The sequence below is a fragment of the Loxodonta africana genome, chromosome 1, assembly GCF_030014295.1.
Source record: "Loxodonta africana isolate mLoxAfr1 chromosome 1, mLoxAfr1.hap2, whole genome shotgun sequence".
Lineage (NCBI taxonomy): Eukaryota > Metazoa > Chordata > Mammalia > Proboscidea > Elephantidae > Loxodonta > Loxodonta africana.
In genome coordinates, this window is record NC_087342.1 from 229,807,326 (window position 1) to 229,951,504 (window position 144,179).

Below are 144,179 nucleotides of genomic sequence, written 5' to 3' on the forward strand. Positions count from 1 at the left end.
TTTCATTCTCGTTGCTTTCTATGAATTTCCTTATTCCCTCCTTGATGTCTTCTATAACCCAGTCTTTTTTCAGGAGGGTATTGTTCATTTTCCAAGTATTTGATTTCTTTTCCCTAGTTTTTCTGTTATTGATCTCTAGTTTTATTGCCTTGTGGTCTGAGAAGATGCTTTGTAATATTTCGATGTTTTGGATTCTGCAAAGGTTTGTTTTATGACCTAATATGTGGTCTATTCTAGAGAATGTTCCATGTGCACTAGAAAAAAAAGTATATTTTGCAGCAGTTGAGTGAAGAGTTCTGTATAAGTCAATGAGGTCAAGTTGGTTGATTGTTGTAATTAGATCTTCCGTGTCTCTATTGAGCTTCTTACTGGATGTCCTGTCCTTCTCCGAAAGTGGTGTGTTGAAGTCTCCTACTATAATTGTGGAGGTATCTATCTCACTTTTCAATTCTGTTAAAATTTGATTTATGTATCTTGCAGCCCTGTCATTGGGTGCATAAATATTTAATATGGTTATGTCTTCCTGATCAATTGTCCCTTTTATCATTATATAGTGTCCTTCTTTATCTTTTGTGGTGGATTTAAGTCTAAAGTCTATTTTGTCAGAAATTAATATTGCTACTCCTCTTCTTTTTTGCTTATTGTTTGCTTGATATATTTTTTTCCATCCTTTGAGTTTTAGTTTGTTTGTGTCTCTAAGTCTAAGGTGTGTCTCTTGTAGGCAGCATATAGATGGATCGTGTTTCTTTATCCAGTCGGTGACTCTCTGTCTCTTTATTGGTGCATTTAGTCCATTTACATTCAGCGTAATTATAGATAAATAAGTTTTTAGTGCTGTCATTTTGATGCCTTTTTATGTGTGTTGTTGACAATTTCATTTTTCCACATACTTTTTTGTGCTGAGGCGTTTTTCTTAGTAAATTGTGAGATCCTCATTTTCATAGTGTTTGACGTTATGTTAGTTGAGTCGTTACGTTTTTCTTGGCTTTTATCTTGAGTTATAGAGTTGTTATACCTTTTTGTGGTTACCTTATTATTTACCCCTATTTTTCTAAGTAAAAACCTAACTTGTATTGTTCTATATCGCCTTGTATCACTCTCCATATGGCAGTTCAATGCCTCCTGTATTTAGTCCCTCTTTTTGATTATTGTGATCTTTTACCTATTGACTTCCATGATTCCCTGTTATGTGTATTTTTTTTTAATTAATCTTAATTTGTTTGTTTTTGTGATTTCCCTATTTGAGTTGATATCAGGACGTTCTGTTTTGTGACCTTGTGTTGTGCTGATATCTGATATTATTGGTTCTCTGACCAAACAATATCCTTTAGTATTTCTTGCAGCTTTGGTTTGGTTTTTGCAAATTCTCTAAACTTGTGTTTATCTGTAAATATCTTAATTTCGCCTTCATATTTCAGAGAGAGTTTTGCTGGATATATGATCCTTGGCTGGCAGTTTTTCTCCTTCAGTGTTCTGTATATGTCGTCCCATTCCCTTCTTGCCTGCATGGTTTCTGCTGAGTAGTCTGAACTTATTCTTATTGATTCTCCCTTGAAGGAAACCTTTCTTTCTCCCTGGCTGCTTTTAAAATTTTCTGTTTATCTTTGGTTTTGGTGAGTTTGATGATAATATGTCTTGGTGTTTTTCTTTTTGGATCAATCTTAAATGGGGTTTGATGAGCATCTTGGATAGATATCCTTTTGTCTTTCATGATGTCAGGGAAGTTTTCTGTCAGGAGTTCTTCAACTATTTTCTCTGTGTTTTCTGTCCCCTCTCCCTGTTCTGGGACTCCAATCACCCGCAGGTTATCCTTCTTAATAGAGTCCCACGTGATTCTTAGGGTTTCTTCATTTTTTTAAATTCTTTTATCTGGTTTTTTTTCAGCTATGTTGGTGTTGATTCCCTGGTCCTTCAGATGTCCCAGTCTGCATTCTAATTGCTCGAGTCTGCTCCTCTGACTTCCTATTGCGTTGTCTAATTCTGTAATTTTATTGTTAATCTTTTGGATTTCTGAATGCTGTCTCTCTATGGATTCTTGCAACTTATTAATTTTTCCACTATGTTCTTGAATAATCCTTTCGAGTCCTTCAACAGTTTTATCAGTGTGTTCCTTGGTTTTTTCTGCAGTTTGCCTTATTTCATTTGTGATGTCTTGAAGCATTCTGTAAATTAGTTTTTTATATTCTGTATCTGATAATTCCAGGATTGTATCTTCATTTGGGAAAGATTTTGATTCTTTTGTTTGGGGGGTTGGAGAAGCTGTCATGGTCTGCTTCTTTAAGTGGTTTGATATGGATTGTTGTCTCCGAGCCATCACTGGGAAACTAGTTTTTCCAGAAAATCTGCGAAAAAAATGCAGTCAGATCCCTATCAGAGTTCTCCCTCTGGCTCAGGCTATTCGGATGTTAATGAAGCCGCCTGGGGAGGGTGGGGGAGGGAACAGAGAGATAGAGAATAGCACCTCAGAATATAGCCAGAGTTGCTTGTCTTGCTTGGAATGACTATTATATCTGAGATTCCCGCGGGGCACATCGCCTATGTGTGCTGGCTGTGTGGAGATTGCCCCCGGGGGGTCTGGCCCACTGGAGTCACAGTCAGATCTTCTGCTTCCAGCCGCACTCCCAGCTTCAAGGCTCCCCTGCTGGGACGGTGCACTCTCGACTCCAAAATCAGTCGCTGCCTCCCGGGGACTTCTAGTCCCTCCAGCTGCGTTGCCGTGCCGCCTCCGCGAACCAGTTGTGCCCCCTCCCGGTGTTAGTTCAGGTGGGTGGAGCAGCTCCCCGTGCTTGTGCCGTGACCGAGTGTCCCGGCTGGGATGCTGTTCTCCCCGCTCCAATACCAGTCGCTGCCTCCCAGGGACTTCTCCTACCGGCTGCATCCCACGCCGCCCGCGCGAACCAGCTGGGCCCCCTCCCGGGGTTAGTTCAGGGGGGTGGAGCAGCCCTCCTTGTTTATGCCGTACCTGTGTCCAGTCCAAATCCTGGCGGGACGGTTCCCCAGCTGGGACGCTGCTCTTTCTGCTCCAAGACCAGTCACTGCCTCCCGGGGACTTCTCCTACCGGCTGCGTCCCACGCCGCCCGCGGAACCGGCTGGTCCCCCTCCCGGGGTTAGTTCAGGGGGTGGAGCAGCTCTCTGTGCTTGTGCCGTACCTGACTGGTACGCTGGCTCCAGGCTCTGAAAACAATCACTGCTCCCCTGTATTAGTTCGTTCTCCGTCTCTAAATCTGTGTTTGTTGTTCAGGGTTCGTAGATTGTTATGTATGTGATCGATTCACTTGTTTTTCCGTGTCTTTGTTGTAAAAGGGATCCGAGGTAGCGTCTGCCTAGTCCGCCATCTTGGCTGCGCCTCCCGGTTGTAATCTTTATAGAGGCAGATTACTAGGCCTTTCTTCCACAATACCTCTGGGTGGGTTAGAACCGCCAACCTTTACTTTAGTTGTTGCTTTTGTTAGGTGCCATCAAGTTGGTCCCAGCTCATAACAACCGTCTGTACAACAGAAAGAAACACTGCCCAGTCTTGAGCTATTCTCAGAATCTTTGCTATGCTTGAGCCCATTGTTGCAGTCACTGTGTCAGTCTATCTCTTTGACAGTCTTCCTCTTTTTCGCTAACCCTCTACCAAATATAATGTCCTTTTCCAGGGTTTGGTTCCTCCTGATAACATGTCCAAAGTATGTGAGACAAAGTCTCACCATCCTTGCTTCCAAGGAGCTTTCTAGATGTACTTCCTCCAAGACAGATTCATTCCTTCTTCTGTTAGTCAGTGGTATATTCGATATTCTTCTCCAACAGCATAATTCAAAGGCATCAGTTCTTCTTTGATCTTCCTTATTCATTGTCCAGCTTTCGCATGCACATGAGATGACTGAAAATACCATGGCTTGGGTCAGGCCCACCTTAGTCCTTAAAGTGACATCCTTTATCTTAGTAGTCAAGTGCAAATTGTTTGCACCACCCAGGGACCTGGTAATGATAATAGCTACCACTTACAGAGGACTTTTGCGTGGCAGGCATGGTTCTTAGCATTCTGCTTACATTTTACAACAACTCTTTGCAGCATCCTCTAGAATTATACGTTTATTACAAATGAAGAAAATGAATCCTGAGATTAATAACTTACTCAAGATCATTCAGTTTACAAATAGCAGAGACAGGATTTAAGATCTGGTATTTAAAACTCTAAAGCCCTGGGTCTTAAGTGTCACAGTAAACTACCAGTTTCTGATAGTCTCAGAGACTCTGACATTCCTTGGCTTGTAGATACATCTTCACATGACTGTTTTCCCTCTGTGTGTGTCTCTGCGTTTGTTCTCCTTTTATAAGGCCAGCACTCATATTGGATTTGGACCCACCTTATAGGGTTGCTATGAGTCGGAATCGACTCGACAGCAGTGGATTTGGATTTTTATTGGATTATTTCAGTTTGGCCTCATGTTAACTGATAATGTCTTCAAAGACCCTATGTCCAAACAAAATTACATTCACGGAAGCAGGAGTTAGGACATTAACCTATCTTTTGGGGGTTATCAGTCAGTCCAAAATAACGTGTAAGCCATCTATGTCACTATTTAGCCTCAGCCAGGCCTAGGGTAAGTAGAGATAATGCTTGCAGTCTTGATGAGTCCCCCAGGTCTCAAATCAATCACTTTACTGTAAGACTGCTATTGTCCCCCTTTGTCTGACTTAAATCTGTGTTAGTCTAAGACTGGATTGGAAACCTTGGTGGCACAGTGGTTAAGAGCTATGGCTGCTAACCAAAAGGTCTACAGTTCAAACCCATCAGGTGCAACTTGAATTGGGTGTGTTGGTGTGGAGGGAATACCCAGTTTTGCTTCAAACCGGGCAAAATAGATTTTCAATCTCTATTACTACCAGCTAAAAGTGAACCGAACCCTTGAGTTCTCCATACTGCCCTTCATATAACGTGTGTTCACTGAATCAAAGAGACTTATGCAGCAAACGGATGAGATTACCTAAAACGAAGACTTGGGAAATGATAAACTGTGATATTTGATAAAGGGACAAGCTGTTTTCTGAATGCTGGAATAAGCAGTATATGTGATTAGGAGGCAAGAAGCCAAGAAAGATTAGAGGAACAGTTTATAATGCTCTATTTAAACCAAAGCAGACATACTCTGATATGCTGCCTCTGAGGTCTTGGAACCTGGGGAAGGAAGGAATGGTAGAAGCCACAGCCATTATTTTAAGGAACTCCCTGAGGTCTGGAGATGAACTGGGAATTCAAAAGCAACTTTAACAAAGAGGAAAAGATGATTCTGGAAACTTTATTTGAGAACATATGTGACGTAGTTTGCTATGTTCAGGGCTGGCAAATAGGAGGGGGTACTGGGTTGTCCCTTCCTCTCAATCTCCATGTAGTCTTTTTATTCCTCAAGGATAGGACCTGGACCTCAGTCATCACTTCTCCTCACCTCCTAGCAGAGTACCTGGTACATTGTAAGGTCTCAGTTAACGTGTTCTGACCTCAGAGCCTCATGGAACGTAAACCTAGCTCACCTCAGTGGGGAATGCAGTTGACTCTCAGAAAATTGATTTCTGGAATTCCAGATTTGGGAGGACTGGTAAACCATCTGCTGACTTTGTATGGCCGCCATGCTGATGGCCACCCCCATGAGCAAGCCCTGCCTCTGAGTCTTCCTGCCTGGAGCATGTCTGTAGATCCCAGTAATAAAAGAGATGATTTCTGCTCCTTACTTCGTCTTATTTCTTGCTCAATTTATTGTGAAATGAAAAGCCACAGGGGATAGGTGCTTAAACTTGTACACTCTGTTCTCCACATCCTGCTTCTTCCACCCGTTCTCTGTTGTCCTCAGAAGGAGAAAACAATAATGTACTTGGAATAAGAATCCTGACCTCGTTTGATCATACTCAACTTTATGACTGAAAAAAATGTTAGAAAGGAGAAACTGCCACTGGATCTTTGGGAAAAATGTTTTAAATATTTGAGGGGGAAAAATACAATACCATTTCAATATGTGAGGCTATGCATAGGAAACACTTTTTCTATGATGACTTTTCTAAACCTGGCTTCTTAACAACAGATATTTATCGTAGAGATTGTTTACAAAGGAGATATAATACATCTCTTAAGATAGAAATTTTTTTTAGTTTATTATATTTGATTTTTGTAAGAAAAGAAACATTCGAAATCACTGAGCAAAGTTGGTTTAACCCATTGCCGTCAAGTCAATTCCAGCTTATTTAGCATAGGACAGAGTAGAGCTGCTCCATAGAGTTTCCAAGGAGCACCTGGTGGATTTGAACTGCTAACCCTTTGGTTAGCAGATGTAGCACTTAACCACTAAGCCACCAGGGATTCCAGTTGGTTTAAAGCAATCACATAAATAGACACTCAGCCCCAAGGAAGGGGAGGAATGCTCTTTTTGGTCTAGTGACTTTGGATGCCAGGCTCTAACAGGACAGGAATTGAGTCCATGGAAACATCTTTGTACAGAGCTTGTTAGGCTGGAGGAACAGAGAGCAGTTCCATGGGGCTCAAGTGCGAGTGAAGGAGCAACACGCACATGGAAATATGGTGATGTGTGAACTGGAAAGGTGAGCAGGGCTTCCTTCTCAGGGCCTGGCAAGCCACATTTAGGATTTTGTCCTAAAATCAATGGATGCTCATTGAGCTATCGTAAGCAAAGTTATAGTATGGTGGGCAAGCTCAAATTTGGCCCCCAATAATCCCCGCCTCCTGATAGTCCTGACCTGCGAAGCCACCTGTCTTTGAGTGTGGATTGAACTCAGTGGTTTGCTTCTAGTGAATAGAACTCAGCAGAGGTGATGGGAAGTCACGTCTGAAAATAGGTTATGAAAGGACGTAGCTTTCCTCTTGGAATCTCTCCCTCTTTCTCTGTCACACACACACACACACACACACATATTCCTTGCTCTGGGGGAAGTAAACTGTCTTGCCGTGAGCAGTCCTGTGGATGAAGAGACCCAGGTGGCGAGAACTCATGTCTCCAGCCAACAGCCAGCGAGGACCTGGGGCCTGCCAACAGCCACATGAGTGAACTTGGAAGCAGAGCTTCCCCCGTTGGAGCCTTGAGGTAGTGCAGCCCTTGCCACACCTTGTCTGCAGCCCCAGGAAGGACCTTGAGCCTGAATCACCTGGCTAAGCCTCTCCTGAATGTCTGACCCTCAGAAACTGTAAGATAATAAGTGTTTGTTGTTTTCCACTGCTAAATGTGAGGGTAACTTGTTAGGCATCAATAGATAACTATTAAATGTGTATATGCTAAAAAAAAAAAAAAAACCCACTGCCATTGAGTCGATTCTGACTTATAGTGACCCTGTCCTATTAAAAAAAAAAAAAAAATTAATTTAATTTTATTTATAGGACAGAGTAAACTGCCCCATAGAGTTTCCAAGGAGCACGTGGCGGATCTGAACTGCCAACCTCTTGGTTAGCAGCCATAGCACTTAACCACTATGCCACCAGGGTTTCCGTGTATATGTTATGTATGTGTTAAAAATGGCTCTAGCACATTGTACAGAATGGAAACTGTGGGGACAGTGGCCTGAATTAGGCTACTGATGATTAGTATAGCAAGAAGGAGGCACTTCAGAGATAGTAAGAAGGGCTAACAAAGTGATTCATTGCTTACATGTGAGGCCTGAGGTAGGGGAAGGATCAGGAGTTGTGGATGACAAGCAAGTAGAAACATTAACTTCCCTTGAGGCTTTCAAAACAGTACATTCAGGAGCCTAAGATAAGGAATTCTGACACAGTCAAGTTGGGACTAGAAGTGCTGTGTTTTTACACAAATAACACGTGCCTTCTACAATTGTTTGCCAACCACTCCCTCCCCCTGTGAGGTATTTTTGAGTCACTGTGCCATTTTTACAAAAAAAAAATGGCCTAGCAGTGCTTACAAAGTACAGTACTCCTTACACAGATCAGGATTCAAAGGAAGCCTTGCATGTGTTCTGTTTTTCTTCTTAACTAAGACGTGTGAAGTGAGAGAAGTCCCACACATGTCTAAGATCATTCATGACTACTTTACACTGACACCAGACAAAGTCAATATTATGTCTCCAGCCTCTCTGTTCCCCCGACCCTCTTGATCAGACTGTCATCCTCTCAGGAAGCCAGTGGCTGAGCCAATGGACAACTCAACTCACCTCGGAGTTTCATCAGAAATGCAGTTGATTCTCATTATTTGGAAGACAGTTCCCTGGCCAACCGACTGGAGGAGATCCACATTTGTACTCATTCCAAAGAAAGGTGATCCAACAGAATGCAGAAATCATTGAGTAATATCATTAATATCACACTCAAGTAAAATTTTGCTGAAGATAATTCAAAAACATTTGCAGCAGTACACCAACAGGGAATGCCAGAAATTCAAGCCATATTCAGAAAAGCATGTGGAATGAGGAATGTCATTTTTGATGTCAGATGGATCTTGGCTGAAAGCAGAGAATACCAGGAAGATTTTTACCTGTGTTTGATTGATTTTGCAAAGGAATTTGACTGCGTAGATCATAATAAATTATGGATAACATTTTGAAGAATGGAAATTCCAAAACACTTATTGTGCTCATGGGGAACCGATACATAGACAAAGAGACAGTTGTTGGAATGGAACAAGGGGATACTTCATGGTTTAAAATCAGGAAAGGTGTGCATCAGGGTTGTATCTTTTCACTATAATTATTCAGTCTGTATGTTGAGCAAATTATCCGAGAGGCCAGACTATATGGAGAAGAATTCAGCACCAGGACTGGAAGAAAACTAATTAACAACCTGTGATGTGCAGATGATACAACCCTACTTGCTGAAAGAGAAGAGGGCTTGAAGCACTTCTGTATGAATTAAACCTCAGCATAAAGAAAACAAAAATCCCTACAACTGGACCAATAAACAACATCATGATAAACGAAGAAGATATTGAAGTTGCCAAGGACTTCATTTTACCTGGAGCTACAATCAATGTCCTGGGAAGCAGCAGTCAAGAAATCAAATGACATATTGCATTGGACAAATTTGCTGCAAAAGACCTCTGTAAAGTGTTGAAAAGCAAAAATGTTACATTGAGGACTAAGGTGTGCCTGCCCCAAGCCATGATAATTTCAACTGCCTCATATGCATATGAAAACTGGACAATGAATAAGGAAGACTGAAGAAGAATTGATGCCTTTGAACTATGGTGTTGGTGAAGGATACTGAACAGACCACGGACTGCCAGAAGAACGAACAAATCTGTCTTGGAAGAAGTACAGCCTGAATGCTCCTTGGAAGTGAGGATGGTGAGACTTTGTCTTATGTACTTTGGACACGTTGTCTGGAGGGACCAGTCCTTGGAGAAGGATATCATGCTTGGTAAGGGAGGAAAAAAAAAAACTCGTTGCCGGCAAGTCGATTCCGACCCATGGCTACCCGATAGAACAGAGTAGAACAGCCCCACAGAGTTTCTAAGGAGTGCCTGGTGTATTCGAACTGCCCACCTTTTGGTTAGCAGCCATAGCACTTAACCACTAGACCACCAGGGTTTCCAGGTAAGGTAGAAAAAAAAAAATTTTTTTTTTTCCAAGAGTCAGCGAAAAAGAGAAAGGGACTTGTCGAGATGGACTGACACAGCACCTGCAATGATGAGCTCAAATATAGAAATGGTTGTGAAGATGGCGCAGGACCAGCCAGTGTTTCATTCTGTTGTGCACAGAACCGACTCAACAGCACCTAACAACATGTTCTATAAAAGAAACCCCAGTGGCGTAGTGGTTAAGAACTTGGCTGCTAAGCGAAAGGTCAGCGGTTTGAACCCACCAGATGCTCCATGGGAGAAAGGTGTGGCTGTGTGCTTCTGTAAAGATTTACAACCTTGGAAGCCCTATGGGGGCAGTTCTACTCTGTCCTATAGGGTTGCTATGAGTCGGGATCAACTCAATGGCAACAGGTTTAATGGATATGTTCTATAAAGTCACCACGAACACTGAATTATTGAATACTGAACTATTGCTCCAGGGGAAATACAGTCTTAGGTTCCTGCAAGCCTCTAGTCACAACATTTTTGTCAACCAGTCGATCCATAACCTTGTTTTATGTGTGTTTCTGTTCAAAGACGTCTCATTTCATGTATATTGTTAGTTCATTAATATCGAACTCATGGTCAGCAGCACTGTAACTCATACCTGAACAAAGCTGATATGACACATGTATTTTCTCCATAAGGCACATCACAGGCTTCATACTCTTAGGAACACCAGCACTACACATGGAGGCCATTTGAAATAGCAAAATCACCAATAAAAAGCACGAAAGTGCAAAAAAATCACTGAATAGACCATGGAAAGGACACTTGTTTACAGTATGCAAGCTGCAACAAGAAGACAGGGGCCATCTTGTTCCACCTTCGTGGGGCACCTGAGCAGCAGGCTCCCAAGTTTTTCTCCACTCTGTGCATGTCCGTGAATGACCAAAAAAGAGACGTGAGTATTGATTTTGGGGTTACAAACAAATCTTAGTGAGTAGGCAGATTCACAAATACAAAGCTAAGAATAATAAGGATTGACTATATGTGCTTTGCTTTGCTAAGCACGAACAGCTGTCTCAAAGCTGGGACTAGCTCTTAAGTAGGAATGACTGACTGAATAGAAGTAGTAGTGTTTACATGAATAAAGCTGACTGAAGCCATTCAGACCATTGACAGGAGTATTTTTTTTTTTTTATATGTGCTTTGCTTTGCTAAGCACGAACAGCTGTCTCAAAGCTGGGACTAGCACTTAAGTCGGAAGGACTGACTGAATAGAAGTAGTAGTGTTTACATGAATAAAGCTGACTGAAGCCATTCAGACCATCGACAGGAGTAAAAAATAGGATACAAGGCAGCAGGCACTTTGAAGTCTTCCCATTCCCTTGTTCAGTGTTCTAGTCCTTTTTCTTTTTGTAGCATTTTATTGTGCTTTAGGTGAAAGTTTACACGGCAAATTAGTTTGCCATTCAATAATTCATACACAAATTGTTCTGTGACATTGGTTACAGTCTCTGCAATGTGTCAGCATTCTCCCCATTGCCACCCAGAGTTTCCCGTTTCCATTCTTCCCATTTCCCTGCCCTCTCGGGACCTTCTCATCTTTGCTTTGGGGCAAATGCTGCCCTTTTGGTCTCATGTATTTGATTGTTCTAAGGAGCACATTCCTCACGAGGGTTATTATTTATTTTATAGGCATGTCTATTATTTGGCTGAAAGGTGATCTCTGAGACTGATTTCAATTCTAAGTTAGAAGGGTTTCTTAGGGGTTACGGTCTCAGGGGTTCCTCCAGTCTCTGTCCAAACCAGTCAGTCTGGTCTTTTTTATGAATTTGAATTTTGTTCTACATTTTTCTTCCACTTTCACTGGGACCTTCTACTGTGTTTCTTGTCAGAGTGGTCAGTAGTGGTAGCTGGATACCATCTAATTCTTCTGGTCTCTGGCTAGAGGAGGCTGTGTTTCATGTGGGCCATTAGTCCTTTGGACCTATTGCTTCCTCAAGTGTTTGGTTTTCTTCACTCTCCTTTACTCCAGACAGAAAGAGACCAATGGTTGTATCTTAGATAGCAGCTTGAGAGCTTTTAAGACCCCAGACATTACTCACCAAAGTAGAATGTAGAACATTGTCTCTATGAACTATGTTGTGCCAATTGACCTAGATGACCCCTGAGACTATGGTTCTTAGCCTTCAAGCGCAGCAACTCAGTCCTATGAGGTGTTTGGTTACGTATAAGAAATTTCTGTAACTATGGCACCATGTGCTCCATTGTATATACGAATATACACACAGCACATACAAATATGTATGTAGAAATATCCACCAAGCCTAATCCATTGCCATCAAGTTGATTCTGACTCATAGCCACACTATAGGACAGAGCAGAACTGCCCTACAGGGTTTCCAAGGAGCAGCAGGTGGTTTTGAACTGCTTACCTTTTGGTTAGGAGCCAAGCTCTTAACCACTGAGCCACAGTACTCCAGAAATATTCACAACCATGACTATACATGCATGCAGGTGTATTCCTATACAACTTCCCGCACCTATTTAACCTACATATCTACCTATGTATCTACTTGTAAATTATTGTTTATTCTTATTGTCGTTGCAGGATTATGTATGTTGTAGTATTTACCGTAAAGTTGCCATTTATTCTTGCATACCTCTCAGTGTCTTCCTTTGCCTTGGTCATGCTGTGACGATTTCTCCCATATTGTGTATTGCCTTTCCTTTCACCAAAATTAACACATATCTACTGTCTAGTTCATGATTCTCTCTCCCTCTCCCTCCCATCCCTGATAACCATCAAAGAATGTTTCTTTCTGTATATAAACATTTTCTTGACTTTTTATAATAGCGGTCTCATACAATATTTATCCTTTTGTGATTGACTTATTTCACCCAGCATAATGTCCTCCAGATTCATCCATGTTGTGCGATGTTTCTCGGATTCATCATTGTTCTTTATCATTGCGTAGTATTCCTTTGTGTGTGTGTACCACAATTTGTTTATCTATTCATCCTTTGATGGACATCTAGGTTGTTTCCATCTTTTTGCTATTGTGAATAATGTGACAATGAACAGGGAGGTACATATGTCTATTCGTGTCACGGCTCTTATTTCTCTAGTATATATACCTAGGAGTAGGATTGCTGGATCATATGGTACTTCTAGCTTATTAAGAAAACACAGTACTGTTTTCCATAGTGGTTTTAGCATTTTACATTCACATGAGCAGTGTATAATAGTTCCATTCTCCCCACAACCTCATGAGCATTTGTTATTTCCTGTTTTGTTTTTTTTGATCAGAGCCTTTATTGCCCAGGTAACATGATGTTTCATAGTGGTTTTGATTTGCATCTCTCTGGCTAATGACCCTGATCATCTCTTCATGTGCTTGTTGAGCCACCTGAATGTCTCCTTTGGTGAAGTGTCTGTTTGTGTCCTTTGCCCATTTTTTAATCAGGTTTTCTTTCTGGTGTAGAGGAGTTGAAGTTTTCTATAAATTTTGGAGATCAGACCCTTGTAAGATATGTTGTTAACAAAAACTTATTCCCAGCCTGTAGTTTCTCTTTTTACTCTTTTGGAGAAGTCTTTTGATGAGTGTAAGTATTTAATTTTTAGGAGGTCCCAGTTATCTAGTTTATCTTTTGCTGTTTGTGCATTTTTAGTTATGTCTGATAGTCTATTTATGCCATAAATCAGGACTCCTAGGTTTGTCATTATAACGAAATGTGCAAAGAACAAAACCAAAAGGGAAAAATATGCTCAGCATTTCTCAAGTGGAAAGAACTGAAGAAAAAATTCAAGCCTTGAGATGCAGGAAGCAACAAAAGCAGATGAAAGTAATACACAGAGTCACTGTACTAAAAAGTATTGGTTGACAGTCAACCATTTCAGGAGGTGACGTATGATCAAGAATTGATAGTACTGAAGGAAGAAGTCCAAGCCGCACTGAAGGCATTCGCAAAACACAAGTCTCCAGGAATTGATGAAATACCAATTGAGGTGTTTCAACAAACAGATGCAGCACTGGAGGTGCTCACTTGTCTATGCCAAGAAATTTGGAAGACAGCTACCTGGCCAAAAAACTAGAAGGGATTCATATTTGTGCCCATTCCAAAGAAAGGTGGTCCAACAGAATGTGGGAGTTATCCAACAATATCATTAATATCACACACAAGTAAAATTTTGCTGAAGATCATTCAAAGGTGATTGCAGCAGTACATCAATAGAAAACTGCCAGAAATTCAAGCCGTTGAACAAGGGATAGCACTGCTGATGTCAGAGGGGTCTTGACCGAAAGCAGAGAATACCGGAAATATTTTTACCTGTGTTTTATTTACTGTAAAAAAACATTTGACTGTGTGAATCATAACAAATTATGGATAACGTTATAAAGAATGGAGATTCCAGAACACTTAATTATGCTCATGAGGGACCTGTACATAGATCGAGAGGCAGTTGTTCAAACAGAACAAGGGGATGCTGCATAGTTTAAAGTCAGGGAGGGTGTGCATCAAGGTTTTATCCTTTCACCATACTTATTCAATCTGCATGCTGAGAAAACAATCTGAGAAGCTGGACTATATGAAGAATGTGGCATCAGAATTGAAGGAAGACTCATTATCAACCTGCCATATGCAGATGACACAACCTTGCTTGCTGAAAGTGAAGAGGACTTGAAGCACTTACTGATGAAGATCAAAGACCACAGCCTTCAGTATGGATTACACCTCAACATAAAGAAAACAAAAATCCTCACAACTGGACCGATAAGCAACATCATGATAAATGGAGAAAAGATTAAAGTTGTCAAGGATTTCATTATACTTGGACCCATGATCAACGCCCATGGATGCAGCAGTCAGGAAATCAAATGAAGTATTGCCTTGGGCAAATCTGCTGCAAAAGGCTTCTTTAAAGTGTTTAAAAGCAAAGATGTCACTTTGAGGACTAAGTTGCACCTGACTCAAGCAGTGATGTTTTCAATCGCCTCATATGTGTGTAGAAGCTAGACAATGAGTAAGGAAGACCGAAGAATTGGTGCCTTTGAATTACGGTGTTGGTGAAGAATATTGAATATACCACGGACTGCCAGAAGAAAGAACAACTCTGCCTTGAAAGAAACACAGCCAGACTGCTCCTTGGAAGCGAGGATGGTGAGACTTCACCTGGTGTACTTTGGACATGTTATCAGGAGGGGCTGGTCCCTGGAGAAGAATATCATGCTTGGTAACGTAGCGGATCAGTGAAAAAGAGGAAGACTTCCGATGAGACGGATTGACACAGTGGCTGCTACACTGGACTAAAACATAACTGTTTCGAGGATGATGCAGGACTGGGCAGTGTTTCATTCTGTTATACATAGGATCGCTATGAGTTGGAACCCTCTCAACAGCACCTAACAACAACAGGTTTGTCCCTATGTTTTCTTTCATGAACTTAGTGGAATTTTAGGTTTTACATTTAGGTCTTTAATCCACTTTAAGTTAGTTTTTGTGTATGGTGTCAGGTGTGGATCTTTTTCATTTTTGTGTACTGAATATCTAGTTTTGCCAGTACCATTTGTGGAAGAGACTATCTCTTTCCCATTTAATAACTTTGATCCTTTTTCAAAGACAGCTGTCCATATGTGGATGGATTTACTTCTGGGTTCTCAGTTCTGTTCCATTGGTCTACATGTCTGTCATTGTACCAGCACTAGGCTGTTTTAACTACCATGGCTGTATAACAGGTTCTGAAATTGGGAAGTGTGGGGCCTCCTACTTTGTTCTTCTTCTTCAATAATACTTTAGTTATCCAGGGCCTCTTTCCTTCCCGTATAAAGCTGGAGATTAGTTTTCCATCTTGTTAAAGAATGTTGTTGGAATTTGGATCGAGATCGCATTATATCTATAGATCACTTTGGGTAATATTGATATTTTCATAATGTTAAGTCTTCCTATCCATGAGCATGGTATGTTTTTCCATTTATGAAGGTCTCTTTTGGTTTCTTGCGGAAGTGTTTTGTAGCTGTCTTTGTATAAGTCTTTTTATAATTAGATTTATTCCTAAGTATTTTAACTTTTGCCAGGCTATTATATATGATATATATATATTTTTTTATTTCCTTTTCAGAGTTCTCTTTGTTACTGTAGAGGAATCCAATCAATTTTTGTATGTTGATCTTGTTCCCTGCCACTTTGCTGAATCCTTCTATTAGTTCCAGTAACCTCATAAATTCCTGGGATTTTCTATATTTAGGATCATGTCATGTGTGAATAGGAATAGTTTTACTTCTTCCTTACCAATTTGGATGCCCTTTATTTTCCTTTCTTGCCTTATTGTTCTAGCTAGGACTTCCAGTAAAATATTAAATAAGAGTGGTGATAAAGAGTATCCTTGTCTGGTTCCTGTTCCCAAGGGGAATGCTTTTGGTCTTTCTTGATTGAGAATAACGTTAGCTGTTGGTTTCTCATATATGCCTTTAATTATGCTGAGAAATTTCCATTCCATTCCTATTTTGCTGAGAGTTTTTATCAAGAAAGGGTGTTTGATGTCATCAAATACCGTTTCTGCGTTGGTTGAGATGATTGTGTGATTCTTTTCCTTTGTTTTATCTGTGTGGTGAATTACAGTGATTGATTTTCTGCCGTTGAACAATGGTATGAATTCCACTAGGTCATGATGTATTTTTTTTTAATATATGCTCTTGAATTCTATTGGCTTGAATTCTGTTGAGAATTTTTGCATCTATATTCATGAGAGATACTGGTCTATAACTTTCTTTTTTTGTGGTGTCTTTGTCTGGCTTTGTTTTCAGGGTTGTGCTGGCTTCATAGGATGAATTTGGGAGTATTCCTTCCTTTTGTATGTACTGGAATAATTTGAATAGAACTGATGTCAGCTCTTCTTTAAATGTTTGGTAGAATTTTCCAGTGTAGCTGTCTGGGCTGGGGCTTTTTTATTACTGTTGTTGGGAGTTTTTTTATGACCTCTTCTATTTCTTCTTTTGTTATTGATCTGTTCAAATTTTCTACCTCAGTTCCTGTTAGTTTAGGTAGGTAGTGTGTTTCTAGAAATTTTGCCATTTCTTCTAGTTTTTTTAATTTGTTGGAGTACGATTTTTCATAATATTCTGTTATGATCCTTTTTATCTCAGTTGCTTCTACTTCAATGTCACTCATCTAATTTCTTATTTTGGTTATTTGCATTTTCTCATTCTTTTCCTTTGTCAATTTGGCCAGTGGTTTGTTGATTTTATTGATCCTTTCAAAGAACCAACTTCTATTCTTGTTGATTCTTTCTATTGCTTTTCTGTGTTCTTTTTCATTTGTTTCTGCTCTAATCTTTATTACTTCCTTTCTTCTGGTGACTGTGAGTTCCTTTTGCTGCTCTTTTTCTGTTTGTTTGAGTGGTAGGGTTAAGCTATTGATTTTGGCCCTTTCTTCTTTTTTGATGTGTGCATTTATTGCTATTCATTTATATGACACAGGACCGAGCAGTATTTCATTCTGTTGTACATAGGGCTGCTATGAGTCAGAGCCAGCTCAATGGCACATAATAACAACAATTTGTTGCTATAAATTCTCCTCTGAGTACTGCTTTTTCTGTGTCCCAAAGGTTTTGGTATGTTGTGTTTTCAAGCTTATTTGACTCTAGGAATTTTTTTTTTTTTTTTTTAATTTCTTCTTTTACCCAGTGGCTTTTAAACAAGGTGTATTCAGTTTCCATGTATTTGATTTTTCCCTTGTTCTTCCTGGTATTGATTTCTAGTCTTACAATATTGTGATCAGAGAAGATGCATTGTATTATTTTGATGTTTTTCAATTTGCTGAGGCTTGCTTTGTGGCCTAAAACATGGTGTAGCCTGGAGAATGACCCATGTGAGCTGGAAAAGAATGTGTACTGTGCTGCTTTTGATGGAGTGTCCTGTACATGTCTGTGAGGTCAAATTGTTTGATTGTGTTATTTATCTTCTGTATCTTTGTTGAGTTTCTTTCTAATTGTTCTGTCCTAGGTAAAAAGTGGTGTGTAAAAGCCTGTTATTATCATGGAACTGTCTGTTTTCCTTTTCAATTCTTTAGAGTTTATGTATTTGGGTCATTGGGTGCATAAATATTTATTATGGTTATATCCTCTTTATGGATTGATCCTTTAATCATTATATAATGTCCCTCCTTGCTTCTTATGCTGGATTTTTCCTTAAAGTTTATTTCATCAGAGATTAATATTGCCACCCTGATCTTTTTTGGTTACTGTTTGCTTGATATATCTTTCCATCCTTTGATTTTTAGCCTATTTATATCTTTGTGTGTAAGGTTTGTCTCTTGTAGGCAATATATTAAAGGATCATGTTTTTCTATCCATTCTGCCACTTTCGGTCTCTTGACTGGTACATTTGAACCATTTACTTTCAGCATGATTATCAATAGATGTGAATTTACTGCTATTGTTTTGTTATGCTTTTTTTGTGTGATGTTGACAATTTCTTTGTTCTTAATTTTCTGAGCTGAGCTCTCTTTGTTTATGAATTTTCTTTTTATTTCCTTCATTATTGTTGGTATTGTGTTTACTGAGTCTTCATAATTTTCTTCTTTTTTATTTTGGTGAGTAGGTTTATTAATTTTCTTTCTGGTTACTCTGAAATTTACCTTTATCTTCCTACATTTAAAACAGTCTGGATTTCTTGGTATCACCTTGACTTCCCCTCCATATGTGCATTGTTTTATAACTACACCATTTATTCTCTCTTTTTGCTTTGAAATTGTCATTGTTTACAAATTAACATCTCTGGTTCCCTGTTTTCAGTTTTGTATCTTTATTTTACTTTTGAGAATTCTTTGAGCTGATATCTGGGTGATGCTATTGTGCATCTTAATCTCAGGTTGTTGTCTGATGTTATTGGTTCTCTGTCCAAAGGACTCCCTTTGATATTTCTTGTAAGGTTGGTCTGATTTTTACAAATTTCCTTAATTTCTGTTTATCTGGAAATGTCCTAGTTTTCCCATTGTATTTAAGAGACAATTTTGGTGGATGTATAATTTTTGGTTGGCAATTCTTTCCTTCAGAATTTTATATATACCATCCCACTGTCTTCTTGCCTGCATGGTTTCTGATGAGAAATCAACGCTTAGTCTTATTGGTTCTGCTTTGTAAGTGACATTTCTTTTTTCCTGAGCTGTTCTCAGGACTCTTTGTCTTTGGTTTTGGGAAGATTGATTATGACATGTCTTGGTGAACTTCTTTTGGGTCTATCCTACATGGGGTTCGTTGAGCTTCTTGGATGGAAATCTTCTCATCTTTTATGATATTTGGGGAAATTTTCTGCAAGCAAATCTTCAAAAATTTTCTCTCTTTTTTTTTGTCTCCTCCTATTCTGGAATTCCAATCACGCATAGTTATTCTTCTTGATAGTGTCCCACATAACTCTTAGGTTTTCTTCATCCTTTTTTCTGATTGTTCCTCAAACAAATTAGTATCCAGGGATTTGTGCTGTATTTTGCTAATTCTTTCTTCCATTGATTCAATTCTATTTCTATGTCCTTTTTTTTTTTTTCTATTGAGTTATCTATTTCTGATATTTTTATTGTCAATCTTCTGGATTTCTAGTCGGTGTTTTTTATGGTTTCTAATTGTCTATTTATTTTGTTCTAGTATTGTTTTCCCTAAATCTTCTAAAGTTTTGTTATGTTTTCATTGGTTTTGTCTGTTTTCCTTGATCTCCTTGAGAATCCTATATGTAAGTCTTTTGAATTTCTTATCAGATAGTCTTCCTCAGGAAAGTTTTCTGCTCCTTTATTTTGGTCAGTTGCTTGATCTATCTTGTCCTGCTCCTTTATATGATTAGATACTGTCTATTGGCTCCAAGGCATTAAGGTGTCATTTATTGATAGATCATATATTTGCATGCTTCAACCTGATTTTTTTGTTTGTTTTGTTTTAATATATCTGGGCTGGTGGGGCAGATAGCCTGGCAACACAGAAGCACTCACCACCTATCTCCAGGGGGGCAGGGGAGTGGCTGGCATTGTGAATTTGAGTCTCTGTTCACTGGTCTTTTGGGGAGGCCAGGCTGAGCAGGTGTTGGTCACTGCTAGTCATCCATCAGGGGTAGGTGCAGGCATGGGGGGGCAATGGCACTTGGCAAGTGGGTGGGGTGACAGGTGTGGTGGGTAGGGTAGACAAGCGGGGGCATGGGAATGTGCTCTCCTCCACTCACCAGGTCAACAGGCATGAGTGTGGGTACATGAGAGCTTGCTTTCCACAGCTCTCTGGATCAATAGATGGGGGTAGATGGTGGGAGCAAGGGAGCGCTCTGCCGCTCACCAGGTTGTGAGGTGGAGGTGGGTGGCATGCAAGCAGGGCATCGGGGCATGCTCTCTACTAGCCAAGACAGCTGGCAGGGGTGTGTGGTGGGACAGCAGGAACTCAGGAGAGCACTTACTGCTACTCATCGGGTAGATGAGGGGTGGTGAAATGGGCTGGGGGGAAGGGGGCTCGTATTATGGTCCCCCGGTGGGCATGGTGGCAGGATAATGTGGTTATCCACAGCTAATGATCAAGACCGTAGAGGGAGATGGAGCATACTTCTCTGGTTGCCAGATGTGGATGCCTGGGCGCTTATCATTGGCTGCAGCCAGCATCAGGACCTGCGAAGAAGCAGTGCTGTCCAGAATCCAGTCAGGTGAGGGGCCTCCTGCTGACACCCTGGAGCTACTACTTTGTGTGCGCCACCCACTCTAATGGTCAGGGACCACCGTTGGTGAGTATATCTGTCTCTGAGTCCTGGCTGCCTCCCCACTCTATGGAGGCCAAGATCCCTGGAGCTCTTGCCCTCCTTCCGGTACTTTCCCTCCTTAGATCCAAATCACATTCCACTCACCTTGCTTCATTCTGGGTATATCTACACAGTTGCACTTTCACTTACTGGGAATTCTGTGAAGTTGCCTTCCTGTCCTTCTCTCCCAGGGTCACTACTGGCTTTGTCTCCAGATGGCCACACTATGCTAGGACGGCTGGCAAGGCACCTTTACTCAGTATTGCTCTTCATTTACTGCATTTGTTTGATTTTTTTTTTTTTTTTTTAATCAGTGCTTGCTTCAATTCTTTATCTTTTTGATGCTCGGGGTTCCAGGATTGTCATCTGCATTTGTTTCACTTGATTTCTCTGATCTTTGCTATAGAGGGACAGCATGGTGTGTCTGACTAAGCCACCATCTTGGCTCCTCTTCTCCTTCTTTCTTCATATAACAATCTTCCTGCCGTCTGTTCTTTTGTGAAAGTGTTTGTGGAGCACCTACTTTAGGTAGATCCTGTATTTGGGGCAATGAGACAAAACTGACCAAGACAATCTCTCTCCTCAAAGGATTCAGCTTAGTGGAACAAATATACTTGTAAATAGATTATTTAAATAGCATCAAAGAGGGAAATTGAAATATTATAATAAAGTAAAAAAAAACATTAAGTTCAACACACACGGAACAGAGGTATGTGTGAGTGCTGCAACAGTGAAAAGCAAGTAGCCATTAGCTGTTTGGAGGAGTCAGTGAAGACTTTTTTTTACCCTAGTAGGGTCTGTTTATTTGAGAGGGGGTCCCAGGAAATGCTAGCGAGGGAGGGGAACAGTTGTCCAAAGAAGGAAGAGGAGCCTGTCAGACAGGTGTTAGTGAGCAGGTTGTCACTGTGGGCAACTGGGGTGCATTCCTTCTGGGGTGCCCCTGTTACACCAAACAAGTGAAAGAGAACTTGTGCTGCAGAGCACAGTGGCCTCGTTCTCAGCCTGGGCCCTGGAGATAGGACTTCTGAGTTTTTTTTTTAAAGAACACTGATGCTGGGCTTTACGAATAGGGGTGATTTAACCCTGGACTCTTCCCTGGGCATATGCTTCCAGGTTGGTGACATCCCCTAATGGTGGGCCCTTGGTGGCCCCAGCCAGGCTGATGGCTGTGTGTGTGGACTGAACAAGTTCCTAGTGGCACTGGAGAAAGCCCTGTGTGGGCACAGAGCAGAAAGATTCAGGCATGGAGGTGAGGGATGCCAGCACACATAGGAAGAAGCCAACCATCCACTCCGAGGGGGCAAGGGGGCGAGGTGGCGAGGGGACACAGGATAAGGTATCACATCATCTGCCAGCCACTCCCAGCTTGGCCACTTACTGGGTGACATTGGGAAAACTAACCTGTCTAAGCTTTATCTCTGTCAGTGTGTCTTACTATGTGGCTTGCATGTTGCTATGAAGCTAGAAGCTATGCCACCAGTATTTTAAACACCAGCTAGTCACCCATGGTGGATAGGAGACCCCTGTGGAGCTTCTAGACTAAGACAGACTACAAAGAAAGGCCTGGAGATCTACTTCCAAAAATTAGCCAGTGGAAACTCTAGGGGTCACAACAGAACATTGTCCAACATAGTGCTGGTTGATGAGCCCCCTAGGTTGGAAGGCACTCAAAATTCACAGTGGCCTCAACAATGAACTCGAGCGTACCAATGATCATGAGGATGGTGCGGGACTGCACAACATTTTGTGATGTTGTACATGGAGTCGGAATGAATTAGAGCTCATGTGACAGCAACTAACAACAACAACAAGAAGCTGTATTTTCCTTGTCTATAAATGGGTGGATTTGAGAATTGATGAGATAAAGCACACAATGTGCTTATTACAAGGTTAACCTTCACAACAACCTTTCTCCACTCACCTTCCCAGAACCAAGTTCAGCAGTTTGGACTTACTCTGGTTCTAAATCAGGGAAGCTCTGCTTTTCTTTAGCTTCTGCAAGCTTTGAAACACCCAGCAAAGGACGGCAGCCTGCACTGAGGGATCGTGGAATTCAGCCGTCCCATCACCAGAGCTACCCTCGATCATGACTCACCCTCCAGGCAAGACAAACAGATGATGGCAACAGTGAGGAAAAGGAGGAGGACTTCGTCAGTTCCTTGGAGTTCAGTCCTTGTTTAATATAAACATCTCCTAGACCATTCTCCCACACGATTGACCCCCACGCACAATCTTATCTTCAAATTACTCATGCCGCAGCTCAAAATGTAAGCAGACATTGTTATAGGAAGCTTTGATTCAGCTCCATGTGAATTCTATTTTCCTTGGACTATGCAGCTGCATGAGTAAGTAAGAGGCAATTCTTCTCCGTCTTGGATTGGCCATTGATTCTTTTCACGTCAACATTGTGCTCTTTGTTCACAGACAAAACATGGGCAGTTTCACTCCCCCTCATAAGGTTCGCTCTGTTGCCCAGTCGTAGTCCCTCTGGAGTGGATACCTTTGGACATTGGCCCAGATCTTTAGGCCTGTTTCAGGTCACTGCCTTCCCTCCTGATGCATGCAGTGACCTCCTGTATGAGTTTTATAAGAATTTGAGCTAACATTTATAAAGTACTTACTATGTTCCAGGTACAGTACCAAGTATCTCATTTAATCCCCACAGAAACCCTATGCTGTTATTTTTGTTAGGTGCAATTGAGTTGGTTCTCACTCAAGCAACACTATGTAAAACAGAACAAAACACTGCGTGGTCCCACGCCATCCTCGTAATTGTTGTTATGCTTGAGCCCATTGTTACAGCCATTGTGTCAATCCATCTGGTTTAGGGTCTTCCTCTTTTTCGCTGACCCTCTACTTTACCAGGCATGATGTCCTTCTCCAGGGGCTGGTGACTCCTGATAATATGTCCAAAGTATCTGAGATGAAGTCTCACCATCCTTGCTTCCAAGGATCATTTCAGCTGTACTTCTTCCAAGACAGGTTTGTTCATTCTTCTGGTAGTACATGGTATATTCAATATGCTTCGTCAACACCGTAGTTCAAAGGCATCAATTCTTCTGCGTTCTTCCTAATTCATCGTTCTGCTTTCACATGCATATGAGGCGATTGAAAATACCATAGCTTGGTCAGGTGCACCTTAGTCCTTAAAGTGACGTCTTTGCTTTTTAACACTTTAAAGAGGTCTTTTGCAGCAGATTTTTCCTATGCAATGTGTCTTTTGATTTCTTGACTGCTGCTTCCATGGGTGTTGATTGTGGATCCAGAAAAAAAAGTAAAATGAAATCCTTGACAGCTTCAATATTTTCTCCGTTTTTCATGATGTTGCTTATTGGTCCAGTTGTGAGGATTTTTGTTTTTTTTTATGTTAAGGTGCAATTCATTTTGAAGGCTGTAGTCTTTGATCTTCACCAGCCACTGCTTCAAGTCCTCTTCAGTTTCAATAAGAAAGTTGTGTCGTCTGCATATCACAGGCTGTTACTGAGTCTTCCTCCAATTATGATGCAGCATTCTTCTTTATATAGTTCTCTTTCTCAGATTATTTGCTCAGCATACAGATTAAATAAGTATGTTGAAAGGATACAATTCTGAAACACACCTTTCCTAACTTTAAACTACACAGTAGTCCGTTGTTCTGTTCAAACAACTGCCTCTTGGGCTACATACAGGTTCCACATGAGCGCAATTAAGTGTTGGGGAATTTCCATTCTTCACAATGCTATCCATAATTTGTTCTGATCCACACAGTCAAACACCTTTGCATAGTCAATAAAACACACTTGAACATCTCTCTAGTATTCTCTGCTTTCAGCCAGGATTCATCTGACATAAGTAATGATTATCCCTGGTTTCCTGACCTCTTCTGAATCTGGCTTGAATTTCTGGTGGTTCCCTGTCAATATGCAGCTGCAGCCGCTTTTGAATGATCTTCAGCAAAATTTTACTTGTGTGTGATATTAATGATATTGTCTGTTAATTTCTACATTTATAGTTGGATCACCTTTCTTTGGAATGGATACAGATATGTATCTCTTCCAGTCAGTTGGCCAGACAGCTGTACTCCAAATTTCCTGATATAGAAGAGCGAGCACCTCCAGCTCTGCATTCATTCTTTGAAACATCTCAATTGGTATTGTGTCAGTTCCTGAAGCCTTGTTTTTCGCCAATGTCTTTAGTGCAGCTTGGACTTCTTCCTTCAGTACCATTGGTTCTTGATCATATGCTACCTCCTGAAATGGTTGAACGTTGACCAATTCTTTTGGTACAGTGGCGCTGTGTATTTCTTTCACCTTCTTTTGATGCTTCCTGCATCATTTAATATTTTCTCCATAAAATCCTTCAGTATTGCTACTCGAGGCTTGAACTTTTTCTTCAATTCTTCAGCTTGAGAAATGCTGAGCATGTTCTTCCCTTTTGGTTTTCTATCTCCATGTCTTTGCACATGTCATCATAATACTTTGTCTTCTTGAGCAGCCCTTTGAAATTTCTGCTCAGCTCTTTTAGTTCATCATTTCTTCCTCTTGCTTTAGCTACTCTACATTCACGAGCAAGTTTCAGAGTCTCTTCTGACATCCATTTTGGTCTTTTTTTCCCCCCCCTTTCCTGTCTTTTTAATGACCTCTTGCTTTCTTCATGCGTGCTTTCCTGGAAACCATTCCACAACTCACGTAGTCTTCGGTCATTAGGGTTCAGCGCATCAAATCTATTCCTGAGATCATCTCTCTAAATTCAGGTAGGATATACCCAGGGTCATATTTTGGCTTTTATAGACTTTCTCTAATTTTCTTCAGCTTTAACTTGAATTTGCATAGGAGTAATTGATGATCTATTCTGCATTTGGACCCTGGCCTTGTTCTGACTGATGATATTGAGCTTCTCCATTATCTCTTTCTGCAATGTAGTCAATTCGATACCTGTTATTCCTTCTGGTGAGGTCCACGTGTATAGTTGCCATTTATGTTGTTGAAAAAAGGTACTTGCAAGGAAGAAGCCATTGGTCCTGAAAAATTCTATCATGCAATCTCTAGCATTGTTTCTATCATCAAGGCCATATTTTCCAACTACCAATCCTTCTTCTTTGTTTCCAAATTTTGAATTCCAATTACCAGTAATTATCAATGCATCCTAATTGCACGTTTGATCTATTTCAGACTGCAGAAGTTGGTAAAAATCTTCAATTTCTTCATCTTTGGCCTTAGTGGTTGGTACGTAAATTTGAATAATAGTCATATTAACTGGTCTTTCTTGTAGGTGTGTGGATATTATCCTATTACTGACAGTATTGTACTTCAGGATAGATCTTGAAATGGTCTTTTTGACAATGAACACGACACCATTCCTCTTCAATTTGTCATTCCTGCATAGTAGGTCATATGACTGTGATTCAAAATGCCCAATACCAGTCCATTTCAGCTCACTAATGCCTGGGATATCAATCTTTATGCATTCTGTTTCTTTTTTGACGACTTCCAATTTTCCTAGATTCATACTTCGTACTTTCCACACTCTGATTATTAATGGATGTTTGCAGCTGTTTCTTCTCATTTTGAGTCATGCACATCAGCAAATGAAGTTTGGAAAGCTTGACTCCATCCACACACATCATTAAAGTCGACTTTACTCTTTGAGTGCCTTCCAACCTGAGGGGCTCATCTTCTGGCACTATATGAGACAATGTTCCACTGCTATTTGTCAGGTTTTCATTGGTCAGGTTTTTCAGAAGTAGACTACAAGGTCCTTCTTCCTAATCTTAGTATGGAAGCTCTGCTGAAACCTGCCCACCAACAGTGACCTTGCCGGTATTTGAAATACCGTTGGCAAAGTTCCAGTATCACAGCAGCATGCAAGCCACCACAGTACGACAAACTGACACATGGCTGAGAAACCCTATAAGGTAGATGCTATTCCTTGCCCCATTTGGCAGATGAGGAAACTGAGGCAGGAGAGGTTTAACACTTGGCTGATATATAATCAGGAAGTGGTGGAGTCAGGATTGGAACCCAAGTAGTCTGACTCCAGAATTTTTACTCTAGCTGCCTCCTGTATATGTGTACATCCCAACCTCCTCCCTGGCTGAAGTCCATTAAACCAGTGGTGGGCCTGACCCAAGCAGGGAACGAGCATTGTCTGAGCATTTAAAATTGGGACTGAAAGTATGACAGATAGAGTCCACACAGGAGATCTGTGGAGTAATCATCTTCCTCACCATGTGCCCTGAGCATGCGAGAAAACCTGCCCACCAAGACAGATGTGCAGAGACACACAGAAAGGAAAATAAAAGAGCCCCCCCTGGGGCTCTGATGGCCTTTAGTACTTGGTGCCAGTCTTCCCCAAGGCCTGGCTGCATTTCCAGACTTGATTCCATCAAATATCTGTGAGTCCAGGGCTGTATTAACACCTCGAGAGGCCCCATATTAGAGATGATTGAGTCTTCCCTACCCTGCATATGTTCTTAAAAATAAAAAGTGCTAAACCATAAACTAAGCTTAAGGAAGCATTAGAAGATTTTGATTTGCATTTGATAGCTATTTTTGTTAATTACATATCAGATGATTAATTTTTTTGTGTGTGTGTGTGTCTGCTTTGCTGGTGTTCCAAGTATGTTCTTGTTCTGCTCTTGGGATAATCTAGCACACTTACATATTTATAATGTTGATGTGGCATAGTGATTAAGTGCTATAGCTGCTAACCAAAAGGTTGGCAGTTCAAATCCACCAGGCACTCCTTGGAAACTCTATGGGGCAGTTCTACTCTGTCCTATAGGGTCGCTATGAGTCGGAATCGACTCGACAGCAAAGGGTTTCAGGTTTTAATGTTGATGTTAGGTGCCGTTGAGTTGATTTTTTACTCACAGCAATGCCATGTGACAAAGTAGAACTGCCCCATAGGGTTTTCTAGGCTGTAATCTTTACATGAACACATCTTTCTCCCAATGAGCCTTTGGGTGGATTCAAACTACCAACCTTTTGGTTAGCAGTCGAATTTATTTAAAATAAATTCCCTCTTTTTAAGGTAAGATAGCTTGAATTGATTTCTTCTGCTTGTTTCAAACTTCTTACAAGTCACTCAGGTCATAGCCAAATTTGCAGTAGCTTCATAGCTTAGGCCCTTATGCAGAGATCCTTGAAAACACAGCAACCATTTATACTTAATTTAAAGGCATTTTAGGCTAAATATTCACCAATTACTGTGAGTCTTAGTTTTTAAAAATGTATTTTTCTTAAGATGCTGTTTTAATTTCCTATTGCTGCTGTAATACAAATAGCACAAGTGGGTGACTTTAAAGAACAGATATTTATTTTCTCACATTTCTGGAAACTAGAAGTCCAAAGCAGGGTTTCAGCCATGTTAATTCCTTCTGTGAGTCTCTGTCCTAGTTTCCGGTTTCTGCTGGTGATCCTTGGTGTTTTTTTCTTGTAGATGATCGTCACATGTCATCTGTGTTCCACTGTGTGCGTCTCCATGTCTATCATGGTGCTTTTATAACTCAGCACTGATTAGGTTTAGGATCCACCTTATACTAGGATGACCTCAACTGATTGATTATATTATGTTAGATTGCACTGTAGACAGTCATTACATTATATTACATTAGATGTAAGGTCTTTATGTTACGTTATGTTGCAGAAAGTTATCTGTTTTACCCAAGGCCAACTGATTAATCCAATGTAACTAGTCCATGGTAGCAACTAAACTAGTGTTTGGCCAAACCACTGGGAACCATAGCCTAGCCAAGTTGACATACAAAATTAACCACCAAAGATATATTCAATGAGAATGTTTAATTACCTCTTCCTAGAGAATGAGATTAATTCTGCCTGGATGATCTGGGAATGCTTCAAAGAGCCTACAATGTATATCGTGATACAGAAACATCAAGAGTTACTATCACCAAGCCTCCAATTCAGGAAATGGGTTCATATATACCCAACGCCATTGAGTCGATTCTGACTCATAGCAACCCTATAGGACAGAGTAGAACTAAGCCATAGGGTTTCCAAGGAGTGGCTGGTAAATTCGAACTGCCAAGCTTTTGGTTAGCAGTCAAATGCTTAACCACTATGCCACTAACCCAGAAAAAAAAAACCCGCTCCAGAAACCCCGGTGGCGTAGTGGTTAAGTGCTACAGCTGCTAACCAAGAGGTTGGCAGTTCAAATCTTCCAGGTGCTCCTTGGAAACTCTATGGGGCAGTTCTACTGTCCTATAGGGTCACTACGAGTCAGAATCGACTTGACAGCAGTGGGTTTTGGGTTAGAGAATGAGAAAGACAATGTAAACAAGAAAATATTGGAATGGGGAGGTGGGGTCAAGATGGCTGACTAGGTAGAAGCTACCTCGGATCTCTCTTGTAACAAAGACTTGGAAAAACAAGTGAATCGATCACATACATCACAATCTACAAACCCTGACCATCAAACACAGATCTAAAGAGGTGACCTGAGTGACAGAGACTGAGAACGAACAACCACGGGGAAGCAGCGACTGTTTTCAGAGCCTGGAGCCAGCGTCCCAGTCAGGAAACCTTGGTGTCGGGCTTTGGACTGGGTGCAGGGGAGCTGAGCATGGCATCCTGAGAGAGCACAAACATGGGACACAGCCCTAGCCCCCAGAAGTGACCTCAGGGGAAGCCCAGCCAGTGCACGCAGGCAGCACAGTGACACGGCAGACAGGAGGAGAAGTCACAGGGAGGCAGCAACTGGTTTTGGAGCCTGGAGTGTGGCGTTCCAGCCGGGGAACCTTGGCGCTGGGCTTTGGACTGGGAGCGGAGGAACTGACCACGGCTTCTGAGATAGCGCAAGCACGGGACACCCCTTGGGAACCTCAGATAAAAAAGCCATCCCAAGCAAGATAAGTAACTTTGTCTATATTCTGGGGTGCTACTCTCTCCTATTTATCTGAACCCTCCCCTCCCCTTCCCAGGCGGCTTCATTAACATTGGATTTTCCTGAGCCCGAGAGAGAAGTGCGCTGCGGTTTTTCTTTCTTTCTTTTTTTTTTTTTTTTTGATCTTTTCCTAACCCATTCTCCTGGCCTGAGAGAAGCAGCTACAAAAAACCCAGGGACCAAAAATCCTTCCCTAATTGGACTAAAAACACAGAACCAGCTCCAGCCAAACATATGTGATCCACAGTCTCGGGCTTTCATCCCTACAGGGAACAAGGTGGCTATTATAATGCAAAGGCATTTCTGATAGGGATCTGACTGTAATTGTTTTAGCGGATTACTGGAAAGACAAGTTTCCCAGGTCTGATATCTCTGCATATTCAACAGAGCCCTCACTGACCCGCAACAGGGAACTGAGGGCTGAAGCTCCCCCCAGACCACCTAGCCTCCTGCCTTAGGGGTCCAAGGAGGGTGACACCTTCCAATCTGTAGAGGTACTTGCACTGGGGGCCTAAGGTACAGCTGCAGAGCCCTCCCACCAAAGTGCTTTAGGAATAGAGACACACCTACCTCACTGGCACTTGAGGGAAGCCTGTCAGCATCCTGCCCCCCTGGAGTGTGAACCTCTGCTGCTACTAGAATCTGGGGCACACAACTATCACCACTACTTCTCTAGGTGGATAGGTGACAGTCTGCACCACACACTTGCTGACCCAAAATCAGATTCTACCCGAGAATAGTGAACGGACTCTTAGGCTTATATATCTGGTAACAGCCCAAACCAGCTGGTAATAGGACATAAGTGATTCAAGGGCTACAACAATCAAGACAGCGCAACCTAGTAGCCCATCTATATATATTGAAAGAAAACAAAACAAGATAAGACTCAGTGAGCAAATATAGAATAAATCACTACAATATCTTAGTGATGGCTCGGAGACAGCAGTCGATATCAAACCACATAAAGAAGCAGACCATGATTGCTTCTACAACTCCCGAAACTAAAGAATCAAAATCTTTCCCAAATGAAGATACAATCCTGGAATTGCCAGATGCAGAATATAAAAAACTAATTTAAAGAATGCTTCAAGACATCAGGGATGACCTCAGAAATGAAATAAGGCAATCTACAGAAAAAGCCAAGGAACACACTGATAAAGCAGTTGAAGAACTCAAAAAGATTATTCAAGAACATAGTGGAAAAATTAATAAGCTGCAAGAATGCATAGAGAGACAGCATTCAGAAATCCAAAAGATTAACAATAAAATTACAGAATTAGACAATGCAATAAGAAGTCAGAGGAGCAGGCTCGAGCAATTGGAATGCAGGGTGGGGGATCTGGAGGATCAGGGAATTGACACCAATATAGCTGAAAAAAAATCAGATAAAAGAATTTAAAAAAATGAAGAAACCCTAAGAATCATGTGGGACTCTAGCAAGAAGAATAACTTGTGTGTGATTGGAGTCCCAGAACAGAAAGGGATAACAGAAAACACAGAGAGAATAGTTGAAGATCTGTTGGCAGAAAACTTCCCTGGCATCATGAAAGACAAAAGGATATCTATCCAAGATGCTCATCGAACCGCATTTAAGATTGATCCAAGAAGAAAATCACCAAGACATATTATCATCAAACTTGCCAAAACCAAAGATAAAGAGAAAATTTTAAAAGCAGCCAGGGATAAAAGAAAGGTCTCCTACAAAGGAGAATCAATAAGAATAAGTTCAGACTACTCAGCAGAAACCATGTAGGCAAGAAGGCAGTGGGATGACATATATAGAGCACTGAAGGAGAAAAACTGCCAGCCAAGGATCATATATCCAGCAAAACTCTCTCTAAAATATGAAGGTGAAATTAAAATATTTACAGATAAACACAAGCTTAGAGAATTTGCAAAAACCAAACCAAAGCTACAAGAAATACTAAAGGAAATTGTTTGGTCAGAATAATATCTGATACCAGCACAACACAAGGTCACAGAACAGAACATCCTGATATCTACTCAAACAGGGAAATCACAAAAACGAATTAAGATTAATTTTAAAAAGAAAAAAAATGCTCAAAACAGGGAATCATTGAAGTCAATATGTACAAGATCACAATAATCGAAAAGAGGGACTAAATACAGGTGGCACAGAACTGCCATATGGAGAGGGATACAAGGCGATATAGGACAATACAAGTTAGGTTTTTACTTAGAAAAACAGGGGTAAATATTAAGGTAACCACAAAGAGGTATAACAACTCCATAATTCAAAATAAAAACCAAGAAAAACATAACGACTCAGCAAACATAAAGTCAAATACTATGAAAATGAGGAACACACAATTTACAAAGAAAAACGTCTCAGCACAAAAACGTAAGTGGAAAAATGAAATTGTCAACAACACACATAAAAAGGCATCAAAATGACAGCACTAAACACATAAAAAAAAAATACTTATCTATAATTACGCTGAATGTAAATGGACTAAATGCACCAGTAAAGAGTCAGAGAGTCTCAGACTGGATAAAGAAACACGATCCGTCTATATGCTACCTACAAGAGACACACCTTAGACTTAGAGATACAAACAAACTAAAACTCAAAGGATGGAAAAAAATATATCAAGCAAACAATAAGCAAAAAAGAGCAGGAGTAGCAATATAATTTCTGACAAAATAGACTTTAAACTTAAAGCCACCACAAAGGATAAAGAAGGACACTACATAATGATTAAAGGGACAATTGACCAGGAAGATATAACCATATTAAATATTTATGCACCCAATGACAGAGCTGCAAGATACATAAAACAAACGTTAACAGAACTGAAAAGTGAGATAGACACCTCCACAATTATAGTAGGAGACTTCAGCACACCACTTTCAGAGAAAGACAACACTTCCAGCAAGAAGCTCAACAGAGACACAGCAGAAGACCTAATTGCTACAATCAACCAACTTGACCTCGTAGACTTATACAGAACACTCCACCCAACAGCTGCAAAGTATACTTTTTTTTCTAGCACATATGGAACATTCTCTAGAATAGACCATATATTAGGTCATAAAACAAACCTCTGCGGAATCCAAAACATCGAAATATTACAAAGCATCTTCTCAGATCATAAGGCCATAAAAGTAGAAATCAATAACAGAAAAATTAGGGAAAAGAAATCAAATACTTGGAAACTGAACAACACCCTGCTGAAAAAGGACTGGGTTATAGAAGACATTAAAGAGGGAATACAGAAATTCATAGAATACAACGAGAATGAAAACACTTCCTATCAAAACCTCTGGGACACAGTAAAAGCAGTGCTCAGAGGCCAATTTATATCGATAAATGCACACATACAAAAAGAAGAAAGAGCCAAAATCAGAGAACTGTCCCTACAACTTGAACAAATAGAAAGTGAGCAACAAAAGAATCCATCAGGCACCAGAAGAAAACAAATAATAAAAATTAGAGCTGAACTAAATGAATTAGAGAACAGAAAAACAATTGAAAGAATTAGCAAAGCCAAAAGCTGGTTCTTTGAAAAAATTAACAAAATTGATAAACCATTGGCCAGACTGACTAAAGAAATACAGGAAAGGAAACAAATAAGAAACGAGATGGGCCACATCACAACAGACCCAACCGAAATTAAAAGAATCATATCAGATTATTATGAAAAATTGTACTCCAACAAATTTGCAAACCTAGAAGAAATGGATGAATTCCTAGAAAAACACTACCTACCTAAACTAACACAATCAGAAGTAGAACAACTAAATAGACCCATAACAAAAAAAGAGATTGAAACGGTAATCAAAAAACTCCCAACAAAAAAAAAATATTGGAATGGGATCCACTAGATACTGACAACTAGGCTACGTCTTCACAACCAAAATTGTTGCTGTCAAGTGGATTCATAACAACCCTACAGGACAGAGCAGAACTGCCCCATAGGATTCCAAGGAGCAGCTGGTAGATTCAAACTGCCAACCTTTTGGTTAGCAGCCAAGTTCTTAACCACTACACCACCATGGCTCCTCAACAGCATGTGCTTTTGGTGGACATACAATCGACTGGTTTCTTGGTGTACGTTCACACATGTGATTTCTCACAAATACTTAGGAAAAGGAGCTGTCAGTGCCATGATCATACTTGCCTTGTAAGCATTTTTCTGGTACAGTGGATGGTACCAATGCTTGTTCTCTCCTAAGTGTGTGAGCAACATCTATGCCTGCAGCTGCGAAACAAATGTCCCCCAGGTCACTCGGCACACAGCATCAGAATGGTTCCATTTCAAAGAGATGGACCCAACCAACATGTCCAGAAAGTCATCACCTTCTCCCTCCCTTGTCCCCAAGTCTTGGTGGGAGCCCCAGGCCCTGTCCACTCTATTTCCCGCTACCCTTTTGTCTTAGTTATCTAGCGTTGCTGGAACAAAAATACCACAAGTAGGTGGCTTTAACAAACAGAAATTTATTTTTTTACAGTGTAGGAGGCTAGAGTCTGAATTCAGGGCGCCAGCTCTAGGGAAAACCACCCTCTCTCTGTCAGCTCTAGCCACAAACACTTGTCTCAGCTTCTCTAGCCATTGTGTTCCTCCGTTCCTTGGTGATCTCCGGTGGCATCTGTATTTCTCCTGTTTGTGCCTGCTTGTCTATGCAGATCTTTACTGACTCAGAAGTCATTAGATTTAAGACACTCTGTATGTGACTTGGCCTCATTAACATACCAAAGAAGACACCGTTCCCAAACAGATCACATCCACAGGTATAGGGATTAGGATAAAATTTAAAAGAGATAAACCTTAAATTCTGTCCTTTAATCTTCTCAGAATCAACGGTATGAGTACAGAATGTATGAAAGTAACCGATTTCAGAGGCAACACTTATGGAAAGATTTAGAAATTTTAATTTAAAAAAAAACCTTATACACTTCAAAGAGCTTATGTATCTATCAAAAAAGCTAATGTGATCTTAGGTTGTATCAACGGAAGCATGGTGTCCAAGATAAGGAAGGCTGTTAGTTACTTTTTTCTCTGTGCTGGTCAGCTTATCTTGGAGTACAATGTTCACTTTATGGACGCTATGTAAACCCATTGCCGTGGAGTAGATTCCGGCTCATAGCGGCCCTATCAGACAGAGTGGAGCTGCCCCATAGGGTGTCTGAGATTGTAAATCTTTGCAGAAGCAGGCTGCCGCACCTTTCTCCACAGAGCTGCTGGTGGGTTCGAACTGCCAACCTTTTGGTTAACAGCCAAACACTGAACCACTGTACCACCAGGGCTCCTTGGATGCTATATGCTAAAAGAAAAATTGACTTCGAAGCAAATGATTTATGGTGAAGACACTTGAAACCTCACCATAGGAGAAATGGTTAAAGGATATGGATATTTGTCTGGAAAGGACTCTGTATGCTGTCTGGGCTTCTGGAAAGTCTGATTAAGTCTTTCGGGATAGTACTCTGCGGAAAGATTCACAACTGCCTGCCAAGTGAGAACTTTAAAGCTAGGGCTTCTAAAATATATCTGCCTTAATCTTCAGTTCATCTTTGCTGGATTGGGAATCCCCTTGAGAAGCTGAAGAAAGCTCTGGGTCCATTCCCCAGAAAAATCACGGAAACTTCAAAATGGGCAAAATTTTCAGGAGGTGTGTGGACTGCCCTGAAGTGCACAGGTCCCAGGCTGAGAATCTCTGTCAAGAACAGCAGAAGACCAAATGGATTGTTCTTAGAAATCATTCTTTTGCCAGAAAACACACAACCCTCATTGTATTACAAATATACCATTTATTCCTTAGAATATTCGCTCTTTTTCCCCTGCCAGTTTTCTCTTCTCCATAGAAGCAAATATTATAAAGTCCTTGCTTGAAATGGCCAAGAGCAAAGGAGTTTCTTTTGGTGTTTTTTTTTTTTTTTTTTTTCTCTTCTCATCTTCAGAGCCATACAAAAACCACTTAAAGCCTTTCTTTCTCTCCCAATTTTCTTTCATCTTTTAATCATTTACTGCTTCTTTCAACTCATTCTCTCTTCTTTTCTTCCTTTCTGCACCTCTTCTTCCTCAAACAGGAAGGAAAGCAAGGGTGTGGTGGCAAAGGTATCCAGCTGTGGAGAGTGCTGCCCAAGGGAAGTGGGGCCCACCAGGGGCCTTCACCTTTCTTCTGTGGCCTCTGACCGTTCCTTCCCCTCTCTGTGTGACCTTCTGCTCTGGACTTGTCCCCCATCTTCACCTCTGAATTCTGAAGATGCTTAAACAGACGCTCGTGTGCAATAACCACACTGACTTAAACACACGGAACATTCTGGCGTTGAAATGGACTAGTTGCCTACACTGGTCTTTTTAGGACAAAATTCTGAGCTTTGATGAAATATGCTGTGATCCTAATAAAGAATACACATTAACTTGAATTGTAACTCAATTTAATTAATTACTAGTCTTGTCTGTACAAATGGGTTATAGCTTTCTGGTAGACATTGGCCGTACGCTGTTATTACCTTTGTACTTCTCAGAGGAAATTGTAACATTGGCTGATTTTAGTGCTCAGCTTCATACAAACCACTGGCATGTGCTGCTAACCTAATAAAAGATAATACCAGATGGTCAACTCCTAGATAACCAAGTTTATTTAATAATCATAGGAATTAAGAGCACAAGCTACAGAGCCAGTTGTCAGACAGGAATAGAATCCCAGTGTCACCAGCTGCCAGCAGGTCACCTGGGGGGGTAGGTTCCTGGGCCTCTCCTGGGCTCAGTTTTCCAAAAATAAAATGGAAATAATAATATACAATGCAATTTTGTGATGATCAAATGAAACAATTACTCAAAGCACTTAGCATAGTACCTGGTACATATTCGAAAGATGTTATTGTTGTTTTAACTCATGTGATCTTTACATAAATTTTGGGGTGCCTAAAAAATGTTTAGCAGGGAGCAAAATTTGCATTAGACCCCCCTGTGTTTACCAACGCCAATCCCCCTTCTTCCAAACCACACCCCAACTGAACTTTCTGTTACAACATAAAAGGAATACAAGTCCACTGCGAGAAGCCTAGACTCATGGAGATCCTCCAAAATTTCTGATTCCCAGGGACATCTTACCAAAAAAACAATAGAAACGAGTGACTGAGTTTGTTCAGCTTATTGGTTGCCGACTCCTGGATTTCCTTCACGTTCGGTTGACTAGATGAGTATGTTCCGATTTGCATGGTTGTTTTAAGGACTGATTGGCCCTCATTTCATTTATTAACTTCAGGTGCCACTAAGCTGCCTTAAATAAATAAAGCACTCATTCCTTCCAGCCTCTCCTCTTAAACCTGATACCTTCCATACTGCAGCTTCGTTTTCCGGCTGGCATGAGCATAGCTGCTCCTCTGCTGTGCAGAAACCGAAGGTAAGAGCAGGTTGTGGACCGCTGCCGTGTGAAGTGGCCACACTCTATCTGGTGGACAGTTTTATCTGGTTATAATACACGGTGCATGCAGAGGTTTCCCAGTCTTCAGCAGAGAATCCAAGACTGTCTTCAGTATGAAGGGAAACCTATAAAAACATCATTAGTCTAACAAAAAAAAAGTTAGGGCACTGGCAAGAGTTCAGGGTGGGTACTGTGCTTTCTTTCTGTGTTTATAACCTATAGAAGTGCCATGGTCTCCAGGATAGACTCCGAACAGCCCTGTCTCGCCTGTGGCAACACTGGTTCCATTTGGAATAAAATCCACATGGAGAAACGTACAGAGGAAACTATTCAGGAGCGGGAACTGGGTGTGTTTCAGACGTTGAGTCTGCAGAGAAAAATCTGCAGTCTTTTTTTTTTTTTTTTTTTAAAGGAAAACAAACCCCTGAATTTGAACTTTGAGATAGATCCTTTATGCAGGAAATCTGCCCAGAAAGGAGAAAAAGAAACACAGGAATTAAGAAGCAATTGAAATAGTCACATTTACCCCTTTGCAATGGGAACAAAAATGAAGACAGCATCAGAAAACAGAAAAGTTTACGGAAGCAAGACCAGAGGCAGTTGGTCTGCTAAGCAGAAAGACAGTTGCTCTTCATGCTGATGGATGACTTCAACTTTTCTCTTGGTATGTAAGTAACTGTTCTGTGTGATTTTTACCTCCTTGTTATGGGGTAACTAACTACAGTGAATAACAAAAATGGTTGTCATACTAGCTATATTCCTGCCACAGTCTCCCCCTCTCTCTCTTTTCAGCTCTTTCAACACACAGACACATCAACTGAGGGTAAGAGAGCAGGAAGAATAAAATGGAGGAGTCGAAACAGGAGGGTGAGCTCAGGGAACATTCCAGACCCTCAAAACCTGTTGGCTCCTGCACAGTGCAGCACATGGGCAGAAGCAGCAAAATGGCGCTCAGCACCTGGGTACTGAGCTGAAGACCCAGGTCTGCGTATTGGGTAGGTCCTCACTAGAAACATGTCAGGAGTGTTCCCTAACTCTTCTGGGCCACAGTTTTCTCACTTACCAAATGAAGATTTGAGTGGTCCTGCCTTGCCAGGGGGCTGTTGTAAGAATTAACTAGGTGGGTTGGTTTCCCGGGACTGCCATAACAAAGTATCACAAACTCACATCTTAAAAATAACAGAAATTTTTTCTCTCCCAGTTGTAGAGGCTAGAAGCCTGAATTCAGGGTGTTGGCAGGTCCATGTTCTCTCCAAAGGCTTGAGAAAAGAGCCTTCCTTGCCTCTTTCAGCTCCTGGTGGCCCCACGTATTCCTTGGCTTGCGACAGCATCACTCCAATCTCTGCCTCCATCATCACGTGACCATCTTTCCCACTGAGTCTGTCTGTCTCCCTGTGTCTCTTCTCCTGTTTTATAAGGACGTCAGTCAGATTGGATGAGGACCTACCCTACTCCAGTATGACCTCATGTTAACTTAGCTGATAACATCGTCAAAGACCCTATTTCCAAACAAGGTCACGTTTACATGTATTAGGGGTTAGGACTTGGACATATCTTTTGGATGAGCACAAATCAAGCCATGTTGTTGTTGTTGCTGTTTGCCATTAAGTAAATTGCAACTCACAGCAACCCTGTAGGACAGAGTAGAACTGCCGCATAGGGTTTTCTAGGCTGTAATCGTCACAGGAACAGATGAACAGGTTTTTTATTTCATGGAACCATTGGTGGTTTTGAACCATTGACCTTTCAGTTAGCAGCCAAGCGTTTAACTATTGTGCCACCAGGGCTTCTCTAATCAAGGCATAACACTGGATTAATATGAATCAGTGTTTTTCAAACTTTTTTCCATTACCCTACTATCCCCCAGGGCCAGGTTGGCACAGTGGTTAAGAGCTTGGCTGCTTACCCAATGGTCGACACTTTGAATCTACTAGAAAACCTATAAGGCTATTCTACTCTGTTCTGTAGGGTCGCTATGAGTTGGAGTCGACTAGATGACAATGGGTTTGGTTTCTGTTTTGTTTTTTTAGTTCTACTATTCCCCACCTAAGGAGCAATTTTAGGCATTTTACTCACTCCCCTCATAGAATTTTAATATCACAGATATACTGCACATCTGTGTATGGACTTTAGCTGTCATGGTTTCTGTGGGTCAGGAATTTGGATGAGCTCAGCTGAGTGATTCTGGCTCGGGGCCTCTCATGGATTTGCAGGCAGATGATGGCTGGAGTGGAATAGTGTGGGGCAGGGAGGGTTAGATGGTGCTGGGAGCTGAACATCTCTCTTTCTTCAAGTAGTCTTAAGGCCCCTTCAGGTGGTCTTTCCAAATGGCCCATGTGGGCTTCCCCACATCATGGAGGTCTCCAGAAAGACAGGTGCTATCTGGCAGTGTCCCCAAAGGACAAGGTGTAAATGCATAGCATTTTTATGACTACCCTAGGAAGGTATTCATAAGGTTTTCACTGGCCAATTTTTTTCAGGAGTAGGCTGCCAGGTCCTTCTTCCTAGTGAATCTTAGTCTGGACACGCCACTGAAAGCTTTCCACCCTTGGTGACCCTTCCGGTATTTGAAATACCAGTGGCTTAGCTTCTAGCATCACAGCAACATGCAAGCCACCACAGAATGACAAACTGACAGAAGAGTACCAGAAATTCAGGCCAGATTCAGAAGAGGATGTGGAATGAGGGATATCATTGCCTATGTCAGATGGGTCTTGGCTGAAAGCAGAGGATACCAGAAAAATGTTTACCTGTGTTTTATTGACTATGCAAAGGCAAGCAACTGTGTGGATTGCAACGAATTATGGGTAACATGGGGAAGAATGGGAATTCCAGAACACTTAATTGTGCTCATGGGGAACTTGTACATAGATCAAGAGGCAGTCATTCGAACAGAACAAAGGGATACTACATGGTTTAAAATTAGGAATGGTGTGTCTCAGGGTTGTATCCTTTCACCATATGTATTCAATCTGTCTGCTGAGCAAATAACCTGAGAAACTGGACTATATGAAGAAGAACATGGCATCAGGATTGGAAGAATATTCATTAACAACCTGCAATATGCAAATGACGCAGCCTCGCTTGCTGAAAATGAAGAGGACTCGAAGCACTTACTAATGAAGATCAAAGACTACAGCCTTCAGTATGGATTAAACATAAAGAAAACAAAAATCCTCACAACTGGACCAATAAGCAACATCATGAAAAATGAAGAAAAGATTGAAGTCAAGGATTTCATTTTACTTGGATCCACAATCAGTGCCCATGGAAGCAGCAGTCAAGAAATCAAACAATGTATCACATTAGGCAAATCTGCTGCAAGAGACCTCTTTAAAGTGTTAAAGAGCAAAGATGCCACCTTGAGGACTAAGGTGCGCCTGACTCAAGCCAAGGTGTTTTCAGTTGCCTCATATGCATGTGAAGGTTGGACAATGAATAACGAAGACTGAAGAAAAATTGATGCCTTTGAATTATGGTGTTGGCAAAGAATTTTAAATACACCACAGAGTACCAGAAGAACAAACAAATTTGTCTTACAAAAGTACAGCCAGAATGCTGCTTAGAATCAAGGATGGCGAGACTTCATCTCATGTACTTTGGACATGTTATCAGGAGGGACCAGTCCCTGGAGGAAGACATCATGCTTGGTAAAGTGAAGGTTATCCGAAAAGAGGAAGACCCGCAATAAGTGGCCGTAACAATGGTAACAATGGGCTGAAATGCAGCAAGCATTGTGAGGATGGTGCAGAACCAGGCAGCGTTTCAGTCTGTTGTACGTAGGGTTGCTATGAGTGGGAACTGACTGGATGGCACCTAGCAATAACACCTCCACCACCACCCTATGAAGTCACATAGTGTCGTTTTTGCCAGACACTACTGGTTGAAACAAGGAGAGTGTACCTAGACTCAACCTCTTGACAGGGGAATGGCAAGATTCTAGAATATGTCACAGCCATCCTTGAAAAATATAATCTGCCATGTGTACTGATCCAATTGATCCAATCAAAGACCAACCCTGAAGCTGGGAAACCCATGTGGGGAGTCCCCCAGTGTGCACCTGGGTGCTAAGAAGGGGAGAGAGGGCCATGGACAGTGATAAGGCAGAGAACAACCTCCCACTACCAAGTGACGTGGGCAGTAAAAGACAGGTGACTGTCTTCCACTTACTCTGCCTTTTTTAATATATATTTCTCTAATTGCTTTATAATACGACTTCAATCTTGCAGAAAGCTTATAATTTTAACCAAAACTAAACACAGAAGTTGAATTTTGAAAAGAAGCCTTGATTAAGTGAAACCTCATTCATGTGGACCCGCCAGCTGAGAAGCAATCGGACAGACTAGGCGAGTGTCCTTTGTGCTGGTTATAAACAGATGAATGGGGTAAACCAAGGTGAGACTCACTGGATTATTTTTAAGGGCCCAGGTGACCAGTTTTAATATTGTTGAAGAGTGAAAGTGCTAGTTACAAATAGTTCTTAGAATCAGTTCATTCGGTGCTTTTAAGATCACAGAAGCATTTGTTTCCTGTTCCTTGCTTTGGTTCCTCATCCTGTTATCAACATTATGAAATTCAAGTAAGAGCTTAGCAAAACTTGTATAAAAAAAAAGTTTTACTTCTTTTAAAATAGTCAATAACTCAGTTTTTTTTTTTTAAATAATCTGGGGAAACAAATTTTCCAAAACCACAAAACCAAACCCGTTGCCGTCGAATCAATCCTGACTCATAGCGACCCTATGGGACGGAGTAGAACTCCCCCGCAGGGCTTCCAAGGCTATCATCTTTACAGCAGCAGACTACACATTTTCCTCCCATGGAGCGGCAGGTGGATATGAACTGCCAACCCTTCGGTTAGCAGACAAGCGCTTTAACCACTGCACCACGAGGGCTCCTTAAATCTTCCAAAAGAAATCTGAAATTTACTATGAGAAATTCACAATTGAAAAGTAAAAAAAAAAAAAAAAAAACTGCTGGGTGTCTGTACAACTACTGTTTTAAAGATTTTCTCTCATTCCACTCAGATTAGCACCTTTCTGCAGTGACTATTTCTTCTCACCTTAAATAGATGCAGCGGAAAGATTATAAAAATGCAATTCCTCCACCTTCCTGCTCTTGGGGATGACCAGCTCAGAATATTACCTGTTGATGGCTACAGAATGCACACTAGCAGCCGCTTCTCCGTCAGTCCGTTGCGCTCTGGAACCGTAGCCTGTTCGGACGGTGGCCGGAGCTGCTCGGACGGTGGCCGGAGCTGCTGAGTGCCTGGAAATTGGCTCAGACCCTGTCTCCCTGCCTGCCCACCCTGACGACCGCTGCCCAGCACTCAGCCATGTTGAGGAGCTGCTCTTCTGCTCTGCCGCTGGTGATGGTGGTATGGGATTCTGAGCAGTTTTCTTAGCTCACGCGCTGGTTGTGCCAACAACCTACAAAGGAATCAGCTAAAACATTTAACATTCGGACAACAGTTAATTGTTTGGTCTGTATGAATTCAAAGAGCTGGCTTCCTTGATTTTTTAATTTTATTTATTTATTTATTTTTACTAAAATGACTAGATTGGCTTCCTGTAGTTGTTGTCAGCATGGCGACCCCAAGCACAAAGGAATTGTATCATGGTGATCCATAGGATTTTCCCTGGTTGATTTTCAGTAGATCACCAGGCCTTTCTTCCCAGTTCACCTTAGTCTGGATGCTACACTGAAACCTGTTGAGCATCTTAGCAACACACAAGCCTCCACTGAGAGACCAGTGATGGCTGTGCGTGAGTGAGGTGCCTTGGCTAGGAACTGAACCCTGCTCTCCTGCATAGAAGGCAAGAATTCTACCCCTGAACCACCACCGAGCTATTATCTAATATTGTGTAGAATTTTTGGCCACAAAACCTGCCCTTCATTTTTAATTTCTTGTTGATACATATTCTTGAGTGTCTGATGTCTTTGCCTGTGTATGTTACTGCCTTGTGACAACGCAGCTTGTGTCCTATGTGCAAAGGGTGAAGAAGCCCACAGGCCCACAGGCCTTGATGGAGTGGCCAGGCCCTCCTTCTACTGTTCAAAGTCATGAGAGATGCAACGTTGTCTTCCACACCCACCCACATGCCCCATTGCCCTGGGGTGCACCCAGGATCCTCACACTGCCCCCCTCAGCTGTCAACAGGGACACCCACCAGGTAAGCGTCCTTTCTCTGTCCCCAGTTCTACCTCTGCAGCCACCTAAAAACCAAAAACCAAACCCAGTGCCATCAAGTCGATTCCGACTCACAGTGACCCTATAGGACAGAGTATAACTGCCCCATAGAGTTTCCAAGGAGCGCCTGGCAGTTTCGAACTGCTGACCCTTTGGTTGGCAGCCGTAGCACTTAACCACTACGCCACCAGTTTCCCCCAGCCACCTAGGAGTTCCCATATCCTCCTTCTCTCCCAAATGATCCATGTGCATCTCCACGGTGACCACCTGGACACCACTCTTCTTTCTCCCCTCAAGCGTGAGTCCACTGGAGAGAATTTCAGGGTAGACTGTGAGCAGAGTCCCAGGCACCTGATCAGTGAAGGAAGCTCAGTCCCCAGGCCCCTTCCCCACACCTTGCATGCTTGAGGCCCTAAACTTTGTCTGGCAGGCATTGCTGCTTAGAGCATACTTTCCTTTCATGGTGTGCTTGAACTTCAAAGCAACCCTATGAGATGGGCAGGATCAGTGCTGTGCTCCCATCTTACAGGTGAAAAAACTCAGGCTCAATGAGGTTAAGTGATTTGCCTCAAAGTAACCAGCAAGGAAGTGGCAGAGACAAACCTGAAACCCAGGTGTCTGATTCAGCCAATATTCTCTGTGTTGTGCTGGAGTTACCTGAGGGACCAAAAGGTTCTGAGGGCTCCCCTCGCTCCTCAGGCCTGTGGTCAGATCTCATAACCCTTAATCCCAGAGCAACTTCAAAGTTCAGTTAAACGAAATATTACTGAGGTCATGTGCCTAATGGACAGAACATGTGAATGGAATGAGATGGTTTGACGTGGATTAAAGGGGTGAGCTTGGCCAATCACTCATTCACTCATTCATTCATTCAACAAACCATTTTTGAAACCTCCTATGTGCGAGACAGGGTTTCAGATTCTGTGCACACAAGATGAATTCACACAGTCTGGTGTGTGAGGCAGGCAGACAGTCAGGCATGGGACAATGTGGTAAGAAGTCTGGAAGGGAATCCTCAGCCTTTGACAAACGAAGCAATTGGTTTAGATGAGCTGCAAGGTCTTTCCCCGGCTCCATCGTTCTTCCGTTCTAGACTGATTCATCCCAGCACAGCTGTCATGATTCTGTGGGGGTGAATAGCACAGAAAATCAAACTTCACATATAATCCAGATAGCTCACCTACAGCCAAACCAAACTCATTCCCAACAAGTCAATTACAACTCATAGTGGCCCTACAGGACAGAGAGTACAACTGCCCCACAGGGTTTCCAAGGAGAAGCTGGTAGATTCGAACTGCCAGGCTTTGGGATAGCAGCCAAGCTCTTAACCACTGTACCACCAGGGCACCACCTACAGCCAGAGACAATTAAAAATACCAGAATTGAGCCATTTGCACTTCGTCTCTTATTTCTCTGTTCTGTACTGCAGAGAAGTTTGACAAAGAGTGGAAAATGGCTCAAAGTCAGGTGACAGAAGGGAAGCTCAAAGCCTCCTGGGGACTCTATTATGGATTGAATTGCATCCTCAAAAGTATGTGTTGAGATTCTAATCCCTGTACCTATAGACATGACCCTGCTTATAAGTAGCGGGTTTTCTTTTGTTAGGTTAGTGAGGTCCTATCAGAACAGGGTGGGTTCTAAACCTAATCACTTCTGAGTTATAAAAACAGCAGAATAGACATACAAACAGACACGGGGGAAGACAGGTGCCATGTGAGGGCCATCTGCAAGCCAAGGAACCAAGGAACACCCAACAAGGAAGGAACTGACACAGGTGAGATATTGATTTGGACTGTTAGCCTCCGAAACCATGAGAAAATAAATCTCTGTTCTTCAAAGACTCCCACTTGTGGTACTGGTGTTACAGCAGCACTAGGTAAGTAAGACAGGCTCAAATGACAAATCCCAAGCCTGGTCGTCAGGCCTGAACAACTGAGATATAGCAGAAGCCATTCTCAGGCTCTTAGCCATTTCCTAAACAGAGGACTCATTGCCCTGGTGGGGGCCATCTTCTGCTTTCTGCCACACCCCCTTGGAAAGAACGATTCATAAAGGATAAATGCGCAATGAATTTCCCCCATGCATACGTATCAGCAAGTCAAAAGGAGTTAGCCACCTAGGACCTGACTCCATTCTCTAATCCTAAACTTCCATCCCGTGGAAAGAGCTGGAAAGCCTCAGGGAGGCAGAGAGCAGAGGTTGTCTGCTTCTGTGAGGCAGGGCTGCCAAGCAGGACCCTAACCAGGGAGACACTGAGTGCTGCCCCGACGGCCATCACGCAGGTAGTGGGGCAAGAGCTGGAGCCACCGGGTAAGCTGCAGCTTTGACTAGAGGCAGACATGCCAGGTACTTCCCTGTGATCACAAGAAGGGGTCTGACTAGGCTCACTTGAATCCCATGGGGCTTTGGAGTTTTGATTAAGATCTCCAAGTCTAGACTCCCCAAAGAGTCCGGAATGTGTGACTGACAGCTCACAAGGAACCACTTGAATCCCACAGGGTGCTGGGCTTTGCAACCCTGAGATAAGACGTTCAAATTCGCTCGAAGGAAGCTTCCCGCCCCACTACAACACCCGATCTCATGGATTGCCTCTGCTAGAAAAATCTTCCCCAGTCAACTCACCAGGCTGGGTTTACATGTTCAGAGATATGGAAGACTAATTCCTTTACATCCTTCATGGACTAGATTAAAAAAAAATTGATTGCCTTCAAGTTAACTGTGACTCATGGCAACTGCGTGTGTTAAATTGAGCTCCATAGGGTTTTCCTGGCTGTAATCTTTATGGAGGCCAATTGCCAGGCCTTTCTTCTGTAGTACCACTGGGTGGGTTCGAACCACCAACCTTTCCACCACCAAACCTTTCAGTTAGTAAACAAGCACAAAAGGTTTGTGCCACCCAGGGACCTTATGGATAAGATACCAATATCTTAATTACCATGACACTGCTAATTTGCAATGAGTCTCCTAAACATTGCAACAGCTACCACTTGCTTATTTTGCAAACCCTGGCAGAGATTTCCGAGCTGGGTGGCACCAACAGGAAAAGATGGTAGAGGGAACGCAATCAACATGCAGGCTTTTCCCAGTTGGGTGTGCAGGACCAGTCAGACATAGGTTCTTATCTCAATACACTAATGCAGGGGTGACGGGGGTGTAGAGAGACCAAACAGCAGGATGTGGGAGGAGGCAGGGGCCACAGAAGCAGAGACACAGGTGTGGCCTCATGAGCACCTTGCAGCAGAAAGTGGGGCTCCCAGAAGCCCAGGCAGGATGTTCACAAGGAGTAAAAGATAGGCCTTGTCATGAAGACCAAGGCAAAGAGCAAAGTGACTAATGTACAGGCCCAGAATAGGGATGCTGTAGGGGGTCCCTGACTTATCTTCATTAAGGCCCCCACCATCCCACTCCCCTAACCCCCACCCCCCACACCTTCCCCCTCCCTCCTCCTGTGGAGACAGAATTGGCCCCAGAGACTCTGTACAGGGCTAAGCCTGCAGGGAACCGCTGATTCAGGTCAGAAAGACTATAAAGAAGGCGCTGAGGCCTCCGGAAAGAGAACATGTATGACATGATCCAGAACGGAGGGTCCAGAAAACAGCCCATTTAGCTGCTTACAATTGGCTGCTTCAAATTAATTCTCTTAAAATACAGCACTCACTGAGGTTAAACTAATAACTTTGGCTTCCAAAAAGAAAACCCAACTCATAACAACCCCATACAGTAAAGTAAAAGTGCTGGAGAGTTGCAGGTCACAGATGGCACCCCCTGTTGTATTTCAGGCTCTTGGACACAGTGCAGGCCCTCAGTATCTCCTGGAAAGTTCTGGAAAAGGCTTCCCCGAAAAGTAGAGTTAGTGGTCACCACAAGTGATGAAAAAGGAGGCTTTAATTGTCCCACTGGTGGTGAGGCTCTGTCACCTTCTCCCTACCACCTCCTCAATCCAGCATAATCGACGGTCAAACTCCACAATTAGAAATTTATTCCTTTGGCTTCAACTTTATATGGTATTATATTACCAATTACTGTAACATTGGTAATGGTAGTTTACACTTGAGTAGAAATGGATTCCTAAGAGCTTTTTCTGAGAACATATTTTGATCCAGAGGAAAAAGTAAGGAGCATATTGAGACCCTGGGGTGGAACCAACAGGCAGGTGTATGCTACAGAGAAGGGCCAGGAAGGGGATCGGAGCCCAGAGACAGGATTCAGCAGCCTGCATGTTTCCTCTAAGACCTTCCTGAATGAACGTCTCACTGGATTTAAGGATAGAGCTGGAGCACACGAACAGAACACAGAGAAAAGTTATTTTCTAAGACATTCTTTTTTTTTTTTTTTGTCTTAACCCTTACCAGAAACCACAAAAAGAAGGTTTCGGTAAGAAATAGATGACTCTAAGAAACTAATCATTTCCCCTGGAGAGATAATCCAAGGACAGTGTCTGCTGAGGTGTGTCTGGGTCTCAACCTCAAAGTCAAGGTAAGCCAAATGGGAGAAGCTGCCCACAGCCTCCCCCTCCCCTACATGAGTGAGGGTGTCGGGGGAGGGGAGCCTGCAGGAGTGCTACCTAGAAGGCAGGTCTCAGGACCCAGGAGCCTTGGTGGGACTTGGAATCTGACCTGAATTTTGAGCTTGGTAAAAATAAAATTTTAGACCAATAAATAGTTGAATGTTGGGTCCAGAAAATGAAGCAAGCAAGGAGAAGAGTGGCAGATAAGTCCTACTGGTCAGGTCCAAAGAGTAACGAAAGCTGCCATTCATTGGGCACATACCAAGCACTGGGCCATGCGGGCTGCACACCAGGCGTGCTTCTAAACTGTAATCCTCAAATGAACCCAGAAAGCATAAATGACTACTGCCTTGGTTTTGCAGATAAGAGAGCTGAGGCTGAGTGGCTAACGATTTGCCCGAGGCCCCATAGCTAGTTAGTAAAAAGCTGAGCTCTCGTTCCAAGCTAGGAGGGATGAGAATGCATTTATTACACTCCAAAAACTTCCTCTTGGTGCTTAGTGAATGTTAGGAAAATATTATCCAATATGATGATTCCTTTTTTTCCAGAGATTAAGAATTCTTGCTCAGGAGCCAACCTGTAAAGCGTCCCAGTGGAGGCTACAAATCTGGAAAAATTGTGCTCTGGGTCATCCATGCACAAAAAACGCCCCAGAGCAGGAGCTTCTTTTTCGTGGACCTTGGTTTCCCCACTATCTGTGAGCATTCTCCTGGGGGCATAATCCATGACAGACATAGCCCCCACCCTTCCCCCTCACTGGGAGCTGTGGGACAACACCTCCACCTCTAAGTGAAGTTGAGAAAGAAATCCGGCCAGGTTCATTTTTCTTCACCACATTGGCTCAAAAAAATAGTTTTTATGGGGACTCGAAGCATCACATTGATGTTGATCAAATCTATCTTGAAGCAAGGATGCAGGTGCCGCTAGAAAAGTAGGCAATTGTCCCCTTCTTCTATGACTTTTTGAAAATACGTCTTGTTTATGTTCTGAGCCATCAAGTCAGTTTCGACTTGTAGTGGCCCTGTAGGACAGAGAAGAACTGCCCCCACAGGGTTTCCTAGGCTGTAATCTTTACAGGAGCAGATTGCCAGGTCCTATGGAGCCACTGGTGGGTTCAAACTGCCAATTTTTCCTTTAGCAGCTGAGTGCTTAACCATTGAGCCACCATGGCTCCTTTTTAAAAATATAGGAACACTTCTACCTTAACAATTTGAATATTATTATTAACTACTATTTACTGTATACCCACCGTGGGTCTGGTATTCACATACGTTCTTACATTTAACTAGGGACGACTTGGTGGGAAGCAGTAGACTCCTACACACACAAGTTGAAGAAAGAGCCTCAAAGGAATCCCTTAGAAGCAGAGGCAGGAAATTGAGCTGGGCCTTAGGGGAATGGAAAAGCCATCAGACAGATACTCTCAACCCGTCTCTGGTGCGGCCACATGGCTGATCCTCCTGGCCTCTGTCAGCACACCTGCTCCATGGACCAGCTTCCTTTGCCGACTCAGAGTTCCGGCTCCCACTTGGCTTCAGCTCATCTAGGAAGATCCTGGCTCTTCGTGGCTCTGGTTCTGCCTGGCAGCTCCAGGGTGAAACTCTCTGACTCCAATCTCTCTCTCTGTTTCTTGCTGCATAATCTCAAGAGAGAGTCAGATGGCCCACCTGAGCCTGGGGAGCACAGTAGTTCATTGGGGGCCAGGTCCAATCCCTAGGGAAGACAGTGAAGAAAAAATTACTTGGCATATTCATGGATCACCACCCATCTGTCAGTGCTGTGGCAGCGGGTGTGCTGCTGTGGTGCTGGAAGCTAGGCCACCTGTATTCCAAATACCAGCAGAGTCACCCATGGTGGACAAGTTTCAGCAAAGCTTTCAGACTAAGACAGGCTAGATAAAAAGTCCTGGCAATCTACGTCCAAAACTTAGCCAATGAAAACACTATGGATCACAACAGAACATTGACTTGCTTTCTTTGGACACATCAACAGGTGGAATCAATCGTTAGGGGAGGACACAATATATTCAGTATAGTAAGGGAGAACAAAGGAGCCCTGTGGTGCAGTGGTTAAGCACTCAGCTGCTAACCAAAAGCCAGCAGTTCAAACCCACTGGCCGCTCCATGGGAAAAAGATGTGGCAGTCTGCTCCTGTAAAGATTACAGCCTTGGAAACCCTATGTTCGGCTCTACTTTGTCCTATAGGGTCACTGTGAGTCGGAATCACTCAATAGCAAAGAGTTTTAAGGGAAAACAAGAGCTAGGGAGACCCTTGGTGAGCTGGATTGGTACAACAGTCACAACAGCGGACTCAAACATGCCAGTGATTGTGAGGATGACACAGGGCCAGACAACATTTAGTTCTGCTGTACATTAAGGTCACCATAAGTGAAAGCCATCTCCACTGCTGGCAGCTATCTGCCTCTATTCATGGACACCTAGGCCCAACCTTGTTACTGGGATGTGGACAATTCCAAACAAGGGGGTATGGCTGGGAAGGTGCCCCTGAACATGTTTCTTCCTAATTCTATTTAATAAGCATTAAGATTTTCATTTTGAATATGAGGGAGAGGCTAAATAAATTTGCCTGCAGTCACAAAATCAGCAAGTGCAGGACTGGAACTAGAACTTGGGTCAGCTTATATCTGTGACAAAAGAACCCAAAGCTCAACAGCTTAAAACAACAACCATTTTATTTGCACGCAATGTGTGGGCTGGCTGGCCAGGGCTCAGTGGGAGGCTTGTCTCTGTCCCACATGGTGTTATTGTCTCGGTTCTCTCTGGGCTCTCCCGTGGTTGCAGTTTTGTCTGGAAGGTCAAGATGGCCTCACTCACACCTCTGTCCCTCAGCGGGACCTCTCTCTTCTTGTGGTCTTCCACCCTCAAGGCCTGTCTTCTCTCATGGGTTCTCGTTCCCCAGGGCCTCTCTTCATGTGGTTGCTCCAGTAGGGGAGCTAATCTTCTTTACATGGCAGCTCAGGACTCCAAGGGACTGAAAGTGAAAACCTCAAGGCCACCTAATGCCTCGCCTTGGAGGTGACATAGCGTCATTTCTTCTACTTCTATTGTTGTTAGGTGCTGTCAAGTCAATTCCAACTTGTGGTGACCGCATGTAACAGAGGAGAACTGCCCCATAGGGTTTTCTTGGCTATAATCTTTATGAGAGCAGATTCCCAGGTCTTATTCCCATGGAGCCAATGGGTATGTTTGAACCACCAACCTTCAGGCTAGTACTTGAGCACTTAACCGTTTGTGCCATCAGGGTTCCCTCTCCTTCTAGTGGTCAATGAAAATCACAGAGCCAGCCCAGGGGCAAGGGGAGAGAAACAGACTCCACCTTTGCTGGGAGGAAGGACAGAGTCACATTTCAAAAGGGTGTAAGGAATTGCAAGGATTTTTGCCACCGTCTTTGGAAACAGCCTTCCACAGAATCCAGAACAATGCCAAACCCCGCCCAGGCCTTTGTGGCTGCCAATGTCCTTCTGATGTCATCAGGACCTCCTCTAAAGATAGCCTGAACCCATGACTGTCGCACAGGGCTCTAGATGAAGTCACTTCAGTTACCTGACAAGCCCTCATTCAGCAAAGTACCAGGTTAGACATAGAGGATGCAAGGGGAGGCAGACACAGCCCCAGCTTCCCAGAGGCTGGAGTCTCCTTAGAGCAGAAGGGCCCATATACAGATAATTCAAGAAATGTTTGATCCCCTCTGGAGAACAAAGAGGACTTCTAAAGCAGGAAGCACATGGGGCCCAATTATTCCAGGTCTATTAAACCAAAAAAAAAACAATCCCGTTGCCATCCAGTAGATTCCAACTAGAACTGCCCAATAGAGTTTCCAAGGAGCGCCTGGTGGATTTGAACTGCCGACCCTTTGGTTAGCAGCTATAGCTCTTAACCGTTACGCCACCAGGGTTTCCAAGGCCTATTAAGTACCTTATTTTTCCTAGGCCTTCTATCAGAATGGGCTGCTCAGAGACCTTACAAAATAAGACCAAACCGGACAGTTATTAAATTCATGATTTTTAAAAACTATAATGTGATTTTTAAAAGAAAAACACACTCTCCAAGTCATAAGCCGGAAACCTAGGGAAAAAGGGGCTGGGAGTCTGGCAACAGCGGGAGACTGTTCAGTGCGTTTCTGTTACCAGTGGCAGAGGCCACAAACCCAAAGAAACCGAGGCGTGGAGAGAGCCACCCCGCCTCAAGGTGTCAGGTGGTAGGAACCAGCCCCCAGGGATCTGCTCACCCTGATGAACCTAAGTCTGGTCATTAATGGTGGTGATGAGACATTCCCCCTTATGCCTCTCAGCTGCATGCAGTGGGTGCTCACTGGTGTCTCCCATCACTCCGAAGCCTAGGTCTTAGGAGTCAGCCGACCTGGTGCTCTCCGCAGCTCACACACCTGAGGACAGACCCCAGTCTGTAACTTCAAATCTTGTAACTAAGGGGGGCACACCTTAAACTTTTTCTGCCACTGGTAAAGCCTGAGAGCCCACGCCAAGCTTACTTGCTTTCCTGGATCTACTTGCTCCTCTGATTAGGTGGGCCCTGAAAACAGTGCAACCTCTTTGTCCATCCACCCATCCATCCATTACTGAGGTCCTCCAAATGCCAGGCACAGAAACCCGTAAATACACAGGCATTTCACTCGAGAAGCTCACAGCCTAGCAAAGAGGACAGAAATACAGATCTCTTTGTGGAAACCAAGGATAGCTAGAAGTTCACCATTTGCCAACCAGTCATTTTCTAGTTTCTTTTAAAATACTGGGACTTGACCATTTTTCGCTATGTGTGTGAACACACTGGGTTTTTGGAGATGGAATATCATGGAGGCAGGGAGCCTCAGGCTTTCACCCCCTGTTTCTTGCAAAGATGCCTGAGGACTGGTATCTGTGAAAAATATGATGAAGAAATAACACGTGTGCAGATGTGTGGAGGCCAGGCTGTGAGGAGCCAGACAAGGTCTCATACCCCCCGGGTCTGAAGATCTTATCTGATGCTGACGCCTTTTGCCAAAGGGCTTCATGTTTTGCAGCTGGGGTACTTTATATTGGGAAGTTGGCTTTGCCAAAGCCTGGCAGGTCTCATTATCAGCTTTGGAAGTGCTTGGCATTTGGGCAGGAAGAATTCTGTGAAGGAAGTTTGGCATCTTGTTGCCACTCCCACTGCGATCGCCTCGATTCCAACTCACAGCGGCCCTATAGGACAGAGTAAAACTGCCCATAGGGTTTCCAAGGAGCAGCTCGTGGATTCAAACTACAGACCTTTCGGTTAACAGCCAAGCTCTTAACGACTGCCACCAGGGCTACACTGAAGCTTGGCATAGGGCGAGTTATTCCGGAGCCCTGAATAGGATTTGTGTTAGGGCTGCTTGCTGCTGAGGTAGCTGTATTCCCCTCACCCGAATGCACCAGAACTGTATGTTTTCTTCGTAATGGAATAAACTATGAATTGGCATTTTCTGTGTGTGATTTATGCATTTTCTTACAGGGGCCGTCCCTGCAACTCCAAGTTCTTTTTTGCTTCTCCCCTATCTCCCTTCTCTTTACCCAAACTTTAGACTTCATCTCCCGTTCAGTTTATCTTCGAAATATAAATAAACTCCTTTAAAGATAACATAAAATGCATTTCTTCATAAAACTTCAAACCTTGTAACTAGTGGGTTCCAGAAAGTGACTAGAAAATTCCAGAAGCTGATAAAAGATTTTCTTAGGTCTGAAAGCAGCTTGAGGCATAGCTTAGGATATTCTTCACAGGATATTTTCCAACTTCAAAATCAGCTGCCTTTTCTGGGAGATTCAGGTTGCAAGTCTGAGTAATGAGCAAGGATTCCATTCAAAGTCATGCCGCTCCCATTGAGGACTTTCCGGGACCCAAACCTCCAATGCTCAAAACGCCTTCCCAGTGGCAAATGTGTCTGATCAGATGGCCTAAAAGAGCTGGTAAAGCTTCCAAACCAAACCAAACCCATCGCCATCAAGTCCAACTCATACTGACCCTGGGACAGGGTAGAACTTCCCCATACAGTTTCCAAGGAGCACCTGGTGGATTTGAACTGCCGACCTTTTGGTTAGCAGCCATAGCACTTAACCACTACACCACCAGGGTTTTCTGGTAAAGCTTAGGGAGCTAAAATGTATTAAAAAACCAAAAAACCAAACCCACTGCCGTCGAGTCAGTTCCAACTCATAGCGACCCTATGGAACAGAGTAGAACTGCCCCAGAGAGTTTCCAAGGAGCACCTGGTAGATTCGAACTGCAGACCTTTTGGTTAGCAGCCATAGCACCTAACCACTACGCCACCAGGGTTTCCAAAACATATTAGAGTTAAAAAAAAAAAGCTACCCAAAATAGCCTTGATGTTTTCTTCAAAGTTTTTCCTGCTGCTGACGCCCCCTGTTGATGCCTCTTCCATTTTAATACACATGAAATGGTTTACCTTTCAAGTAATTAAAGTAATGCTCGCCAGAGTGAAATCTGTTTATAATGTACTTCACAGACATGCACCACAATCCCGAACTAAAGCTGAAAGTCCCCACAAACCCATTGCCATCGAGTCGATTCTGACTTAAAGCAACCCTATAGAACAGAGTAGAACTGCCCCATAGGTTTTCCAAGGAGCAGCTGGTGGATTCAAGCTGCCAACCTCTTAACCACTGCACCAGGGCTGGTTAGCAGCCAAGCTCTTAGCCACTGCACCACAGGGCTCCAAAAGTCCTCACAGTTTTTCAAGTTCTCAAAGTTTTTCGAATTAAAGATCAAACAAATAGAAGCCCTAAGGCCAGAGTTCAGGACTTTGAGGACAAGTCCCACTAAATGTCTTCTCTGGCCAACTTCTATTCTTGTGATGAGGCAGGAACGTTCAGACTGGACCCCACTGACTTTGGTAACACAAGGAGCCCCTGTGCACCCAGCAAGTGAGAGCCCTCTCAGAATCTTGGTCCTGAATCACAGATCATGCATGGAAAATACTATAGACAGGGACCTAAAATAAGTTTCTTGTAGGAGGTTTTCAACTAAAACTTTTCCCAGTTTTTGAGTTGACGTGACTATGGGGTCTGAGCCACTGTGCTCATAAGATGATATAATCACCTGTCCCCAGATGCAGAGCAACCCCAAAGGGTGACACTGCTGGCTGTAATTCACCTGGAATCCTTACAGCTACTCTTACTCGGAAGTGGAAGGGACAAAGAAGTTTTCAGAACTCATAGTTGGTGCCCTGGAATTTAATGATTTTTTAAAAAAACCTTCATCTTCTTTCTACGGCTGTAAGGCTTTCTCATCTTCTTTTCCAACCTAACACACACCAACTCTGGCTCTGATATTGAGAGGAGATTCTTCATTCAGATTTCATCTGTTGCAGTTTTAAAACATGGCCTCAAATGCTTTGATGTTCTTTCCATCAAAGGAGGGGTCTCTTTCACCTTGAATCCTAATGGCTGCTTTGACAAATAGAGAATGGTGACTTCCAATGCCAAATATAAAAGGCCCTGCAGATACTGCCTTGTTTCCAAGAACATTCACTCTTGGAGCTCTATGCCTTTGTATCAGAAGTCTGACTACCCTGGGGCCACCATACTAGGAAGAAGCTCAAGCCGCACAAACATAGACACTCATGGAGAGCCCCAGTAAGCCCAATTTTTGCGTCATTCCAGCACAGGCACCAGAAATGTTACTGAAGAAGCTTCCAGATGACATAGCCCTAGCTGTCTGTGTCCTGTCTGACATTCAAGCCTTCCCCCGGTGAGGCCCCAGACATTGTGGGGCAGAGAAACCATCCCAGTGTACCATATTTAAATTTCTGCCCCACAGAATCCATAAGCATAATAAAATCCTTGTTGTCTGGTGCCACCAAGTTGTGGGGATACTTGTTACACAGCAATGGGTAACCATAGTGCATTCTAAGCTGCTTCTCTCATCCACAGTCCTCACAAGGACCCAAACTCTTCTCAGGTTTAACAGCAGTCAACAACAAGTTTCTTTCATGTGCGGAGTAGTGTGTGTAAAAAACGGTGTGGGAGAGTTGTCTAACCTCCTCTAACTTCACAAGGGAGAAACAGAATCAAGATCAACACCCCAAGACTGATTCCTATGAGGCAGAAGTCAGACATGTCTCCTCTTTCCGCCATCTTAACCAATTCTGACACCAACCATCCCTCCCATGGCACTCTCTACTTCTCTGCTGGGTTTGCTAATTCATTGCAGTAGCCACACAGAACTCACAGGCCATACTCACGATTATGGGGTTTATTAGGGAAGTAACAGTTACAATTCAGGTTGAGGAATGCTCAGGATACAGTTCTCCCATCAGAACAGCCTCTTCCCAGCCACGCTCACAGGCACGCCTCTCTCTGGCCCTCAGTCTCTATCCTGCTCAGGCAAGTATTACAAAGCTCTTTTAGCTCTGCTAAGTGTCCAGAGGCACCCCACTTTGCCAGCAAGCCTCCTGCCCAAAGGCATTTGGCTTTCTCTCTCTGTGGACCAGGAAGCCCACCATGTCATCTCTTGCCCTCTCCTGTGCTGGGTCCCATGTCCAAAGGACACATTCTCTGATCCTGGCTGTTCTCCCTTGGTGGCAATGTGATCCTCTCTCTGCTCTGGAATTGGCTCACTTATAAGACAAAACTGACCAATCCCCTTGGTGGGCCACAATTGCCTTATTTGCACAGCCCCACCCAATTGCTTGAGTGGGAGTTACAAGACCATGGCTAGAAAGGCCACACAAAATTGATCCATCACACCATATGTGGTTTGGGGGGCACAGGTAAAGGTGTGAAAGTCTCAGTCCCACCTCCAAGGCGCTTACAAGGCACTTACAAGGAGTTGGGGAGACACTCTTCCACAACCAAGTCCTCCTTCATGCAAAGAAAACAAATGAAGATTATACTTAAGGACTATGGCATGCAACCCTGGGCTGTGGGGTGGGGATGGGGGACGGGTATCTTTCCATGACCACCAGATCATATGACTGCAGGGAGTGCTAATCACATCACATTCTGGGGTGTTGAACTTGAAGGTGGCAAATTTTATCTAAAATTCAATATGATTTGTGTTCCCTGGACTTTGACAGCCCTGCCCCTCGCCAGAGTTTAGTGCTACAAAGGGACTGGGGTCTTCCAGAAGCTATTCAAGAGATCATCCCGGTGGCTTAGCAGAAAGCATACAGCCCCTTCCCAGAAGCAGAGGAGTCCAGCCATGGGAATGAGGAGAATAAGTGCTTGAAAGAGCAGAAAAAAAGCACCGGTGCAGGCATAAAACAAAGGAAGTTCATATTTATGAACTATGACTCCACAGCAGAAAACTCTGGAAGAGTCCTTCCTCATGTCCCCTGGTCCATCCATAGCCCTATCTCCTGACACCTGCCTGCTTGGAGGCGGGAGCCTTGGGGCATCCAGGACACAAGGAATCCAGACACCCAGACACTCACACAGGAGTTAGAGGCCAAATTCCAAGGTCTGGAGTTCTCAGGCCAACAATGACTTCACATTCTTAGGCATAAACTGTTGACCAGATGCATGAAAAGAAGGTTCGTATGCAAACACAGCCCAGAAACATAGACAGGATTCCACCCCAGAACGCTGTTCACAGATAAACCCACCTAAGGGATTCTGAGCCCCCGAGCCCCATTTCCCCCAACGCACCCGAGAAGAGCAAGGCCACACCCCCTGCTGGACAATGCTTTGGATTCAGCCCCCAAGAGTGTGTCCTCAGCAGATAACTCTCAGTAGGGTGATACCTCTGGGCTCCTCTGACTTGGACTCCAACTCAAATATGATCACTGTCTGGAAAGCTAGTGTTTTTCTGCCCTGGCAAATGTCCTTCTATCTGTTTTAAATTTAAAACAAATAGAATGGTTAAAAATATCACTGCATATTCCCTTCCATGAATCTTTACTTCATTCACAGAAAACCTGAAACATTTTGATTCTTCATCTAGCATTGGCAGCTGATCTCTACGAAAAAAGAAACTGAGGCTGCAATTTCGGTAGAAGGTGGTGAAAGTCAGGCTGTTGTTGTTAGCTGCCTTAGAGTTACTCCCAACTCATGGCCACCTTGTGGGTTACAAAGTCGAGCTTCTCCACAGGGTTTTCTTGGCTGTAATCTTGGAAGTAGATTGCCAGGCCTTTCTTTTATGAAGCCTCTGGATGGGTTCAAACCACCAACCTTTTTTTTTTTTCTTTTGTAATTTTAGGCCTTATGATACATAGCCCTATAAGGTTTTATTGACTCCATTTTACAGAAGAGGAAAGTAAGTCTAAGGGAAATACAAAACTCATCCATGTTATATAGCTAGATAGTTGTTGCTGTTGTTAGGTGCCATTGAATCAGTTCCGACTCATATCGACCCCATGTAGAACAGAACGAAACACTGCCAGTCCTGTGCCATTGCCACAACCATTGTTATGCTTGAGCCCATTGTTGCAGCCACACTGTGTCAGTCCACCTCATCGAGGGTCTTCCTCTTTTTTTTTTTTTAATTTTTATTGTGCTTTAAGTGAAAGCTTACAAATGAAGCCAAACTCTCATACAAAAATTTATAAACACCTTGTTATATAGTCCTAATTGCTCTCCTCCCAATGAGACAGCACACTCCTTCCCTCCACTCTCTCTTTTCGTGTCCGTTCAGCCAGCTTCTGACCCCTCTCATCTCCCCTTCAGACAGGAGATGCCAACATAGTCTCATGAGTCTACTTGATCCAAGAAGCTCATTCTTCACCAGTATCATTGTCTATCCCATAGTCCAGTCCAATCCCTGTCTGAAGAGTTGGCTTTGGGAATGGTTCCTGTCTTGGGCTAACAGAAGGCCTGGAGACCATGACCTCCGGGGTCATTCTAGTCTCAGTCAGACCATTAAGTCTGGTCTTTTTACGAGAATTTGGGGTTTGCATCCCACTGCTCTCCTGGTCCCTCAGGGGTTCTTTGTTGTGTTCTCTGTCAGAACAGTCATCAGTTGTAGCCAGGCACCATCTAGTTTTTCTGGTCTCAGGCTAATGTAGCCTCTGCCTTATGCAAACCACCAAACTTTAGGTTACCACCCAGGCTCCTGAAAGTAAAGCTACTTATAAGTAAAGATTAGAACTCTCAACAGTGAGCTTTTAGGGTCAGGGAATGTGTCTTGTCCATTTCATCCACAGCATTATGACACCTAGCACTGAACAGGGATTCCAGTAAAGATATGATGAATGAATGAACTAATGGATGAATGAAGGAAGAGCAAACAATTGAATGAATAAATAAGTGAATGAAGGGCAAAGAAATGACTGAATACATCCATATATGCATAGGTGAGGCAGCCCTTGATAGTACCTTCTCTTCTATAAGGATCCAAATTTCAAGTCTGGTCCTGTTCCCTGTTGTCCATTCCCACATCAGTAAATACCCTCTGGCCATAATCCACTGGATGACTTGGAGTCACTTTAACGCTAAAACTAAGTTAATCAACATGTGATTACCAAATCCAGCTCCCTGCCCCCCACAATGTCACTCTTTTCTGTTGTAGGCACCACCCCTTTTAAAAATTACCCAGTAAAAAATCCTGGAGCCCGCTTAACCTCCAACCTCCCTCTGAACCTCCACATCTAGTCAGACACTCAGTTCTCTTGATTATTCTTCCAAACTGTCTCCTGTGTCTGCCCCTTGCTTTTCATTCCTTCTGTCTGGATCCTATCTCTGGCCCTTAGCACCACACACAAGGTTATTCCTCTGTCACAGAGCTTTGTAGCTGGAATCCCTACTTCTCTCCCGCTCCTGTTGTTTACCCATGGAATAAAATTCAAACACCCTAGGTAGATCTTCAATGTCCCCAAAAATTCAGTACCAACTTACTGTTCGGATCAATCTACCGGTCCTTATTGTATCCTGGTGACTTGGCCTATCTCATTGATTTCCTCTAAAAAAGGTACAACTTCCCTTCCCTGTCTCTTGAAATGAAATCCACACTAAAACTCAGCTCAGGCCCTGCCTCCCTATGGGACTGTTCAGGACTACTACACTGGAAAGGATCACTCCTATAAGGAACCCGACCCCAAAATATCTTCCCATCCAGCATGATTCTGGTACTCTCATCTTGAAGCCTTTGTTCTGCTTCATCATTGAGCCTTTGGCCCTTTGCATTGGCTGTGGTGATAGCACCTGTCAATCCTAGCTTAGGTCTTACCACTTCTGAGATGTTGGCACCAACCGTTGTTGGCTGTTGTCGATGATTATTAGCCCATGATTCCAAATACCCCAATTCTCACATTCCTTAGGGGTGAGCCCTTTATTATTCTCTCCATACTGTATTAATCTCTGTGTGTACTTCTTCAACTGGTTAGAAGCTTCTAGAGTACAAAGATTCAGTCTTAATCATCTTTTATCACCAGCACCCAGCACAGTGTCTCAATACTCAACAAATTTATTGAGCAGATGTTCAATAAATTCCTGCTGAACTGAGCAAATGTTTGTGAAATAATAACCAAAACGACTATTGCAACTACCATTTGTTGCATGCCTATTACATACAACATTCTACTAACACTATGCCTGCTAATCCTCACAACCACCTCGTGGGTTAGGTATTGTCATTTCTATTTGACCAACATGGAACCTGAGATTCTGAGAGTTTAAATATCCTGCCCAACGTGGAAGTGGAATTCAAATCTAGTCTGTTAAGTTTACAGTCCATGCTCCTTCCTCGGCACCACCTGGTTTTCCTCCTGCACAAAGAGCCTCCACATTATTCACTCAGGCAGAGGTGTAGAAACATAAATATGCAGATAACAGAGGCACCTGCCAAGGTAGTAGGACTTGAAGGACGTGGTGAAAGAAATGGTGAAGAGCCATTGTCCTATAGACTTGTGCATTTTTAGCTGACGAAAGATGCTGTTCTACAGAAGGGTGATATTGTTGGTTGGGATTTATTTAACGTTCCTTTAACATTCACTATCATCTGTGAATAGGAAGCAATGGATAAACAATAGGGATAAATTTCATCTCCTTTTTAAATGTGATGCAATGATTAAACGTATACCCAGACATATATACGTGTATATCAATTTATTCATCTAAGGACATTTCCTTCTCCAGCTATAATATTAGTTTTTTTGTCCGTATGTGAATCTTTAGGGAGAACATTCAGTTGCCTTCAATTATATCTGCTTAAGTTACATAAATCTAGAGTTCGAATGTGTATGAGAAAGAAAGTCAAGGCCAGCCAACAGAAGGAAAAACTAATATAAAAACAAGTGTGAAAAAAAGCTTTAATTTAATCAGCTAGTTTTGATTTTACATTTTCAGACAGATGTCTATTTCAAACAGCTGCGTGGTTTCTTAACCAATAGCAACAAAAAAAGGAAATATTTATTTAATAAGTTAGTACTTGTATACATTTTTGCCCTCTTGATACTCTAAAGTACACTTCAGAAAAATGTTGTTTATTTTACTGGACTAACTTATCAGATAAGTGATTTAATAATATTTATAAAACAGATGTTTTTTTTTTTTTTAAATCTATCGGTTTCTACCAGCTTTTCAGTATATTGTACTACTATTGCCAGGAATTTCGTCTAAGTTTCAAGTGTGTTCCACCAGAAATGATAGAAGTCACTACTTCTCACGTATGCAAGTGGCATAATTTTAAAGGCCATCGCCTATGTAGTGAAATAACGAAGAAAATGTAAGAAAGAATAGAATGATTCCATACATACCGTGATTTAGCAATAAACATTTGAATGCAAATATGTTAAAGAGCAAATGCTTAATTCTGCCCTTTATGCTACGACCTGTAATAAATATGGGCAGCTGGATCCCTAAATCAGACACAGGAAACTAATCAGGATCCATCTGTGCCTAATGTAAGTGCCCCAGATAAACATCACATTTTCACCCCTAAGAGATGCTCAAATCATGAAACTGTTCATAACTACTGATTCTATTTCATGTAGGGGTTAATTCTGATCATTGGCTGTGGTTGTTGTTTAGTGCCTTCAGGTGGGTTCCAACTCATAGCGACTGTATGTACAGCACAAAGAAACACACCCAGTCCTCCTCACAATCATTGTTACACTTGAGCCCATTGTTGCAGCCACTGTATCAATCCATCTTGTTAAGGGTCTTCCTCTTTTTTGACGACCCTCTGCTTTACTAAGCATGATGTCCTTCTCCTGGGACTGATCCCTCCTGATAACATGTCCAAAGTACATGAGACAAAGTCTCATCATCCTCGCTTGCAAGGAGCATCCTGGCTGTACTTCTTCCAAAACAGACTTGCCCATTCTTCTGGCAATTCATGGTATATTCAATATTCTCCACCAATGCCGTAATTCAAAGGCATCAATTCTTCTTCGGTCTTCCTTATTCACTGTCGGCTTTCGCAGGCATACGAGGCAATTGAAAATATCATGGCTTGGGTGCACCTTAATCCTCAAGGTGACATCTTTGCTTTTTTTAACACTGTAAAGAAATCTTGTGAAACAGGTTTGCCCAATGCACTACATCATTTGATTTCTTGACTGCTGCTTCCAGGGGTATTGATTGTGGATCCAAGTAAAATAAAATCCCTGACAACTTCAGTATTTTCTTCATTTATCATTATGTAGTTTATTGGACCAGTTGTGAGGATTTTTGTTTTATGCTGAGATGTAATCCATACTGAAGGCTGTAGTCTTTCATCCTTATCAGTAAGTGCTTCAAGGCCTTTTCACCTTCAGCAAGCAAGATTGTGTCATCTGCATAATGCAGGTTATTAATGAGCCTTCCTCTAATCCTGATAAAAAACCTGTTTTTATTCATATAGTCCAGCTTCTGAGATTATTTGCTCAGCATACACATTATGGTGAAAGAATACAATCCTGAATCACATTTTTTCTGGTTTTAAACCATGCAGTATCCCCTTGTTCTGTTCAACAACTGCCTCTTGGTCTATGCACAGGTTCCTCATGAGCACAATTGAGTATTCTGTAATTCCCATTCTTCACAGTGTTATCCATAATTTTTTATTATTCACATAGTCTAATGCCTTTGCATAGCCATTAAAACACAGGTAAATATCTTTCTGGTATTCTCTGCCTTCAACCAAGACATCGGCAACAAAATCCCTCGTTGCATATCCTCTTCTGAATTCGGCTTGAATTTCTAGCAGTACCCTGTCGATGTATTGCTGCAACCATTTTTTAATTATCTTCAGCAAAATTTTTCTTGCACGTGATATTAATAATATCACTTGATAATTTCTGTATTCCATTGGATTGCCTTTCTTTGGAAAGGGCACAAATATGGATCTCTTCCAGTCAGTTGGCCAGGTAGCTATCTTCCAAATTTCTTGGCATAGACAAGTGAGCACTTCCAGGAAACTGCCATAATTCAAGCTGCATTCAGAAGAGAACGTGGAACAAGGGATAGCATTGCTGAAGGCAGAGAATACCAGAAAGAGGTTTAGCTGTGTATTACTGACTATGCAAAAGCATTCAACTATGTGGATCATAACAAATTAGGGATAACATTTGGAAGAATGAGAATTCCAGAACACTTAATTCTGCTCATGCCGAACCTGTACATAGAATAAGAGGCAACTGTTCAAACAGATCAAGGGGATACTAAAAAATACAAAAATTAAAAAAAAACAATTCTGACTCGTAGCCTCCCTATAGGACAGAGTAGAACTGCCCCATAGAGTTTCCAATGAGCACCTGGTAGAGTCAAGCTGCCGACCTTTTGGTTAGCAGCAGTAGCTCTTAACCACTATGCCACCAGGGTTTCCACAAGAGTATACTGCATGGTTTAAAATCAGAAAAAGCGTGGGTCCAGGTTGTATCCTTTCACCATACTTATTCAATCCGTATGCTGAGCAAATAATCCAAGAATCTGAACTATATGAAGAAAAACATGGCATTAGGATTGAAGGAAGACTCCTTAAGAACCTTCAATACTCAGATGACACAACCTCGCTTGCTGGAAGTGAAGAGGACTTGAAGCACTTACTGATGAAGATCAAAGACCGCAGCCTTCAGCATGGATTACACCTTAACATAAAGAAAACAAAAATTCTCACAACTGGACCAATAATTAACATCATGATAAACTGAGAAAAGATTGAAATTGTCAAGGATTTCATTTTACTTGGCTTCACAATCAATGCCCATGGAATCAGCGGCCAAGAAATCAAAGGACATATTGTACTGGGCAAATCTGCTGCAAAAGACCTCTAAAAAAAAAAAAAACAAACAAACTCTTTGCTGTCAAGTTGATTCTGACTCATAGTGACCCTATAGGACAGAGTAGAACTGCCCCATAGGGCTTTCAAGGAGTGCCTGGGGGATTCTAACTGCCAGCGTTTTGGTTACCAGCCATAGTTCTTAACCACTACACCACCAGGGTTTCCAAAATCTCTTTAAAGGGTTCAAAAGCAAGGATATCACCTTGAGGACTAAAGTAAGCTTGACCAAGCTGTAGTGTTTTTGCCTCATATACACACTGGGTTTGGGTACATATGAAAGCTGCACAATGAATAAGAAAGATGGGAGAATTGATACTTTGAATTATGGTATTGTTGAAGAATATTGAATATACCATGACTTCCAGTTGAATAAACAAATCTGTCTTAGAATAAGTACAGCCAGAATGCTCCTTAGAAGCAAGGATGGCAAGACTTCCTCTTATGTACTTTTATGAGGAAGGACCAGTCCCTGGAGAAGGACATCATACTTGGTAAAGCAGAGGGTTAGTGAAAAAGAGGAAGACCCTCAACAATATGGATTGACACAGCAGCTGCAACAATGGGCTCAAACATAGCAAAGATTGTAAGGATGGTGCACGACTGAGCACAGTTTCATTCCATTGTCCATAGGGTCACTATGAGTTGGAACCAACTCTAAGACACCCACAACAACAACAACCCAATTTGATTTAAAAAATTGTCATCTATTGTCAAAAAAAAAAAAAAAGGAAAAGAAATATATAGAGAAATATTAACAGTAGTTATCTCTGGGTGGTGGGATTACAGATGTTTTTAGTTTCTTCTTTGACCTTTATTTAGTCTCTAAAATGATTATCTAGGCAGGAAAAAAGAAATCAACTTTATTTTTAAATACTGTGGTAAGAACACACATACTTATCAGATCATGAATCTGGAGTTTTATTTGGAAAATATGGTTACAGTAAATATAGGTCAACTACTTTCCAAGATTTTTAATTGGAAACTTAAAAAAGTTTCAAAGTAAATTATCTCTTGGGCTAGATCAGCATGAGGGGAAAATAAAATTTTAAAGGAGGTAGAGTAATGCTTTCAACATCCTCATGTACAAATAACTCACCCTCTTGGCTTTTAGAATGGAATCAGGGTGGAGTTTCTTCTGTTTCTTTTTGAGAAGTTGCTCAGAGACCTAGGAACTACCCCAGCCAAGGGACAAACATTCAGCTTCAGGAAATCAGCTTTCTTGACTTTATCATTCTTGCTGTCTGTGGGAGACAGCTGCTACCGTCAGTGCAACAACAGGAAATGCAAATGGAAATTGCTTTTATCTGGGAATGCCAGCACTTGGCAGGCATAACTACAACAGGCAAGTGTTCTGCAAACAGCATTTTTACTCTAAGAGTGCCTCAGATAAAAAAAAAAAAAAAAAAAGTGGCTTCTTGACACAAAGGGTTCATCGCTTGACTATGGTAGCACAGTGACCAAGAGCTCAGCTGCTAATTAAAAGGTTGGCAATTCAAATCCACTAGCCACTACCTTGGAAACCTAGTGGGGCAGTTCTACTCTGTCCTATACAGTCACTATGAGCTGGAATCGACTCAACTGCAACGGGTTAGGTTTTTCTTTATTATTATTATTAGCTGAAAGGTTGGTGGCTTGAACCTACCCAGAGGTGCCTGGGAAGACAATCCTAGTGTTCTGCTTCTGAAAGGTCACAGTCTTGAAAACCCTATGGAGCAGTTTTACCCAGCACACACGGGGTCGCCATGAGTCAGAACTGACTTGACAGCAACTAACAACAACAAAAGATAAAAGAACTTCAAGTGTACAGTGTCTGGGGTCTTAAAAGCCTGTGAGCGACCATCTAAGATACTCCACTGGTCTCACTCCATTAGGAGCAAGGGTGAATGAAGAAAACTAAAGATACAAGGGAAAGATTAGTCCAAAGGACTAATGGACCACAACTACCATGGCCTCCACTAGACTGAGTCCAGTACAACTAGATGATGCCAGGCTACCACCACTGACTGACAGGGATCACAATAGAGGGTCTCAGACAGAAGTGGAGAAAAATGTAGAACAAAATTCTAACTCACAAAAAAAGACCACACTTACTGGCCTGACAGAAGCTGAAGAAACCCCAAGAATATGGCCCCCAGACACCATTTTAGCTCAGTAATGAAGTCACTCCTGAGGTTTACCTTTCAGCCAAAGATTAGAGAGGCCCATAAAACAAAATGAAACTAAAGGGCACACCAGCCCAGGGCCAAGGAGGGGACCGGAAAGCCAGTAAAATGGAACCCAAGGTCGAGAAGGGAGGAGTGTTGACATGTCGTGGGGTTGGTAACCAATGTCATAAAACAATATGTGTACTAACTGTTTAATGAGAAGCTAGTTTGCTCTGTAAGCCTTCATCTAAAGTACAATTAAAGAAAAAAAAAATTGAACCAAAAAAAAAAAAAAGTATAAAGATAACATTATTTTAAAAATTGCTGCAGAACAGAGCATCTCAAACTATAATGCACGTAAGAACCCCTTGGTGATGTTGTTAAATGCAGATTTCCTTCAATAGATGTGGGTGGGGAGCCAGAACGTCAAGCTCCCTGGTGATAAGAATTCTGCTGCTGAGGATCACGCTGCTTAGCTAAAGAGTCCCTAGGTAATGCAAATGGTTAAACGCTTGGCTGCTAACTGAAAAGTTGGAGATTTGAGTCCGCCCAGAGTTGCCTCAGAAGAACAGCCTGGTGATGTATACCCCAAAATTAGCCACTGAAAACCCTACGAAGCACAATTCTATTCTGACACGCATGGTTGGCAGGAATTGAAGTCAGCACCGCAGCAAATGGTTTTTCTATAGACATCAGAAAGCCTCTGCACAGGAAGGGGCAGGGCCAAGATGGTGGAGTGGTCAGATGCTTCCGGTGATCCCTCTTACAACAAAGACCCCAAAAAAGGAACAAGTGAAACAATTAAATTTATGACAACCTGGGAGCTCTGAACATCAAAGCCAAATATAGAAAATGGACTGAGTGGCAGTGGGAGGGAGAGACAGTTCAGAAGCAGAGAAGAGTTGCCTGACCTGAATCACTGGAAACCCTTAAGCACCGTTCCCTGGAGCTACCACGGCACAGTTGGAGGTAACGTCCTGGACATGGTTTCCTCAGGGACAGACAGAAAGCAGCACAGCCTACTCTCACCTCCGGAACCAGAGAAGGATGGCACTCTCAGCAAAAGCTAAGTACTTGTGTTTATTTTATAGTGGCCTCAGCCCCCAAGCCAGCTTCAGTGACTGTTGATTTCCCTGGACCTGAGATAGGTTCTGCTGAACATCCTGAGCCATTCTCCCAGACCTGGAAAGAAACTAAATTCACAGTTGGGGGAAAAGATAATCTGCAAGCCCCACTAAGCTGGGGAGCTCAGGACAGAAGCGGCTCCTGTCCAGGCACAAACAGCCCATGGACTTTGAGTACCTTTCACCCCTGCATGGACCCATGTGGGCCCATTTCAGGAGAATAGAGCCCTTGTTGGCAGACTGCAAATGTTTCAACCATGTAGTGGAGAGGTGGGTGTTTGATGTTTGACATCTCTTTGCCTATTAAACAGGGTTCTCACCTACCCACATCAGGGGCCTAAGGACTGGTGGCTCCACCCATGTCACCTAGCCACCTGTGACAGAGGTCCAAGGATAAATGGTACCTTCTATTCCTTACAACTAAAAGCAATGGGTACTCATGTTCCATCTGCAGGACCCACCCACCTGTGCGCTGTAGGGAACAGGGGTGCGCTTTCCTCACAGACACTTGGGAGACAGTTGTCAGCTCCTTGCCTTGTCCAGCGTGTGACCCCCTGCTGCAACAAGATAGCTATACCTACACCAATCACCCCTGCCCCTCTAAGACTGTAGGACAGAGCCTGTACCACACACTTGATGACCAACAACCTGGACACCTCAGCTGAATCCATACAAAAAAGTTAATGGACTCCTAGGCTCATATGCTTGGTAACAGCTCTACCCATCCAGAGACAGGACATTAAAGCTTTAAAGGTGAAAATAATCAAGCTAGCTCACTCAAGATGCCTATTTGGACATATCAAAACAAAACAAAGCAAGAAGCTAGGACACAGTAAGCAAACATAAAATAAACTAATACAATAACTTATAGATGGCCTGGAGACAACAGTCAATATCAAATCACATCAAGAAGCAGACCATGATGGCTTCAACAAGCTCTCAAAGCAAAGAATCAAGGAATCTTCTGGATGAAGGTGTCTTCCTGGAATTACCAGATGAAGAATACAAAAGATTAATATACAGAACTCTTTAAGACATCAGGAACGAGATCACGAAAGATACCAGGCAAAACACAGAACAAACCAAGGAACACACAGATAAAGCAGTTGAAGAAATTAAAAAGGTTATTCAAGAACATACTGAAAAATTTAATTAGCTGCAAGAATCCATACAGAGACAGCAATAAGAAATTCAGAAGATTAACAATAAAATTACAGATTTAGACAACTCAATAGAAAGTCAGATGAGCAGAATTGAGCAAGTGGAAGGCAGAATTAGTGAGAATGAAGATAAAACACTTGGCACCAATATATTCAAAGAAAAATCAGTTAAAAGAATTAAAAAAAAAAAAAAGAAACCCGAAGAATCATGTGGAACTTTACCAAGAAGAATAACCCACGAGTGATTGGAGTACGAGAACAGGGGAGGATGACAGAAAATACAGAGAGAATTGTTGAAGATTTGTTGGCAGAAAACTTCCCTGATATCATGAAAGGTGTCAAGATATCTACCCAAGAAGCTCACCAAACTCCACTTAAGGTAGATCACAAAAGAAAGTCACCAAGACGTATTATAATCAAACTTGCCAAAACCAAAGATAAAGAGAGAATTTTAACAGCATCTAGGGTTAAAGAAAAAGCCACCTACAAAGGAGAGTCCTTAAGAATAAGCTCGGACTACACGGCAGAAAGCATGCAGGCAAGAAGGCAATGGGATGACTTACACAAAGCATTGAAGGAAAATTTGCCAGCTAAGAATCAAATATCCAGCAAAACTGTCTCTCAAATATGAAGGTGAAATTAGGACATTTCCAGATAAACAGATGTTTATGGAATTCATAAAAACCAAAACAAAACTACAAGAAATACCAAAAGAAGCTCTCTGGTTAGAAAATCAATAATATCGGATATCAACCCAAGACTAGAACACAGGACAGAGCAGCCAGATGTCAACCAGATAGGAAATCACAAAAACAAATCAAGGTTAAAAAAAAAAAAAAAAAAAACACTCAAAACAGGGAAACAGTGACGTCACTATGTAAAAGAAGACAACATTAAAACAATAAAGAGGGACTAAGAAATGTAGTCATAGATCATTCATGTGGAGAGGGATACAAGGTGATATAAAGAAATAAAAGTTAGGTTTAAACTTAGAACCATAGGGGTAAATATTAAGGCAACCACATACCTATCCATAATTAAGCTGAATGTAAATGGACTAAATGCACCAATAAAGAGACAGAGAGTACCAGAATGTATGAAAAAACATGATCCATCTATATGCTGCCTACAAGAGACACACCTTGGTCTTAGAGACACAAACAAACTAAAACTCAACGGATGGAAAAAAATATATCAAGCAAACAACAATCAAAAAAGAACAGGAGTGGTAATGTTAATTTCAGACAAAAAAGACTTTAAAGTTAAACCCACCACAATGAATAAGGAAGGACACTACATAATGATTAAAGGGACGATATACCAGGAGGATATAACCATATTAAATATTTATGCACCCAACAACAGAGCTGCAAGACACATGAAACAAACTCTAACAGCATTGAAAAATGAGACAGACAGCATCACAATAATAGTAGGAGACTTCAACACACCACTTTCAGTGAAGGACAGTACATCGAGAAAGAAGCTCAATAAAGACATGGAAGATCTAAATGCCACAATCAACCAACTTGACGTCATAGACATATACAGAACACTCCACCCAAAAGCAGCCAAGTATACTTTCTTTTCCAGCACACATGGGACATTCTCTAGAATAGACCACATATTAGGTCATAAAACAAGCCTTTACAAAGTCCAAAACATTGAAATATTACAAAGCATCTTCTCTGACCATAAGGCCATAAAAAGGGAACCAAAAAACAGGAAAAGCAGGGAAAAGAAATCAAACACTTGGAAACTGAACAATACTCTGCTCAAAAATGACTGGGTTATAGAAGACATTACGGATGGAATAAGGAAGTTCATAGAATCCAATGAGAATGAAAACTCTTTCTATTAGAACTTTTGGGACACAGCTAAAGCAGTACTCAGAGGTCAACTTATATTAATAAATGCACACATACAAAAAGAAGAAAGGGCCAAAATCTAAGAATCATCCCTACAACTTGAACAAATAGAAACAGAGCAACAAAAGAGACCCCCAGGCATGAGAAGAAAGCAAATAATAAAAACTAGGGCAGAATCAAATGAAATAGAGTACAGAAAAACAATTGAAAGAGTTAACAAGACCAAAAGCTGTTTTTTTGAAAAAATTAACAAAATTGATAAACCATGGGCCAAACTGAAAAAAGAAAAACAGGAAAGAAAAGCAAATACGCTGAATAAGAAGTGAGATGGGCAATATCACAACAGACCCAAATGAAATGAAAACAATCATATCAGACTACTATGAAAAATTGTACTTTAACAAATTTGAAAACCTAGAAGAAATGGGTGAATTTCTAGAAACACACTACCTACCTAAACTAACACAAAAAGAGGTAGGACATCTAAATAGACCCATAACAAAAGAAGGGATTGAAAAGCTAATTTAAAAATTCCCAACAAAAATAACCCTGGCCTGGACAGCTTCACTGGAGAGTTCTACCAAACTTTCAGAGAAGAGTTAACACCACTACTACTAGAGGTATTTCAGAGCATAGAAAAGGACAGAATACTTCCAAACTCGTTCTATGAAGCCAGCATACCACTGATACCAAAACCAGGTAAAGACACCAAAAAAAGAAAAGAAAAAGAAAATTATAGAACTATATCCCTCATGAATGTAGATGCAAAAATCCTCAACAAAATTCTAGACGATAGAATTCAACAACATATCAAAAAAATAATTCACCACGTCCAAGTGGGATTCATACCAGTTACACAGGAATGGTTCAACACTACAAAAACAAATAATGAAATCCACCACATAAATAAAACAAAAGACAAGAACCACATGATCTTATCAATTGATGCAGAAAAGGCATTTGACAAAGTCCAACACCTGTGAATGATAAAAACTCTCAGCAAAATAGGAACAGAAGGAAAATTTCTCAGCATAATAAAGGGCACGTATACAAAGCCAAGCCAACAGCCAACATCATCCTAAATGGAAAGAGTCTGAAAGCATTCTCCTTGAGAACTGGAACCAGACAAGGATGCTCTCTATCATCACTCTTATTCAACATCGTGCTGGAGGTCCTAGCCAGAGCTATTAGGCTAGATAAAGAAGTAAAGGGCACCCAGACTGGTAAGGAAGAAGTAAAAGTATCTCTATTTGCAGATGACATGATCTTATACACAGAAAACCCTAAAGACTCTGCAAGAAAACTACTGAATCTAATAGAAGAGTTCAGCAGAGCATCAGGATACAAGATAAACATATAAAAATCAGCTGGATTCCTCTACACCAACAAAGAGAACATTGAAGAGAAAATCACCAAATCAATCCCATTTACAGTAGCCCCCACGAAGATAAAATACTTAGGAATAAACCTTACCAGACACATAAAAGATCTATACAAAGAAAGCTACAAGACACTGCTGCAAGAAACCAAAAGAGACCTACATAAGTGGAAAAACATATCTTGCTCATGGATAGGAAGACTTAACATTGTAAAAATGTCTGTTCTACCAAAAGCCATCTACAGATACAATGCAATTCCAATCCAAATTCCAACGACATTTTTTAATGAGATGGAGAAACAAATCACCAACTTCATATGGAAGGGAAAGAGGCCCTGGATACGTAAAGTATTACTGAAAAAGAAGAACAAAGTGGGGGCCTCACATTGCCTGATTTTAGAACCTATGAGACTGCCACAGTAGTCAAACAGCCTGGTATTGGTACAACAACAGACACATAGACCAATGGAACAGGATCAAGGATCCAGACATAAATCTATCTGCATACGAGCAGCTGATATTTGACAAAGGCCCAAAGTCAGTTAAATGGGGAAGACATAGTCTCTTTAACAGATGGTGTGGGCATAACTGGATATCCATCTCAAAAAAATGAAATATGACCCATACCTCACACCATGTACAAAAACTAACTCAAAATGGATCAAAGACCTAAATATAAAAATCTGAAATGATAAAGATCATGGAAGAAAAAATATGGACAACACTAAAAAACCCATTGCCGTCGACACCAGGAGCCCTAATATATGGCATAAGCAGTATATAAAACATTACTAACAATACATAAACACCAGAAGAGAAACTAGATAACTGGGAGCCCCTCAAAGTCAAACACCTATGCTCATCCAAAGACCACCAAAAGAGTAAAAAGATTACCTACAGACTGGGAAAAATTTTTCACCTAGGACATTTCCGATCAGCATCTGATCTCTAAAATCTACATGATACTGCAAAAACTCAACAACAAAAAGACAAACAATCCAATTAAAAAATGGTTAAAGGGTATGAACAGTCACTTCACTAAAGAAGACATTCAGGTAGCTAACAGATACATGAGGAAATGCTCACGATCATCAGCCATTAGAGAAATGCAAATCAAAACTACAATGAGATTCCATCTCACCCCAACAAGGTTGGCATTAATCCAAAAACATAAAATAGTAAATGTTGGAGAGGTTGTGGAGAGCCTGGAACTTATACACACTGGTGGGAATGTAAAATGGTACAAGCACTTTGGAAATCAATTTGGTGCTTCCTTAAAAAGCTGGAAATAAAACAACTGTAAGATGAAGCAATCACACTCCTTGGAATACATCCTAGAGAAATAAGAGGCTTTAAACGAACAGATATATGCACACCCATGTTCATTGCAGCACTGTTTACAAAGGCAAAAGATGGAAGCAACCAAGGTGCCCATCAATGGATGAATGGATAAATAAATTATGGTATATTCACACAATGGAATACTACACATCGACAAAGAACAATGATGAATCCGTGAAACATATCATAACATGGAGGAATCTGGAAGGCATTTTGCTGAGTGAAATTAGTCAGTTGCAAAAGGACAAACATTGTACGAAATCACTATTATAAGAACTCAAGAAATAGTTTAAATAGAGAAGAAAATATTCTTCGATGGTTACAAGAGGAGGGAGGGAGGTATTCACTAATTAGATAGTAGACAAGAACTATTTTAGGTAAAGGGAAAGACAACATACAATATAGGAGAGGTCAGCACAACTGGACTAAACCAAAACCAAAGAAGTTTCCTGAATAAACCAAATGCTTCGAAGACCAGCGTAGCAGGGGCGGGGGTTTGGGGGCCATGGTTTCAGGTGACATCTCGGTCAATTGGCATAATAAAATCTCTTAAGAAAACATTCTGCATCCCACTTTGGAGAGTGGTGTCTGGGGTCTTAAATGCTAACAAGCGGCTATCTAAGATGCATCAATTGGTTTCAACCCACCTGGAGCAAAGGAGAATGAAGAACACCAAAGACACAAAGAAAATACTAGCCCAAGAGACAGGCCCAACCCAAGAGGGCCACATAAACCAGAGGCTCCATCAGCCTGAGTCCAGAAGAACTAGAGGTTGCCCAGCTACAACCAATGACTGCCCTGACAGGGAACATAACAGAGAACCCTTGAGAGAGTAGGAGAGCAGTGGGATGCAGACCCCAAATTCTTGTAAAAAAACAGACTTAATGATCTAAGACCTGAAGGACCCTGAAAGTCATGGTCTCCAGACCTTCTGTTAGCCCGAGACAGGAACCATTCCCAAAGCCAACTTTTCAGACAGGGATTGGACTGGACTATAGGATAGAAAATGATACTGGTGAGGAATGACCTTCTTGGATCAAGTAGACACATGAGACTATGTGGGAAGCTCCTGTCTGGAGGGGCGATGAGAAGGCACAGGAGGATAGAAGCTGGCTGAATGGACTTAGAAATACAGGGTGGAGAGAAGTGTGTTGTCTCATCAGGGGAGAGTAACTAGAAGTACATAAAAAACAAAACAAAACAAAAAAAAGCCCTTTGCTTTAAGTTTGAATCCACCAGGAGTACATAGCAAGGTGTTTATAAATTTTTGTATGAGATACTGACTTGATTCGTAAACTTTCACTTAAATCACAATAAAAATTTTAAAAAAAAGGTTTTGCATATTTCCAAGAAGAGACCAGGAGGAGGCTTGGTACTGCTTTATCACTTCATTGATAGCAACAGTCCCTGGGTGAAAGCCCTATGGAGCACAGTTCTACTTGGACACACATGGGGTGGCCATGAGTCAGAATTCACTCCATGAGAACTGGGAGAGTGTTAGAGCCCATAGGTCTTGCCCAGTAGTTCTAAAGTCTCACTATGTGTTACCCTCACCCGGTGTTATTTACAAACACAGTGTGATGCCTGGGCTCCACACTACAGAGACTTTGATTCGGTAGGTCCTGGGTACCCCTTTCCCAAAAGCTCCCAAGGTCATTTCGATGCACAGTCAGAGTTAAGAATCACTGGCCTCATTTTTTCTCTACCCACACAGACTAGTCAGCCTCAGCCAAGGAGTGCTCCTGTTTTCCTTGGCCTCTCCTCTGTCCTCCCCTTTGCTCAGGAGATCCCTTGCTTGGGGCATATTTCCAGTTTGTGTGTCTTGATTCTAGAAGAATCTTCAGAATGAGACAGAAGATCTTGACCTACCCATTCAAAAATACGTGCTGTAAATCCTAACCCCCATACCCAATCATGAGCGTTGATTAACAGCAGTCAAGAAATTAAACGACACATTGTGTTGGCTAAATCTGCTACAAAAGATCTCTTTAAAGTGTTAAAAGCAAAGATGTCCCTTTAAGGACTAAGGTGCGCCTGACCCAACCCATGGTGTTTTTAATCACCTCATATGCATTCGAAAGCTCGGCAATGAATAAGAAAGACCAAAGAAGAATTGATGCCTTTGAATTATGATGTTGATGAAGAATATTGAATGTACCATGGACTGCCAGAAGAACAAACACATCTGTCTTGGAAGAAGTACAACCAGAATGCTCATTAGAAGCAAGGATGGCAAGACTTTGTCTCACTTACTTTGGGCATGTTATCAAGAGGGACATGTCCCTGGAGACGGACATCATGCTTGATAGACAGAGGGTCAGCGAAAGGGAGGAAGACCCTCAACGAGATGGATTGACACAGTGGCCTCAACAATGGGCTCAAGCATAAGGATTGTGAGGATGGTGCAGGACCCGGCATTTCGTTCTATTATACACAGGTTCGCTATTAGTCGGAACTGACTTGTCAGCACCTAAGAACAACAGCATACCAAACCCGACCCGCTGTTGTCAAGCCAATTCTGACTCATACTGACCCTATAGAACAGGTTATAATTGCCCTATGGGGTTTCCAAGGATGTAATCTTTACGGAAGCAGACTGCCATATCTTTACTGCCGACCTTTTGGTTAGCAGCCGAGAACTTAACCATTGCACCACCAGATCTCCTCTAAACCCTATACCTGTGGATATAATTCCACTTGGAAATGGGTTTTCTTTGTTACATTAAGGGACCGTATCATGGAGGGTGTGTCTTAAACCAATCGCCTTTGAGATATAAAAAGAGCAGATTAGGCATAGAGAGGCAAGCAGAGATGCAGGAAGATAGATGCCACACCACATGAAGACCACCAAAGAACCAAGGAATAGAAGCTGAAAAGACAAGAATCTTCCCCCAAAACTGACTGAGAGCAAGGCTTCCCCATGAGCCTGTGCCCTGATTTTGGACTGCTAGCCCCCTGTGGGAAAATAAATTTCTGTTTATTAAAGACACCCACTTGTAGTATTTCTGTTGTAGCAGCTCTAGGTAACTAAGACAGGCTCCAAGGACCAGCCATTTGCAAAAGGTTTGCAGATTAATGTGCACCTGGCATTTTTGTGACAGCCAGTCAACACTGAGGAAGCTAGTGGGGGATGTGGGAAATATTTCTGGCTTGGGGCCCCATGTGACTGTGTCTACAAAACACTTTCGAAGATTCCGAAATGGGATTTTCTTTTAGAGTTAGAAAAATTCAGCTCCCTAGCTTCTTCGTTGGTAAATGTCTGGGAACAATAATAAAATACTGCATTCAAGAAAGTGGTTTAATTAAATAGACAAAAGATAAGTAGTAACTTTGGTGAAGGGTAAGACAGTACACAATACTGGGGAAGCCAGCACAACTTGTACAAGGCAAGGTCATGGAAGCTCCACAGACACATCCAAACTCCCTGAGGGACTGAATTACTGGACTGAGGGCTGTGGGGACCATGGTCTCAGGGAACATCTAGCTCAATTGACATAACATGGTTTATAGAGAAAATGTTCTACATTCTACTTTGGAGTGTAGCGTGTGGGGTCTTTAAAGCCTGCGAGCAGCCATCTGGGTTACACCACTGGTCTCACCCTTTCAGGAGCAAGGAAAAATGAAGAAAACTAAAGATAAAAGGGAAAGATTAGTCCAAAGAACTAATGGACCACATCTGCCACGGCCTCCACCAGACTGAGTTCAGTACAACTAGATGTTGCCCGGTTACCATCACTGACTGCTCTGACAAGGATCACAATAGAGGGTCCTGGACAGAGCTGAAGAAAAATGTAGAACAAATTCTAACTCAAAAAGGAAGACCAGACTTGCTGGCCTGACAGAGACTAGAGAAACCCTGAGAGTATGGCCCCTGAACAGCTTTTTAGCTCAGTAATGAAGTCACTCCTGAGGGTCACCCTTCAGCCAAAGAGTGGACAGGCCCACAGAACAAAACAAGAGTAAAGGACTAGAAGGCAGGAGGGGACAGGAAAGCTGGTAATAGGGAACCTATGTCGAGAAGGGAGAGTGCTGACATGTCATGCGGTTGGTAACCAATGTCATAAAACAATATGTGTACTAACTGTTTAATGAGAAACTGGTTTGTTCTGTAAACCTTCATCTAAAGTACAATTAAAAAAAAAAAAGTGGTTTAGACTCCAAAATGATATTATCAGTGAAATACAGTTTTATGACACACACACATACATACCAGCACACCACCACCACTACCTGTAAAAATGTCAACTTACTTGGGTGGCACAGAAGCTCAGAATGGAGAAATTTTCACTTCCCCCACTTACAAAGAGGAAGAATAATGTGAAAACTGAAAACTGTAGAAAGTTTTTTTTTATGGATCAGGGCCAAATTGGAGTAAAACTGCTTTGAATGAGTTCATTTTTTAATGAACACTTTCAGAAGCAGACTGTAGACCAGCGTGAATTAGTTAACAGATACCTAAAAAGCCTTTATGATTATGTGTCCATAACATGCTGGTCACATAATAGAGAAAGGGGAGTGATGAAAACAAATTTAAGCCTGGTTATTTTTAGTAGGCTTAACCACGGGGTGAGCGTGGCAACTAGAGGGCGATAATGACAGGTCATGGTTAGCAAGTGGTGGAGGCCACTGACCCTCCAGTAGTGTATGAAAGGTAGAGCCCTATGGGGGTCTAAACCTGAGATCAGAATGAAAATATGCTAGAACACCTCTTTAAATAAAAACAACCAAAGGAATGAAAAAAAAAAAAACTAACCCTGTGATTATTTTTGTAATTTTTCCCAACCGGGGAGGTGACATTGGTGATTCAGTGGTAGAATTCTTGCCCTCCATACAAGAGACCCAGGTTCCATTCCCAGCCACTGCCCGTCTCTCGGCAGAGGTTCGTGTGTCGCTACCATGCTGAACAGGTTTCAGTGGAATTTCCAGAGTAAGACGGACTAGGAAGGAAGGCCTGGTGACCTGCTTCTGAAAATTAGCCAATGAAAACCATATGGACCACAATGGTCCAATCTGCAGCTGTTTATGGGGTTGGCTAGGACTGGACAGCATTTCGATCCGTCGTGCATGGGCTCACCATGAGTCGGGGGCCGACTTGACAGCAGCTAACAACAACAACCCAACCCCAAATGACTCTTTCTGATTTGATCTCTCGGTGACTTGAAGTAATGTCAAGACTCTTGGGCAGGTCACGGCTTTTGCTTAGGAAAAGTCCAAGTGGCTCAGAGTATAGCAGGCTTCTCCGCTGTTCTGAAGGACGTGGCCTCTCTGATGGTGGTGATATCTGTTGCTGGAAGTGGACCTCTCTTGCTCCTGTAACTTGCTTTGTATTTTTGTCTCCAGAAGGACCTGGTCATTTTGAGAGGAAAGAAAGGGAACAGGTCAAAGAGGGTTTTGCTTACTGCAGCGACCCCCACCTTCTCCTACCCTCTCCTCTGCTGCTGAGGCCCTTCCTGCTTCTCTCTTCTATTAAGCGCTGTTTATTTATTTTATTGTGATTTGTTATGTCACAGCAGAGCTTCATAGATAAATTCATAACGTTGCTGTTAGTTGCCATCCAGTCAGCTCTGATGCATGGCAAGCTTATGTATCACAGAATGAAATGTTGCCCGGTCCTGCACCATCTTCATGACCGCTCAGTCCACTGTTGCAGCCAGGGTGTATTTTGAGTGCCTTACTACCTAGGGGTTCATTATCCAGTACTATATCAGACAATGTTCTGTTGTGATCCTTAAGGTTTTCACGGGCTAATTTTTAGAAGTAGATTTCCAAGCCTTTCTTCCTAGTTTGTTTTAGTCTGGAAGCTTTGCTGAAACCTGTCACCACGGGTGACCCTGCTGGTATTTTAAATGCTGGTGACATAGCTTCCAGCATCACAGCAACACGCAGTCCACCACCATATGACAAACTGACAGACAGGTGGTGGGAATTCATAACAAGTGCTTCTTATTATGCCAGAGATTGCCATACCATGTTCTTCTGCCTTTGAATATGAAGGTGCCATTTTTGAGCTACATGGGCTTTGAATTTCATGGGAGTGGAGAAATTAGCTGACTCTCACCTGACTCTGCACTCCGACCAATGGCACAGGATCGTGGGAAGGTTATGCTGTCAGGATCCGGCTGAGTGACCAGAATCATACCCTATGTTGGGTGAGGACAGAATTTCCTGCCAGGGGGCACCTCCCCAGTCAGCAAATAACAGATTTCCAAGTCCAAAGGGCTCCCTACTTTTTACCCCTTTGGCAAAGTGCAGACCTTCTAAAAGCTGAATCGTGGGTATATGCACAAGGAAAAGTTGTCCTGGGAAGAAGCCCGTCAACCCTGATGTGACCAGAAGAGATGGATGAGGGATCAGGGGCCTGTCTCTGTCAGAAGTCGTCATGCAAGCAAATCCACTGAGATGTGTGCAGGGCGAAGGACGGGAATGTGAAAACATGTAGAGGATACTAGAACTAGAAAGAACAAATGGACCTAAGTTGCAGAAAATGGTGAAAGGTGAAGAGAGAGAAGAGCGGTCTACTCTCATATTTCATTCAAACTGTGATTATTTCCCCAAATGTCATGTGAGGCACACAAACTTGAGTTTAGCTTCAAACACTTTAAAGGATCACCAAGCCCTAATAAAGTATACTTTTTGGGTTTTGTGTTTTGTTTGTTTTTATGCTGCTGTGCCCTCTGGGTTCACACTAGGACATAAGGAAGTCAAAGGAGACAAACAACTTTAAGAAATATCTGTATTTGACAGAACCACCATAAGCAACAAAACCCCCCACACGTTTATCAGTAACAGTTTGTCGTACTGTAGGGGCTTGCGTGGTGCTGTGATGCTGAAAGCTATGCCACCGGTATTCAAATACCAACAGGGCCACCCTTTATGAACAGGTTTCAACTGAGCTTCCAGACTAAAACAGACTAAGAAAAAGGACCCAGCAGTCTACTTCTGAAAAGATTTAGCCAGTGAAAGCCTTGCGAATAGCAGCAGAATGTTGTTTGATATAATACCGGAAGATTAGCCGCTCAGGTTGGGAGGCACTCAAAAGATGACTGAGGAAGAGCTGCCTCCTAGAAGTAGAGACGACCTTAACAACGTGGATGGAGTCAAGCCTTCAGGACTTTCATTTGCTGATGTGGCACAACTCAAATTGAGAAGATACAGCTGCAAACATCCATTAATAATCGGAACATGGAATTTAAGAAGTACTGATATAGGAAAGTTAGAAGTCATCACAAATGAAATGAAACACATAAACATTGATATCCTAAGGTAGTGAGCTGAAATGGACTGGTGTTGGTCATTTCAAATCAGAGAATCGCATGGTCTACTATGCCAGGAACAACTTGCATCCATCGTCAAAAAGGACATTTCAAGATGTATCCTGAAGTACAACACTGTCAGTGATAGGATAATATCCACACACCTACAAGGAAGATCAGTTAATACAACTATTTTTCAAATTTATGCACCAACGACTAAGGCCAAAGATGAAGAAATTGAAGATTTTTACCAGCTGCTGCAGTCTGAAATTGACTGAACATGCAATCAGGATGCATTGATAATTACTGGACATTGGAATGCTAAAATTGGAAACAAAGAAAAGGATTAGTAGTTGGAAAATATGGCCTTGGTGATATAAACTATGCCAGAGATCGCTTGATAGAATTTTGCAAGACCAATGACTTCTTCATTGCAAATACCTTTTTTCACCAACCTAAACGGCAACTATGCAAGTGAACCTTACCAGATGGAACACACAGGAAACAAATTAACTACATCTGTGGAAAGAGACAAGGGGCCGACTGTGGAACAGACCATCAATTGCTCATATGCAAGTTCAAGTTGAAACTGACGAAAATTAGAACAAGTCCACAAGAGCCAAAGCACAACCTTGAGTATATCCCACCTGAATTCAGAGACCACCTCAAGAACAGATCTGACATGCTGAACACTAGTGACCGAAAACCAGACAAGTTGTGGAATGACATCAAGGGCATCACACATGAGGAAAGCAAGAGGTAATTAAAAAGACAGGAAAGAAAGAAAAGACCAAAATGGATGTTAGAAGAGACTCTGAAACTTGTTCTTGAACATAGAGTAGCTAAAGAGAAAGGAAGAAATGATGAAGAAAAGAGTTGAACAGAAGATTTCAAAGGGTGGCTCGAGGAGACAAAGTAAAGTATTATAATGACATGTGCAAAGACCTGGAGATGGAAAACCAAAAGGGAAGAACTCACTCGGCATTTCTTAAGCTGGAAGAACTGAGGAAAAAATTCGAGTTGCAATATTGAAGGGTTCTACAGGAAAAATATTAAATGACTCAGGAAGCATCAAAAGAAGATGGAAAGAATACACAGAGTCACTATACCAAAAAGAACTGGTTGACATTCAACCATTTCAGGAGATAACGTATAAGCAGGAACCCGTGGCACTGAAGGAAGAAGTCCAAGCTTCCCTGAAGGCATTGGTGAAAAACAAGGCTCCAGGAATTGACAGAATACCAATTGAGATGCTTCAACAAATGGATGCAGTGCCCACTCACCTATGCCATAAAATTTGGAAGACAGCTACCTGGCCAACTGACTGGAAGAGGTCTATATTTGTGCCTATTCCCAAGAAAGGTGACCCCACCAAATGTGGAAAATTGTCGAACAATATCGTTAATATCAAATGCAAGTGAAATTTGGCAGAAAATCATTCAAAAGCGGCTGCAGCAGTATCTCAACAGGGAACTGCCAGAAATTCAAGAGATACTCAAAAGAGGCTGTGGGACCAAGAATATCATTGCCGATGTCAGATGGATCCTGGCTGAAAGCAGAGAATACCAGAAAGATGTTTACCTGTGTTTTATTGACTGTGCAAAGGCATTTGGCTGTGTGGATCATAACAAATTATGGATAACATTGTGAAGAACAGGAATTCCAGAATACTTTATTGTTCTCATGAGGAACCTGTACATAGATCAAGAGGCAGTTGTTCAAATGGAACAAGGGGATACTGCAGGGTTTAAAGTTGGGAAAAGTGTGTGTGTCAGGGTTGTAACCTTTCACCATGCCTATTCAATCTGTAAACTGAGCAAATAATCCAAGAAGCTGGACTATATGAAGAACTGGACATCGGGACTGGAGGAAGACTCATTAACAACCTGTGATACGCAGATGACACAACCTTGCTTGCTGAAAGTGAAGAGGGCTTGAAACACTGACTGATGGAGATCAAAGACCACAGCCTTCAGTATGGATTACACCTCAACATAAAGAAACCAAAAATCGTCATAACTAGACCCATAAACAACATCATGATAAACTGAGAAAAGATTGAAGTCAAGAATTTCATTTTACTTAGATCCACAATCAACAGCCACGGAAGCAACAGTCAAGAAATCAAAAGATACATTGCATTGGGCAAAGCTGCTGCAAAAAGACCTTTTTAAAGTGTTGAAAAGCAAAGATGTCACCTTGAAGACTAAGGTGCGCCTGACCCAAGCCGTGGTGTTTTCAGTCACCCCCTATGCATGTGAAAGCTGGACGATGAATGCAGAAGATAGAAGACTAATTGACGCCTTTGAATTGTGGTGTTGAAGAAGAACATTGAACATGCCACGGGCTGCCAAAAGAATGAACAGATCTGTCTGAAGAAGTACAACCAGGATGCTCCTTAGAAGCAAGGATGGCAAGACTACATCTCACATACTTTGGACATGTTGTCAGGAGGGATCGGTCCCTGGAGAAGGACTTCATGCTTGGCAAAGTAGAGGGTCAGCGAAAAAGAGGAAAACCCTCAGTGAGATGGCTTGACACAGCGGCTGCAACAAGGGGCTTAGGCATAACAACAGTTATGAGAATCATGCAGGACAAGGCAGTGTTTCATTCCTTTGTTGTACATAGGGTCGCTATGAGTCAGAACCGACTTGATGGCACCTAACAACAGCCATAAGCAACACGAGACCTTATTTGGATCCCGATGCCAACATATCGACTCTCAAGAAATGTCTTTGTAACAATTGGTAATAAGGAATCTGTTAATTTTGTTAGGTGTGATACTGTTACGGTGGTTATAAAAAAAAAATGCTATCGGTGAGAGATACTTTCTGATTATTTACAACAAATGACATGATATCTGAAGTATGCTTTAAAGCAGCTGAGAAAAAAAATTGTGTATGTGTGGGTGGAAGGGAGGTAGAAGAAACAAAGAAAGATCGGGGTAATTGTTGGGGTAATTGTTAAAACTGAATAATGGGTAAATGAGGACTCACTATCATATTTTCTCTGCTCTTGTCTGTGTTTGAACATTTCTGTAATTTTTTTTTTTCTAAAGCTTTTGTGTGGATTTAATTACACAACAGCATCAATGTGTTAACTCCATGATACTCTAGACAGCTTATCATGCCTGGGCACTTGGCGCAGCGGTCCATTTACTTGGCTCCACAGACTCATGGCACCCTGTACATACATCTGCACTTTGTAGCTTTGGGAAAACCCCCCAGAAAGCACAGCTGGTGCAGCCAGCCCAGGAGGTAGAGGCTCCCCCATCTCTGTTGAAGACCTGCTTATTTATTTATTTTGCAATTAATATAATTTTACAGATGAAACCAGGATGCATTTTGCCCAGGGGTCTAGGTTTTACCAACAGTGTGAACATTCGCCATGGGTGGCCTGCGATGCTTGCATTCAATTACGTGCGATTCATAAACTCACTCAGCCAGGGCAAAATGAGGTCAGCACGTCGGTCCACTAGTCTGGGCAAGACTGTCCAGGGAAGAAGTTATCTCCTTTCCTGTCTTCCCCTCCCCTCGCCTCCCACCTCCAAAAGCCTCCTGGAAGAGGACACCCTTCCTGTGGGTACTACCTTGCAGCTCAGTGAGAGCTGGGCTAACTCTTTGGCATGTCTTTTCTTGTCTCCATGTCCTCTCTGAGCCAAGAGAAAAGTGGCCTGGTACTGCTCTGGCCTTTAGAATTTATTTGTTAGGGTGGCTGAAAAGTCTTCCGTGGTGGTTAATTTTATGCATCATCTTGGCTAGGCTCTGGTGGCCAGTTGTTTGGTAGATGCTCTTATGAAGTAGTTACATGTAACTGAATCAGTTGTCTTCAAGTAAAGCTAAGTATCCTCCATCATGTGGGTGGGCCTCGATAAATCAGTTTAAGGCCTTCAGGGCAAAAAGAGAGTTTTCCTAGGGTGTGTTCTGTCACCAGACTAGGAATGGACATTTTGCCACAAATTCCACACTTATCTCCTCCCCTAACCTATAGATTTTTGGGACACAAGCCTGCAGGAATCTCCAGTCTGTCAACTGACCTAAGGTCTTAGACGTGCCAGCCCCCACAATCGTGTGAGCCAATTCCTTGAGGTAAATCCTATCACCAGTTTTATTTCTCTAGAGAAACCTAAGACATCTTCCTTCTGTCTTTTTTTCTTTCCCAGCTCTGGGCACTTCCTTTAGGGTTTTATCTGAATTACTGGCATCTTTCTTTGGTTGCAGGAGCCCTGGTGGCACAGAGATTAAAGTGTTTGGCTGCTAAACAAATGTTGGCAGTTCAAACCCACCAGCTGCTCCACAGGAAAAAGATGTGGTAGTCTGCTTCCATTAAGATTAACAGCCTTTTAGGAAATGAACTCTCAAGGACTATCCAAAACCAAAAGAATTGCAACAGGGAACCAGAGAAGTTAATCTGTAAATGACAACAATGTCAGAAAAATAAAAGAGGGAATAAAGAGTGTAGGTATAGAACTTTCTAATGGAAAGGAAGGCCGGGCGATACCAAGTAAAAATAGACTGGTTCAAACCTAGGAAGATATGGGTAAATTTCAAGGTAACCACAAAGAAAGTTAACAAACCTACTCATCAAAATAAAGAAGAAAAACATAAAGCCTCAATAAAAACAAAATCTATAAAAACAAAAGAAATGAAAAAGGGATCCACAAACAAAAGGAACTCAGCACAGGAGAGTAAGAGGAACAAACAAAATGTTAGCACCACAAAAAAAAGCTCTACAAAATGACAGAAACAAACTCACACCTATCAATAATTACACTGAATGTAAACGGCCTAAATGCACCCATAAAGAGACAGACAGTGACAGAACAGATAAAAAAAACAGGATCCATCAATATGCTGTCTACAAGAGACACACCTTAGAAACAAAGACATAAATTTGTTAAAAATCAAAGAATGGGAAAAAATATATCAAGCAAATAACTACCAAAAAAGAGCAGGAGCAGCAATACTAATCTCAGATAAAATAGACTTTGAAACAAAATCCACAATAAAAGACAAAGAAGGGCACTGTATGATTAAAGGCAAGATCCGTCATGAAGACTTAACCGTAGTAAACATCTACACACACAATGACCCCGAAAACCTGTTGCCATTGAGTCAATTTTGACTCATAGCAACCCTATAGGACAGAGTAGAACTGCCCCACATGGTTTCCAAGGAGCACCTGGTGGATTCAAACTGCCTTCCTTTCGGTTAACAGCTGTAGCTCTTAACCACTACACCACCAGGGCTTCTGCACCCAATGACAAGTCTCCAAAATATGTAAAACAAATTCTGACAGCACTGCAAAGAGAAACTGACAGTTCCACAATAATAGTAAGAGACTTTAACTCACCACTCTCGGTAAAGGATAGAACATCTAGAAAGAAACTCAGCAAAGACACAGAAGAGCTAAAGAGCACAAATAGCCAACTTTACCTCATAGATATATATGGAACACTCCACTCAATAGCTGCAAAGTACACATTCTTTTCCAACTCACATGGAATGTTCTTCAGAGTAGACCACATCTTAGGCCACAGAGCAACCCTCAACAAAATTCAAAACACTGAAGTAATACAAAGTGTCTTCTCTGACCACAATACCATCAGAGTAGAAATTAACAACAGGGAGCAAGTAAGGAAAAAAAAACAACTTCATGGAAACTGAATAACACCCTGCTTAAAAACCACTGGGTAATAGAAGAAATCAAAGATGGTATCAAAAAATTCCTAGAATCAAATGAGAATGAAAACACATCATACCAAAGCCTTTGGGACACCACAAAGGCTGTCCTTAGGGGTCAGTTTATACCAATAGATGCACACATCAAAAAAGAAGAAAGGGACAAAATCAAAACATTAGCTACACAACTTGAACAAACAGAAAGAGAACAGCAAAAGAAGCCCACAGCCACCAGAAGAAAGTAAATAATAACGATGAGAGCAGAAATAAATGAAATAGAGAATAGAAAAACAATAGGAAGAATCAAAAAACAAAAGTTCGTTCTTCGAAAGGATCAACAAAATTGAAAAGACACTGGCAAATTAATAAAGGAGAGTAAGAGGAACAAACAAAATGTTAGCACCACAGGAGAGGACCCATATAACCCAAATAAGAAATAAAATGGGGGACGTTACAACAGACCCAACTGAAATAAAAAGGATCATAACAGAGTATTACGAAAAACTATACTCCAAGAAATTTGAAAACTTAGAGGAAATAGACAAATTTCTAGAAACATACTACCTACCCAAACTAACACAAAATAATGTTGAAAATCTGAACAGACACCTAACAAGAGAAGAGATTGAAAAGGTAATTAAAAAAAAAAAGAAAAAAAAAAACCTCAACAGAAGAGAGCTTTGGCCTAGCTGGCTTCACTGGAGAATTCTACCAAACATTCACAGAAAAGCTTACACTAGTAGTACTCAAACTATTTCAGAACAGAAGAAAGCAAGCAATACTTCATAATTAATTCCATGAAGCCAGCATAACCCTGATACCAAAACCAGGCAAAGATACCACAAAAAAAGAAAATTACAGACCAATATCTCTCATGGAAATAGATGCAAAAATTCTCAACAAAATTCTAGCCAGTAGAATTCAGCACCATATCAAAAAAATAATACACCACAACCAAGTAGGTATGCGAGGATGGTTCAACATTAGAAAATCAATGGACGTAATCCACCACATAAATAAAAGGAATCACTTGATCATCTCAATCAACACAGAAAAGGCATTTGACAAAGTCCAACACCCATTCCTGATAAAAACTCTTAATAAGATAGGTATAGAAGGAAAATTTCTCAACATAATAAAGGGCATATATGTAAAACCAATGGCCAACATCATTCTTAATGAAGAGAGGTTGAAAACATTCCCTTCAAAGGATGCCCTTTATCACCACTCCTATTTAATGTCGTGTTGGAAGTCCTAGCTAGAGCAATAAGGCAAGAAACAGAAATAAAGGGCACCCAAATTGGTAATGAAGAAATTAAACTCTCCCTATTTGCAGATGATATGAAAACCCAAAAGACTCCACAAGAAAACTACTAGCATTAATAGATTCAGCAGAGTAGCAGGATATGAGACAGATATACAAAAATCAGTTGGATTCCTATACACCAATAAAGAGAACAATGAAAGGGAAATCAGGAAAACAATACCATTTATAATAGCCCTTAAAAAAATAAAATACTTGGGAATAAATCTAGCCAGGGATGTAAAAGACCTATATAAAGAAAACTACAAAACACTACTGCAAGAAACCAAAAGAGATCTACAGAAATGGAAAAACATATATGCTCATGGATAGGTAGACTCAGCATTGATAAAATGACAATTCTACCCAAAGGGATTTACAAATACAATGCAATACCCATCTGAATACCAAAAATATCCTTTAAAGAGGTGGAAAAACTTATCATTAACTTTATATGGAAAGGGAAGAAGCCCCAGATAAGTAAGGCACTATTGAAGAAGGAGAATAAAGTAGGACGACACGCACTACTTGACCTCAGAACCTACTATACAGCTGTGGTAGTCAAAACAGCCCGGTACTGGTACAATGACAGATACATTCACCAGTGGAACAGAATTGAGAACCTAAATGCAAATCCACCCACCTATGGTCACTTGATCTTCGAAGAGGGCCCAAAGTCCATCAAATGGGGAAAAGACAGTCTTTTTAACCAATGGTGCTGGCAAAACTGAATGTCCACCTGCAAAAAAATGAAACAGGACCCATACCAAATACCAGATACAAAAACTAACTCAAAATGGATCAAAAACCTAAATATAAAGCCCAAAACCATGAAGTTCAGAGAAGAAAAATATGATCAATGCTACAGGCCCTAATACATGGCATTAACAGGATACAAACACAATCAACACACAAATCCCAGAGGATAAGCTAGATAACTGGGATCTTCTAAAAATTAAACATTTATGCTTATCAAACACTTCACCGAAAGAGGAAAAAAGAGAACCTACAGAGTGAGAAAATTTTTTTGGCTATTACAAATCAGACAAAGGTCTAATCTCTAAAATCTACAAGAAAATCCAACACCTCTACAACAAAAAGACAAATAATCAAATTAAAAAATGAGCAAAGGAAATGAATAGACACTTCACCAAAGAAGATGTTCAAGCAGCCAACAGACACATGAGTAAATGCTCACGATCTCTAGCCATTAGAGAAATGCAAATCAGAACTGTAATGAGATACCATCTCACCCCAGCATCACTGGCAGGAATCAATAAAACAGGAAATAACAAATGCTGGAGAGGCTGCAGGGAGATAGGAACACTTATGCACTGCTGGTGGGAATGTAAAATGATACAACCATTTTGGAAAACAGTATGGTGCTTCCTTAGAAAGCTAGAAATACCATATGGTAGAGCAATCCCACTCCTAGGAGTATATCCTAGAGAAATGAGGGTCGTCACACAGATAGACATATGCACACCTATGTTCATTGCAGCATTGTTCACAATAGCAAAAAGATGGAAACAACCTAGATGCCCCACAACAGAAGAATCTGTGAAGCATCTCATAACATGGACGAATCTGGAGGGCGTTATGCTGAGTGGAATAAGTCAATCAAAATGTAGAACAAAGTCTAATGCAAAAAGAAAGACCAGACTTGCTGGCCTGACAGAGACTGGAAAAACCGTGAGGGTATGGCCCCCAGACACCCTTTCAGCTCAGTAATGAGATCACTACTGAGGTTCACCCTTCAGCCAAAGATTGAACAGGGCTATGGAACAAAACAAGACTAAAGAGGTGCACCAGTCCTAGGGCAGGGACTGGAAGGCAGGAGAGAACAGGAAAGCTGGCAACGGGGAACCCAGGGTTGAGAAGGGAGACTGTGGATATGTCATGGGGTTGTTAACCAACATCACAGAACAATGTGTATACTAACTGTCTGATGAGAAACTAGTTTGTTCTGCAAACCTTCATCTAAAGTACAATTAAAAAAAGAAAATTTATTTGGAGGGATATAAGGGGGAAAAAAAAAAAGACTAAGAGAAAAAAGGGGCATTTCTGCTCTGTCCTACAGGGTCGCTGTGAGTCAGAATTGACTCAACAACAAGGGATTTGGTTGGTTTTTTTTTTTTTTTTTTGGTTTTCTGGTTGCAGGGCCTAGTCCAGATGAGCTCAGCTAAAATTGAGACTAGAAGCTTACTTTTCAGCATCTAGTAATTTACTTCTATGAATAAGATATCCAGGAGAATATTTTTAAAAATGCAAGCTTCTACATAACCATATTATCAATACTTGCAACAAGGACTACAGTTCAAGGAAAGGCATAGGTTCATATTTTTTTTTTCTGATTTGCATTCTAAGGACTTATCAATGGATAAATGGTACCATTTCCAAGTTAGTAGGAACTTTACAAGAACCAATCGTTGCCATTGAGTCAATTACAACTTACAGCTATGAGTAAGAAACAACTTGACAGTGCCTAACAACAACAAAAATAGGACACAGTAGAACTGCCCCAAGGGGTTTCCAAGACTTATTTTTACGGGAGCCGATTGCCACATTTTTCTCCCACAGAGTAGCTGGTGGGTTCCAACTGCTAACCTTTTGGTTAGCAGCTGAGCAATTAACCATTGCACCACCAGGACTCCTCAGTAGGAACTTTGTTTTTGTTGTTCTTGTTAGGTGCAGTTCAGTCAGTTCTGACTCGTAGTGGCCCTTTGTACAACAGAAGGGAACATGTCTGGTCCTGTGCCATCCTCACAACCTCTGTTATGTTTGAGCCCATTGTTGCAATCACTGTGTCAATCCATCTCATTGAGGGTTTTCCTCTGTTTCGATGACCCTCTACTTTACCAAGCATGATGTCCTTCTCCAGGGACTGATCCCTCCCAATAACATGTCCAAAGTACACAAGTCTTGCTATCGTCACTTCTAAGGAGCATTCTGGCTGTACTTCTTCCAAGACAGATTTGTTCGTCCTTCTGGCGTCCATGGTATATTCAATATTCGTTGCCAACGCCATAATTCAAAGGCATCAATTCTTCTTAGGTCTTTCTTATTCATTGCGCAGCTTTCGCATGCCCATGAGGAGATTGAAAATACCATAGCTTGGGTCAGGCGCACCTTAGTCCTTAAAGTAACATCTTTGCTTCTTAACACTTTAAAGAGGTCTTTTGCAGATTCGTCCAATGCAATGCATCTTTTGATTTCTCGACTGCTGCTTCCATGGGTGTTGACTGTGGATCCAAGGAAAATTAAATCCTTAACAACTTCAACCTTTTCTCCATTTATCACGATGTTGTTTATTGTTCCAGTTGTGAGGATTTTTGTTTTCTTTATTTGAGGTGCAAGCCATATTGAAGGCTGTGGTCTTTGATCTTCATCAGTAAGTACTTCAAGTCCTCTTCACTTTCAGCAAGCAAGGTTGTGTCATCTGCATATCAAAGGCTCTTAATGGGTCTTCCTCCAATCCTGATGCAGCATTCTTCTTCACAGAGTCCAGTTTCTCGGATTATTGCTCAGCATAGAGACTGAATAAGTATGGTGAAAAGATATAACCCTGACACACTTTTCCTGACTTTAAACCATGCAGTATCCCCTTGTTCTGTTCAAATGGCTGCCTCTTTGTCTAAGTACGGTTCCTCATGAGCACAATTAATTGTTCTGGAATTCCCATTCTTCAAAATGTTATCTGTAATTTGTCATAATCCACACAGTTGTTTGGTTGCCTTTGCATAAGTAAAAAAAAACACAGGTAAAAATCTTTCTGGTATTCTCTGCCTTCAGCCAAGATCCATCTGACATCAGCAGTGATAACCCTCATTCCATGTCCTCTTCCAAATCTGGCTTGAATTTTGGAAGTTCCCTGTTGATTTACTACTGCAATTGCTTTTGAATTATCTTCAGCAAAATTTTACTGGCATATGATATTGATGATATTGTTTGATAATTTCTACATTATCTTGGGTCACCTTTCTTTGGAATGGGCATAAATATGGATCTCTTCCAGCCAATTAAATCTATGTTACAAGAATTTTCCCATATCATTGCTAATATTCTCTGTAAATCTTATTTTTAATATTCTAAGCTGGACTATGAAAAAGAAAGGCAGAATTGATGCATTCAAACTGTGGTGTTGGTAAAAAAAAATATATTGAACATACTGTGGACTATCAAATGAACAAATAAATCAGTCTTAGAAGAAATATAACCAGAATGCTCCTTATTAGCAAAGGTGGCAAGACCAATGGCTAGAAAAGAATATCATGGTTGATAAAGCAGAGGGTCAGAAAAAAGGGAAGAAACCCTCCATGAGATGGGTTGACCCGATAGCCAAAACAACGGGCTCAGACATATCAATGATCATGAAGGTGGCACAGAACCGGGCAATGTTTCATTCTGTTAAATAGAAGATCACTATGAGTCGGAGTCGACTGTACAGCAACGAACAACGACAACATAATATTCTATCTCTACATATCGTGTAATTATTTTCACCTCTTACATGTATCATTGAACATCGAAATTGCCGTCAATTTTTTACTATTATTAAAAACACTGTGATGACCATTCTTAGGCGTACATCTTTGTTCACACTTCTGAAAATGTCCACAGTATGATCAAAGAAACAGGAATACTGTATAATTGGAAAAAAACTTTTTAAAGCTCACGAGATTTGGAAGGAAAAAAAAAAAAAGCTATTTAAAGTACTCGATATAGACCACCAGTTTTTTTATAGAAATGTTATACCAATTTGTACTCAACATCTGTTTCTGTGAGTACCTGTCAGAAAATAGTTTAAGTCAGTAGAGTTCCAGAAAATGCAGAGGTTTTTAAAATAAATTGACCAATCACTTATTATGTGCTAAACACTGCTAAGTGCTTTATATGCATTCTGCCATTTCCTCCTTCCAAAAGTGCTCTGAGAAACAAGGAGGTACTATCAGGATTCCCATTTTATACACACAAAAAATTAAGTAACTACCCCAAGGTTACATAGCTTATTCATTGTAACGCTAAAAACCCGTTGTTGTCAAGTCTATTTCAACTCATAGTGACCCTACAGGACAGAGTAGAACTGCCCCCATAGGGTTTCCTAGGCTATAATCTTTATGGAAGCAGATTGCCAGCTCTTTTCTCCCATGGAGCCACTAGTAGTTTCAGACTGCCTGCCATTCAGTTAGCAGCCAAATGCTTAGCTGCTGAGCACCAGGGTTCCCCTGTAAAGCTAAAGGTTAACAGCAAAACAGATCCATTGTAGATCTTTTTATTTTTTCTGACTCCAAAGACCACGCCCTGCCCTCCTGCACTATGGTGGCTTGTGCTGCAGGTCCCAGATGAGAGACATGAAGAGGGTCAGTAAACCCCACAAGCCAGCCTATGTCTCCCAGGGCTGCCCTCAGACAGACAGCCGGCCTCGGAACTGAGACCCTGTGCATGCAGCGAGGACCTAGGGACACCCCTGCTCAGTGCCCTGCCCTCAGAGATACTGGTACACTTGGGGAGTGGGAGAGGAAAAAGATGCTGTGGGACAGCCCAAGAGACAGCCCTGGTCATTAGTGAGCGCACGTGAGACGTGCCAGAAGACATACACAGTGCATAGACTGTGTAAAAGGAAAGCAAAGAACTTCAGGCTTCAGAGATTTTACCAGTGGACACTGAGGTCCTTGCAACCCTGTTGAACCAAAAGCCACAATGACCTGGAAAAGCGAACTTCATCTTTCCTTTTTAGGTGAATTGATATGGGGCTACTCAGGGTACCCCCTGCTCTGCAAATTTTGCAGGCCATTCAGTGCTGGGGTGGGGGGATTGTTCATGGACATGGGGGTAAAGGGGACTGGAAATCCAGCCCATCCATGCTCCATTTGCCATGCTGTGCATTTATGGGGCTGCATCTCCCTCTCCCCATCACACTCTGACCTCTTTTCCTACAACACATCCCTTGGGCAGCTCCAGCAGCACAGGCACCCTTGCTGCTTCCCAGCAGACAGGCTTCCTCCAGCCCCAGGGCCTGTGCCCTGCCTCTTCCCTGCCTGGAAAGTTTTTTTTTTTTTCCTCCCCCCTGGCCCCAAATGTCTTCTCCAGTTTCTCCTCCAAGGTCTCCTTATCACTCACTGATCACCCTAGGAGAAATTACAATGCCCAATCCCCTTACCTGCTTTAATGGGGCCAGGGGCTGGGGAGGGGAGCAGTGAGTTTTATCTGTTTTGTTTGCTGATATGCCCCAAGTGCCTGGACAGAACCTGGCAAACAGTAGCTGTCAATAAGTATTTGTTGAATGGAATGAAATCACTGAAATGGGTGAACTACAGCATGATTACTTTGCTGCGGATATTTTTACAGTGAGAAAACAAAAGCCTAAAGGGGTACAGTGACTTTATCACATGTGAGTTTTCTTTTCCAAATAAAAAAAAAAACCAAACCCAGTGCCCTCAAGTCGATTCCAACTCATAGCGACCCTATAACTGCCCCATAGAGTTTCCAAGGAGCGCCTGGTGGATTTGAACTGCTGACCCTTTGGTTAGCAGCTGTAGCACTTAACCACTACGCCACCAGGGTTTCCAAATATGCCCTAACTTTCTTAACAGGCTTGAAGTCCTCCAGTTCAGCCCAACAGAACTCTTGGCCAATGGGGCCAGTCCCAGTAGGGATGAATTTGGCTAAAGCAATTGACAAGAGGTATGAAAGATGATGAAGCTTCAGGTGAATCTCCTATTCAGGGAAAATCCAAGAATCTATTTCTGAGCAGCAGGCAGGTTCGCATTCCTCTTTCTTACCCTCCCAAGAGCAACTGTCCAACAACAACAACAAAGCCCCCAGGAAGTGAAATGCCCAGAATCCACATGGTTTAATACCTCAAATCCATTCCTAGCCCATCCCCTCTTCTCTTTGCAAATGGCTCAATACTGCAAGAAATCATTCAATGCAAGAAGACAATGTGAGCCGCTCCAGGGTGTGTTCGAAACCCCAGCTCGTTACAGATGCCCAATATCGTAAACACTCCCTGAAATACTTCCCCCTTCCTCCACCGAGCATTTGTAGAGAACAAACACACACAGCACATACTTTTGGAGCAGATTAATTTTTTCCATGATCTCTGCACTCTTTTAAAGAGTAATTTCTTGTAGATGTTAGCTTAAGGAAAATCAGATCCTGGCAATGATTACAAAAATCAAGAACCTCAAATGGAAAAGCTATCTGTTAATAAGCATTTAGCCTGAGGTTTCTAACATAAGGTCCACAGATCTCAAGAGATTCTTGAATATGAGTCAGTGGTCTGTGAACTCTCTAAAATTATATGCAAATTATTGTGGATATAGAGATAAAAAAAAGTTGCTCTTGAGTCAGTTCTGACTTACAGTGATCCCATGTGTGTAAGAGTAGAGCTGTGTAAGATGGATGATTTTTTGGGAGTAGATTGCCAGGCCTTTCTTCCAAGGCACATCTGGGTGGACTTGAACCTCCAACATTATGGTTAGCAGCCGAGCACATTAACCATTTGCACCACCGAAGGACTCTGGATATATGAATATGCATGCATAATTTGGTGAACATTCACAAAATTTTCAAAGGTGTGTTTCCACAAAATAATACTGAGAACCACTGATTTTTGACAGAGTTAAAAGTGTTAAATCCTTTACTCCACTGGTCTCACCCCTTTGGTGCAATGAAGAATGAAGAAAACTAAAGATACAAGGGAAAGGTTAGTCCAAAGGACTAATGGACCACATCTACCATGGCCTCCACCAGACGGAGTCCAGCACAACTAGATGGTGCCCGGCTACCACCATTGACTGCTCTAACAGGGATCACAATAGAAGGTCCCAGACAGAGCAGAGAAAAATGGAGAACAAAATTCCAACTCAAAAAGAAAGAGCAGGAGATAGGGCCAAGATGGTGGAGTAGGAAGATGCTTTCGGTGATCCCTCTTACAACAAAGACCAGAAAAAACAAATGAAAAAATTATATTTGTGACAAGCTAGGAGCCCTGAACATCAAAGGCAAAGTTAGAAAATGGACTGAGCCGCAGAGGGAGGGAGAGATGGTTCAGAAGCAGAGAGGAGTTGCTGGACCTGAATCGGGGGAAACCCTCAGGCACCATTGCCAGGAACAACTGCGACAGGCTGGCAGTAGCGTTCCAGCCTCAGTTTCCTCAAGGGGGGACAGCCTACTCACACCTCTGGAACCAGAGAAGAATGGCGCTTTCAGCAAAAGCTGGGTACTTGCATATATTTTACCTTACCTCCAGCCCCCAAGTAGGCTTCAGTTGCTGTTGATTTCCCTGGGCCTGAGATACGCTTTGCTGAGCACTCTGAGCCATTCTCCCAGCCTTGGAGAAGGAATAAATTCACAGTTGGGGAAAAGATAACCTAATAGCTTCACTAAGCTGGGCAGCTCATGACAGAAGTGGCTGCTGTCCAGAAATAAACAGTCATTGGCCTTTAAATACCTTTCCCCCCACATGGACCTGTGTGGGCCTATGTCAGGAGAATAGGCCCTTGTTGGCAGACTGCAACTGTTTCAGCTGTGTGGTGGAGAGGTGGGTGTTTGATATTTGACACCTGTTTGCCTATTAAACAGAGTCCTAACAAACCCACATCAGGGGCCTAAGGACTGGTAGCTCCACTAACATGACCCAGACACTCGCAACAGGGGTCCAAGGATAACTGGCACCTCTGAGTCCTTACAATCAAAAGCATTGGGTGCCCATGGTCCATCTGCAGAACGCACCTACCTGTGTGCTCTAGGGGACAAGGACGTGCTTTCCTCACAGACACTCAGGGGATGGTTGTCAGCACCCTGCCTTGTTCAGAGCATGGCTCCCTGCTGCAACCAGACGCTTGTACCTACAACAATCACCCCTGCCCCTCTAAGACTGTAGGACAGAGTCTGTACCACAGACTTGATGACCAACTACCTGGACACCTGAGCTGAATCCATGCAAGAAAAGAGAATGGACACCTAGGCTCATATACCTGATAACAGCTCTAGCCACCCGGTGACAGGACATTAGCGCTTCAAAGGTGAAAATAAGCCAGCTCACTCAAGCAACCTATTTGGGTATATCAAAATAAAACAAAGAAGAAGCTAGCACACAGTAAGCAAACATAAAATAAACTAAAACAATAACTTATAGATAACTCAGATAAAACAGTCAATATCAAATCATGTAAAGAAGCAGACCATGATCGCTTCAACAAGCTCTCAAAACAAAGAATCAAGCAATCTTCAGATGAGGGCGCCTTCCTGGAATTACCAGATGCAGAATACAAAAGATTAATATACAGAACTCTTCAAGACATCAGGAACGAGATCAGGAAGGAGATCAGGCAAAAAGCAGGACAAGCCAAGGAACACACAGATAAAGCAGCTGAAGAAATTAAAAAGGTTATTCAAGAATGGAATGAAAATTTTAATAAGCAGCAAGAATCCATAGAGAGACAGCCATCAGAAATTCAGAAGATTAACAATAAAATTACAGAATTAGACAACTCAAGAGAAAGTCAGAGGAGCAGAACTGAGGAATTGGAAGGCAGGATTAGAGAATGAAGATAAAACACTTTGCACCAATATATTTGAAGAAAAATCAGATAAAATAATTTTTAGAACATCTAGAATGATGTGGGACTCTATCAAAAGAAATAACCTATGAGTGATTGCAGTACCAGAACAGGAAGGGATAACAGAAAATACAGAAAGAATTGTTGAAGATTTGTTGGCAGAAAACTTCCCTGATATCGTGAAGAATGAGAAGATATCTATCCAAAATGCTCACCCAACTCCACATAAGGTGGATCTCAAAAGAAAATCACCAAGACATATTATAATCAAACTTGCCAAAACCAAAGATAAAGAGAGAATTTTAAGAGCAGCTATGGATAAACAAAAAGTCACCTACAAAGGAGAGTCCTTAAGAATAAGCTCGGACTACTTGGCAGAAAGCATGGAGGCAAGAAGGCAATGGTATGACTTACATAAAGCATTGAAGGAAAAAAAATGCCAGCCAAGATCATATATCCATCAAAACTGTCTCTCAAATTTCAATGTGAAATTAGGACATTTCCGCATAAGCAAAAGTTTAGGGAATTCGTAAAAACCAAACCAAAACTACAAGAAATATTAAAGGGAGTTCTCTGGTTAGAAAATCAATAATATCAGATATCAACCCAAGACTAGAACACTGGACAGAGCAACCAGGTGTCAACCCAGATAGGGAAATCACAAAAATAAATCAAGATAAAAAAAAAAATGCTCAAAACAGGGACACAGTGGTGTCATTATGTGAAAGAAGACATTAAAATAATAAAGAGGGACTTTAAGAAATGTAGTCATAGATCTTTCATATGGAGAGGAAGACAAGGCAATATAAAGAAATAAAAGTTAGGTTTAAACTTAGAAAAAATACAGGTAAATATTAAGGTAACCAGAAAGGAGACTAACAATCCTACTCATCAAAATAAAATACAAGGAAAAATACAGACTCAGCAGAAACAAAATCAACAGCAAGGAAAGAGAGGAAAAGACAATATAAAAAGATAAACTACTCAGCACGAAAAAATTAAGTGGGAAAAAGAAACTGTCAACAAAGCACGAAAAAAGACATCAAAATGATAGCACTAAATTCATACTTATCCATAAGAACACTGAATGTAAATGGACTAAATGCACCAATAAAGACACAGAGCGTACCAGAATGGATGAAAAAACATGATCCGTCTATACGCTGCCTACAAGAGACACACCTTAAGCTTAGAGACACAACCAAAATAAAACTCAAAGGATGAAAAAAAAAAAGCAAACAACAAGCAAGAAAGAGCAGGAGTGGCAATATTAATTTCAGACAAAATAGACTTTAAAGTTAAATCCACCACAATGACTAAGGAAGGACATTATATAATGATTAAAAGGACAATATACCAGGAGGATATAACCATATTAAATATTTATGCACCCAATGACAGGGCTGCAAGATACATAAAACACACTCTAACAGCACTGAAAAGTGAGATACACAGCTCCACAACTACAGTGGGAGGCTTCAACACACCACTCTCAGTGAAGGACAGGACCTCCAGAAAGAAGCTCAATAAAGACACGGAAGATCTAAATGCCACCATCAACCAACTTGACCTCATAGACCTATACAGAACACTCCACCCAAAAGCAGCCAAGTATATTTTCTTTTCTAGTGCACATGGAACATTCTCTAGAATAGACCACGTATCAGGTCATAAAGCAAGCCTTGACAGAATCCAAAACATTGAAATATTACAAAGCATCTTCTCTGACCAAAAAGCCATAAAAGTAGAAATCAATAACAGAAAAAGCAGGGAAAAGAAATCAAACACTTCAAAACTGAATAATACCCTGCTCAAGAAAGGCTGGGTTATAGAAGACATTAAGGAGGGAATAAAGAAATTTATAGAATCCAATGGAATAAAGGAATTCATTGACTCCAATGAAAATGAAAACACTTCCTATCAGAACCTTTGGGACACCGTGAAAGCTGTGCTCAGAGGTCAATTCGTACTCATAAATGCACACATCCAAAAAGAAGAAAGGGCCAAAATCAAAGAATTATCCCTACAATTTGAACAAATAGAAGGAGAGCAACAAAAGAAACCCCCAGGCATGAGAAGAAAGCAAATAATAAAAACGAAAACAGAATTAAATGAAATAGAAAACAGAAAAAAGATCAAAAGAGTTAACAAGACCAAAAGCTGGTTCTTTGAAAAAATTAAGAAAATTGATGAATCATTGGCCAAACTGACAAAAGAAAAACAGGAGAAGAAGCAAATAACCCAAATAAGAAATGAGATGGGCAATATCACAACAGACCCAAATGAAATGAAAACAATCAAAGCAGACTACTACAAAAAAATTGTACTCTAACAAATTTGAAAACCTGGAAGAAATGGATGAATTTCTAGAAACACACTACCTACCTAAACTAACACAAAAAGAGGTAGAACAACTAAATAGACCCATAACAAAAGAAGAGATTGAAAAGATAACTTAAAAACTCCCAACAAAAATAACCCTGGCCTGGACAGCTTCACTGGAGAGTTCTACCAAACTTTCAGAGAAGAGTTAACACCACCGCTACTAGAGGTATTTCAGAGCATAGGAAAGGAAGGAATACTCCCAAACCCATTCTATGAAGCCAGCATATCACTGATACCAAAACCAGGTAAAGACACCACAAAAAAAGAAAATTACAAACCTATATCCCTCATGAACTTAGATGCAAAAATCCTCAACAAAATTCTAGCCAGTAGAACTCAACAACATATCAAAAAATAATTCACAATGACCAAGTGGGATTCATATCGGGTATGAACGGATGGTTCAACACTAGAAAAACAATTAACGTAATCCACCACATAAATAAAACAAAAGACAAGAACCACTTGATTTTATCAACTGATGCAGAAAAGGCATTTGACAAAGTTCAACACCCATTCATGACAAAAACGCTCTGTAAAATAGGAATAGAAGGAAAATTCCTCAACATAACAAAGGGCATTTATACAAAGCCAACAGCCAACATCACAAGAGATGGAGAGAGCCTGAAAACATTCCCGCTGAGATTGGGAACCAGACAAGCATGCCCTTTATAACCACTCTTAATTCAACATTGTGCTAGAAGTCCTAGCCAGAGCAATTAGGCTAGATAAAGAAATACAGGGCATCCAGATTGGCAAGGAAGAAGTAAAAGTATCTCTATTTGCAGATGACATGATCTTATACACAGGAAACGGTAAGGAATCCTCCCGAAAACTACTGAAACTAATAGAAGAGTTCAGCAGAGCATCAGGATACAAGATAAACATACAAAGATCAGTTGGATTCCTCTACACCAACAAAAAGAACATCGAAGAGGAAATCGCCAAATCAACGCCATTTACAGTAGCCCCCAAGAAAATAAAATAGGAATAAATCTAACCAGAGACATAAAAGACCTATACAAAGAAAACTATAAGACACTACTGCAAGAAACCAAAAGAGACCTACATAAGTGGAAAAACATACCTTTCTCATGGATAGGAAGACTTAGCATTGTAAAAATGTCTGTTCTATCCAAAGCCATCTATAGATACAATGCAATTCTGATCCAAATTCCAATGACGTTTTTTAATGAGGTGGAGAAACAAATCACCAACTTCATATGGAATGGAAAGAGGCCCCGGATAAGTAAAGCATTACTGAAAAAGAAGAACAAAGTGGAGGCCTCACACTGCCTGATTTTAGAACCTATTATACTGCCGTGGTATTCAAAACAGCCTGGTACTAGTACAACAACAGATACATAGACCAATGGAACAGAACTGAGAATCCAGACATAAATCCATTCACATATGAGTAGCTGATGTTGGACAAAGGCCTAAAGCCGGTTAAACGGGGAAGAGACAGTCTCTTTAACAAATGGTGCTAGCATAACTGGATATCCATCTGCAAAAAAATGAAAAGAACCATACCTCACGCCATGCACAAAAACTAACTGAAAATGGATCAAAAACCTAAACACAAAATTTAAAACAATAAAGATCATGGAAGAAAAAATAGGGACAATGCTAGGAGCCCTAATACAAGGCATAAACAGTATACAAAATATTACTAACAATACATAAACACCAGAAGAGAAACTAGATAACTGGGAACTCCTCAAAATCAAACACCTATTCTCATCCAAAGGCCTCACCAAAAGAGTAAAAAGATTACCTACAGACTGGGAAAAAGTTTTCACCTAGGACATTTCCGATCAGCATCTGATCTCTAAAATCTACATGATACTGCAAAAACTCAACTACAAAAAGACAAATAACCCAATTAAAAAATGGGCAAAAGATATGAACAGACACTTCACTAAAGAAGACATTCAGGTAGCTAATAGATACATGAGGAAATGCTCACGATCATTAGCCATTAGAGAAATGCAAATCAAAGCTACAATGAGATTCCATCTCACTCCAACAAGGCTGGCTTTAACCCAAAAACACAAAATAGCAAATGTTGTAGAGATGTTGGAGAGACCAGAACACTTCTACACTGCTGGTGGGAATGTAAAATGGTGTAACCACTTTGGAAATCGATTTGGCACTTCCTTAAAAAGCTAGAAATAGAATTACCGTACAATCCAGTAATCCCACTCCTTGGATTATATCCTAGAGAAATAAGAGCCTTTACACGAACAGATATATACACACCCATGTTCATTGGAGCATGGTTTACAATAGCAAAAAGTTTGACACAACTAAGGTCCCCATCAATGAATGAATGGATAAATAAATTATGGTATATTCACAGGATGAAATACTATGCATCAATAAAGAACAATTATGAATCCGTGAAACATCCCATAACATGGAGGAATCTGGAAGGCATTATGCTGAGTGAAATTAGTCAGTTGCAAAAGGACAAATATTGTATGAGACAACTATTATAAGAACTCGAGAAATAGTTTAAACAGAGAAGAAAATATTCTTTGATGGGTACAAGAGTGGGGAGGGAGGGAGGGAGGGAGGGAGAGGTGTATTCACTAATTAGATGGTAGACGAGAACTATTTTAGGTGAAGGGAAAGACAACACACAATACAGGAGAGGTCAGCACAACTGGACTAAACTAAAAGCAAAGAAGTTTCCTGAATAAACTGAACGCTTCAAAGGCCAGCGTAGCAGAGGCGGTGGTTTGGGGACCATGGTTTCAGGGGACATCTAGGTCAATTGGCATAATAAAATCTATTAAGAAAATATTCTGCATTCCACCTTGGAGAGTGGTGTCTGGGGTCTTAAACGCTAGCAAGTGGCCATCTAAGAAGCATCAATGGGTCTCAACCCACGTGGAGCAAAGGAGAATGAAGAACACCAAAGATACAAGGTAATTATGCACCCAAGAGACAGTAAGGGCCACATAAACCAGAGACTACATCAGCCTGAGACCAGAAGAACTAGATGGTTCCTGGCTACAACCGATGACTACTCTGACAGGGAACCCAACAGAGAACCCTTGAGGGAGCAGAAGAGCAGTGGGATGCAGACCTCAAATTCTTGTAAAACGACCAGACTCAATGGTCTGACTGAGACTAGAAGGACTCCGGAGGTCATGGTCCCCAGACCTTCTGTTAGCCCAAGACAGGAACCATTCCCAAAGCCAACTCTTCAGACAGGGGTTGGACTGGAATATGGGATAGAAAATGATACTGGTGAGGATTGAGCTTCTTGGATCAAGTAGACATATGAGACTATGTGGTCAGCTGCTGTTTGGATGAGAGACGAGAGGCCAGAGGGGGTCAGAATCTGGCCGTATGGACACGAAAATAGAGAGTGGAAAGAAGGAGTGTGCTGTCTCATTAGGGGGAGAGCAACTAGGAGTATATAGCAAGGTGTATATAAATTTTTATATGAGAGACTGACTTGATTCGTAAACGTTCACTTAAAGCACAATAAAAATTTTTTTTTAAAAAAGTGTAAAATCCTTAATGACTGTTGACCAAACTTGACTTTATAGTATGCAATGCAATGTTTGAAAATCAGTTATATTTACAAAATTTTAAATTTTCTCTTTTTGTTGGTGCTGTTATCAAGACACAATATCCTAGCTGGGTAGACACTTAGTTTGGTTAACCAGAAGCAGTTGTAATAAATTAATTTTCCAGTTGTTACATCTTACTGTTGACAAGATTATCAGCTTGGCCTTTAACCATGTCTCCTTCTCTCTTCAGTTAGCTTTTTGCATAAAACCATTTTGCTTTGGAAACAGGGAATGGTGATTATAAAAATGATGGGGTGGCATCAGACCTCCTCGTCTCACTTCACAAGGGGGAGGAGAGCAAATCAAGATCAACATCAGCCCAAAGTTGATTCCTACGAGGTGGTGGTCAGACATACTTCCTCTGTCCAACTGCTTTACCAATTCTGACACCAGCTGTCTCTCCCATGGCACTCTCTACTTCTCTGCTGAGTTTGATAATTTATTGCAATGGCCACACCGAACCCACAGACCATACTTACAGTTATGGGGTTTATTAGGGAAGTAACAGGTTCAATTCAAGATCAGAAGCAACAGGCTACAAATCAGGATCAGGAAGCATGTAGGGAAAGTTTGGAATGCTCCCCTGAAGTGGAGAGCACATTCCTCCCTTCTTCAGTGCAGGACAGCTCTCTCAGCTCCTTTGGCTATGCAGGCAAATATGGCAGGCCTCCTCTCAGCCCCCTGAGGACAGGTTCCTCTTGACCCCCTCAAAGCAGGCTCCTCTCAGCCCTGGCCTCTGCCCTCTGCCCTCTGCCCTCTGCCCTGATTGAGCAAGTGTTACAAAGCTCTTTAGCTCTACAGATAAGAGCCCAGAGATACCCCACTCCCCAGCAAGCCTCCTGTCCAAAGGTGCTCAGCTCTCTTGCTCCATGGGTCAGTAAACCCACCGTAGCTGCCTCCCTCCTTGAGTCAAGAAGCTCATCATACCATCTCCCACCTATCTCCTGGCTCTTCTCCCACTGTTTCTCTGCCACCACTTATCTGCCACTGCTGAGACTGGCAGTACACCGGCCACATTGAATAAACAAGGGGCTGTGCCAAGGGGCTGAGGCTGCCATCTTCAGTAAGATAGGGTTAACTCCAGGCATGGAAGTTATCTCCTTATTAGGCAAAACAGGAACTAACCTCTGCTTTTAGAGTAGCTCCTTATTTAGGTATACTTCCAGTTCCGACTCAGCTAAAGAAAACAAGAGACTGGGGTCTTCGGTCCAGCTAAAACCAGTCTTGGACCAGCTCAGGCCATCCTGAACTGCATAATACTGATGACCTTGCTCCTCAGACAACTTATTGATGTCAGAGGCCAAAAAAACACACCCCCATCTACACCCCGGACCTGGGCAAAATGCCATCTTTGTAGCCCCCTTTCAGATTGAACAGACATAGAAGACTGGACAGCCCCAAGAATGCCCTCTCATGTCAAACCAATCTGCAAGCTGGCCCCACCCTGGGGTGCTCCTGAGGACTCCAGACCCAATTTACTTTATCCATATAAACACCTTGGGCTATTCTGAGAGACACCTTGGCAACCCAAGTCCTGGTGTTCTCTTTTACTTGGTCAACTAAATAAAGCTGCTTCTTTCGCTTTCATCAGCTCCCTGTGTCTTCACAGCTGTGCCGAGCAGACCTCAGGGTGTCAGGTTACACAGCTTTTCGATGTCTCACGCCTTTCCAGGTGTTACAGCTTTCTCTGCCTCCTGGATCAAGGAGGTTCTCAGCACAGGGACCCTGGGTCCAAGGGACACACTCTGCTCCTCACTCTTCTTCTGATGGTAGTGAGGTCCCCTCTCTGTTTCTGGGATTGGCTCATTTTAAGCCTAGCTGAATGACAAAATGGACCAATCCCCTTATTAGGATTCCATAAGCCTTATTTGCATGGTCCCACCCCACAAGGGTTCCATGAACCTTATATGCATTATTAGCAAGCTGCCCAGTCCCTTTGGTGGGCCACGACCACCTTATTTGCATTGTCCTACCCAATTATTTTGTGGGAGTTATAAGACCATGCATGGCTGGAGGGGCCATATTAAATAATTCACTGCCCTGCAGTGACAGTTGTACATCATTAATTTATACAATTAATGTCATTGAATTGTGCATGCAAAGAATATTAAAATGGCAAATGTTTTGCTACATATATATTTACCATAAATTAGAAAAAAAGACGCACACTTTACAAAGTAGATATTTACCTACATTTGACAGATGAAGAACCTGAGACTCAGGGAACTGAGTAAGTTGTCTGGGACCCCAAGCTGGTAAATAGAGAAGCCAAGATTTTTAACCCAAAACTATTGGGTCCCAAAGCTTGCAGTCTTTCCACCAAGGAAATCAAAATCCGAAATCAAGAATTTCGATCCAGGTTTTACCTTTAATGGTGGGATGATTAAAATAGGAAAGTCCACTTTCTCCTCTACCAATTATATCCATAAAACATTTTTAAATATTGGTACTTCTGGCATAGTAAATGCCTCATGAAGTCTTTTACCTTGTTTTGGCTCTGAATAATCTGTCCATAGAAAAAAACAAAACAAAACCAAACTCATTGCCGTTGAGTTGATTCCGACTCATAGCCACCCTATACGACAGAGTAAAACTGCCCCATAGAGTCTCCAAGGGCCAACTGGTGGATTCGAACTGCCTACCTTTTGGTTAGCAGCTGTAGCATTTAACCACTACGCCACCCATCTGTCCATGGCAGCCTAAAATGCTGCTTCCCCATTTCAGAACTTCCTAGGAACCCTCTGTGTGTAGCCAAAGTCATGATGCCTTCTAATGCAACAAATGAGAACTTCTCTGACATCAGAGAGGCAAGGTCCCCTTTACCAATAGCTTTGCCAAGAGAGCTGGGAAGGACATACAACTGCCTTTACCTCTTTCCCAGAATGGGAGCCAAACCACCAGCATCTCACCCAGGGTGAGTAGAAGCAAGCTTAAGGCATAACTCTTCTCAGTGACAAATGGTATCTGAAGAAAATATATGACCTCACATGTGTGTCACCATATGACAATTCCCTGGAAGAAAATTATTTGGGAAGGGAGGGAGGGATCATTTATGTCTACAAAGCAGTTACTGTTCAAAATGGAAAAGTAAAATACTTCTCTTGATGCCATCAATCCGTTTTTTGGTATCTGTCTTCGATTTGCACCTACAAGTTTTTGCGAGGCCCCGTGATAATCCTTCATGGTTCATGAACTACAAGTCCCCATAAAAATTTCCAAGTAGTTGGGAAGCAGTTAATTACCAGAAGTAGTGATTTTCTCATTCAGCAAGAGAATGAAAGGAAGTGGGAAAGCTTGGCTCAGTATGAAAGTCTAAGAATGCCCTAATATACACAGGCTCCAGAGAAATTTGTCCTGATGGAGGCATTGGAAAGCATAATTCTCCCTACCTGAGCCAATCACAGTTTCCAACATAGCTTCCAAAAATCAACTTTGTGTGTTCTCTGGCAGATTTATTTCTAAGTTGTTGGATTCTAGTACACTCAAGTCAAATATCAGCTTTGGGTCTTATAACAGAGTCAGTAGCATCACAGACTGCCAAGGGTCAGAATAATCTCTCAGGTCTCCTACTTTGTCATCATGCAATGACAGTCTAGTGCAGGCCCAGGCCACCACTAACCTCTCTAGCGTGTTTCTCCGCATGGTGACCTTGCTTTTTTGCGCTCATTTAGGGTTATGGACATTTTATGCTGGTACCACTCTTAACCATGTTGATTTACCTGGAAAATTTTTTATTCTAAGTCATCATCAATAGTCTTACCAATAGTTCTCAACAGAGGGATACCATCCCTAAGGGAGCCTTCTGGAAAATTTTAGGGGCATTTTTTTATAGTATTGGACATTGGATGTTGCTGCATTTAGTGGGTAGAGGCCGGGAAGCGATACATCCTGCAATGCATAGGACACTCTTGTGCAACCTGGCAATGCCCCAGGCATTTATGGGGGTGAAAAATGTGTTTATAATTTTCTGAGCCTGGAGCCCAACTCCACTCTTAGGTATGTTGCTGCTGTTGTTAACTGCCATCAAGCCAATCCCTGACTCATGGGGATCCCACCCACAATGGAATGAAACACTGCCCATCCCCATGATGGGTTGTGGATTGAACCATTGTGATCCATAGGGTTTTCACTGGTTGATTTTCAGAAGTAGATCACCAGGCTCTTCTTCTTCGTTCATCTTAGTCTTGAAGGTCTGTTGAAACCCGTTCAGCATCACAGTAACGTGCAAACCTCCGCCAGCAGTATTATCTGCCCATGCGTAATTGGCCAGGAATCGAACCCAGGCCTCCCACATAGAAGGCAAGAATTCTACCACTGAGCAATACGGGCTCACATTCTAACTAAAAAGTACTTTGCACAGTTTCAGTAGACGCTGAATTTTCCAAGAATGCAACTCCTATGCAAGACAATGGGAAAATTGTACTTGTATGTTTGGAACTTTATCAAGTGTTGTTCACTATTTCAGAAAATCATGACAGCAACAGCAACACAGCTCCTGGCATAGCAGTTGCTAATACAATGTCCCTGTGCCCGTGTGAAGTCCTGTGGCTGTGTTCAAGGTGCTACTGGTGTGAACCTCAGGAAGTCTTCTTAAGTGATTGTGCCTGAGCACTTGCATAAGGAAAAATAAAAACCATATCATTTTATTATAAATTTTTCTTTTTATTCTTGTTCTGCATTTTAACACCCAAGGCATTGTACCAATTTTTTTTAATTATCATGTATAGGTAAGAGATATTATCTATCAATATGGAAATTTTACATAGATCAAGAGGCAGTTGTTCGGATAGAAGAAGGGGTTACTGATTGGTTTAAAGTCAGGAAAGGTGTGCGTCAGGGTTGTATTTTTTCACCATACCTATTCAATCTGTATGCTGAGAAGCTGGACTATATGAGGAAGAATGGGGTATCAGGATTGGAGGAAGACTCATTAACAACCTGCGTTATGCAGATGACACAACCTTTCTTGCTGAAAGTGAAGAGGACTTGAAGCACTTGCTAATGAAGATCAAAGACCACAGCCTTCAGTATGGATTGCACCTCAGCATAAAGAAAACAAAATCCTCACAACTGGACCAATGAGCAACATCATGATAAATGGGAAAAGGTTGAAGTTGTCAAGGGTTTCATTTTACTTGGACCCACAATCAACAGCCATGGAAGCAGCAGTCAAGAAATCAAAAGACATATTGCATTGGGTAAATCTGCTGCAAAGGGCCTCTTCAAAGTGTTGAAGAGCAAAGATGTCACCTTGAAGACTAAGGTGCACCTTACCCAAGCCATGGTATTTTCAATCGCATCACATGCATGTGAAAGCTGGACAATGAATAAGGAAGACCAAAGAAGAATTGATGCCTTTGAATTGTGGGGTTGGCAAAGAATATTGAATATACCATGGACTGCCAGAAGAACGGACAAATCTGTCTTGGAAGAAGTACAACCAGAATGCTCCTTAGAAGCAAGGATGGAGAGACTGCGTCTTACAGACTTCAGGCGTGTTGTCAGGAGGGATCAGTCTCTGGAGAAGGACATCATGCTTGGCAAAGCACAGGGTCAACGGAAAAGAGGAAGACCCTCAAAGAGGTGGATTGACACAGTGGCTGCAACAATGGGCTCAAGCATAACAACAATTGTAAGGATGGCGCAGGAATGGGCAGTGTTTCCATCTGTTGTGCATAGGGCCGCTATGAGTTGGAGCCAACTCAATGGCACCTAAAAACAACAACAATAATGATAAGAAAAAAAATTTTTTTTAAAAAGGATTTTGGTTTAGTTAGATTTAAACCACTGGCATAAGTCATGAAAAGTCCTTTAGTCAAGGCTAGCTACTTAAAAGATCTTCACGGATATTCAGATGGGATACCAAATTAACTATTTTATTGTTGTTAAGTGTAAATATTAAATGTTGCCCTATGAAGAGTAATGTTCGTATGAGGTGCAAATATTCAGCCGTGTCTGCACATGAGAGTAGTCTGGAGAACTTTTAAAAATGACCAATCCACGCACTGTACAGGAAAGTTAGCACAACAGGACTAAACCAAAAGCAAAGAAGTTTCCTGAATAAACTGAACGCTTCAAAGGCCAGTGTAGCAGGGGCGGAGGTTTGGGGACCATGGTTTCAGGGGACATCTAAGTTAACTGGCATAATAAAATCTATTAAGAAAACATTCTGCATCCCACTTTGGAGAGTGGCATCTGGGGTCTTAAATGCTACCAAACAGCCATCTAAGATGCATCAGTTGGTCTCAACCCACCTGGATCAAAGGAGAATGAAGAACACCAAAAGACACAGGGTAATTGTGAGTCCAAGAGACAGAAAGGGCCACATAAACCAGAGACTACATCATCCTGAGACCAAAAGAACTAGATAGTGCCCGGCTACAACCGATGACTGCCCTGACAACAAAGGACCCCCAAGGGAGCAGGAGAGCAGTGGGATGCAGACCTCAAATTCTCATAAAAAGACCAGACTCAGTGGTCTGACTGAGACTAGAATGACCCCAGAGGTCATGGTCCCCAGACCTTCTGTTAGCCCAAGACAGGAACCATTCCTAAAGCTAACTCTTCAGAACAAGGATTGGACTAGACTATGGAATAGACAATGATACTGGTGAAGAATGAGCTCCTTGGATCAAGTAGACGCATGAGACTATGTTGGCATCTCCTGTCTGAAGAAGAGATGAGAGGGTAAAGGGGGTCAGAAGCTGGCCGAATGGACTCGAAAAGAAATAGAGGAGAGAAGGAGTGTGCTGTCTCATTAGGGGGAGAGTATATAGCAAGGAGTTTATAAATTTTTGTATGAGAGTCCGACTCGATTTGTAAACTTTCACTTAAAGCACAACAAAAATTAATAAAAATGACCAATGTCCAGACCCTTACCCCAACCCAGGAAATCAAAATATAATCCAAATATCAGTTTGCATGCATGTTAACCATAAAATAATCCCTTAGGTGAGTGATTCTCTATCCTGATAACACATTACCCACCTCCCCCAAATGAGACCCAGGCCATATTATTGTTTTGATGTTTCCCAGCCAATTCCAATTTATAGCCAGCATTGAGACTCACTTCCCTGGGTCACAAGCAGGGGTTCTATGAATGTGAAGTGTCAGTCAATAAAAGGTGCAAGGAAAACAGTATGGCGGTTCCTCAAAAAGTTACACATAGAATTACCATGTGATCCAGCAATTCCACTTCCAGATCTAGACCCTCAAAAATTGAAAGCAGGAATACGAACAGACACTTGTACACCAATATACATTGCAGCACTATTCACAATAGCCAAAAGGTAGAAACAGCCTAAATATCCATCAACGGACAAATGGACAAATAAAATGTGGTACATACATACAATGGAATATTACACAGCCATGAAATGAAGTCCTAACACATGCTCCAACATGGGTAAAACTTGAAAATATTATGCTCTTATCAGGAGGTCCCTGGTGAAGGACATCATGCTTGGTAAAGCAGATTGTCAGCAAAAAAGAGGAAGACTCTCAATGAGATGGACTGACACAGTGGCTACAATGATGGGCTCAAGCATAATGACAATTGTGAGGATGGCACAGGACTGGGCAGTGTTGTACATAGGATCACTATGAGTCAAAACTAACTAGAAGACACCTAACAACAAAATTTAGCTCTCTGTCTCAGTTTCCTCACCTGTCAAATAAGAATGATAATAGCACCTATCTTTTTGGAATGTGAGAATTAATAAGTTAATATGTATAAAGTCCTTAGAACAGTGGCTGACGTAATAAGAATTAGATAACGATTAGACAAACATACAGCATAATACCATTCCTCTGAGACACCATTCAAATGCCATGTTTTATTAGCACCCATTTCTAAAATGATAGAATATTCTGATTTAAAACTGATATTTTTTTTAAGGTAGCAAAGAACCATCATTCAAAATTTCACTTCTTTTAACAGCATCGGTGATTTATTCAAAAACCAGACTCAAAATCATTCTCCTTGGGTTCTGTATTACTGCACTGCTTGCCACACTTCTAGAACAAGTTTAGAGACTGGGGTCAACCCAGAGAGCCTGCTCTAAGAAAGGAGCTCACAGCCATCATTTAGGTGAGTTTATCAATATTCTCAAGTACATTTTTCAATATTTTTGAGTGTTTCAAACTTACATGAAACAAAATCTTTGACCTTTATGTTAATAGAGAGGTAAAATAAATAAATAAGACCACAGGAATCTGAGGCCTCAGGGACTCCAAAAAGACTGGGAGGAGAGAAGTTCTCCAGAGCTCACATGCTTGAGTATACACAGGAAATCCGTTCGCGCAGCTGTACAGCCAGCTCCATGCATGCACAGACACTTTAGCATTATTTTCCTGGCATTCAACAATTCATTCCCCAGACCTGAGAACATCATCTAAGTCCTAATTGAGGCTGTAGCTACACTTCTCTGGGAGAGGGAGATGAGTCAAGGCTTTGTACATGTTTAAATTACATATTATAATTGAAATGGTGCTTTGCATTCTCCTATTTGCTTTTTCTAATTAACACATAGCAGCGTTGTTAGGTGCTGATGAGTGGGTTCCAACTCATAGCGACCCTATGAACAACAGATGGAAACACTGCCCGGTCCTGTGCCATCCTCAATCTTTGCTATGTTTGAGCTCATTGCTGTAGCCACTGTGTCAATCTATCTCACTGAGGGTCTTCCTCTTTTTTGCTGACCCTCTACTTTACCAAGCATGACGTCTTTCTCCAGGGACTGATCGCTCCTCACAATACGTCCAAAGTATGTGAGACAAAGTCTCACCATCCTAGCTTCTAAGGAACACTCTGGCTGTACTTATTCTGGCAGTCCATGGTGTATTCGATATTCTTCGCCAACACCACAAGGCATCAAAGGCATCAATTCTTCTTGTCTTCCTTATTCCTTGCCCAGTTTTCACATGCACATGAGGCGATTGAAAATACCATGGCTTGGGCCAGGCCACCTTAGTCCTCAAGGTGGTACCTTTGTTTTTTGACACTTTAAAGAGGTCTTTTGGAGCAGATTTACCCAGTGCAATGCATCGTTTGATTTCTTGACTGCTACTTCCAATGGATGCTGATTGTGTATCCAAGTAAAATGAAATCCTTGGCAGTACACACTTCCATAATCTGAGAGATCTGTGTCTTTGAAGACATGAGGGTTATCATACAGATTGTTTCATGCCAGGGGGTAAGCATGACTCCTCAAGAATGAAAAGGTAATGTGCCCATCCAGCCCTCTAGCCCCATTCATTCTGGGGATGGTGTAGCTGCTATACTGTCTCCTGTCCCCTAGAATGTGACTCAACGACTTTGTTTAGCTCTCAGAACAGGAGTCAGCAAACTTTTCCTGTAAAGGGCTACGTAGTAAATATTTTAGGCTGTCTCATATTCTTCCACGTGTGTATGTGTGTGTTACAACCTTTTAAATTTTTTAAAATTGTTCCTCGCTCCAGGACTATATAAAAACAGGGTGCAAGCTGAATTTGGCTGTGGCCCATGGTTTACTCCAGCTTTAGATGAATGGATCAAGCCTCACAAACTGGGGATGCTAAGGTTCATATTCCCCAGCTGAGCAGAATACAGAACCAACATTAGACCAAGAAGGTGAAGGCGGAGTAGGCACAACAATGGCCAGGACAGTATCTGGGTCCTTAATGTACAGGGTGTGTGATGGTCAGTTTTATGTGTCAGCTTGGCTACGTTATGGTGCCCAGTTGTTTGATCAAACACTAGTCCAGACTCTGTATGAAGTAGTTACATGTGATGAAGTCAGCTGGCCTCAAGTAAAGCAGATTACCCTCCGTAATGTGGGGTGGGCCGTAGGAACAAAAAAAGGAGTTTCCCTAAGGTGTGTTCTGCCTACAGACTGCAAATAGACATTTCGCCTCCAGAATCTATATAGACAGAACACTCTTATTCTTCATTCTTCTTATCACCTCATCTACTGGTTTTGAACTTGCCAGCCCTCAACAATCACAGGAGTCAATCAATACCATGAAGTAAATCTCTCTCCTCTTCCCTGTCTCTCTCCCTCTTCCCCCCGCCTCCTCTCCCTCTTTCCCAGTCTTCCTTTCTTTCTCTCACTCTCTATATATCATTGATTCTGGTTCTCTAGTGAACCCTGACTAAAACAGAGGAGAAAAATCTATTTACATCTCATCTTAGAGTTGTCAACTGCTTTTAATGTTTATTTGGACTTAGTTAAGTATGAGAAATGAGAGTGTTGGTAAACAATTCTCTGTGTGTAGTAAACAGCCTTGAAAGACATAGGTAATGTCTTCCTCTGGAGAGAGAGGCAGGCATGGTTACTGCCCATCAAAAAGGTTTGAGTTCTCTAAGCTGGGAGGTCCTCTCCTGTAATGCACCCACAGTGTGTGCAGGTGCCACCTGGCCCTCTTAAGCATGAGGTCATACTGGAGTAGGTTGGGCCTTAAGTCAATCTGCAAAACATCTTTATAAGAGAGGAAACGAGACAGAGAGAAGACAGCCATGTGAAGACGCCTCTACAAGCCAAGGTATGCCTGGGGCTACCAGAAGTTGGAAGACAGGTGAGACAACTCTGTCTTCCCCTAGTGCAGACAGAGAGAGCGTGGTCCTGTCAACGCCCTGATTTCAGACTCCTAGCCTTCAGAACTACAAAACGATCAAAGCCACCCACTTTGTTGTACAGTGAAAACTGTGAGAGCCGGAACTCGCTGGGACAGCCTTATTTTTCCAGGTCTCACAAGTTTTCTGCCTTTGACAGGGTGCAGTCTTATCACTTTTCTATAGCTCTCTATTAATGCAAAATATTTAAGTTTTCCTTCTCTGACACTTTTCCGCCTTACACAGGCTCCAGCTTCGCAGGTTTTATTGTATTTTGATACCGTCCCTAGGAAACGAACACACTACTGGTGTTTTCTGAAAGTAGAGAGAAAACAGACATTTCCATCTCTGTAGCTTTAAAGCCACAGAGGAAAGTAAAAATGTCTCCCTTTACCCAGGGCTTGAGGAGGAAATCCAGGAGTGAAGGAGCTAAGGCAATAAATAAAGGCTGAAGGGCTTGGAAAAAAATGCAGCATTTTAATGTAGTTTCCAAAATGTGCACTGCACAATTTGGACTGGAATATCCAAGCAGCCCAGCTGAACTGTTTAACGTGGGTTGCTATTGTGTTATTCTTAAAAGAGCTAAGACACACACTCTGTGTAGGCACCTTCAATGAGTTATTTTGACTGAGTTGCTATGGCCGTATGATCTGTATGCATGACTAAAAGCATGAAGGAGCAAACAGGCCCCGATGAAGTGTCAGTTATCAGGATGGGAGTGTTAAAAGCCTGCCCCAAAGCAACCGCACATGCTTTGAAAACATTGGTGAAAAAACACACTTAAAGTATATAGGGTTTGAAGTCAGACTATTGTTATTACTGCTGAACTATTTTCCAAATAATTTCCAAGGGTCTGTCATGCTTTGATGCAGGTTTTTTACTGTGACTGTCTCCACACAGGCGAGTTTTAGTAAGAGGAGAAACAGATTGGACTTTAACGGGCAGGTACAGAGGCTCATAGTCTACACTAGCACCAATAACAACAGAAAAGGTCACTGTGTAATTTCAAGGCATGGAGAGCAGAAATGTAGCCTGTGGGTCTTGACTGTCTGAGCCTACAAGGGCAAGTAGGCAGGTCTGCTCACTGCACACCCTGGGTCTGTTCTGTCACTCGGCGTCGGAGCGTAGGTTCACCATCCACAATACTTTCTAACACCAATTTGAGGTGCAGTGCTGGGCAAGGGGTAAAGGGGGTTCCCGGGAAGTTTGTTAAGTCACAGGTGCTGATTCTGGTGGGGAATCAAGAAACACGTATTTTTCAAAGTTTCCCTAGGGATTCTCGTTGATCAGGTTTACAAGTCACTGGTGCAGACTTTCCATTTTGGAATTTAATTAGATTGTTTTGTTTTGCTTGTTTGTTTCGTCTACTGCTATGTTGAGGTTTCTTGTTTAGACTTGAGAGCTGTATTCACCCACCCTGTCAATGACTCTCCAAATACTGCCCAGATGAAGGAATGAATGCATGAGTGAATGAATGAAGATGCATCCACCGAGGCTCATCAGGAGGAGGGATGTTTAGCTCACCGCCTCTGCGTCACTGGGAAAAGAAGCACAAATCTCCCTTTTTAAGTGAAACTAAAAAAAAAAAAAAGTGAAGACAAAAGAGAGAGAGAGAAAAATTATAAAAATTTACATAAAAAGTTCTTTGTTTCGGGAAACCACATGATAAATCTCTGAGGAGAATCACCGGGTCAACCAAAGCTTGGAGCTCTCAGTACTAGGCTGTTGTGCAGCGCCACCTACCTGGAATGAGCCTCACATCAGACCCTACTGGGGCACCCACCGTACAGTTTTCCTGGTCCTCTGCAAACCCCCAGCCTCCAGTCCCTCCCTGTCTGGGCTCAGATTTGAGCTCCCTCCAGGTTCTCCTTGTGTCCCTTTTCTGGTGTCTTGTGGAACCTGTGTTCCTCCAAGTGTTAACAGGTGTCACGAAGTGAGGGATGGAAGGGAAGTGTTCTGGCTAAATAAGGATGGCAACAACAGGTTAAGTACAGTTGAACAGGTTTCTTTCCTTCATGGTGTGTCTGAACTTTAAACTTGCTAATGTGATTTGAACATCTGAAAAGAAATGTTTTATGTGACAGCCTTCCCCAAACCATTGGCAGTGGCACCCTTGTATGTGGTATATCTTCTTAGACAAGTGTTAAGAACCACATGTATGCATTTATTCAACAAATGTTTATGGAACATGTACTATGCATCAGGCACTGTAGTAAGCACCAGAGTTTCTGCTCTAAACAGGACCAACACAATCTCTGCCCATGTGGCGATTACTCAGTAGAAACATTTTGGAAACACTTGTCTGAAGGTCTCCTCTTGGCCTGACCCCTGGGCTCCTGCACCTTTTCCCCCTCTGCCCTCGAGTTAAGTCTCTTCTCTCAGTCTTCCAGATCCTTTAGGGGACAGGGTCTTCTCCTGGCTGGGCTCCAGTCTGATGACCACCCATTTGGCTCCAGGGAGAAACCCAGCCTTGGCTGTCATTGAACTTGCCATCTCCTCAGGCTCCCCTGGGCTCACCACAGGGCACCTGTACAAGCCTCCCTGAGCCACGTCGCCCACTCCCAACAGCACATTCTGTCTCCTCAGTGCAGTTCCTCTTGCTTTCTCTCTACACCCTCCTGTGCTTGCACGGAAGCCTTCCTAGGGCACGGTTTCCTTAGCTACTCCACTGCATCAGTGCCTCAGCTCTGCAAAGCTCTCCCAGCCTCTCGCCCCTGCCCATGCCATCGCTAGCTCAGCGGGCTCCACCAGGGGTCCCACCCTCGGCAGAGTTACCATAGTCTCTTCTCAGAGGTTTATATTTAGTGCGAAGTCAAGCCACCCTGCTGAAGACCCTGCATCTTGCTCAGGAATATCTCTCATGGTTATCTGTAAAAAAAAAAAAAAAAAACAAGAATGATTACTTCAGGTCTTTATCCTGTTTCTGTATATTCGCACTCTGTCCCGAGTCACCCCATGCTTGGCCGGCTGTGGGAAGGGTGTGCCCTGCCAGGTGAAGCAGTCATCCTAGGGAATGTGGCCTGAACCCACCCTCCCCTGTGTAAGTGGCTGACCTCATGCTCTGGTCAAGCTTTTTGGAGCAAGAATTAGTATCTGAGCAGAGGGTAGCTCACATGGGCTAGGTACGTGGACGGCCATCTTGTTCCGAGGTGGCTTGGTTCCAACTTTCTGCCCAAAATCTGGTTGCACACTGAGGGCAGCAAAGGGTCTGAAAGGGGAAAGCTATAGATTTTGCTTCAGAAAGGGAGAAGAGATGGGGAAAGTGTTTTGACAAGAGGGGAAGAGGAAGAGAAGAGCCAACAGGAGGAGGGCTAGACCTTGACTAGGTGCGGGTGGGGGCAGGGGCAAAATGGCTGAAGCCGGTTAATGTCCAAGCCTCCTTCCCCTCTTGAATTGTGTATGTCGCTGTGAAGTAGTCCCCTCCTCTGTCTCCACACTCAAAGTTTTAGTAAAGCCTACCTTCACTCCCAGTCAAAGCACCTCATGTGCAGCCACCACCCATCTGCCGTTGGAGAGTTGCATGTTGCTATGATGCTGCACAGGTTTCAGCAGAGCTTCTAGTCTGAGGGAAACTAGGAAGGACGTTCTGGAAATCTACTTCCAAGAATTAGCCAAGGAAACCCTATGGATCACAATGGTCCACTCTGCAACCAATTGTTGGGATGGCACAGGACTGGGCAGCATTTCATTCTGTTGTGCATGGGGACTCCATGAGTGGGAGACCAACTCAACAGCAGCTAACAACAATGCAACCCACCTTTAATTGGTGCAAATGGTTATTTGTTGTTTTGTTTGGTTTGTTAAAGCAAAAAGGTGGTGTCATGGATTGAATCGTATCTCTCCAAAATATGTATCAACTTGGCTAGGCCATGATACCCAGGACTGTGTGGATGTCCTCCATTTTGTGATCTGATGTAATTGTGCTATGTGTTGGTAATCCTAATCTCTGCCTGTGGCTAATGAGGCAAGATTACATTTTGGTAAATAGGATTAGGGTGGAATGCAACAACCTTTCTCATGTCACAGCCCTGATCTTACATAAAAGGAGTTCCCCTGGGGTCTAATCTGCATCATCTTTTTATTTTACAAGAGATAAAAGGAGAGAAGCAAACAGAGAGATAGGGACCTCATTGCCACCAAGAAAGAAGAACCAGGAGCAGAGTGCGTCCTTTGGACCCAGGGTCTCTGGGCTGAGAAGCTCCTAGACCAGGGGAAGATTGATGACAAGGATCTTCCCCCAGAGTTGACAGAGACAGAAAGCCTTCCCCTGGAGCTAGCACCCTGAATTCAGACTTCTAGCCTCCTAGACTATGAGAGAATAAATTTCTGTTTGTTAAAACCACCCACTTGGGGCACTTCTGATACAGCTAAATAGCTAAGACAGAGGGCGATTTTATGCTAGAATCAACTCAGTGCAGAACATTTTGTGTGAAAGGAGCAAGAGCACCTCAGGGATTCGTAATACACTTGGGAGACTTTGGCTTCCAAAGCCACAAGTTGAGGGACTCTAATAATTTTTACCAAGATGTCCAGGAGAAGAGAGGTCACAGCTGACATTTCTGTTTGTATACACACATTAATTTACTTACCTAAGTCTATGACAAACAGGAGTTGGAAGAGTTTCTGGATGTGGTAGGATTGGTTGAACTTATATGTGCCAAAGGGGAGTTTTGTAGAAGAAAAAGAATATTGCTTGGCAAAGAGAAAGGATATTTCAAATGGTGAATGGTTTCTTTGAAGACTCAGACTGAGCAGGTAAGTTGCATGAAGGCTGGTAATTGAATATGGCAGGAGTGAAAAGCATTGCACTGAACAAAGTTTTTTTTTTTTTTTAATCAGAGAAGCATTCCCCTTCTTCTGGGAACTATTTCCCCCACCCCTACTCCAGGCATATGATCTTCATGGTCAACCATAATCTCATGACCCTGCCTTCTCTCTGGAGTCTGCAGCTGGTGTGTGTGAAGCTCAGTCACTGGTGGCCATGGTTCCTGTGATGGGGATGTCAAGGCTCCTGGCTTACTGAGACAGAGGAGAGTGTTGAGAGAGGAGGAGGAAGGAAGAAGAGGGATTCCTGGTGCTTCTAAGTCTCTGAGTTCCAGTTAAGCCTGAGACCTAGCCATTTTCTTGTCCTTAAGTTTTGGACATCCCTCTTCCCTAAGTTAGTCGTGGCTTGCAAGTATCTAATTCTAGCTCATATACTCCATATGAGGCCTTGCAGAAGGAAATGGGAAGAGTCTGGTTGTCATGAAGCTTGTAGAAGTCATCCAGGCGTGATGACATTGGAATCTTGACCATCACTGTGACAGTGGGAATGAGCACATCCAAATGGCTTTGGAAGGGACCGTGCTGTAGGAAGTGATGATAGAAAGTTTTCCAACATTTGGAGTACTCATCATAGTAACATTTTCTTGTGACACCTTGTTGGCTGCAGTGATTTTATAGCAATGATGGGTTTAACAGCATCAGTACTAACCCACTAGCCCTGAGACAGAACTCAACCACAAAGAGTGTCAGAAAGCCAAGGGCATTCATTGAGACCCAAGGGAGCTATACTGAATCCAAAAAGAGACCTTACCTAGTCTTTCCAAAAAGGAAATCAAGCAATTCAGCTATAAATTCACCAGTAAGTTCTACTGTTTCCAAATGAAAGGGCAGCTGGGACCCTCCACTGGAAGCACCAGGGGCTCTTCCCTAGAGGCCCAGGGCTTGAGCTGAAACATCTGGCATCCAGGAAAAGCTGATCAACTGGGAGTTAAGACTTGGAGGGGCGCTAGGATGATAGGAGCCAAGAATGTGTTCAAGCCCAGAGAAACATCACAGCTCATTAGACAACAGCCTGTGTTTTCTGACCACCTATACAAATATTTGTGGATCCTTCCCCTGTGGTCTGAGCTGATGATAAGCACTGGGGAAATTTTTAAATAAAGTATCCATCTACACAACTTCTTCCTTGCACAGATCTTTCCTTTAACTAAGATCCCTGAGATTAATTACTTAGAAATATAAGAGGGAGTCTCTTGTAGCAATGATTCCCTCAGAACCTTTTTTTTTTTTTTTCTTTAGATGAAAGGGAAGTTTATACATAATTCGATCATCCCATGGCATGTAACCTCTGGTTTCATCATCCATCAGTTAACTCCAGTCTCTCCAAAGAAAATGTCAGTGTTTAACAGAAGAATTCAATCTGCAGCAGAGGCAAATAAGTTAGATCTTTGGCGTCTCAGCAACCCATTTCAGAGTCTAAACATTTAAGTCCTGGACTGTGAAGGGTGAGGAGTAAACTGAGTCAGTCACGATAAAGTAGATCTTATGCTGTAGTAACAAAAGACCCCAAACTTTAGTGTTTCAGACAAAGGTTCATTCCTTGCTCAGGCTGTGGATCTAACGCAAACCAGCAGGGGGCTCCACCTACTACTGTCATTCAGGGATCCAAACTAAGGCACAGCGCAATCAACATCTCCAATTATTGACTGCAGTGCCCAGGGCCGAGAAGTGTGGTAACTCTCACGAGGGCTCTTAGTGCTTCCACCCAGAAAATACTCATGTCAATTTCTCTCAGGTTTCGTCCACCAGTCAGTTTCAGCCACACCTAAACCCAAGGGGGTGGCAATAGGAGAGAACCAGAAATGTATGGCGAAAATCACTAATGCTTACCAGAGTACCTATCTTCTGAAACCAACTACATGAATGCCAAACAATGTGGTACTAACTGGAAATGAAAAGGGGTTAAAATAAATGAGAAGATTTCACAGAAGAGCTGGATCAAGTTTGGCCTTCAGGAAGGGACAGGAGTTGGACGGACTGTGAAAAAGGCCTGAGTTACAAGATGGGGATAGTATGGACAACAGGCTCCAAGGTGGAACTGAACATGGCATTTGTAGAAGAGAATAAGGAAATTAGACTGGTGTATTAGTGCTACCAGGACCCTCAGCCCCCAAACATCAGGTAAAGAGCCTTGGCCTCCCTGGTGTACACAGCAGTGTACGACATATATTTTATCTGACTCTTAGAACACTGGAAATATTATGCCTCCGCAGATCTTTCCTTCAACTGCTATCTCTTTTATCTTATCTGCATAATAAAAATAGGAAACTTAACTTTGAGCATATATGGGAATTTGAACATATGTTCCAGCATCCTCCCAATTCGACACTGCCTCAATCATCATAACAATATGTTATAAGTTGTTAAGACCTGCAATAAAACCAAAACCTAACTCTTTGCCATCGAGTCAATTCTGACTCATAGTGACCCCACAGGACAGAGTAGAACTACCCCATATGGTTTCCAAGGAGCCGCTGGTGGACTCAGGCTGCCAACCTTTTGGTTAGCAGCCTGAGCACTTAATCGCTGCACCCCCAAGTCCCCAATAGTTAGGGCATTTATCAAGAGAGGTGGGAGAGAGATAATTTTCAATGTTTCTCTTCTGGAGTCCTATCTAATATTCACCTCTTTGTACACGTCTTGTGAAGGTTAGTACCTACCAGTTTGCACTCTGACAATTCCAGGTGAACGCTTGTACACACAAACTCTTAGAAATAAGTATAACAATTAAATCTGCACCTTTACCAAAATGTTCACTCATCAAATAAATTAACTTCTAGAAGTAAACAGAAGAAATTCCATCACTAGCTATCTCATTACACACTAATCACAAACGGAGGCCACAATGTGTTCCCCCAAAACGAAAGAAAATGGAGAAAATCACCAGAAGTCCCTACCTTTAGACCAGAAACTGCATATTGTTGAAGAAGCACTTATAAATCATAAGGGCTTTAACCTGGAGGAAAACATGGAATAAAGAGTCAAAATGACTTTTTTTTTTAAGTGTTTTTTTTCCCCTTAAGCTGAGTGCTTAGTATAGCTTATTCCAATTCTGTTTGAATACCCACAATTTAGGTCTTCCCAGCTTAACATAGAAAATCCAGGTTCAAGAACAGTAGAAAATAAGGTTATGTATATAGGCTGGACCAGATTAAGGTAATTTCTCAACATCTGGCGAAGGAATAGATTTTATGTGAGAGGCAATAGGGAGCCACTATAGGTTTTGGGGCAGGAGGATGACACAATGAAAGCTTTGGATACATTAATTTGGAAGAACTATGCACATAGATTAGAAGGACAGAAATTGGAGTCAGAAAGACCTCAAAGAAAGAGACCATACTCATCTGCACATGTGTGATGACTGGAGCCCAAGAGAAGAAATCAGAGAACATTATGTATAGAAATCTTAGTAAAATAACAGAATGAAAGCATGACACTAGGCTTTCTAATCTAAAAAATTGGAAGGGTGGAACCTTCAACAGAAATAGGCAATTAGGAAAGGGAGTAACTCAATGTCTAAAGAGAATGTCTGAGGTCATCTTGGGTTTACATCTTCAATTGCCCTGCAGTTTATGGGACTGTGTATGTCCTTATGGAAACCCTGGTGGTATAGTGGTTAAGAGCTATGGCTGCTAACTAAAAGGTCAGCAGTTCAAATCCATCAGGCACTCCTTGGAAACTCTATGGGGCAGTTCTACTCTGTCCTATAGGGTCGCTATGAGTCGGAATTGACTCGACAGCAACAGGTTTTGGTTTTTTTGGTTTGGTATGCCCTTAACCCAGGACAGTGTGTAGCACTGAATAAAGAAATTAATGCACCATTGGCCAAAAGCATATTTCTCTAATTCTCTAGTACTGGGATATTCACACTAGCACGGAAAATGGGCATTCCAACTAAGAAGAGAGACAGACTAGCTAAAAAGAGCACTTGGCAGTACTCAAACTCATTCTAGTCATAATTTGTAGCAGAACTTCAAAGACACCCCATTCATCTAGTGAGATCTTAGTAATCATTCAAGAAGCAATTCCAGTATCAGCTGTTCCTAGAAGCACTCCTGACCCAAGCCAAGCACTCTTTCTTCTGTGCTTCAGTTGCACACTCTGTACATAATTCTGTTACAATACTCTCATTGTATTGTTATTACTTGTTTACTGGCCCGAAGTAGACAGCCAAAGCCTTTGTCTTATCATCTTTATATTGATAATGGGAGTAAAGGCACATAGTAGGCATATCAGAAGAGCTTATTGAGTGAATTAATGAATGAATGAAGACTGAGTTGACAAGATTCCTAACTCTGGTTGTGATGAACTAACTTGTAACAGATCAATTCTCCCACCAATTATGACTACAAAGCTGAATAGATGTAAAAATCATCTGTTTGAAGGCATTGGAAATATGCCAGAAATTGGGGGCTATGATTCTGGAGAGAAAGAAAACACAATGATGAGCTGCAGTCCAATGGATTTCTCTTACATATGGCCTTTCTGGCCTGGGCTTGTAATGCTGTCAAAAATGATTTGTTTGCCCTATATTTGGTCTATTTTACTTACCTTGTAGGGATTGGTTGGTTTACTAGTTGGAAAAGTGGTGTGTAATACTACCCAATAGTACTGAGTGACTTGCAGTCCACCGAGAGGATTGGTTGGTTTGTGGTCCTTGTTGGAAGTGCTACATCTTGAAATTGACAAGGCGTTTGCTTATACAAGCAGCCAACCCCACAGAGGTTTTGAGAAGGAAAGAGAGAACCTCAAGACCAAGAAAAGTAGAGTGGTATTTCTACACTGGAGTAGAGTGGTGTGGACTCGGGGTTCCTAAATGAGGAATCTCCAAAAAAAGCTGTAATATAGGTCAAATGTTGTAACACTGAAGACAGTGAGAGGCCTGGAAGGGGCCCAGCGGCAGAGCCAGAGGACTGAGAGGGCCTGCACAGCTGAGAGAGCCTGCATGGTTGAGAAAGCTGCTATACTGGCTATGAGCTGGGCCATTTGGCAGCAGAAAGGCCTAACAGCAGAGAGGTCTGACAACAAAGAGCATGTGAGGGAGCTGTCCCAGTTGGAAGTTGTCCTGCACCGAAGAAGGAAAGGATGTGCTCTCCATTTCGAAGAGCCTTCCAGACCTTGCCTGTGTGCCTTCTGATCCTGATCCCAAGCTGTTCCTGTTACTTCCAAGTTGATCTTGATCTAGAGTTGTAGCCTGTTACTTCCCTAATAAACCATATAACTGTCAGTATGCTCTGTGAGTTCTGTGTGGCCACTGAAACAAACTAGCAAACCTGGCAGAGAAATAGAAAGTGCTGTGGAGGAATGGCTGATGTCAGAAATGGTTAAAAAGTTGGAAAATGGAGGTATGTCTGACCTGTACCTCACAGGAACCAGGTTTGTGCTGATCCTGATTCTTAACCATCATGAATTTAGGCAATTCCTTTCATTGCATTACACCAATTTTCCTTTGAAAAGTTTACTAATTTATAAACAATGTGGGCCAAAAGGCTGAAAAACCAGGGAGAAAATCAAAGCTAATAACTAAGAGTATGAAAGGCTGAACAAATCTTGTGGAAGTCCCATGAGACCATAGAGCTGAAAATTAGAATCCAGAGCCACCAAGGTACCTAGCACTTAAGGGGCCAGGATTTCAGAAAGAAGGGATATACAGAGAATTGAGTCTGACATCTGCCATGCTTTTCCCCTATGGCATTTACTAATTTGTAAGCAGCATCTAAGAGAGCTTCCCATAGTCTCATGGTACTGTGGAGATAAAAATTGGAAGTCAAGGCCCACTCAGGCTTTCATTTGGAACCCCTGAACTGCTACACGTTGGGATACAGATGAATCACAAACAGGCCAACTCTCACAAAGACTGTTATGACCTTCTGATTAGTTCAGTCCCAGACCAGATGTAGGTGAACCACTTGCTCATACTCTAACCACTTGCCAAAAGCAAAAATAATGTCTCTATGAAGACATCATCATCCAGATCCTCTGTAATTTTTCATGTACAATGCCCAGCATTCAATCAGAAATTATCAGGCATTATAGGAAAGGAGACCAAGTGACTAAAGACCAAGAGAAAAAAAAAAAAGATCGTAGAAACAGATCCACAGGCAACCCAGACATTGGAGTCATCAGGTATGGAATTCAAGATAACTGTTGTGTGTTTTTGTTGTTGCGATTAATAAAGGGAGCCCTGGTGGTGTGGTGGTTAAAGTGCTCAGCTGCTAACCAAAAGGTCCATGGTTTAAACCCACCAGCTGCTTCATGGGCAAAAGATGTGACAGTCTGCTTCCTTAAAGATCACAGCCTTGGAAACCCTATGGGGCAATTATACTCTGTCCTATAGGGTCACTATGAGTTGGAATTGACTCAAAGGTTTTGGCAATTAATAAGTTCAGAAATTAGATGACAGGATGAAAATTTTCACCAGCAAATTGGAATCTGTAAAAAGAATCAAATTGATATTCTAGAAATACAATAACTGAAGTTAAGAACTCAAAAAATTATTTTAACAGCAAATTAGGCCCAGAAGAAAGTATTAGTAGACTGGAAGGCAGCTCAGTAGAAAATATCCAGACTGACTCAGTAAAAAAAAAAAAAAGAACAGGAAATACAGAAAAGAGTACAAGCTTTATTGGACATGGTGAAAAGATCCGACATATATGTGATTGAAGTCCTAAAAGAAAAAAGAAAAAAAAAAGACCACAGCAGTATGTGAAAATACAGAGTCCAAGAATTTTCCAAAATTGATGAAAGAATTCAATCTGAGATTCAAGAAACCCAATTACTTCCAAGTAGAAAAAATTTTAAGAAGTTATACCTAAGCATATAAAATTTTTGAGAACCAAATAGTTATTTAACGAGTTGACAGATTTCACTCTAACAGTAGTCCTCTAAAAAATGAAATTAGAAGTAATATTTCTAAAATGAACCTTATTTCTTATTTTTATCCTGCAGAAGTATATGTCTGACTAAAAAGTTTCCAAATTTGTTCCTTAAAAAATCTCAAAACATCTTGTTACAATAGAGCATGTGTTTTAAACACATGGGCCACAGTCAGCTTCACTCATTATTCATGCTCAATCTTTTCCATCTTCAGATCTCTGCAGTAATGGAAGTTCTGTAAAATATTCAGCTGAGCTCACAGTTGCTAAGTGAACAAGAGAACAAAAACACAAGCTGATTTTCTAAAGGTGCCTTGAGCATTCCCTAAGAGATCAACCCAAAAATGTGAGATAAGATAAAATGATATAGCTTTGTCTGCAAGATAAAATGAGAAAGTATAAAGTTTGCTCTCAGACTGTGTGTATGTTATACTTCCATAAAAAATTTTTAAAAAAACAAGGATAGTTTAGTTACAGGAGCATTAGCTCTAGAAATAGAGTAATGTGTATTTTTAAATCATTTTGTAGAGATCATGTGAAGTCACATGGCTTAAGAGGAAATGCAGAAAATTATTTCCACTTCAAACTAATCTATGAGCTATTATCCCATCATTTAACTCTCACAAAGCAATTAATCACAAGAGCTGAGTTTTTAATTCTCTACAGCATCCATATTTTAGGTTTTCAAAGTGAGCATTGGTCCTCCTCTCAAATTCGTTATAACTCTTCACTTTTATTCCTTTCAATTGAAAATGGTAAATACATGTAACACAGAGAACTGACAAGATACTACAGTTTTTCAAAACAACCATGGATAATTCCACCTCATTATATCAGATGAGTAATATAGACGAACACTATGACTCTAAGACTGCTATCAAAGCTTGCACAATGTTTAGTAATGACAGTTTTGTCACAAAACTTCTGTTTTTCTTGAGGGGATTACTACAAATCCATGCTCTTATCTTCTCCAAACAATGGGCCAGTTTGCATACATGCTTGCCAAGTACATCTTAAGACTCTCTCAATTTTAGAGAAAAAGAAAATTTTATAATCTAACTCACAGATAGTACCAATGCGGAATATTTCGTGTTTTCAATAGAATTCAACACAGTTCCTAACAGCATGTCTTTTTTCCAGAAAATGAATTACTTCACCTATCCCCTGTGAAATGGAAATTATGACTAATACTTTGAATTCTTTTTTGTGTAAATCAGCTGCATTTATGGAATGTGAAAGCCAAAATAGAGTGGTACCGAACGGAATGAAGCTTTAGAATGTGGTGCAGAAGAGGATGCCCTCCCTTTTAGACCTTAACTCTGAGAGAGTGTTCATCCCAAATCACAATACCAAGCCACCATCACTGGGCATTTCCTTAGTTGGTCCAGGTGGCTCAGCCACGAGCCAAGTACTTGGGTTTTTATCACACACAGCACACAGTCCACACACCAAGCGTTTATAGACCAGTGGGGGAAAAGTTCCCCACCCCTAAACCCCACTGCCGTTGAGTCACAGAATAGTAAATGTGAGACACAGAGAGTATTTACTTCTTAGTGATAAAACACAGTCCTCTATCTATTCATCTCCAACCTTACATTGAAAATCCATTTTCCTGCCAAGAGAGTTCAGTTCTGAGTCCAGCTCTACCACTGATTTACTACAGGTTGTGACTATAAAGTAATAAAAGGAACAGGACTTATACATCCAAAGGCTCAAAGCAGTCAAGTTGGGAAGCTTTATACAGCTGTATACTAAGGTTAACAAAGCTGGCATCAACCAGGAGTCAAACCAAGATTGTAAACACAATGTCCTGACACTCAAAATGAGATGGGAGAATAGGTAACAAACACTGGTAACCCAACCCACTGCCATCGAGTCGATTCCGACTCATAGCAACCCTATAGGACAGAGTAGAACTGCCCCACAGCTTCTAAGGAGTGCCTGGCGGATTCGAACTGCCGACCTCTTGGTTAGCAGCCATAGTACTTAACCACTACGCCACCAGGGTTTCCAACAAACCATGGTGCATCCATAAAATGGAGTATTATTCAGTGATAAAAAGAAGTAAGCTATCAAGCTATGAAAAGACATAGAGGAACCTTAAATGTAAAGTGCTAAATGAAAGAAACCACTCTGAAAAAGCTAGATACTGTAAGATTCCAGGTACATGACATTCTGAGGAAGGCAAAACTCTAGAAAGAGTAAAAAGATCTGTGGTTCCAGGGGTTTGGGAGGAAGGGGGAGGAATGAATAAGTGGAGCACAGGGCATTTTAGTGGAGTAAAACTATCCTATATGGTACTGTTATGGTGGACACAAAGCATCACGTGTTTGTCAAAAACCATAGGACTGTTTCTTTCCTGTCTTTTTAACGACCTCTTGCTTTCTTCACGTATGATGTTCTTGAAGTCATTCCACAACTTGTATGGCCTTTGGTCTTCAGTGTTCAAAGTGTCAAATTTATTCTTGAGATTGTCTCTAAATTCAGGTGGGATATACTCAAGGTCGTACTTCAGCTATCATGGGCTTGCTCTAATTTTCTTCAGTTTCATCTTGAACTTGCATATTACCAATTGATAGTCTGTTCCACAGTAGGTCCCTGGCCTTGTTCTGACTGATGATATTGAGCTTTTCCATTGTCTCTTTCCACAGATGTAGTCGATTTGATTCCTGTGATTCCAGGAATTCAAGTTGGATTCAGAAGAGGATGTGGAACCAGGGATATCACTGGTGATGTCAGATGGATTCTGGCTGAAAGCAGAGAATACCAGAAAGATGTTTGCCTGTGTTTTGCTGACTATGCAAAGGCATTCGACTGTGCGGATCATAACAAATTATGGATAACATTGCGAAGAATGGGAATTCCAGAACACTTAATTGTGCTCATAAAGAACCTGTGTGGTTTAAAATCAGGAAAGGTGTGTGTCACGGTTGTATCCTTTTACCATACCTATTCAATCTGTATGCTGAGTAAATAATCTGAAAAGCTGGACTATAAGAAGAACGGGACATCAGGATTGGAGGAAAACTCATTAACAACCTGCAACATGCAGATGATACAATCTTGCTTGCTGAAAGTGAAGAGGACTCAAAGCACTTACTGATGAAGATCAAAGACCACAACCTTTAGTATGGACTACACCTCAACATAAAGAAAACAAAATGCCTCACAACTAGACCAATGAGCACATCATGATAAACGGAGAAAAGATCGAAGTTGTCAAGGATTTCATTTTACTTGGATTTGCATTTAACACCCATGGCAGCAACAGCCGGGAAATCAAAAGATGCATTGCGTTCAGCAAATCTGCTATGAAAGACCTCTTCAAAGTGTTGAAAAGCAAAGATGTTACCTTGAAGACTAAGGTGCCCCTGACCCAAGCCATGGTGTTTTCAATCACCTCATATGCACGTGAAAGCTGGACGATGAATAGGGAAGACCAAGGAAGAATAGATGCCTTTGAATTGTGGTGTTGGAGAAGAGTATTGAATATACCATGGGCTCCCAAAAGAATGAACAAATCTGTTTGGGAAAAAGTACAACCAGAATGCTGTTTAGAAGCAAGGATGGCGAGGCTACATCTCACACAGTTTGGACACGTTGTCAGGAAGGATCAGTCCCTGGAGAAGGACATCATGCTTGGTAAAGCAGGCGATCAGCAAAAAAGAGGAAGACTCTCAACGAGATGGATTGACACAGTGGCTGCTACAATGGGCATAAGCATAACAACAATTGTAAGGATCACCAAGGACTGGGAGGAATTTCATTCTGTTGTACATAGGGTCACTATGAGCTGGAACTGACTCAATGACACCTAACAACAATAACAGCATAGCACTGTGCAACACAAAGAGTGAACCCTAATATAAACTATAGGCTTTAACTAAGAATAATGTATCGATCAGTACTGGTTCATCAACTGTAACAAATATATTACAAGAATGCAAGATGGTAATAATAGAAGAGACTCTGTGCAGGGAGAGGGGGATAACATGAGCTCCCTATACTTTCTGCTCAATTTTTCTGTAAACCTAAAACTTCTCTAAAAAATTGAAATCTGTTAAAATAGAATGGGCTTCAAGGGAGGAGAGGGATCCCAGAGGGGTCATTTCTGAGGAAGGAGAAGGGCAACTGCCTCCTTCCACCCCAAGTGGCAAAGCAGAGTGGGCAACCCACACTATTGGGTTTCAAGGGTTCTGATGAATGCAGGCATACCTTCTCTTGTTCGCATTCTTTGTTCTCTCATATCTTTTTAAAGAGTGGTTATCAGGGACTTTTTGAAAGAGACATTCAGGATATACACTGATGGCGGTGCTCAATTGGCCCAAATGCCATCATCATTTGCTTAATATATGTCTGAAGTTATATACAGTTTTGGCTTTAGAGGAAATGCAGAAAAAGATTTTCATTCTAAACTGATCGGCTATTCAGAATGATTATAGGCTAAAAATATCCATTCTTTTAGTAACGGTTTTCTGTCACTCTATATTCAGTAAAGAATAAAATAAATCCATAGCACTTACAACTTTTCAGAAACAAGGAAAACAAATAATTGTTTACTTAGAATCATGTGGGGATGTCAGAACTAGAAGGGAATTCAAAGAGAGTGAGTTGGAATCGACTTGATGGCAGTGGATTTGGTAGAGCTCAATCCCATCCATCATTTTATGCAATCAGAAACCAGGGCTAGAAATATACAGTAATATATCCACAGTAATACAGCTGATGAGAGGCAGAGATGAGTTTTAAATCAGGCTGCCTCCCAGTCTTATATACTGTGGATATTTAATTTTTAATAAGTTATATATGTACATAATTTTTAAAAGTTAAGCACTACAACAAAATTTATACTTAAAAAATGACATCCTCTTGCCTCATTCCATCCCTCTCTTAATTCCTGCTTTCCTAAAACAACTTTCAATTCTTGTACAAGGTTTCATTTTTTTGTAGAGTTAATAATCACCTTATTTTTTCCTTTACTTATTTTTCCACTTAGAGAAAAAAATATCTCTTCTGGCATTGGACACATCAGGTATTGTCTCAGCATCACTATCTGCTCAGAGACATCCCTTCTGAAATCTACCTCCCTGGCACTCCATCCTGGACCAGATCCAAGGAGGATCTTCCACTGAGCAGAGTGATGGGTATGAGAATGCAAGATTGAAGATGTCAGGAAACCCCAGTTCCTGTGAGTCATAAAGGGGAGAGATGTGGAGAGAACAAGGAGAAAAACCAAGGAAGTAGAAGAGGCTGAGCCCAGTGAGGCTCCACAGACAAATGGGGAAAGGACTAACAGCAAGATGAGGCAGTGGGAAGCCAAAGAGAACACAGGCCATGGGGTGAGATGATGGGGCCTTGACTGCTTTGTGGAATTATCTTTGGTACAAACTCTCTTCCATCTCCTCACAAAGTCTCCAGTGGAGCCTGTACACTTGGACATTTGGTTTGGCCAATGTTCTCGACGTAACAACCTGAAATTTTCCCATGTAATAAAATAATTTAGACCACTCACAAAAGCTTTATGGAATTAAATTTGCTTTGGAAAATTTGGAGTCTTATAATTCTAAGGGCTTATTTGGAGATATTAAATGACCCCGGAAGCATTAAAAGAAAATGGGAGGAATACACAGAATCACTATACCAGAAAGAATTGGTCAATTTTCAAACATTTGAGGAGGTAGCATATGATCAAGAACCGATGCTACTAAAGGAAGAATTCCAACCTGCACTGAAGCCACTGACAAAAAGAAGGCTCCAGGAATAGTCAGAATATCAATTACAACATTTCAACAAATGGATGCAACAATGGAGTGCTCACTCATCTATACCAAGAAATTTGGAAGACCACTACCTGGCCAATGGACTGGAAGAGATCTGTATTTATGCCTATTTCCAAAAAAATGTGATCCAACCAAATGGGAAAATCAATATCAATATCATTAATATCACATGCAGCTGAAGATCATTCAAAAGCGGCTGCAACAGTGTATCAACAAGAAACTACCAGAAATTCAAGCTGGATTCACAAGAGGACATGAAACCAGGGATATCATTGCTGAAGTCTGATGGATCATGGCTGAAAGCAGAGAATACCAGAAAGTTGTTGACCTGTGTTTTATTGACTATGCAAAGGCATTCAACTGTGTAGATCATAACAAATTATAAATACCATTGCAAAGAATGGAAATTCTAGAACACTTAATTGTGCTCAAGGGGAACCTGTACATAGAGCAAGAAACAGTCGTACAAACAGAACAAGGGGATACTGTGTGGTTTAAAGTCAAGAAAGGTGTGTGTCAGAGTTGTATTCTTTCACCATACTTATTCAATCTGTATGCTGAACAAATAATCTAAGAAGGTGGACTATATGAAGCAGAATGGGGCATCAAAACTGGAGGGAGACTCATTAGTAACCTGCAATATGCAGATGACACAACCTTGCCTGCTGAAAGTGAAGAAAATTCAAAACACTTACTGATGAAGATAAGAGACTACAGCCTTCAGTATGGATTATACCTCAACATAAAGAAAACAAAAATCTTCACAACTGGACAAATAAGCAACATCATGATAAACAGAGAAAAGATTGAAGTTGTCAAGGGTTTCATTTTACTTGGATCCACAATCAACAGCCATGGAAACAGCAGTCAAGAAATCAAAAGACGAGGGTGGAGCCAAGATGAAGGAATAGACAGACTCTTTCCTTGAGCCCTCTTTACAAAAAAAGACCCAAAAAAAAACAAGTGAAACGAGTTTATTTGTGACAAACTGGGAGCCCTGAGCATCAAAGGCAAGCTTAGACAACAAACTGAGGGGCAGGGGGAGGAAGAGGCCGTTCAGAAGCAGAAAGGAGTTACCAGACCTGAATTGCAGGGAGCCCTCAGGCACCATTCCCAGAGCAGCGGCGGCGGCGGAGGCGGCGGCAGGCTGGTCCTAGTGTTCGGCCACAGTTTCCTCGGGGAGAAGCAGCCAACCACACAGCCCATTCACACCTCCGGAACCTGAGCAGAAGTGCGCTTTCAGCAAAAGCTAAGTACTTGTGTACATTTTAGCCGTTCCCCCCCGCAACCCCAAGCCAGCTTCAGCGGCTGAATCCCTGGGCCTGAGATAGACCCTGATGAACACCTAGAGCCATCCTCCTGACCTTGGGGAAGGAAAACATTTGCAAGTGGGGTAAAAAGATAATTTGCTAGCTCCATTAACCGGGGGAGCTCAGGACAGAAGCGGCACCTGTCTAGGCATAAACCGTCCATGGACCTTGAGCACCTTTCCCTTCTGCATGGACCTGTGTGGGCATATTTCAGGAGAATAGGCCCTTGTTGGCAAACTCCAACCATTTCAGCTGTCTGGTGGAGAGGTGGTTGTTTGATGTTTGACATTGCTTTGTCTCTTAAACAGGGTCCTCACCTACCCACATCAGAGACCTAAGGACTGGTAGCTCCACTCAGTTCACCTAGCCACCTGGGACAGGGGTCCAAAGATAACTGGTACGTCCCAGTTCTTACAACCAAAAATAATGAATGCCCATGGTCCCTCTGCAGAACCCACCCACCAGCACACTCTAGGTAACAGAGTTGCATTTTCCTCAGAGACACTTGGGGGTCGGTTCTCAGGCCCCTGCCTTGTTCAGAGCATGACCCCCTGCTGCAATCAGATACCGGTATATACACCAATCACCCCTGCCCCTCTAAGACTGTGGGACAGAGCCTGTACCATTCACTTGATATCAGCTACCTGGAAACCTGAGCTGAATTCATACAAGAAAACTGAGTGGACTCCTAGACTGATATACCTGATAACAGCTCTAGCCAGCTGGGGACAGGACACCAGAGCTCCAAAGGTGAAAATAATCAAGCTAGCTTACTCAAGCAACCCATAGGGGTATAGAAAAACAAAACAAAGCAAGCAGCTATGACACAATAAGAAAGTATAAACTAATACAATAACTTATAGATGGCTCAGAGACAACAGTTGATATCAAGTCACATAAAGAAACAGACCATGATCACCCCAAAAGGCTATCAAAACAAAGAATCCAGGGATCTTCTAGGTGAAAGTACATTCCTGGAATTACCAGATGCAAAATACAAAAGTTTAATATACAGAAACCTTCAAGACATCAGGAAGGAAATGAGGCAATACGCAGAACAGGCCGAGGAACACACAGATAAAGCAACTGAAGAAATCAGAAAGATTATTCAGGAACATAATGAAAAGCTTAATAAGCTGGAAAAATCATAGACAGACAGCAATAAGAAATTCAGAAGATTAACAATAAAATTACAGAATTAGATAACTCAATAGAAAGTCAGAGGAGCAGAATTGAGCAAGTAGAAGCTAGAATTTCTGAACTCGAAGATAAATCACTTGGCACTAATATATTTGAAGAAAAATCAGATAAAAGAATTTTAAAAAATGAAGAAACCCTAAGAATCATGTGGGACTCTATCAAGAGAAATAACCTACGAGTGATTGGAGTACCAGAATAGGGAGGGATAACAGAAAATACAGAGAAAATTGTTGAAGATTTATTGGCAGAAAACTTCCCTGATATTGTGAAAGATAAGAAGATATCTGTCCAAGATGCTCACTGAACTCCACATAAGGTAGACCTTAAAAGAAAGTCACCAAGACATATTACAATCACGCTTGCCAAAACCAAAGATAAAGAGAGAATTATAAGAGCAGCGAGGGATAAACGAAAAGTCACCTGCAAAGGAAAGCCAATAAGAATAAGCTCGGACTGCTCAGCAGAAACCATGCAGGCAAGAAGGCAATGGGGTGACATATTTTAAAAAACTGAAGGAAAAAAATTGCCTCCCAAGAATCATATATCCATCAAAACTGTCTGTTAAATATGAAGGTGAAATTAAGATATTTCCGTATAAACCCAAGTTTAGGGAATTCGTAAAAACCAAACCAAAACTACAAGAAATACTAAAGGGAGTTCTTTGGTTAGGAAATCAATAATATCAGCTATCGACCCAAGACTAGAACACTGCGCAGAGCAACCAGAAGTCAACCCAGACAGGGAAAACCAAAAAAAAAGCAAGATTAAAAAAAACAAAAAGCCCAACACAGGGTAATGGCGATGTTATTATATAAAAGAAGACAACATTAAAATAATAAAGAGGGACTAAGAAATGTAATCATACACCTTCCATATGGAGAGAAAGATACAGTGATACAAAGAAATAAAAGTTAGTTTTAAATTTAGAAAAATAGGGGTAAATAATAAGGTAACCACAAAGGAGACAAACTATCTTACTCATCAAAATAAAACACAAGCGAAAAATACAGACTCAGCAGAAACAAAATCAACAACAACAAATATGAGGAAAGGACAACACATAAAGAAAATCTACTCAGCACATAAAATCAAGTGGGAAAAAGAAACTATCAACACACAAAAAAAGACATCAAAATGATACCACTAAATTCATACCTATCCATAATTACCCTGAATGTAAATGGACTAAATGTACCAATAAAGAGACAGAGAGTGGCAGAATGGATTAAAAAACAAGATCCGTCTATATGCTGCCTACAAAAGACACACCTTAGACTAAGAGACACAAACAAACTAGAACTCAAAGGATGGAAAAAAATATATCAAGCAAACAACAATCAAAAGAGAGCAGGAGTGGCAATATTAATTTCTGACAAAATAGACTTGTAAGTTAAATCCATCAGAAAGGATAAGGAAGGATACTATACAATGATTAAAGGGACAATACACCAAGAAGATATAACCATATTAAATATTAAATATTTATGCACCCAATGACAGGGCTGCAAGATACATAAAACAAACTCTATCAGCATTGAAAAGTGAGATAGACAGCTCCACAATGATAGTAGGAGACTTCAACACACCACTTTTGGTGAAGGACAGGACATCCAGAAAGAAGCTCAATAAAGATACGGAAGATCTAAATGCCACAATCAACGAACCTGACCTCATAGACATATACAGAACACTCCACCCAACAACAACTAACTATACTTTCTTTTCTAGTGCACATGGAACATTCTCTAGAATGTACCACATATTAGGGCATAAAGCAAGCCTTAGCGGAATCCAAAACACTGAAATATTACAAAGCATCTTCTCTGACCATAAGGCCATAAAGGTGGAAATCAATAATAGGAAAAGCAGGGAAAAGAAATCAAACACTTGGAAACGGAACAATACCCTGCTCAGAAAAGACTGGATTATAGAAGACATTAAGGATAGAATAAAGAAATTCATAGAATCCAATGAGAACGAAAACACTTCCTATCAGAACCTTTGGGACACAGCAAAAGCAGTGCTCAGAGGCCAATTTTCATCAATAAATGCACACATCCAAAAAGAAGAAAGGGCCAAAATCAAAGAACTATGCCTACAACTTGAACAAATAGAAAGAGAGCAACAAAAGAAACCCACAGGCACCAGAAGAAAACAAATAATAAAAATTAGAGCTGAACTAAATGAAATACAAAACACAAAAACAATTGAAAGAATTAACAAGACCAAAGTTGTTTTTTTGAAAAACTCAACAAAATTGATAAACCACTGGCCAAACTGACAAAAGAAAAACAGGAGAGGAAGCAAATAACCCGAATAAGAAATGAGAGGGGTGATATTACAACAGACCCAACTGAAATTAAAAGAATCATATCAGATTACTATGAAAAACTATACTCAAACAAATTTGAATACCTAGAAGAAATGGATGAATTCCTAGAAACACACTACCTACCTAAACCAACACAAACAGATGTACAGCAACTAAATAGACCCGTAACAAAAGAAGAGATTGAAAAGGTAATCAAAAACTCCCAACAAAAAAATGCCCTGGTCCAGACGGCTTCACTGCAGAGTTCTACCAAACTTTCAGAGAAGAGTTAACACTGCTACTACTAAAGATATTTCAGAGCATAGAAAAGGATGGAATACTACCAAACTCATTCTATGAAGCCACCATATCCCTGATACCAAACCAGGTAAAGACACCACAAGAAAAGAAAATTATAGACCTATATCCCTCATGAATGTAGCTGCAAAAATCCTCAACAAAATTCTAGCCAATAGAATTCAACAACATATCAAAAAATAATTCGCCATGTCCAAGTGGGATTCATACCAGGTGTGCAGGAATGGTTCAACATTAGAACAATTAATGTAATCCACCATATAAATAAAAGACAAGAACCACTTGATCTTATCAGTTGATGCAGAAAAGGCATTCGACAAAGTTCAACACCCATTCATGATAAAAACTCTCTGTAAAATAGGAATAGAAGGAAAATTCCTCAACATAATAAAGGGCATTTATACAAAGCCAACAGCCAACATCACCCTAAATGGAGAGAGCCTGAAAACATTCCCACTGAGATCAGGAACCAGACAAGGATGCTCTTTATCACCACTCTTATTCAACATCGTCCTGGAAGTCCTAGTCAGAGCAATTAGGCTAGATAAAGAAATACAGGGCATCCAGATTGGCAAGGAAGAAGTAAAAGTATCTCTATTTGCAGATGACATGATCTTATACACAGGAAACCCTAAGGAATCCTCCAGAAAACTACTGAAACTAATAGAAGAGTTCAGCAGAGTATCGGGATACAAGATAAATATACAAAAATCAGTTGGATTCCTCTACATCAACAAAAAGAATATCAAAGAGGAAATCACCCAATCAATGCCATTTACACTAGCCCCCAAGAAGATAAAATTCTTAGGAATAAATCTTACCAGAGATGTAAAAGACTTATACAAAGAAAACTACAGTACACTTCTGCAAGAAACCAAAAGAGACTTATATAAGTGAAAGAACTTACCTTGCTCGTGGATAGGAAGACTTAACACTATAAAAATGTCTATTCTGCCAAAAGGGATCTATACATTTAGTACAATTCTGATCCAAATCCCAAGGACATTCTTTAATGAGACGGAGAAACAAATCACCAATTTCATATGGAAGGGAAAGAGGCCCCAGATAAATAAGGCATTACTGAAAAAGAAGAACAAAGTGGGAGGCCTTACTTTATCTGATTTTAGAACCTATTATACCACCACAGTAGTCAAAACAGCCTGGTACTGGTACAACAAGAGATATATGGACCGATGGAACAGAAATGAAAATCCAGACATAAATCCATCCACATATGAGCAGATGATATTTGACAAAGGCCCCAAAACAGTTAAATGGGGAAAAGACAGTCTTTTTAACAAGCTGGCATAACTGGATATCCATCTGCAAAAAAAGGAAACAAGACCCATACCTCACTCCATGCACAAAAACTAACTCAAAATGGGTCAAAGACCTAAATATAAAATCTGAAACGATGAAGATCATGGAAGAAAAAATAGGGACAACGTTAGGAGCCCTAATAAATGGCGTAAACAGTACACAAAACATTATAAAGTAGAAGAAAAGCTAGATAACTGGGAGCTCCTGAAAATCAAACACCTATGCTCATCCAAAAAAAGACCTCACCAAAAGAGTAAAAAGACTACCTACAGACTGGGAAAAAGTTTTTAGCTATGACATTTCTGATCACCGCCTGATCTCTAAAATCTACATGATACTGCAAAAAGACAAATAACCCAATTGAAAAATGGGCAAAAGATATGAACAGACACTTCACTAAAGAAGACATTCGGGTAGCTAACAGATATATGAGGAAATGTTCACAATCATCAGCCATTAGAGAAATGCAGATCAAAACTACAGTGAGATTTCATCTCACTTCAACAAGGCTGGCATTAATCCAAAAAACACAAAATAATAAATGTTAGAGAGGCTGTGGAGAGATTGGAACACTTATACACTGCTGGTGGGAATGTAAAATGGTACAACCACTTTGGAAATCGATTTGGCGCTTCCTTAAAAAGCTAGAAATAGAACTACCATACGATCCAGCAATCCCACTCCTTGGAATATATCCTAGAGAAATATGAGCCTTTACAAGAACAGATATATGCACACCCATGTTTATTGCAGCACTGTTTACAATAGCAAAAAGATGGAAGCCACCAAGGTGCCCAACAACAGATGAATGGAAAAATAAATTATGGGGTATTCACACAATGGAATACTATGCATCAATAAAGAACAGTGAGGAATCTGTGAAACATTTCATAATGTGGAGGAACCTGGAAGGCATTATGCTGAGTGAAATTAGTCAGTTGCAAAAGGACAAATATTGTATAAGACCACTATTATAAGAACTTGAGAAATAATTTAAACAGAGAAGAAAACATTCTTTTGTGGTTACGAGAAGGGGGAGAGAGGGAGGGTGGGAGAGGGGCATTCACTAATTAGATAGTAGATAAGAACTACTTTAGGTGAAGGAAAAGACAGCACACAATACAGGTGAGATCAGCACAATTGGACTAAACCAAACGCAAAGAAGTTTCCTGAATAAACCAAATGCTTCGAAGGCCAGCATAGCAAGGGCAGGGGTCTGGGGACCATGGTTTGAGAGGACATCTAGGTCAATTGGCATAATAAAATCTATTAAGAAAACATCCTGCATCCCGCTTTGAAGAGTGGCATCTGGGGTCATAAGCGCTAGCAAGCGGCCACCTAAGATGCATCAATGGGTCTCAACCCACCTGGATCAAAGGAGAATGAAGAACACCAAGGACACAAGGTGATTACAAGCCCTAGAGACAGAAAGAGCCACTTGAACCAGCAACTACATAATCCTGAGACCAGAAGAACTAGATGGTGCCCAGCTACAACCGATGACTGCCCTGACAGGGAACACAACAGAGAACCCCTGAGGGAGCAGGAGAGCAGTGGGATGCAGACCCCAGATTCTCATAAGACCAGACTTAATGGTCTGACTGAAACTAGAAGGACCCCAGTGGTCATGGCTCCCAGACCTTCTGTTGCCCCAGGACAGGAACCATTCCTGAAGCCAACTCTTCAGACATGGATTGGACTGGACGATGGGTTGGAGAGGGATGCTGGTGAGGAGTGAGCTTCTTGGATCAGGTGGACACTAGAGACTATGTTGGCATCTCCTGCCTGGAAGGGAGATGAGAGGATGGAGGGGGTTAGAAGCTGGCGAAATGGACACAAAAGGAGAGTGGAGAGAGACAGTGGGCTGTCTCATTAGGGGGAGAGTAATTGGGAGTGTGTAGCAAGGTGTATATGGGTTTTTGTGTGAGAGACTGACTTGATTTGTAAACTTTCACTTAAAGCACAATAAAAATTATTTTAAAAAAAGAAATCAAAAGACGGGTTGCATTGAGCAAATCTGCTGCAAAAAGCCCTCTTTAAAGTGTTGAAAAGCAAAGATGTCACCTTGAAGACTATGTATGCGAAAGCTGGACGATAAATAAGGAAGACGGGAGAAGAATTGATGCCTTTGATTTGTAGTGCTAGTGAAGAATATTGAATATACCATGGGCTATCAAAAGAACAAGCAGAATTGTCTTGGAAGAAAGTACAACCAGAATGCTCTTTAGAAACAAGGATGGCGAGATTGTGTCTCACATACTTTGGACATTGTTGTCAGGAGGGATCAGTCCCTGGAGAAGGACATCATGTTTGGTAAAGTAGAAGGCCAGTGAAAAAGAGGAAGACCCTCAATGAGGTGGATTAACACAGTGACTGCAACAATGGGCTCAAGCATAACAACGATTGTGAGGATGGTGCACGACGGGGCAGTGTTTCAGTCTGTTGTACATGGGATCACTATGAGTCAGAGCTGACTCAATGGCACCTAACAACAACAACAATAATTTTGAAATGAAGACAGAAATTCAGTCTCACAGACTTGGACACCATTATAGATGCTTGGAGGACACTATGACTTACTTGGTGGGTAGATATATGGGTACATGCAGTTCATGACAAATACACCTGACACCAGGTGAGGCCTAAGAGACTAATTTTAGTTCCCCTGTACACCCTTACCCTTCTTGTAGGTCGGAATCTAATGACACTGTGCTGACCTTGACCTAGAATGGCTATAAAGGCTATGTGAAACTGATGTGCAGGTTCTTAGCCATGAGGGGATCTGCAGAAGGCAGGGGCTGGCACTCCTGGACCTAGACAAAAATAATCTCGTAAAGGTTATCTATACTGTTGTCGTTAGGTGCTACGAAGGCAGTTCTGACTCATAGTGACCCTATGTACAAGGGAAGGAAACACTGCCCCATCCTACAACATCCTCAAAATCATTGCTCTGTTTGAGCCCATTATTTCAGCCACTGTGTCAATCTATCTCATTGAGGGTTTTCCTCTTTTTCCCTGACCCTCTTCTATACCAAGCATGATGTCCCCCTCCAGGGACTGGTCCCTCCTAATAACATGTCCAAAATATGTGACAGGAAGTTCACCATGCTGGCTTCCAAGAAGCATTCTGGCTGTACTTATTCCAAGACAGATCTGTTCGTTCTTCTTAAAGTCCATGTTATATTCAATATTCTTCATCAACACCATGATTCAAAGGCATCAATTCTTCTTCAGGTTTCCTCATTCATTGTCCAGCTTTCACATGCATATGAGGTGATTAAAAATACCAAGGCTTGGGTCAGGTGCACCTTAGTCCTCAAAGTGACCTCTTTGCTTTTCAACACTTTAAAGAAGTCATTTGCAAAAGATTTGCCCAATGCAATGTGTCATTTGATTTCTTGACTGGTGCTTCCATGGCTGTTGATTGTGGATCCAAGTAAAATGAAATCCTTGACAACTTCAATCCTTTCTCTATTTATTACGATGTTGCTTATTTGTCCACTTGTGAGGATTTTTGTTTCCTTTATGTTGAGATGTGATCCATACTGAAGGCTGTAGTCTTTGATCTCCATCAGTAAGTGCTTTGAGTTTTCCTCACTTTCAGCAAGCAAATCATGTCATGGGTGTATTGCAGGTTGTTAATGAGTCTTCCTCCAATCCCCACTTTTCCTTATATAACCCATTTCTCTGATTATTTGCTGAGCATATAGATTGAATAAGTATGGTGAAAGGATGCAACTCTGACGCACACCTTTACTGATTTTGAACCATGCAGTATCCCTTTGTTCGATTTGAACGACTGTCTCTTTGTCTATGTACAGCTTCATCATAGCACAATTAAGTGTTCAAAATTGTTAGGGGGTCATCTAGGTAAGTTGGCATAACAAAACTTATTAAGAAAATGTTCTGCATCCCACTTTAGTAAGTGGTGTCTGAAGTCTTAAAAGTTTGCAAGAAGCCATCTAAGACGCATGGATTTGTCCAAACCCACTTGGAGCAAATGAGAATAAAGAAAACCAAAGTCACAAGGGAAATATTAGCCCAAGAGACACAAGGTCCACATAAACCAGAGACTCCATCAGCCTGAAACCAGAAGAGCTAAATGGTGCCCAGATACCATCAATGACCACCCCGACAGGGAACACAACACAGAGTTCCTGACGGTAGAAAAGTGCAGAGCAGAACTCATATTCACAGAAAAAGACCAGACTGAATGGTCTGACTGACACTGAAGCCATGGCCCCCAGATGCTCTGTTAACCCAGAACTAAAACCATTCCTGAAGCCCGCTCTTTAGACAAAAATTGGACTGGACTATGAAACACAAAATAACACTTATTAAGAGTGTGCTTCTTAGTTCAAGCAGATACATGAGACCAAATGGGCTGCTCCTGTCTGCAGGTAGGATGAGAAGGCAGGAAGGGACAGGAACTGGCTGAATGGACACAAGAAACTTGGGGCAGAAAGGGGGAACGTGCTGTCACATTATACAGATTGCAACTAATGTCACATAACAATATGTGTATAAGTTTTTGTATGAGAAATTGACATGAGCTGTAAACTTTCACCTAAAGCACAGTAGAAAAAAAAGAAATGTACCAAAAAAAAGTGTTATGGAATTCCCATTCTTCCCAAAGTTACCCATAATTTGTTATGATCCACATAGTGGAATGCGTTTGCATAATTAATAAAACACAGGTGAACATCTTTCTCATATTCTCTGCTTTCAGCCAAGATCCACCTGACATCAACAATGAATTCCCTCTTTCCACATCCTCTTCTGACCGACTTGAATTTCTGGCAGTTCCCTGTCGATGTACTGCTGCAGCCATTTTTAAATGACCTTCAGCATAATTTTACTTGCTTGTGATATTAATGATATTGTTCAATAATTTCTTCATTCTGTTGGATCACTTTTCTTTGGAATGGGCACAAATATGTATCTCTTCCAGTTGGTTGGCCAGGTAGCTGTAGCTTCACTAGGCGTAAGAAATCATATTTGTATGCAGGCCACTTAGAAAAAAAACAAGTGTTTACAGTGAAAACATCTTAACTGAGTACCATTACGAACATCTATAAAGTCATTATAGATGTCTTGGAAGAAGTACAGCCGGAATGCCCCTTAGAAGCGAGGATGGCAAAACTTTGTCTCACATACTTTGGACATGTTATCAGGAGGGACCAGTCCCTGAAGAAGGACATCATGCTTGGAAAAGTAGAGTTTCAAGCAAAAGGTTTAAGAAAATGTTATAATTTTTTTATTGTACTTTAGATGAAGGTTTACAGTGCAAACTATCTTCTCATTAAATAATTAATACACATATTGTTTTGTGACATTGGTTGCCAACCCCACAGCATGTCAACACTTTCCTCTTCTCGACCTTCAGTTCCCTTTTTTACCAGCTCTCCTGTTCCCTCCTGCCTTCTTATCCTTGCCCCTGGGCTGGTGTGCCCATTTAGGCCCATTTTGTTTTATGGGCTTGTCAGTCTTTGGCTGAAAGGTGAACCTCAGGAGTGACTTAATTACTGAGCTAAAAGGGTGTCTGGGGGCAATACTCTTGGGGTTTCTCCAGTCTCTTTCAGACTAGTAAGTCTGGCTTTTTGCTTTTTGTTAATTAGAGTTTTGTTCTACATTTTTCTCCAGCTCTGTTCGGGGCCCTTTATTGCAATCCCTGTCAGAGCATTTGGTGGTAGTAGCCAGGCACCATCTAGTTGTGCTGGGCTCAGTCTGGTGGAGGTTGTGGTAGTTGTGGTCCATTAGTCCTTTGGACTAATCTTTCCCTTGTGTCTTTGGTTTTCTTCATTCTACCTTGCTCCAGACAGGGTGAGACCAGTGGAGCATCTTAGATGGTCGCGCACAAGCTTTTAAGACCCCAGACCCTACTCACCAAAACAGAATGTAGAACACTTTCTTTATAAACTATGTTATGCCATTTGAGCTAGAAGTTCCCTGTGCTATAATTATTTTTATTGCAACATCTTCAAAGAGTAGACTGGTCATATTTTGGTCAGTGCCAACATGATTAAAGTAAACAGGGCTTCTCATCCTAGATGAGTGGGCTAGAAATCTAATTCTCAACATTAACTTTCTGTAGTTAGTTCCAACATGGAATACTTTAGAGTTAAATGTGTTTGACTTCAGGGCAGCCTAAAATCTGCTCTAGAAGGAAGCAGGCACAAAATGAGCCAGCCAGTGCCATTCTATTTGTGGGTTCGGTTTGTTGAAAACTTTCCAAGTCTTGATCTGTTTGATTTACAGAGTAGTTTCAAGAATCCTCAGTAAAATAGATTTTGAGAGTGTCTTTCTTCTTCTACAGTATCCATTTATCCATAACACTGTGTAATTATAGTTCAGCACTGACTCTGAAAGTGTGACAAAGGAAGTAATCATCATACCCTTTGGGGTCACTCAAGCTGAGTCACCCAGGAAAGCAGTACTGGTAAACAGTAAGACAGAAAATTTCGCCAACAGCACTCAGAAGAACCCTCCCTCTGCAGAGCTAGACCTCGGATAAAATGGACTTTATGCTATTTTTTATATGGCCAGGATCTATCTAGCAAGCAAGGAAAATCTCCAAGGACAATATGGTATTGTTTTTTCTTGTGGTGGTGGTGATGGTGGTGGTTTTTTAAGTCTTTGAGCTGAAATCAGAGCAGGGAGCCATGCTCTTTAAACTAAGGCATCAGACAGGGTTGACACAAGGGCCAGCGGTGACACAGCTGTGCAAAGAAAGAACCGAGCCTTGTACCTGTGACCAGGCAGGAAAAATGAACTTGAAATTCTTGCACTAAGCACAGCACCCCTGAAGAAGCTAAAGTGCCTGGATTCTGGCAGAAGCAAATGAAGATCTTCGCTGGAGGGATAAATCTCCAATTTAGGCTCTCAGGGTTCCCACATATGAAGATGAAACAAATATGAGCTCACAATCAAAGACCAAATTCACAAAGAAACAGAAGCTACCATGAGCCAGAAGTAAAATACTGGACAAAGATAGCATGCAAATTAATGCGGGGAACTTGGTTTTAAAGTCTTTATTTTGTTCTGAAGAGGGGTTAAAAGTTTAAGATATTGACTAATTTTTAAACTTTGTTAAGTATATATAGTAAAAGTTCAAAGTCAACCACTAACAGAATAGAAAAAACGTTCACAACTTCCTAAAAATAGAGCTACCATTTGGCCCAGCAATCCCATCCTTAGATATATTCCCAAAAGACTTGAAACAGTAACAAAGACACATGTACATCGGTGTTCATTGCAGCACAATTTACAATAGCCAAGAGGTGGAAACAACCAAAATTTTCATCAAAGATGAATGGATAAAGAAAACATGGTACATTTATATAATGGAATATTACTCTGCCATAAAAAGAAATGATGTTCTGATACATGTAACAACATGGATGAACCTTGAAACATTATGCTGAGTGAAATAAG